Source organism: Rosa rugosa, chromosome 5 (assembly GCF_958449725.1).
Source record: "Rosa rugosa chromosome 5, drRosRugo1.1, whole genome shotgun sequence".
In the NCBI taxonomy this organism is placed as follows: Eukaryota; Viridiplantae; Streptophyta; class Magnoliopsida; order Rosales; family Rosaceae; genus Rosa; species Rosa rugosa.
Window position 1 is genome coordinate 13527879 of NC_084824.1, and position 137199 is coordinate 13665077.

The following is a 137199-nucleotide window of genomic DNA, read 5'->3' on the forward strand; positions in this document are numbered from 1 at the left end:
CTAGCTAATGCAAAACAAAGGTAGTCGTTTGACTTATTTCGGTAACTCCAAAATAAATATGACCAGGTGAGTAGAGAGATGTCGGTGGAGCAAAGCTTGCTTAAGTACCATTTATCTCAAAACCTTCCTAGGCAACATACTCATTTTGGATGAGCCTATGTGAAGAACCAATGGCATTTACTACAAAGTATATTGCAATTGCCTATTACATCTCTTGAAAAAATAAAGACTTAAACAGAATTGGCGATCTATTGATCCCAGACAGATTTGTAGTCTTCAACCCTTCACTCTAGATCATCTTCTTGATCTTCTTGTTCCACATAGTGAGCTTCTTTTGCTTCAGAATATGCTTTGTAGGTGGTGACAATTTCTTCACGAGCTCTACAAATGTGTGCCCAATGACCGGATACTCCACATCGAGAATATACATCTCTTTGCTCAGACTCCATTGATTGAGGCACTTTGAAAGCGTCATTTAGATGGCTCTTAGTGTTGGTGGTGCCACCAACATGGCCAGAGGCGTTGCCTCCTCTCTTTCCACGTTGACCTCTTCGGTTCCGTGTTTGCCTATTTTGGCAGTTACCTTCCCAAGTAGCCTTCTGGGATCTTCTTCATTCATACACTCGTACTGGAGCGAATCATCCATATGACGAGTCATTAGGATGATGGCTTTCGCCTTATTTGCCTCTAAGGCTGCTCTATTTGCTTCCAAAGCTTGAGCTTGCTCAACTGTTAGCATGTATCGTATCCAGAATTCCATCGGCCTTGAGATGCTAGCGGACATCGCGAACCCACCTGTGACATCCAGAGCCAGTTGTTCCTAATGGAGCAAAGTCCAATTTGTTTAGGTTACTCATCCTGAAAGAGAACAAGAAAAAAGGTTAGTTTTGGAGCGGAAAAAGTTACCACGAAAACATATAAAATTTCCGAGCGTGATTGTTCCCAAGAAATTAATTAGGAATTTCTGAGCATAATCGCTTCCAATAAATTCAATTCCAAGAGGTATTGGATTAGATCGAAACAATGACGTAAGTGGTCGATCATAAAATCTCTACAAACTCTAAGTTTGGAGATCTCAACAAGCTCCAAGCTTAGAGTGAGCACGAACCCCCACAGTTTGGCTTAATTTGGTCTCCCCTATGATGAAGAAAAGGGGGTAGAAGAAGGGAGTTTGCAAGTCCCCGAGAAAAAGAAGATAAATTGAATAAAAACTCAAAAAAGGAAACTTTTAGTAAAAAATACCTTGAAATAGGTTGACGGAAAATTTGGCCCGAAAAGTCGCCGGAAAAGTTGTAGGCGGTTCAAGCTGCAGAAGTTCTGCCTGCTGGCCTGGTCTGTTTTTGGCTGGTTCCTGGGGTACTGGTCCCAGTTCCTGAAGCTTGGCGTCGGGGTGGCGATGTTGGCCAAGTTTGACGGTGAAAGGTGGTCTGGAAGCTTGTGAACCAGACATGGATATTTTTCTCTACATGGAGGGCCGGTTCGGTAATTTTCCAACAGCTTCTGGAGGTGGCGCCGCCGGTTCTAGACTCCTGGGATTGGGGGCTTCAATATATGCGGCGGTGGTTGGTAGGGTTTGAAGGCTACAATTTTAGGGTTTCAGGGTTAGGGCTTCGTGCTGATAACGTGCTAACTTGGGAGATAATTGAGTCGTGCTTTCATTGATAATAGGAGCCTCTTTCTTTATATAGATAGAGGATTACAAGACATAATTCTCTAGAGTTGTACAAGGAAAGATAATCGTACAATTAATCCGATATCTATGAATATCTCTAATTCAAAACTCTATTACAATTAGATCAAGAAACCTCGAGTTTGGGCCAGACACATATTCTGGATTTACTTGAACACTATGATCGTTTAATGCACCCTTGATCCAATGCTTAAAAACTCCCACCTAAAAGATTTTTATTCTCCCGCTTCCTCTATTCTTTAAGACGAGAAACGACTGAAGCTCATCAGTCAGGTCTGTGATCACTTTCCCAGCGATAGCATCTTTTGGAAATACCACGACGACACCGTTTAATTGCATTGAACTACCGTCTCTCAATCTCTGTTCTTCTAACTCTCTAACAACCCTTGCCACTCTAAGGTGCGAAACTCTAATTTACATTTCTAATCCCTAACCCTAATCATAATCTACTGTTTCATCATCGTTTCTTTTAGCATGTTTAGGGGTGTTTTGATTGGTATCGGATCCATAACTGAGGTGAATTTCGGTTTTCTTATTATTGTAGTGCTTTTTTTTTTTTTTTTTATCTAGGTCTTCTTAAATTTGTGAGTATTAGTTGTAATCTATCAAGTGGCCTAGCATCTGTGACTTTATCATATTTGATTGATCTTTCATCGGGTTATTGTGAAATTTGTTAACTGGGATATAGACAATATAGTCAGTAAGTTCTTTACCGACTAATTTTCTTTTGGCTCTTGGTTAGTAAAGGACAAAAGAAAAAAGTGTGTGTGGCTACTGACTCCTCTCTTTTTACTCATTTTCAGAGTACAGTGTAGGCATGCGGACTTGCTTGGTAGCGAAGTAAAAACGAGGTTAAGGAAACCGAACGCCCAATTGCAAGTTTACGACGTTTACATCACCAAAAAAATAAAACCAAGCACACTTTGCAGTAGGGACTAGTGTCAAAAGCCCAATTGAGGCATGACTAGTATGTGTGTGTGGCTAGTGGCTACTGACTCCTCTCTCTTTACTGATTTTCAGAGTACAGTAGGCATGTGTGTGTGTATATGTTAGCTTGACTCTTGTTCATCCGCCACTATATCCTTGTTGTATTTTGGCTTTTAATTCTCTTCTCGGTCCTCATATAGTCAATACGGGCGGTCGTCTTGATGCAATCCATAATAAGTTTGGATTTGTTATAAACTAGAGAAAAATATAGAGATAGAAGCGAGAAACAGAATATGGAGAAGGTAGAAGTATGTATTTCATTCTCATTAGACCCCTTTATATAGGAGTAATGTTTACATCATAAGGACATAACTAATGAGTATTTACAGTGGACAGCCACATATATACAATATTTATAACACTCCCCCTTGGATGTTCACCACTAAATGATATGGTGTTGGACGCGCTTAATGTTGCCTCGTCAAACACCTTGCCAGGTAACAAAAACCCAGTGGGACAAAAACAACCCTGGTCGAAGGAGAAAAAGAGTACAACGCGCATATGTCCTAGGTAGCATGATTTTGAATGCTCCCCCTGATGAGAATCTCCCCCTGATTGTTGCAAGCTTCAGTCATGTATGTAATAAAATACATGCACCATATATATTAGATATGGTGTGTCGATCACATAGGTGAGACTATGTGTGCTTTGCATAAAGGGGACTGATCATGAATTGCAATTCCTGCAAAAGTTAGGGCATTACCAATAAAACTATGATGTTCTTAATGAATCTTACCTCAAGTAGAACCAATTTCATATGCTCAAATTATAGATAAAGATATTAGCAAAGAATAACAATATAAAGGAACAACAATTGACACATTTACCTTTATACAATATTCCGAGCATTGAAATTTAAGTATGGCATACTTAGCCATAAATATCAATTAGTGTAATTGATAATTTCATATAGGCTCAATATGAGCTCTAGATAAATTCATAACTTTGTGGAAGTTAGAATATGTTGCAACATTGTGAGCATGATTCGAATTCGATTTCTTAGTCTTGTCATAGTACTCATTGAGGCAATAAGTCACTTTGACCATAATTGAATGAGTATGTATGAGCTTTAGACTTTTGATTCCATGAGTGAGCTTTAAGCTCTTTTATTCATGGACTTGCCTTTGGCAATATGAATCGGTCAAGGATTTGATTAAGCAATATGCTTATAATGACACATTTGGGGATTTGCTTTTAGCAATTTGCCTTTAAGATCTTCATAATAATCATGACAACCTGCTATAAGCCTCTCGTCAATATAATAGCTATATGTAACACTGTACTTATAGAAAAGTTATCGCTTGGAGAAGAATGATAAGCCCATGTCTCTATAAAGAGACTTGTGTCATAGTGATTTCAATTCACTTTAGTACACCCTTTGTAATTTTTAGGGTAGATAAAGTCCAAGTATATCATCACGTTTACAATATTTAAATTCATTGGAATTGCCTCTTTCCAATTTGGCCAATAGTATAATTTGTCGATACAATGAAACGTGGTAGTAAACAGCCCTTGATGATATTTAGTAGCTACTACAGATGAGATATCATCAATGATCATCAATTAGAGATCTATCACACATTCAAAATATATGCATGCATTAGCTATAAAAGCTTATTCATATCAGGTACCCATGCCTCTTTTAGGGCATTTGTTGTCTCTCAATGACAAATTAATTAAAGAATGTGGATCGTTGTATAACCTCATGAAGAGCGTTATAGGGCTTGTATAATTTTCCCTTACAGGGCGATTAAAACATTGGACTTGGTGGATATATCCCACATAATGCACGCCGTTACAATAGTGTTTCCTTCCCCTAACAGCGGGAAGACCATCTAGTTTGACCATTCGCAAAATATGCGTGCAAAAAATTTGGATTGTAAATCCATTGGTGGGTGGCGAGCCCAAACCAATTTTTAGGTCAAAAACTTGTCATTAATAAGTGTCACTTTCTCAATTTCTCATAATTGATTGAGAATTTTTCTTAAGATAATGATAAGACATGGTGGACAAATATCAAACACCAATTCGTATCGTTTTTCATAATATTTATCCCCCTAATGACGGGAGAATTGTCTTATTAAAGTGACAACTCGCAGATATGCGATAAATTATAATATCCTCGTTAGGAAAGTTTGCAATTATTGTTGTATTATACAATAATGTAGAGTATGTATGTAGATGAGTCTACATGACATAGTAATGACACATTAGTCACGCCAAAATAAATTTATTTGGCTCAATGAAATTTTAATTCATGATACAGTATACAGTAGTATACTTATAGTTGATCAATACAACTTAATTTAGGTGAAAATTTCATCACCAAATATATGCAATGGTATTCCACATAGGTAACATAATACGAGCTTAGTTGGAGTCATCAATCAAGATCTGCAGCTCAAGATGACTGTTACCTTAGCTTTTTGAAGCATCAATTGTGAAAAATTATCAACAATTGCAATGGATCATGTCCATAGTTGCATTATATGCATGAAAGACAACTATGTTTGTCATTATATTTATCATGAACATTCATGGTTCAAAATGAATTTATTAATGAACACGTGGTTCATATTATTGTTTGACACTGAAAACAAATGTCAAAATTATATACTCAAATTTGAGTCTGGGACAGTAGTCCATATGAGTATAAGCATATCCTCCAATAAATAATAGATTTAGGGATCATAGCCCTCATACTCAAAACATTTGGTTTGAGTCTTCACAATTAGAAGCATGTTCTAAGAGTGGAGTGAACAGAGGTTCACATGTACTCATAAAGAGAAGGGACAAAGGTCCTAACATAATTGGAGATCAAGAAACAAGAGGTTTCGATCTATTTGATTGTATAACAATCAGCGGAGGAATTTTAAGTCCTCATGAAATTGAATCAAGAAACATGTAGTTTCGATCTCATTATAAATTGACAATTTTATATCAAATTATTAGATAAGATAATAAGAGGAGATCAAATTGAAGTCGTCAAACTCATGAAAAATACATACCTCGATTCTGTAGGAAATATAATTAATATTTTTGATACCAATATGTGAGTACCATATGTCAAAATAGAGGCAGATTCATTTAGAGTCAGTAATTGAAATATGCATTAATATAACATTATAACAAAATAATCATAAATTTGTTGTAGTCTAGTTGGTTAGGATATTTGGTTCGATCGCATCCAAAAAAACCTGGGTTCAAGTCCCAGCGATAGAAAATAATTTTGTTATTTTTTCACAAACGACATAATCATATGAGGTAGATATGACAAAAATAATCATAAGACATTAATATAAATAACTATGATAAGAATCAAATAATGATAATAAAATGAGCTATTTACAACAATAATTACCGGAGAATAGTAATAAAATGAGTTATTAATAACAATAACTACCAGATAATGGTAATTGAAAACGTTATCATGATAATTGTAGCTCTTGCAACAAATACTCATGACAAATTCAGTTATGAAAGAATTGTAATAAATGTAATTTAAACATAATAAATATGATTAAACAGATAAAGATAATGAAACATAATTACGTTTAATCGGTGCCAAAACATAGGCTTAAAATGACTAAACAAAATAAATAGAGACAAAAAAAGCGTCTAAACATAGGCTTAAAATTTATCGGTGTCAAGAAAAACCGCCGCTAATCATTTAATCAATATGTTTTCCATTGTTATCTTCACTAACAGATTCTCCACATAACTTTAGTTGAGAGGTAATCATATATATAGTGGAATTAGACTTTCAGGAATGATGCAAAGACGACTATCAACGTCCAACTGATTAACGGGTGCGGATAATAATCAAACATGCCTACCCTATGAGAGCAGCGCCGCTCTTCCTCAACCCTAGCCCACCGAGGCTAGGCTATCTACCTCCGGCCACCAACAGCCGATCTCTAAGCCAGCCATGGCTCTGGCCATTACACAGCAACAAAGGATGGAATATGATGGTGCGGGTTCCGACTCAACACCATGGAAGTGCAGAGCAACCTGATTGCCCTCTGCCTATTGCTTTACCTGATCTGGGGAACCTAGTCTTCTTCGGCGAAGGACGGAACAAGATCGATCAACCCCAAATCGAGGCACTCCTTGTCAAGATGATCTCGATCAGATCTGGCGCGGGGTGTTGGGATATGGGCGATCGCATTGGAGGTCCACTAGGATTGCGCCCTTGGCCTCTCCTCCATCATCGATGGCAACCTATTCCAATTTCTTTGTCATCGGACTCATTGAGCATGACGGCTACTGTCTCCTCCACGAGGCCAAGGCTAGGCCTCTCTCAATCCCAATTTGCTGCTGAAGCCCTGGTTTTAATGGGGACTGTGGATCGATCTACTTCGTCCTGGCCAGGGACGTCAAGGCGAGGTGAGAGGCTCCGCTTGGGCGCTGCCGGCGGTGAAGCATGCAGAGATGGAGTGGCGCTCTCGATTGCGGTGGTGCACAGTGGTGGATGGCTCCTGCTCTGGTGGATGGTTTTAACGCTATCGGCGCTGGCGCTGTTGATTTGGCTTATCAAACTCCTCATCCAGCCTTTCTCGTCAATCTGGTTCCGTTCAGATTCGATGTTCAATGGCTTGGGCGGGGATGTCCTGATGGTGCAACCGTCTCTGTGGTTGCACTTGGTGGTCGTCGCAGCGTCAGGTGGCAGTGGAGTCCGAGACACGGAGCTGCTAGAAGGTTGCGCGGCGCCGAGATTGGCTGGGCCTTTTGGGCTTGCTTACTCTTTTTGGGACTGGGATGAGGTCTTTGGGCCTTATCTTGGGCCTCATGAGGAATGGGTCAGCCTTCTAGGGCTGAGTCTCATTTAGGTTTTATTTACCTAGCCTATTTACTTGTCTTTGTAACATAGTTTATAGGCTTTCTTGAATAAGTGAGTATGGGTACCGTCAAATGATCGGACCTAATCTATGTATCGCTGTGGTTTTACCACAAACTCTTTATCTGCCCAGAGATGGTAGAGGGAGGATATGTAATGGTCCTTTCTGGCCTGAGTAATATTAATATATCGACATGATATTTTTCAAAAAAAAAAAAAATATGTATAGTGGAATTGAAAATCAGTGACAGATTTAAAGTTCTGAAGGCGCAAAAATACGTCCATTCATATCGTGCTCTAGATAGAACAATGGTTTTCTGGTGAGCAAATCGATCAGCCAATGCTTGCCAAATCTCAAGTGGATCTTTCACTGTAAGGTAATCATCTTTTAGGATCTTATCAGATGATAACGCAAGAAAATCATAGGTTTGACGGGATCTTGCACAGATGACTTATTGTCAACTTTGATGGCATTTCCAAGGTTTTTAGCCATAAGGTGAATTTCAGCATCAAATAGTTCTTGCCAGAAATTTTAAGAGGTTCAAAGTCCAATTTTGTGAGATGCGTCATCTTTCTACAAAGAGAAAAGATGAGATATATCAGGATTCATAATTATTAGAACAGTATGTTCTATGAAAAATGATATAAAAATCATGTACGAAACAGAGTTTCAAAATGTTCATAAATATGAACAATGGATCCCATAGGGAACACACGAGAAAAATATTCGTGTGATGTCTATAGAACCATAGGTTCTAAGACTACTCGGTCAGAGGACTCGAGTCTTGAGCAATGGAACATGTAGTTCTCATTGTCGAATATGAAATATAAATTTTCAACAATTAAATTATATAAAAGATACATACAAATACATGTAAATGATCGCATAAAGAAAATTGATATTCATCTAGGAGAGAAAGAAGAAAAACTCATAGATCATTAGCCTTGGACATAAGCAACTATGTTGCACCATAAGGCTTGCGGATCATCATGGAGTTCAAAGAAGAAGAAGAAAAAAAATAAGAGCAAATTCGTGCTGATAACGTGTTATAAACTAGAGAAAAATATAGAGATAGAAGCGAGAAACAGAATATGGAGAAGGTAGAAGTATGTATTTCATTCTCATTAGACCCCTTTATATAGGAGTAATGTTTACATCATAAAGACATAACTAATGAGTATTTACAGTGGACAGCCACATATATATAATATTTATAACAGGATTGATTTTTTCCCATGGCAAACCTTAACTTGGAAAAAGATGGTAAGATACTAAAATATCCTTTATCTGTTTCCAAGTTTTAAATGGTATTAAATAAAAAGAAATTCCACAGTTAATCATTATGGATGACCTCAGTAATTGTATGTCATGGTCACATGGATGCCTAATGCTTGATTGCCTTCTTGTATTGCATTTATCTAGTTTCAGGTGTTTTGAGATCATTTTCAGATTCACCGCCAACTCATTACTCCGTAGAAATACAGTTGTTTTCGTTGCTTATTGAAACGTACTCAGAGAATGGATATGAATCGAAGGAGTTTGAAGCTGGAGGGTACAAATGGTATGATTCTCATATTCTAGAGTCTAGACTTTTTACATCTTATTTTATGTTCAACGTGGATACCAGGAACTAGTGAATCATGGTAATTTCTTATATTATTTGTACATGCATGCTTTAATTTTCTGCTAATATCGAAACTGGTGTTTCACCCAAATGGAAACAAAAAGAAGAATGTAAAAGACCACATCTCCCTCTACTTGGTAATAGCTGGAACAGATTCACTAGATAGTAGTTGGGAAGTATATGTTGATTTCAGACTGTTTCTGCTCGATCAGAATAAGGGAAACTACTTGGTTTTTGAAGGTATAAATCAATTATTTACTTCAGTATAAATATATTCCTATATGCAAAGCGCTTTGCTAATTTTCTGATCTTTTTTGTTTCTGTGTATTTTGATTAGATGCTTTAGCAAAGAAGACATGCTTTCATGGGGCAATGCGTAGTGCAGGTTTCGATAAACTTATCCCTCTTGAAGATTTTAATGATGTTTCCAATGGATTTCTAGTGGACGACACATGTGTGTTTGGAGCCTAGGTCTTTGTTTGTAAAGAAAGAAGAACAGGCAAAGGCGAGTGCCTAGCAACGATGAAGATAGCCTCTGTATGCAAACATGTTTGGAAGGTTGAGAAATTTTCATCTTTGGGTGCTGAATTTTATGAGTCTGAACCGTTCACTGCTGGGGGCTATAATTGGTATCTCTGATTTCCCTTCTACTCATATTAAGGCTTTGATTCCATGTATTGTGATATCTCCTGCTCTCTATTTTTACATGCAAATACAGAAAACAATTACTTGTATTTGCGAACACTATCATCCCCACAATAGCAAAAGGGGATTTTTTTTTTTTTTTTTAACTATATATTCAAGGGTGACTCGTTGTTGTAGAACTTGTTAAAATGTTGCTTGAATGCAAGAACTTTCTGTTCAAGAATTTAAATTTAGACTGCAGGTAATCTATAGTTGTTCTTTGTCTTTCCCAATGTGTTCGTTGGACGTTTTGCAGGAAGTTACGGCTTTATCCCAATGGAAAAGGCAAAGGCGAGGGTAGTCATCTGTCTCTGTTTTTGGAATTGGCTAGTCCCATAACCCTTCCCCCTGGCTCTGAACTATTTGTGGAGTATAGATTTCGCATCCTAGATCAAATTCATCATCAGCATCGTCAGCAGCATCCTTCTAGTGGTAAAGATTGACCTAATTCTTTGTATAACCAAGTATGATGGTAACATTTGGTAATACTCCGGTAGTATTCAACTAACAATTTTTTTTCCCCTCCGGTAGGTAAGGACTGGTTCCGTGGCAGTACTCCAGCTTGGGGTTTGCTTAAATTCATTGAACAAGAAACTTTCAGGCAGGTAGACAAGGGGTTTTTGAAGAATGATGCTTGCATAGTGGAAGCAGAGGTGACCGTCCATGGAATTTCTAAAGCACTATAGCAAACTAGTCCTCAATCCTGAATCAAAGGACTGCTTGTCATTATAGTTTACTGCTCTATAGTAAACTTGTCCCAACTAATGTACTGAAAAAACGATAACTAATCATTTTGTGGTTGTTTGGTAACATTTCAAGGTTTCAACAGGGTATGCTGTAAGAGAATGAGCAAATATCATTAGTGTTATGATATAAGAAAAATCTGCCACTTACCAACTTTGTTGAAGTGTTTTATTGGTAATTTATAGTTATACTTAATCCATAAATATATGGTTTCTGTAAAAATATGCAGGGTTCCCTAATACTCACATATCTAAAAAAATCATCAAAACCTCCCAGCATAATTAGAGTATAGCAAACAACTAAATGTTCGCTAGGCAGGTCACTCCTCATCCTGCAAATGTCATCCATTGCTGTTGGATACGCCTATTGCACTCGCAACCCTAAAATTACTACAAAGAAAGTATCCTTGTCCCTCGATATAAATTGGTACCCTCCAATGCTTAATTTTGTCACTTTGATAGTTCAATTGCTTCAAAATAACGTTACGGCCAGTGGCTTTGTTATTCGAGAAGAGAAAAAAAAAAAAATTGCATGTCACCCAAATCCAATTGATTAAAGGTTGAGGACCTGCTTGGCTGCTTTGACTAGATCCGCGCTCATGAGCTTGGGCTGCATCGCAAAATCGGTGGCATCGTCAGTCGGATTCGGGTTCGGGTTGGCTGGTGGTGCTGACTCGGATTCGGGGTAATTGGGGGAGATTCGGACGGGTGGGGCGTCCCTCTGTAGGGTTCCGATGGTGGTGAAAGCAATGGTCGCGATTTTGTTCACCTGTTCTTGTAATTGGCTGATTGCGTCCGTCTTAGCTTGCTTGCTTTGCTGAAGCTCGATCTCGAACAAGGGCAGCAGCAACTTGAAGAAGAGCCGTCGTGCGACATCGTTTTGGAAGCAGGCTCGACGGGGCTTAATTACGCTCTGCTCCCTGTAGCAACTTGGTACGTTTGACCGATCAGTGCACGTGCAAGGACTTAAAACACTCATTTCACTTTAAAATGGGGTAAGAGTAATTTTGGAATGCAGTCAAAATTTCATTACTTTTGATTGGGTATCAGCCACGTGGTACGACCGCCGTATGTTGGACTTTCTCAATATTATGAATTCATTTTCAATAACATTATGAACGAGTGAACGACATTTGATGAGTTGCAATCTCTCTCTCCAATATTAATAATTACGATATAATTTGACGTCTAAGGACTGAACAAACCTAAACTTAATCACTACTATTAGATGAGAGTATTTAAAAATTAAAAGTAGTCAAAACAGTAATCAATCAAGAGAAATTTTCCTTTAGGTATTACTTTTGGCCAATTTGTCATAATATATATGAAAATTTACCCTAACAATGAAGTTATTCAAATTTCATGCACATATATATAACATATAATACTCAATCGAAATAGTATGCCAACTAGGGCTGGGCTCGGGTCGGGCCGGGCCCGGAAATTAGTGAGACCGAGACCGAACCCGAAACTGTCGGTTCGGGCCGGTTCGGGTTTTTTCTAAAATGAAAACCGACAGAAACCGAACCCATTCGGGCCGGTTCGGTTTTTCGGGCTTTTCGGGCCCAAAATGCCCAGTTCATGTTCATCAGCTATTCAGCTTTTCCTGTGTGCAGAACCAACCAAAGTCGCCGACTCCAAAGTCCAAAGTCCAAACCCGTCGTGACCGACGACTCGACGAGGTCCACCGCATCTTCAAGAGCTTCGACTCCAACGGCGACTGCAAGATCTCAACCTCGGAGCTCGGCAACGTCCTCAAGAGTCAAGGCCCTCGGCTCCAACGTCCCCGAGGACGAGCTCCAGCGCGTGATGGTCGACCTCGGTGGTCCACTGAGATCGTCGGCGACGGCGAACTTCTGGAGGGAGATTTGAGGGAGAGTGGCGGATTTCACAGACGGAGAGTGGCGGAGCCGCGGAGAAGCGAAGGCTTTGAGAGTTTGAGGCTTGAGGCTTTGGTTTCGAGAGAGAGAGAGAGGGATTGATGGAGGCTGAGAGAATGAGAGGCTGAGAAAATGAGAGGATGAGATTGGGTTCCAGTTACCCTAATTCTTTTTTTTTTAATATTTAATATATTAATATAACACCCAATCATAGATAGACAAGTGGCAACTCAGATACGGGTCGGGTTCGGGCTTTCAGTCTATCCATATTTAAAACCCGAGACCGAACCGAGATAATATTTTCGGGTCGGGCCCTAGACCGAACCGATATTTTCAAAATCAAACCCGAACCGAATCGGGCTTTTTTCGGTTTTTCGGGTCGGGCTTTCGGTTTTTCGGGTCCGGACGCCCACCCCTAATGCCAACCGTTTGTATTTTTGTTAAAATAAAACATGGAATCACCATTGATTAGTAGGACCGACACTCGTTTGTTAGTCGAAACACTAATCAATTAATCAATGGTGTTGACGGTCAAGTGTATATTGGCTTAGGTCATTAGAGTATCTTTAATACTCTTTATCCTGGTTTTTCAGTTATTTTAGAGGTAAAACCGCGAATATTCAGTCTTCTTTTTTGTGTATAAATGATGGCAAAGTGTGCTACCACTCCAACTCAGGATCTGATTTGGATAAAGCTCTCCCATGAGGTATTTTTTGCAAGCGGATTATCGAATACTAAACCTCTTTGAGTATCCATCTCAAATTCGTCAAACTTGCAAGTCTAATAAGGTTTTCGCTTGACCAAACCCCTTGAGTGAATATTCAGTCTTTTTAATTTTTATTTCTTTTAATAAGGGGTTTGGAACTCATCCTAGATAGCAGGCTCATTCTCACGCCCGACAATATTATTAATAGTCAAAGAAGAATAAAACGGGAAAAACATTAGGCCAAAGCTCCGTGCATATTCAGTCTTTTTTTTTTTTTAAATTAAATGGGGGCCAAAAGCCCAGCAAATAGAAAACAATCAGAAACTAGATACAAGCTAGGTATGCTCTTAAAACAAGGAGTTTCACACAAATCATCCAACAGTATGGTGATAACTTGTGGAGGAGGCTGCATCATGAAGTGCACTCCAATCTCAGAATCCAATCCGATCTTGGACAACACATCAACAAACTTGTTTACTTTCCTGTAGTCCTGTAGATATGCTTTATTTCACACCTTTGAAACTGCCTTTGAAAAGCCTGACAACTATTAATCACAGACTTCAAAGGGTGCAAAGCATCCACACAATCATTCATCAACTTGACAAGGACTTCAGAATCAGATTCAACCGAAAGGAAAAGAAAGAAATTTATCGATAGGAAACTCCCCAATTCAGTCTAAACTTAAAACTCCCACCGAAAAAAAGAGTTTTATTCTCCCGCTCCCCCTCTATTCCTTAAGACGAGAAACGACTGAAGCTCAATAGCTCATCAGTCCGGTCTGCGATCACTTTGGCAGCGATAGCCTCTGTTGGAGACACCGCGACGACACCGTTTAATTGCATTGAAAAGAATTACCGTCTCTCAATCTCTGTTCTTCTCCCTCTCTAACAACCCTTGCCACTTTAAGGTTTGAGTCTCTAATTTACATTTCTAATCCCTAACCCTAATCATACTCTACTGTTTCATCATCGTTTCTTTTAGCATGTTTAGTTGTGGTTTGATTGGTATCGGTCCATAACTGAGGTGAATTTCGGTTTACTTTTGGTTTATTGCAGTGATTTCTTTTGCTAAATTATGATTTACCACCTGGGTCTTCTCAAATTTGTGAATATTAGTTCTAATCTATGAAGTGGCCTAGCTTATGTGACCTGTTTATCATATTTGATTCATCTTTCATCGAGTTACTATGAAAATTTGTTAACTGGGATATAGGCTATATAGTCATTAAGTTCTTCATTAAGTTCTTTACCCACTGAATTTCTTTATACAAGACCTTTCTAGTGAGAGATATCTTTTTTTGGTCATTTTAAGATATCGATCATTAGACTAACTTTTCGATCATCTATCAAAATCTTCACCGTTCAGTTTTTAGGTCTATATAAATAGATCACTTATGCAAATTTTTAACTAAATTGGTGACCGTTCATAACTATGATTTTACAATTATAAACATGAACGGTTCAGGTTGGACAAATTTCGTTCGTCCATTGATCTAATCTAGTTCGATATCTTAACGATCACTAATTTAGCTGAAAATTTGCATAAATGATCTAATTATATAGACCTAAAAACTGAACAATGAAGATATTGCTAGGAAACCAGATGTTGGTGTCATAATCAATCCATCAAATTAGACAAAAAAAAAGATCCCTTAGTGGAAGGGCCTTGTGTGTGTGTAGCTACTGACTCCTCTCTCTTTACTCATTTTCAGAGTACAGTGTAGGCATGTGTGTATGTATATTAGCTTGACTCTTGTTCATCGTCCACTCTATTCTTGTAGTATTTTGGCTTTTAATTCTCTTCTGGGTCCTCATATAGTCAATACGGGCGGTCGTCTTGTTGCAATCCATAGTAAGTTTGGATTGAGCTCAAGTTTTTTCCCATGGCCAACCTTAACTTGGAAAAAGATGGTAAGATACTAAGATATCATTTATCTGTTTCCAAGCATGTGTTTTCAATGGTATTAATATGGATGCCCTCAGTAAACTGTATGTCATAGTCACATAGATGCCTAATGCTTGATTGCTTTCTTGTATTGCATTTATTTAGTTTCAGGGGTTTTGAGATCATTTTCAGATTCACCGCCAACTCATTATTCTGTAGAAATACAGTTTTTTTCATTGCTTAGTGAAAAATATTCAGAGAATGGATATGAATCAAAGGAGTTTAAAGCTGGAGGATACAAATGGTATGATTCTCATATTCTGGAGTCTAGCCCGTTTATGTGTTCTTTTTATTTCCATCTTATTTTCTGTTCAACGTCGATACCGGGAACTAGTGAATCATGGTAATATCTTATATTATTTGTACATATATGCTTTAATTTGCTGCTAATATCCATGATTGCTTACAGGAAACTGGTGTTTCACCCAAATGGAAACAAAAAGAGGAATGTAAAAGACCACGTCTCCCTCTACTTGGTGATAGCTGGAGCAGATTCACTGGATAGTAGTTGGGAAGTATATGTTGATTTCAGATTGTTTCTGCTCGATCAGAATAACGGAAACTACTTGGTTTTTGAAGGTATTAATTAATTATATACTTCTGTATAAATATATTCCTATATGCAAAGCGCTTTGCTCATTTTCTGATCTTTTTTGTTTCTGTATATTTTGATTAGATGCTTTCACAAAGAAGAAATGCTTTCATGGGGTGATGCGTAGTGTGGGTTTCGATAAACTTATCCCTCTTGAAGATTTTACTGATGTTTCCAATGGATTTCTAGTGGACGACACATGTGTGTTTGGAGCCGAGGTCTTTGTTTGTAAAGAAAGAAGAACAGGCAAGGGCGAGTGCCTAGCAAGGATGAAGATAGCCTCTGTATGCAAACATGTTTGGAAGGTTGAGAAATTTTCATCTTTAGGTGCTCAATTTGACTCTGAACCGTTCACTGCTGGGGACTATAATTGGTATCTCTGATTTCCCTTCTATTGAATATCTTTCTCTTTAAGGCTTTGATTCCGTGTATTGTGAGATCTCTTCCCCCTCTGCTCTCTATTTTTACATGCAAATACAAAAAACAATTACTTGTATTTGTGAGTTTTCAGCGAACACTATTGTCCCCATAATAGCAAAACGGGATATTGTTTTTTAACCATATATTCAATTTGAAATGTGTTTTTGTTGAAAATGCTGATGACTCACTGTTTTATAACTTGTTAAATTTTTGCTTGAATGCAAGAACTTTATGTTCAAGAGTTTAAGTATTGCAGGTAATCTATAGCTGTTCTTAGTCCTTCCCTGTGTGTTCGTTGGATGTTTTGCAGGAAGATAAAGCTGTATCCTGATGGATGTGGGGAAGGCAAGGGTAGTCATCTTTCTCTGTTTTTGGAATTGGCTAGTCCCATAACCCTCCCCCCTGACTCAGAACTATTTGTGGAGTATAGATTTCGCATCCTAGACCAAATTCGTCATCAGCATCATGATCTTTCTAGTGGTAAAGATTAATCTAATTCTTTGTATAACCAAGTGTGATGGTTAATTTGGAATACACCTGTAGTATTCAACTAACAATAATTTCTTCCATTTGGTAGGTAAGGCCTTGTTCCGTGACAGTACAAGTTTGGGTTCGCGTAGATTCATTGGACAAGAATCTTTCAGGCAGGTAGAAAATGGGTTTTTGAAGAATGATGTTTGCATGGTAGAAGCAGAGGTGACCGTCCATGGAATTTCTAAAGTACTGTAGCAAACTAGTCCTGAATCCTGAATCCTGAATCAAAGGACTGGTCGTCATTATAGTTTACTGCTCTATAGTTAACTTGTCCAAACTAATGTACCAAACAACGAGAAGGTTTCAACAGGGAATATTGTAAGAACATGAGCAAATGTCATTAGTGCTATGATTTTTAACATTTGCCACTTATGAACTTTGTTGAAGTGTTTTCTTGGTAATCTATAGTTCTACTTAATTCATAAATGTATGATTATGTATCGCTTTACTGTAAAAATATGCAGAATCTAAAAGAATCATCAAAACGTCCCAGCATATTTAGAGGATAGCAAACAACTAAATGTTTCGTTAGGCAGGTTATTCCTCATCTTCAAATGTCATCCATATTGTGATTGCTGTTGGATATGCCTATTGCACTCACAAATCACAACTCTAAGTTACTGCCAACAAAGTCTCCTTGTCCCTCTATATAAACTGGCACCCTCCAATACTTACATTTGCCAAACTCAACTTCAAACCAAAAGAACATTGCGGCTAATGACTTTGTTATTCGAGAAGGTGGCGAACTCGACCCCAATGGTGGACTTGGACTCGAGGTTGAACTCGTTCTTGGTGAACCTGGAGAACAGATTGGACTTGCCCAGTTGCCGACGCCAGAGTCGCCGATCAAGAGAATGGTTTCCCTTCTTTTAGCTGGTTTAGGATGTAAGAGTTGGACTTACATTAATTACATTATGACTTTAACAATTGTATATGATTACTGTTGAATGAAATAACCGGGATTGCATAGATGATTCTATCCCTGGAACAATAAGGAATTTGTATCTGAAATCCATATTGTATTGGGAAACTTAATGTGCTTGTAATCAAGTAATGTATATTGATACAGGATTTATATGTAGAGGACCTAATTGATTTAGGAAAACTGTTATGGGAAGTTCCTGATATCATCCTCTATATATAGGTTCAGGTCCCTGCACTCTCTACACACAAGTATTAAGATCTCAGCCCCATAAAGAGAAGACTTGAATCTAGAGCAGTTGCAGAAGACCGGACCAGTTCATCATGGCACTCAATTCATTCTCAGCTTCAAGTATGTCTTCTGTCTTTCAAACTTGTTCTGGCATGCCTTAAGCTAATGTGTTTATATATATGTGATTGTCTTTAGTTGAGTAATCCTTCAGTTTAAGACTACATGTGGTATCAGAGCCACGATCACAATTGTATAAACCACTTCGGAAATCATGCATGCTAGAAGTTTAATAAATTTAAAACGTTTTATTAATAAAAAAAAATTAAAAAAAATTAAAAAAAAATTAATTAATTAATTAAAGGAGCTACAGATTATATCGAGCAAGTAGGTCGAAGGCCTGCCTCCAGTTTCTGATCCAACACAACAACTTAAGACCCATACTCGGCCCATTAGATATATTCACAATATCAGGACGTTAATTGACCGTTGTCTCATAACGGGTATTTTCTGTTCCTCGCCGAGTATGCGTCTTCAGTTCATCGTAATCCCAATTTGGGGTTCTTCAATTCTGGGTGTAAGAAGCAATTTTGCTTCTTGTTTTGTGGTCAGAAAGGCTCGCTAAAGGGACTGCATAGAAGGATTGCTTCCGCCTTGTGTTTCTATGCAGTCAGGATTGAAGTTTTGCTCGGGTAAATTTTCAAAACTTCTTCATGAACAGATTGTTGATAATTTTGTATCGGAATTGCACTATTAGATAGCTTTCATCCTTTAGTATATTATGAAACTTGTTTTATAATTGTGATGGATGTTGTCTACATGTGTGAATAAATATCTCGTTGCAAAATTGTTGGCCTATTGTTACTTTGACTATCAAACAACAAGCTACAGACCTTCTCCCTATGAATCTTGTTGTTTAAAATGAATAAAGCTAGTTGAATTTTATATATATATTAACTAGTAATATTGTCTGTGACTTATTCGGTGCATTGAGGGAGAGGGAGCCATAGCACTTTTTCCTCAGTGTTCTTGATAAGCCATTCAGTTTTTTAACAGACAAACCTTGTATTCTGTATTCTAGAACTATGACTGTAGCTTCCACAGAAGGTCCTTTTACTTTACATAGTCTTAAGATACAGGAATAGCACATTGCAATTCAAATGATACATATTCAGATATAAAGACCTTTTCTTCTGCCACACAGGTGTTGACTGGTTTTTAAATACCAATGTGTTTTTTGTTTTGGCCATGTGATTAAGTGATGCCTTAACTTCTGCTCACAAGTGATGTTTTGGCATGAATTCAGTATATATTGTTTTGGGGCTTAATGCAATTTTCTGGTTTCTTATTGCATTATATTGTTTTAATTTTGCTCAGCCTTATGTTTTGAATTCTTGATATCTTCTGTGATTGTTTGATTACTAAGTTTTGTATGCTTAAAACTTAACACAGAATACAGCTATTGAGCAGAAAATAATTTTCTTTCTTTCTTTAAGTCTTTAATAAAATTCTTATGCATAAAACTTACAAAATTTAATGCTTCCTATAGGTTCTGTACCTTTGAACTTCATGAACATTGAACCTCTTACTGGTTCAAACTTTAAGAGATGGAAAGCAGACATAGAAATCTACCTAAGTGTCAACCACTTAGATTTGCCTATGTATAAGACACCTCCAGAAGCCCTGACTATAGCTAGCACTAGTGAACAGCAGAAATATTTTGATGAGTGGCATAGGCTAAATCGAGTATGCAAGAATGTAATGAAAAGAACCATGTCTGATTCTATTAGTGGGAGTATTGAAGAAAAGGAGTTAGCTACAGAGTTTCTGGAATCAATTGGTGAAAGATTCAGGGAGAGTGATAAGGCTCAGATTGCAAACCTGTTGAACAAATTGATGAACACCAAATACACAGGACCAGGAACCATTAGAGAACACATCTTGAAGCTTGTTGATTATGCCGCTAAGCTGAAAACCTTGAAGAACCCTATTTCTGATGAGATGCTTATTCATCACACTCTAAACTCACTACCATCGAGCTTTGAACATCTCAACACCACCTACCTAGCTCAAAAGGATAAATGGAACATAAACGAGCTGATTTCAATCTGTGTGCAAGTCGATGAAAGAATTAAGAAGGAGAAAAATGAGAAAAGTGTGAATCTGGTAGGCAAACCAAAATGGAAAAACCAGAAGGGGAATAATCAGAAGGGAAAGAAGTTCAGCCCTAAAACAGCCCTAGCTCCAGCCCCTGATTCTAAAATTCAGAAACCCTATCAGACAAAGTGTTACTTCTGCAGAAAATCTGGCCACCTTAAGAGAGATTGTACTGGTTTCAAAGCTTGGTTAACTAAAAAAGGTAATCTTGACTTAATTCCTAGTTTTTCCATTGAAATAAATTTAGTTCAAAGTAGTTCTAGCAACTGGTGGATTGATTCTGGGTCTCCTATTCACATAACTAATTCACTGCAGGGATACATAAGGAAGAGAAATCCCAGAAGTGAGGAACAAAACGTGTGTGTTGGCAATGGATCAAGGGTAGCAGTGAAGGCAATTGGGTCTGTTAGGCTAGAAGTAGGATCTGGAAATTTTCTTATCTTAGACAATGTCTATTTTGTACCTTCTATGAGAAGGAATTTGATTAGTGTCTCCCTTTTGGTTAAAAACGGTTGTAGTTTTCTTATTGACAGTAATGGAATAAAAATTTCGAAGAATTTTCTTCCTATTGCTTCTGGTGCCATTGTAAATGATTATTTACAGTTACATTGTTCAGTTCCTAAGGAGATATTATCTATTGAAAACAGTGTAGATGGCAATTCCATTATTGGTGTTAAAAGACACAACTCTAAGGAAAACTCAGCAGCCCTTTGGCATAGGAGATTAGGACACATATCAAAAGAAAGACTACAGATCCTAGTTAAGCAAAACATTCTGCATGAGCTAAACTTTGACGATTTAGGGGACTGTGTAGAATGCATTAAAGGAAAAATGACTAATTCTAGAAAGAAAAATGCCACCAGAAGCCTAGGACTCTTAGAACTCATCCATACTGACATTTGTGGACCTTTTAAACATCAAACCATTTGTGGAAACTCCTATTTTATAACTTTCATTGATGACTTTTCTAGGTTCTGTCATATTTTTCTAATTTCAGAAAAATCCCAAGCTGTCGAAACCTTTAAGATCTTTCATGCAGAAGTAGAAAAACAATTGGGGAAACAAATTAAGGTGGTCAGGTCTGATAGAGGGGGAGAGTTTTATGGGAAATATACGGAGGCTGGACAAAGCAAAGGCCCTTTTGCTTTGTATCTTGAAAAGCATGGTATTAAGGCTCAATATACCACGCCAGGGACACCAGAGCAAAATGGTGTCGCAGAAAGGAAGAATAGGACTTTACTGAACATGGTCAGAAGTATGATGTGTACTTCTGGACTACCTAGGTATCTGTGGGGCGAGGCTCTCAAAACAGCCAACTATCTCTGCAATAGGGCACCTAGCAAAGCTGTGTCTAAGACACCTTTTGAGCTTTGGAATGGCAGAAAGCCAAGCTTACACCATGTTCATGTTTGGGGTTGTAAGGCTGAGGCTAAAGTTTATAACCCTCACATTCAGAAATTAGACCCCAAAACCGTTAGTGCATTCTTCATAGGGTATCCGGAAAAATCCAAGGGCTACAAGTTTTATTCCCCTCACCATAATACCAGAATCATCGAGACAAATAAAGCAAAGTTTCTAGATGAAGTGTTTTACAATAGAGAACCCGAAGACTTACAGTTTGAGTTTGAAGAAATCCTTGAAACCGAAACATTAGCTCAGGTTTTACCTTTTGCTCTTGCACCGCCCATCATTGTACCTCAGCAGCCCATTTTAGAACCCGCAGAGGCTGTCCAAGAAGCACCAGAAAATCTACAACCTCAGGATAACGTTGTGATGTCTCAAAACGAAAACGTTGAAGTACCTCAACCAGTAAGAAGATCAAACAGAGTTAGAAAACCCACCATAGATCCAACTAAGTATGAAGTATATCTTCAGGAACCAGACTTTGATTTTGGGGAAGACAATGATCCCATTAGTTATAAACAAGCCACTGAGAGTGAATTTGTTAAGCAATGGAGTGAGGCTATGGAAGCTGAATTGCAGAGTATGTATGACAATGGAGTTTGGGAGTTAGTTGAACCTATAGCAAATCAAAAACCTGTAGGTTGTAAGTGGATTTACAAAACCAAAAGACATGCTGATGGCAGTATAGAGAGGTATAAAGCGAGGTTAGTAGCTAAAGGTTTTACGCAGCAAGAAGGCATTGATTTTACTGAAACCTTCTCTCCAGTTTCAACAAAAGATTCCTTTAGGATGATTATGGCTTTAGTAGCGCACTTTAATCTAGAGCTACACCAAATGGATGTGAAAACTGCATTCCTAAATGGGGAACTTGAAGAAAATATCTACATGAAACAGCCCGAGGGATTCATTGAACCAGGAAGAGAACACATGGTCTGTAAACTGAAGAAATCCATTTATGGTCTAAAACAGGCATCTAGACAGTGGTATAAGAAATTCGATTCAGTAGTCACTACCTTTGGTTTTACTGAGAATATAGTTGATGAGTGTGTTTATTTAAAGACTGTAGGTAAACACTTTATTTTCTTGATTCTATATGTAGATGATATACTACTTGCCAGCAGTGATGTGAACTTGTTGAAATTGACTAAAAACTTTCTGTCTAAGAACTTCGATATGAAAGATCTTGGTGAAGCTTCATTTGTGCTGGGAATTGAAATTAAAAGAGATAGGAAAAGAGGGCTACTGGGACTATGTCAGCGTAATTATATTTCTAGAGTTTTGAGCAGATTTGATATGCAGAAGTGTGCACCAGGAGATGCACCTATTTCAAAAGGAGATAAACTGAACAAAGGTCAATGTCCTAGGAATGACTTAGAAAGGGAAGATATGAAGGGCAGACCTTATGCTAGACTAATTGGCAGCTTGATGTATGCACAAGTGTGCACTAGGCCTGATTTAGCATATGCAGTGGGTATATTATCGAGATTTCAGTCAAACCCTGGACATGAGCATTGGGTTGCAGCAAAGAAGGTCCTTAGATATTTGCAGAAAACCAAAGATTATTTGCTGGTGTACAAGAAAGTTGAGAAGCTAGAAGTAGTTGGATACACTGATGCGGACTTTGCAGGTAAATATCCGGATTCGACTAAGTCTACTTCTGGATATGTTTATATGATGGCTGGAGGTGCCATAGCTTGGAGGAGCATTAAGCAAACATTGACAGCCACTTCGACTATGCAGGCAGAGTTTATAGCAATATACGATGGTGTATGTCAAGGGTTATGGCTCAGAAATTTTCTAATTCAGACTAGGTTGTTGGATTCCATCAATACCAGACCTTTGAGAGTTTATAGTGATAATTCTGCAGCTGTTTGCTTCACTAAGAATAATAAGAGGTCTAATAACTCTAAGCACATAGACTTGAAATATTATAGTGTGAGAGAAAGAGTGAAGCATCAGGAAATTGAAATAGCTCAGGTTAATACACACTCACAGTTAGCTGATCCATTCACTAAGGCATTATCTGTAGCAGCTTTTCAGAAACATGTAGCTGATATGGGAGTCCTTCCTACCTTAGATGCCTAGGATCAGTGGGAGCATTATTTTTGTTAAAAGTTTTATCTTCAGTGTCGTTTAATTTCAATTCTTGTTTTTCTGAAATTTGAAGTTTTGTAATGACTTTGTCTTCATTATTCAGTAATAAATCCATGGTATTATTCAGAAGTTTTTATTTTGCTGCAGCATTTGGTGATTGTGAATATTTCTGTATTTTGTTTTGGCAAATAGCTATTTGATTTATGTTGGATAGATTGAGTTGATTAAGATCAACATTTCAGTTTTGTAAAGTGCAGACACATTCAGTAATAATCCATTCCAGTTTTGGTTGTGTCTCTGATTTTGATAGTCAAAATCCTTCAGTTTGGACCATTTACATATGCACTGCAGATGATGACAGATACATACTGCATATGTATGTTTTATCTTTGGTTGTATCAATTGAACTTATGTGGGTTATGGTTATGGTTTTGTAGTTTTGGAGTGGTGTGCTTTTGAAAGCATTATTTTTCCTTAGCTCTGCCAGATTCCATAACTTGACCAAGGTTGTGATTAAGTTTGAGAATTTTATGCAATTTCATGTGCACACTTCAGTGGTTATTACATTGTTCTAATTGTGTACAATTGAGTGAGTAATGTAGTCCAAGTGGGAGAATGTAAGAGTTGGACTTACATTAATTACATTATGACTTTAACAATTGTATATGATTACTGTTGAATGAAATAACCGGGATTGCATAGATGATTCTATCCCTGGAACAAAAAGGAATTTGTATCTGAAATCCATATTGTATTGGGAAACTTAATGTGCTTGTAATCAAGTAATGTATATTGATACAGGATTTATATGTAGAGGACCTAATTGATTTAGGAAAACTGTTATGGGAAGTTCCTGATATCATCCTCTATATATAGGTTCAGGTCCCTGCACTCTCTACACACAAGTATTAAGATCTCAGCCCCATAAAGAGAAGACTTGAATCTAGAGCAGTTGCAGAAGACCGGACCAGTTCATCATGGCACTCAATTCATTCTCAGCTTCAAGTATGTCTTCTGTCTTTCAAACTTGTTCTGGCATGCCTTAAGCTAATGTGTTTATATATATGTGATTGTCTTTAGTTGAGTAATCCTTCAGTTTAAGACTACATATAGGAATGTTAGTCAGTCATTTATCCTGGTTGCTGAAGCTAGGGCGTTGAAAGATGTACTTGATTTGTGCTGCTCGAGGAAAAAAAAAAACAAATGGAAGGTGACTTTAAACTTGTTGTCGACTGCTTTAACAAACAAAAGTGCGGTTCTTCTTGGCATTTAAAATCAATCATTCAAGACATCAAGTACATTGCTATGAAGTTTATCTCCTTCCATCATGTATCCTTTGTGAAGCAAAGTTCACTACATATGCGACTACTTCAAATTGGCCACCGAATTTCTTTTCTTCATTGCAAACGTGGACTAATGGGTTTTCTCTCAATACCCTCAATGCTTTTGACCATGATTTCTTCGACTTAGTTTGTCTAAAAGACTTTTTACTGTAATCTGTTATTTTTCATTCTTTTGTTTTTTCCTCCATAATAAAAAATAAATAAATAAATAAAATAAAAACTCTCTATAGCCCTATAGGCGTAGACCAGCTTGAAATCAAGGTAAGCAAATCTCTATTAATGCATACAGTATGTATACTTCTCTATTAAAATATATTTAATTTATATATCAACACGTTAATATACTAATAGAACGACATGGAGGCCCAACTCTGTTTGGGTACTAAATAGGTGTTGGGTGGCCAAAACAAATAGGGGTCTCTTATGGATTGTGCCTCTTTCATGGGACAAACTATTGGATTCAAATTCTATGGGGTTTCGTATTTGGGATCCAGGAGGATGGACCCAACCAAACCTCCTAGCCATGGGGTGGAAGGCAAGGAGAAACTTTAGTTTTTTGTTGAACTATACCTATTTACTGTGTCCTAGTTTTGTCATAGTTATAGGTTTGTTTTTAATTAGTGAGCACTGGTTGTCTAATGGGTGGTGCTAGCATATCACGTCCTAAACTTGCCCTTGAGATTGGCAATGGAATGTATGTATCCGTGTCATTCTGGCTTGAGATGAATGAATGATTATTTGGTTCAAAAAAAAAAATAGAACGACATAAATTAAAATGAAACAAAACAAACTATGAGTGGTATGCTGTTGTGTTCATCTGATCAGTAACTGATCATGAAAACTATGCTGAATCGTCATTCAATGTAAATCTAACGGTGGAAAATAATACAATTTAACTAAACTATAATTATTCCACGTTTGTTGAGCAATATTTTTTTGGGATTTTGACCATTTACCCTAATTCTAGGGATTTTTTTCCACTTATCCCATTAAGTTTTTTTAATTCCCCCTTTACCCATGAAGACTCTAATAAGGTCTTCCCTAATAACCATTTTTTTTAAGACTTTTTTACCCTCACCCCTTTTGTTACATATATATATATATATATATATATATATATATATATAGAGAGAGAGAGAGAGAGAGAGAGAGAGAGAGAGAGAGAGAGAGAGAGAGAGAGAGAGAGAGAGAGAGAGAGAGAGAGAGAGAGAGAGAGAGAGAGAGAGAGAGAAACCATAGGTGACTTCGTCGGATTCCTGTTACCGGTGGCCACCCACCGGACTTCTCTAAAAACCTTGTCAGAGGTCGTCGGAGATCTCATAGGTTGTCAGAAAGGTTTATTGCCCCCAATAGCACTCTCGGTCTACGGAATGGGAACTAATCTCCCTAAATTTAGATAAATAAACTTTGATTAAAGAAAAAAAAAACGAGGAGATTACATCAATTCAAAATGTCTATTGCCCCCCAATAGAACTTTCAGTCGCCGGAATGAGAACTAATCTCCTAAATTTAGACAAATAAAACTTCGATTAAAGAAAAAAAAAACAAGGAGACTACATCAATTCAAAAGGTCTATTGCCCCCCAATAGACATTTAACATACCTCTATTGCCCCAATAGAACTTTTTTTTTTTTTTCATTTTTCTTTCATTCTGGGCCTTCTGCCAATTTTACCCAAAAGAAGAAGAAGAAGCAAACGAAAGAAGGAAATTGATTTGGGCACCCAGAGAAAAGCTCTGGGCACCAAATCATCGTTCTCCTGCAGTCACTTCTCGAATCAGTTGCATACACCCATCGAAATCTATGTCATTGCTTAGCACAAAAGCCCTATTTGCAATGGGCTAGACCAACTGTGCCATCAAGATCTTATTTGTCGGCAGAAATTGCAATGGAGGGGATCCCCGCGGAAGCGCAGTAGGCGGCGGAGGTGTCGCCGGTGGAGGCGCATCCGACGCCTACTACTGGGAGGTTCATTTTGCGGAGTCGATTGACCTGGCTGATAAGAACGGTCATGCCTAGGTCCTTGAAGAAGCGGGTGTGACTGATCCCACAGTGCTTGACCCAGAACTCGTTCATGCCGAGGACCTTTTTGCCGTAGCGCTCAGCCCAGAAGGTTGGAGTTGCCTTTGAAGGCAAAGACGATGTGGTCGCTATCGATCTCAGGGAAGACCCATTCTTTTTTGGACCAGACGCCGGCCGAAGGTGGAGATTGAAAGAGAGAGAGAGAAAGAGAAAGAGAGAGATGACATATGGGGATATTTTATTAATTTAGTTGAAGGTAAGATTGTCTTTTTATGTTAAATTAGGTAACAGAGAATAAAAATCTGTTGCTATGATAAGTGGGATAATTTTGACTCATTTTCGTGCTTTGAGTCAAGAATTGATCGGGTGGTGAACATTATTGCTGGCAAAGACCGTCAACGGGTGACAGCTCAGAAAATGGCCAAGGCGAAATGACGGAACGGCCCACACATGCTTGTGGTCGTAAACAGAAAGCGAACGCCATCACAGGAACCGACAAAACCAACCGATTACTGAGCGTGAGATGACGCTGGGAGATGCCACGACGACGACGACGACGCAGCAGCAAGCCTACGGCGAGCCATGGTACTGGGACAACCGCTACGCCAACGAATCCGGGGCGTTCGATTGGTACCAGAAGTACCAATCTCTAGCTCCCATTATCAATCTCTACGTCCCCCGCCACAACCACCTCCGCCACCGCATCCTCGTCGTCGGCTGCGGCAACTCAGGTACGCCCCCGCTCACCCGATCCCACCTCCCCACCAGATCATATCATCTCTTTCAATGAAGATTAATGCTTGTTGTTTTTGTGGTTGGTGTAGCATTTAGCGAAGGAATGGCGGACGATGGGTACGAGGAGGTGGTTAGTATCGACATTTCATCTGTGGTCATCCAAGCTATGCAGGAGAAGCACTCCAATCGTCAAGACCTTAAATGTGGGTACTTTGTTGTTGAAAAAAGCTTGATGTCTTTGGTTGGATTCTATGTTTGTTGATTTTAATGCGGGGTTGTTTGGTTTGTTGTTGTTAGATTTGGAAATGGATGTGAGAGATATGAATGCTTTCCAAACCGCTTCCTTTGATGCTGTTGTTGACAAAGGTACTTCCTTGTTGTCTTGTCTCGCCTAGCTCTTACATTAATAACCCATTTATTTAAGTTACTGTAGTAGAGAAAGAAGAAGGTTAGGACTTAGGATCTAGCTTCTTTGAATTGAGTTACTAATATTGGCTAAAGCTACTAAGTTAGCTTTGTTGAATCTACAAATGCCCAATATGCTCGATAAGAATTCCAAGATCTCATATAGTTAGTTGTTCAGAGAGCTACAAAATAGTGACACAATCCACAACTAATTTGTAGTTTTTGCAAAAGAAATGAAAAAAAGGAATAGCCCAAAAGTCTCTCCAGTGATAAAGAGTCGAGTAACTTTGTTAGAGATGTATAATGGGTGTTCCGATGAAAGTAAATATGAAGTTATGAACTACACTGGTTATTACCTGAAATTGGAGGTTGTAATTTGGAGGGTGTACTCTTATTATACGTACAATTTTCTAATTTTGATTGCATGCATTCTTGAAACTTGTTTTTTGTTAAATAAAAACTGATTCTGTTTCATATTTTGATATTTTTTTCAGGAACTCTAGACTCTCTTCTGGTAAGTTATGCTAATCTATGTAGTGCATTACTGTTTCTATCATTTTTGGCAAGGCTGTTTTTAATATGCAAAGTTTTGTGCTCAGTGCGGAAGTAATTCACAACAAAATGCTGCTCGGATGCTCAGTGAAGTTTGGAGGTAGATTTAAACTATCAACAGTTAAATGTATTTGTTCTAAGCTTTTTGTTATGTTTATTTTCTTGATTTGTTCATCATATATTGAAGCAGTTGATAACAAACTATAGGGTCCTCAAGGATAAAGGAGTCTATATTCTGGTAAGTGATACTTGTTCATATATTCTGAGCCTACTCTATATTTTTCCCCAACGCTCCTTCCTCTTGCTTTGTGTATTCCATCTTGCATTTTGTATGTGACCATAACTATTCTGACAACATGCTCCTGCAGGTCACATATGGAGCCCCATTGTATCGTTTACGGTTGCTGAAAGAATCAAGCTCGTGGGTTATAAAACTCCATGTGATAGGTTGGTTCAAGTCATATTTGACTTATTATTATTAGAAATATTTTTAGCATTGTTCTTTTGGGATGGTATGCAGTTTTATCAATTTATCGTTGCACCTTTCGGTTCAACAATTCATAATCAAAAAGTTCTACACAAACTATTTTGCTTTGGTCTTTTATATATTTTGATTTCTTTCTTCTCCCTCAATGCCAATATTTGACACTGTTTTTGTTTCTAGTATCTCTTATATCACATTTGGAATTACAAAGGGTTTGACTTTTTTTATATTTAATAAATGACATTGTCACATAGCTTCCCTACATTCCGGTGTTTGTGATGTGCAAGTTGCAACTAACGAAACTAGTTTTTCACCCAACAGTTGATTTGCAATTGAGATATCTAACAATCTAGGCACTATGAGATTTTGGTTAAGTGATACCTATATACCTCGTGATGTGCTCTATATCCCTATGGGCGCAGATAAACTTGTTTCCGATGATAAATCAGAACATCCAATATGGGAGCTGACAAATCCTGTTCCCTTGAATGATGATGGAAGCTCAGCAGAGGAATTGCTAGGAAACAACCCTGATGTCCATTTTATTTACATTTGTACGAAGGTTGGTATTAACATTTTCCTATCTTACCTAGATTATGTTTTCAGATGCTTAGTACAATTAGTTAAAAGACATGGCATTTCAGAACACTTTGACAATCATACATTAGTTCCTTATACACCGAGTTTAGTAATTCAGATGTTTGATGTGTTTATGACTATATTGTGATTAAACCTTTTTCTTTCTCCTTTTATTTGGTCAGGATAATTCTTCGAAGCCAGGCCTTAAGCGTGAAGTGTCAGTCGACTGAGAAAGATAAATATCTTCAATCTCCTACAATTCCTATCACCGTGCCTGCATTATTGATTGTGTTTGAAATTAATAATTATACAGTGTTTATGTATGTTGTCATGACTCTCATGGTATCTCCAATTCTTTCGTTTATATGCTGCTGTGATTGTGCTATTGAAAGTGGTCATGACTTGGTTTTGTTATCTGTCTATTTAATCCTGTATTTGTAGTCAAAATTTTCAGAACTCCCTTCTGGCAGGGATAAAGTGGAACAATCAAGTGATTACTATACATGAAAGGGTTTTTCTTTACACCAATTTCAAATAGGAGCTATGGCGATGTGAAAATAATTTACTGAACAACAATACATCTACCATAGCTTTCCAGAAATGGAAATATATACCATACAAACAGCTTCACATGCTTTGCAAAAAAAAAAAAAAAATTTAAATCACGTAGAAAAACTCTTTGAATAAGGGGGCTAGTGTGGCTGTGTGGGACTACTTCCGTGGTTGAGGGGCAATCATCTGCAAAATAGAAAGAACCATTTGGTTTTATCAGCAAGTACATCAGAAGGGCTCATAGTTGAACGCAAGTATATGTGGGTGGTTACCTTCAATCTCGCACTAAGGAGCTCTGCAGCATTTTATACTCTATCCAGACTCAAGTTCTTCTGCTTCCTGTTGACCAACATTATGGCATTACCAAAATTGAAGAATGTGTAATGCACCAGTACAGAAAACCACTGTTGCAACTCACCTGTTGTCTAGTTCTGACCCGTGACTGAAGCGTTTGTCTCGCACCTGACCACCACCTGATTTGATATATTGAGCAAGTTCACCATTGACACGAGAGAGATGCTTCTCAGACTGTTCCAGTCTTCTGGTAAAATCACCATCATGTAACCTGAATGCACTTTTCTGCTTGATCAAGAAAACCATGGGATACTATTAGCCAAAAGCTACGGAAGTGGTGAAAAACTCATTCACAAGAAACATACCTTGTTCGTGGATGTTTGTTGACTTGGATGCCGGGTACTTGGTGTTCCAAGAATTGTTTTTACCATATCATCCAGTTCCGATACTCTCCTCTTTAGATTGGCCTTGTCCGTCTACATATAAAGGTAGCAGAAAGCTTGTAAACAACTTCCTTGAATGAAAAACGGTTCCATTTTACCGTACAAGCTAGCCAGTATAAACAGTTCTTAAAGATATTTCTACCTTCAACATCTCATTCTGTGCAGAAAGCATTTGATCCCTCTCTTGGAGTTCTTGCACAGACATCTGAGCAGCCAGTATATCCCCTTCTTTTTTTTCTATTTCAGATATGCAACTGCATCGACAAAATTTTGGAAAGAAAAGTACAAAATAGTGGGCATTAGTTTTTTTTTTTTTTGGTGGGCATTAGTTAGTAGTCATGATATTGCCATCTCACTGAAAAGTACCAAATGTGGAGTATTTTGGTAAGGTGACTTGTATGTAATTGGACACAGGCTTTCCCTAAGCCATCCCTTTTTTTCACAATTTTCTGTTATGTCTTGTTTCTTTTTAATTACCATTTTCAAATCAAAGCTCATCATTTGGCTTGCTTATTTTCTTATTTCTAACAAATCTAGAGAATTCGATTGCATCAATTGTAGTCTTGATTTAGGATGTAACGTAATTTGTAATCACAAGAACTTCTGCTTGCAAGAGATCTAACCTTTGCCTTTCCTCCATTAGATCATTTATCTGCTTTCTCAAGTTGAGAATTTCTTGCTCCTAAGATGATGCCAAAATCAATAGGTTACGATCACAGCAGAACACAGAGAGAGAGAGAGAGAGAGAGAGAGATCAGAATATTTAGTGATAAGCACCTTTGCCAGGAAGTCTTCTGTCTGCTGATGAGCCTCTTCTACTAATTTTTGAACCTGGTATTGGTCTATCAAGTCCTAGATGATACCGAGAGGAAATGAAGCAAGTGAGAATTGCAGCTATGAAATGCTTAAAAGAATAGTGACGAGCTGAAACTTACTGCATAGTTAGTCATGTCCAATTTGACACCAAGTAAATCTCGAATGACATCATGTGTCATGCTTTCTGTTGCTGCTAGCCTAGTATTCAGCAAACATACCTGAGATCAAGAATTAATAAAATCTCATGGTTAATGATTTTGTTAATACTTGGTCATCTAGACAGAAGAACTGAAGCATATGCAGGTATAATCATTGTGAGTGCCTTATGCATATTAGGAGGTGGTGGTTATACATATGTGTGCATGTATAAGATGGAGAGAGAAATAGAGACATTATGACTATAAGCATTAAAGAAAGTATAATTGAGCAAGAAAAGCACTTCACCTCCTTTTGCCGACTGGCAGCCAGTGCCTCTAGTTCCTCAATCCGAAGCCTGGCTGTAGACAATTCCTGATCCTTCTCCATATTCATTTGCTGAACCAAAGTTGATATGCACCTGAAGGGTGAACCGGAGCCCCTTGTCCTGATTGAGCTCCTCTCGGTTTTGTCTGATGTTGCAGCTGTGGTTGTTGAACATGTCTTATCTGCTTTTACTTCTGAGACCATGGCCTCAAGAGTCTTGTACTGTTCAAAAAGTGCAACAGCCTAAATTTTAGGTAGTTATACTGTTATAGAAATATACCTCTATTCAAAGTCCATCCTAACTGTTAAGAACCTTAGAGTATTGGGTTCACTAATAAAATGCCAGATTCTCTATATGTGGATGAGAGTATGAGACCATCTTTAGATTAATGGGTAATCCCTTGCCAAGCTCAAACTTGATTCCAGTTAGTAATAGAACTCAGACAGCAAGTCTAACAAGTGTACCTTCTGTTGGTACTGTGACGCCTGAGCTTCCGCATGCAACACAAGTTCAGAGATGTATTCCTTGCATTGTTTGATCTGCAAGATATGTACAGGTTGTTAGAATTTGATTCTTAGAAAACATCAATACGAGACAATTCATAAAAATACATTTTCCAAAAAGACAATTAAGATTAACAACCAGAAAGACAGGAGGATCTCACCTCTTTATCCCATTCTGCTCTTTCCTCTTCAAGAAGCTTTATCCTGTTATGAGCCTCATGAAGTTCCAGTAGCTTACTCTTAAGTTGCCTGACCAGAAATACTTCTTTAATCTTAATGTAAAGCAAAAGTTACACAAGAACTTAAATCGGGAAAACAAGCTATACCTAGATGTCAGGTCTTCATCTTCTTCAGCTTTTGTGTTTTCCGAATCCGCATTTTCAGTGAAATTTTCAACTGTTGACAATCTCTGTCTTAAAGCTTGGAGTTCCAGTTCTAGTGCATCTCTGATCAATCGATGTCTTTCTACCTCATCATCCATCTCATACACCTAAACAAGGAGCATGCCCAACAAATTTTGGGATTTGAAATTAATGACATATCAAACTCATACTGCACACACAGATACTTGGCATTGTTTTCAAGTACAAAAGGTAACTTTAATTGAAACTCGAACACATCGACAAGAAGCCTGCTCATACTAGTACTAGAAAATTGTTCATATGTGACATCTTGAGACAAAAATGTTTGGGGAGCTAACCTTTTTTTCTAGTACATTGATGGTGCATTCAAGCTCCTCAACAGAGTGTTCTAAGATCTTAACTTCCTCTTCTTTTTGTTTGGCATACATCTTACTTGTCTCAGCTTCCTGTATGTGGTAACCCCATATAAGAAAAATTCACCTTCAATTATAAGTTTAATATTGAATGAACAAGGAAAAGGATGAAGTGCATACCTGGCGAGCTTCAACAGAGATAGCTTCGTTTTCATCAGCTATTGCACATGCCATCTCAAGTTTATCATTCAAGGACTGAACTTCCTCATGGAGTCGATCTCTTTCACTGATAGCCTTTCTCAAATCACTCTGAATACCTTCAACTGAACAAAGTACTTTTTCTTCCATCGAAGAATTCAAATGTAGAATTTCTTTTTCCAAACCTTTCACCACCTCCTTCTGCTCTTCCAGTTGTTCTTCAGCTTCAACTTTGTTTAGATAGAGATCTTTTAGAAGCACTTTCAACTCAATGTTTTGCTCTGAAAGAGTTTCAACTGTTTCATTGGCCTGCTCAAGATTAGAATTTGATACAAGCAAAGCCTTTTCAGTATTAGTCAGATGATCCTCAAGTTTTCTATGTTCAACCAACATGTCATCAAGGTGGCATGTTTTCATTTCCAGTTCAAGCTGAATTTGGCTCAAAGATTGTATCAGCTTTTCAGTTTCGTCCTTTATATCCTTTGTGTTGGATGCTGATTCCTGCAACGTTCTAAAATCAAAATGCACGCCCTCTAGTAGAGCTTCCTTCCTTTCCAATTCTTCCTTCAGTACTAAGTTCTTATGTATCAAAGTATCATGGGAGAGACCGCACTTGCTTTCTTTCAAGTTGGTGACAACTTCACGTTGATCCCCATCATCTATGCAGAGGGTACTAATAAGCATGGTGCTCTCCTCACCACTTGACCATATCTTATGCAGTTTATTCATCTCTGAACATTCTTCTTGCTTCCTGAATTGCCGATAATCAGTATCTAAATCAACACATGACATATTGCGGACCAGCTCTCCTCTTAGACACTGATGAAGCACAAACATGGCAAATTCTTTCTCCAATGTCTTAGAGCATGTTTCTTCTAGGAATGATCTAGAACTGCTAATAAAGTTGCGTATCTCACTCCCCATTGAGAAAACATCAGCATATATTACTTTAAACCTGTCCTCGACATCACTTTTTAATTGCATGAAACACTCTTCAAGAAGAGACACTGATTTTTCTATCTCTGCCAAATCAGAATAAGATTGATTTTGCAGCAGTTTGTTCTCTCTTTCTTTTAAAAGTACTGAAGATTTGAGATGTTCCACTTCTTTAATAAAGCTTGCTCTCTCTAACATGAGTTCCTCACCAGTTTGCTTCCACAGCCCAGTCAATTGTTTTGAATTTTCATTGGCTTCCAGCAAGGCATTTAACATGAAATCAGCCTCTTTTATTGTTGCATGCGCTTCTTCAAAATTGATTAAGAAGCTACTAGCGAAATCACTTTTCTCACCAGCAACTAACTGCACATCACAAAATGTTGCACACAATATCAGGAATGGTCATCTTACTATTTTATCTTACAAACTATTAGAGCTCTACTATATAATTAGATCCCAACCTGTAGTTTCCTCAAGATGCTATTATTTTTTTAATAAGATTAAGTTAAAAATTTATGTACCTTTTCTGTTGTATGACAACCTGCATAAGTACTCTCCGTCTTCAGCTTAAACGGTGGAACAATTTGTTTTACATCTGCATTCAATATGAACAGATTAAGTCAAGTTTATCTTTCTAGTAATTGATTAAAATATTGTTAGTTACTGGGTAAATAATGTACCTCCTTGTTGAGAATGATTTTCACTGACAGTCTCACTAACAAGTGAGGCTAACCGAACATATAGAGTGTTAAAAGCATCAAGTGTTATCTCTAATTCTTTTTTCAGGCAGAACGTTGCTCCTTCAGGTTGAGTGAAATTTTTTAACAGCTTGTTTGACTTTTCTGGATCTCGATAAGCAGACTGAAGTACTGGACCTTCTTCGACTTTTAGGTCCCCTAAATGCCCTTCCATTGTCCACAATACATGTCCAGAAGAAATACTTTCAGATGAAGTATCACAGCTTGACATGGAACTATCAGTACTCCACTCATCCTCATCTCCTAAAACTGTGTCTCCTGAAGGGCACATGTAAACAAAATCTTCAATATTTTTCAATCTACCATTTGCTACAGTAAGCTCATTTTTTATTTCATGTATCAAGTGATGAAGATCTTTAGACTTCATTTTTTCATCACTATTCAGATGCTGGAGTTCACTTAAAGCCATTGTTGCTCCCTTCAAGGAACTTAACTTCTGTCCCATTTCTGTTACCATCTTTTGTGCATCTTCCAAGCTCTTTTGCAGTAATATAATCGTTTCTTCCTTTTCCAAGCAAACTTTGGCAGCCCTCTGAACATTTTCACTAATACAAACATTAGCTTGAGGAAATGAGTGGGTGATACTTTTTATTTGGCTGGAGGCATTTTTGAGGGATCTAGAACCATCAAGAAGGAACCTTGTTAGTTCTAAGGTTGCCTTTTCCCAATCCATTTTCAGCGTCCTTATTTCATCCTCTTTAGATGCTATGGTATTTTTCAATGTAGTATTTTCCTGAATCATGCCCTGTAATTTTTCATCAAGTTCAAGCTGAAGGACAGCAACCTCTTCCTGTAAATGAAGAATTGTTCTTGCCGTCTCGATCTCAACCTGTTCACAAACCATTTCAGTTTGTTTCTGGCAAGACAACTGTAATAGCTTATCTTCTTGAAAGTGGCTATTAAGTGATTTGACCTCCTCCAGGTCCTTAGCCATTTTGTCCAACTTGGCTTGTAAAGCTCTCCTCTCAACATCTTTACTGCTATCCATCAGCAAACCCATGCTTTCCTTACGAAAATCACGTGATTTCAAACAAGCCTGCTCAGACTTCCCTGCCTCAGTCAACATTTTAGCATCCATCAACTTCTTTAGACTATCAACACCATTTTGGTTATGAATCACATGATTCTGTAAAGCCTCATCATCTGCCTCGGTATAAGATGCCATTTCATCTCCAGAGTCGCTTCCCACAGAAAAGGTTTCCACCTGTAAATTGATCAAAGCAAAGGATTGGTACATGGTGTTCATGTAAGGTTGGGTGTCTTTAGAATAAGTTGCTTTCAAGCTCGTCAAAACTGAATAAAATTTCATGCACCTCTCCTGTTACCTTTCAAGTAAAATGGAGCATACATGAATGGAAGTGAAAACTTTACCATTACATTGGAACAGTCAACATAAAGTGAATGTCATGGCAGAGATCAAACATATGGATCAGCCTTTATTTAAATGCACAGAAACTGAAGTGGGGTGTGCAATGGAGAACGAAAATCATGTACTATCAAAAACAAATCCAGTTTCTGAATGATGTTCACCTTTGTAAATCATTTCCACATTAGGATCTAAACAAATTAAAATGTTGCTTACCATTGAATATTTATCTGATTGCCTGAACTCCTCAGCACCCTTGGAGAAAGAATCTCTGACCTGCACATACACATAGATTGCTAATTGCCTTCAGACAAAGGTTTAAACAACATTTTCTAGTCAAGTAGTTTGTTAGCGATCTTACAGAGTCGGATGCAGCTTGACTGGAGCTCATGTACTTTCTCATTTCTAATTGTAGTTCATCTACTTCCCTGCAGAAAATCATACATAAGACACTGAGCAGGAAAAAACAAAAAACAAAAATCCCTCACAGTCAATATGATGCTTAGTTTCAAATTGTATCAATAGCATCAAAGAATAATTAGACAAACATAATTGGGTTTGTAAGACCTCATAAGGGAAAAAGGAGATGCAACACAATTATTTTGATATGGCTGTCAAATACCGACAACACATGATTTATCATGTTGAAAAATAAGAAATGAGATATTCCTTTCTGCCCTAGGCTGTTTGATAGCCAAGGCAACAGGACTAAAGTGGAAACTCAGAGAATATAAGTAACGTACTAAATTTAAATGAATTAAAGTAACGTACTAAATTTGAATGAATTAAGGAATCCCCAGTACAACCGGTCCAAAACTGGGGCAGTTTGTTGCAGTAACTATTCAAATATTCATAAGAAAGTGTATATTGATAAAGTATAATACCTAATCAGCTTAGAGTTCATGTTCCTGCAATCTTCCAATTCCTTTCTGATATCACTATTCTGCACACTTGAAATTACGCCCATTAAGAATTGGAGGTTTATAAAAAGTGATGATTTTATACAAAAAAGTGAGACGTAACCTAATACGTAAATAACAAAAAATTGCTTTCCAACCTGACTTTCATTTTCAGTTGAGAATGGAAGCTTTTTTTGAAGTATATCCAGAAGCTGCACATAAGAGACACTTTAGACAGCCAATGGAGAGTGCATGAAAAAGTTTTCTGGAATGAGGGGAGACTTTTACTGACCTGATTACGTAATTCTGATACTTCAGCTAGCAATGTTTCTCGCTCTCCGTGTTCGTAAAATTTTTTATACCTGGCATGAAGAATAATGCAAAATGAGTCACTGGTTTCCAGATATGTGAACAAAGAGCAACCATCTACAGCATTGTGATCCGTATGGAAATTACAATTGAAGTTGCTCAACAAGTCTACTGTTCTCCACAGCATATCGGGCCAATTCTGGATTTCCATCAGGTCTTGTTTGAAGCATCTGCATCTCTTCTAGCAAAGCTTTGTTCTCTTCCATGAGATACTTCTCGGCAGACAACATTCCATCCACCAACAACTCAAGTCTTTTAATTTTCTCATCACGAGACCTTAGCATTATTTTAGTATGTCTAGCATCCTCCTCTCTTTCACAGGCCTGCAAAGATGCCACTGCAGTAAGAAACACACAACATGCTGTATTTTTTGTAATAAAGCATAATGAAAAAAAAAATGATTTTTTAAAGTGATGAAAAAAAAATTACAGAAAAAGGAAACTGTGTAAGACGCACCAAACGGTTCATATGTTCAATTTCAGCCACCAAATTCTGTAGTGCATTGTCTGCCATCTTTTCCCTTCTCAGGGCACCAACCAAAATGGCTTCCATGCATTTCAACTGTTAAGTTGGTGTTAGAACTCATACCATAATTGCATCATACAGCTTCTAAGTTGGAGGAGACAATTCTTGTGTGGGATTCACATTACCTTCTTGTTTTGGACACTTGACATCTTATGACTATCAGTTTCCGTTTTCGCTCCTATACAGTTGTCTTCCTCAAGCAAGTCACCGAGTCTAGGTTCTTCAATACTTGGGGCACAACTTGATGAAGGCCATGAGAGGTTATGATGCTTCATCAGAAAGGACAACTGGCCCTGTTATGGTTCAATAAGTGCTTCAGTTCTACCATCTAGCAGATGTCCAAGGTAAAAGTTTTAAATAAATATACAAATACAATCCATGCCTTTAGCTGTTGGATGTGTCGCTGAAGGGCAGTTATGTCACCTGAAGCATCTTCATTCACTTTAGCCTGGAAAAAAAAATGGAAAAAGAAGTCAACAATAAGAGATAATGGCCATGTTTCTCTGACAGTGTACAAAGTACTTTCTCAAAAATAAAAAGTGTACAAAGTAGGTACATTGTTCTGGATAAGTTTCGCACGCTGGGCAAACTTCAAAGTGCTTAGCGTCTCATTTGCAGAACTGCAAGGAAAGCAAAAGTCAGCTAAAGGAAACAAAAACAAAAAACCCATAAATTAATCAAGAAATTTAGGCAATCATCACAAACCAACTAGATGGGCTGACATTTGCAATTATAGTTGTTTTAGAGTTCCCACCCAGAGAATCCTGCATACAAAAGATGTGCACCAATTAAGTATTTTTGAAGATGAACTAAAATGTAAAGTATGCATATCATAATTACATGAAATATACTGAGTTCCAAATCTTCTGATTTCTAACCTGAAGCAGAAACGTAAGCCTCGAATCTCTATAAGGAACATGTCTCTGCTTCCCATGCGCTAAATCAACTAGAGACATTATCACCAACCTAAAACCACAGAATGATAGCAGTTAACCAGCTGAAAAATCAATCTCGGATTTGACTGGCACTATAGTAATTAAACCATGAGCAGAATTTTTAGGTGTTTGTGATTGGCATTGAAAGACCCCATATACATAAATCTGGAAGCAACTAGCAATGAATAATTTGGCATGTGGATTTGACTGTATGAAATGTACGTCAATTGAGCTACACAAAATAATGAGAGAACTGTGACTTGGCACCGCAAGGCATGAAACAATATATCTTCCCTTACTCCCAATTTAGTTTAATATCTACTATCATTATGTCAATAAGAATATTTCCACAAGAAATAGGATCTCATGTTAAGGAAGGCCTAATGAGCATCATGCATTCATGCCTATGAAAAAAATTGTGAATACTGAAGGAACAGCAAGCAGAATTGTGAATGGGAAATATAGAAGATATACTGCAGTATCAAAGCAAGTTAAAAAATAATGATAGGTCCTTGATATAGTACCCAAGAGTTGATAACGATTTGTTTATATTTGCTGCTTCTTTCAAACGATCTCCCTCTGCACCAGAGCCTTTCTGCCTAAATTAATAAGCATGCTATCCAACATGTAAGCGTTTACAAAACAATGAAGAGTAAAAAAGAAGAAGAAGAAGAGCAGAAAGATTGTATACCTCTCTGAACCAGCTAGATCTACTAAATTCAACCTTGCAAATCTAAAATGAGTCATGGAATCGTTTTCCCAACGACTTTCAATGATACAAGTGAAAACACTATGTGAGCGGCTGCTCTCGCTGTTCATGTGTGTAGCTGCCATTTTTCTGTTCGAAGCACCCTAAACAAATAAATACATAGCAATCATGTTCACATCCTAAACTCAAAGTCACTGTAGATGAGCAAAACATTTATTATGAAGTACCCACATGTAACAGAAGCTTGACAACATCATTAACATTTGTCACATTGTATTCTGTAAGGTTTTCAACGTAAACCCCTTTCTTCAAGTCCTCCCTGAGCTGCAATAGCGGAGTAACAGTTACTTGGTGTCAAAAAGAACAACTCTAGGTGTAACATACAGCATGAACCATATGCATAGATATTATTTACTTGTAGATTAGTTGATGAAGGCTCCAAGAGATCTGTTATCTGCTCATTGTAAATCTCGAGAAAGGAACATTTGCAGCTATACTTCAGCTGTTCCTCTCTCCTGTTCTCCTCTTCCTGACCATATGAATTACAGTAAGACATCTACCTAAAAGCGAGTAAAGAAACCAAACCAGAAGACAATAATGAATGGATTCAAGAAAGTAGCCATGGAAGATATCAATAATGTGACAGCGTACCATTCTAATCCTCTTGAACAAATATTCAAAAATGCGTGGAGTAATCCCACAATCGTCATTGAGTTGTCCCTCAATCTCATATATCTCACCCATCATTGTGTACGTTTTGCCACTACCTGTCTGCAAAAAAAAACCACTTTTACTTCAACTTATGCACCACAAAACACCATAGCACCAAAATATTAACTTGCAGCACAAATTACCTGACCGTAGGCGAACATACAGCTATTATAACCAGACAAGCAATTCTCCACCATGGGCATTCCTGCAACCTTGAACAGCTTTTCCTACAGCAAACAAAGCAGACACAAAATGAGTGCCCCCTTAATTGTGGTTAAAAGTTAAATATTGCTTCATACAAACCAATAAATGAAGCCTGATAAAATATTAAAAAAATTCATCTCTGTCTATGTATATGTATTCCTTTTTCTCTTAAATTGGAAACTACAAAATTCCAAAAAAAAAAAAAAAAAATGATTGGTTTTCAACAAGATTGAGATCATAACCTGTGATATCATCTCGCATGCAATATGATCAAATGTGAATCTAGCATCAGGAGGACCATGCAACACCAAAGTTTGTGAGCTCTCCTGCTTCAAACACCTACCACACCCTTGCAAAGCCCTCTCCATACTACTCAATGGCCGAATTCGAATTAGTACCTGAAACTCAAAACACAAATCAAACTAATCAAATCCACTAAAAACTTAACCAATCAAATCCAATCACCAAATCATAACTACTCCACAAACCTGCACATTGTGATCAGTCCAAAACGACGAGTCTTCATCAAGCTCAAAATGCGGTACTTGAGTCAAAATCTCCGAATTGGCCACCGGAATCTCCCGGGAGATTCTAGAAGAACTTCCAGCTCTGCCTCCATTGTACACCGGAGCTCTGCTCACTGCACAACCTCCAATTGAAGCTCGATTTCTCGCCGGAGTGCTTTGCGCCGAGTTAGGCTCCGAATGCGCCTTTCCTCCTCTGCCTGAAACCCTAGGAGTTCCGAAGCTGAGACCGGCATTTCCACCTTTATCCAAAGCCTCGAGCCTTCTCTCCGATAAAGAAAACCTACCGGATCTAACCGCTTCGAGCTTCGGATGCGAATCCAAATCGAGTTCCAGAAACTCCTTCTGCAATTGCGCTGGATCTGCTATGCTGTTCAGAGGCGTCCTCGGAGGCGGAAATTGGATTGGATTCGCCGGTGTTTCGAACTCGTTCTCGTTCGGCTCCGGCTGCGGCGTCCTCGAAACGTTTCGGGCTGGGAATCGTGCCGTTGAGCTCTCCTTCGACATTGCTGAGCTCAAAAGCTTCGGTAGAGATGATTAGGTTTTGGTTCCGGAATTAGAAACTGGGTTTTGAATCCATAAGAAGAAGAAAACGGCGACGTTTTCCGGTGGATTTGGGTTTTGGTTTGGGAGGGGGAATGAGAGAGGTGCTTTGAGATTTGGAGTGGAAGAGAGTGTCAGGCCGTTGGAGTTTGAATTGTAAAGCTGGCCCGCCCCTTTTGCACTCTTGAATTCTTTACCGCGATGGTCCTTGGATCTTTTTCTTTTTACAAATCGACCCCAAATGTGCGCTGAAATTAATGAGTTCTTTTTGCATAGATACCCTCAAAGTTTGTCGTGTTTTTAGATAACCTCTTAGATTTCGAAAATTATACAAATACTCTATAATCCAGAGCTTTGAGGTTGTAGGATATAAATTATAAAAGAGAGAGCGCGTGTTAACCTGATAGATAGTTCATTACTAATTGTATTCAGGTCTTTTGTAAACCTCACATGTGATAAGTGATTACGTGATGTTATTAGTTACCTGATGAAACAAAAAACTTAAAATCCTTCAAATGGCAACATATCACTTACTACTTATTAACTAAGCTACCAATATTAGTTTCTATAAGTTTAGCCTTTGCTCTTAGTTTAGCCTTTACTACTTAAAAAATAAGATGAAGATATAAGTGATGTTATGAATAAAACTCCATCAAATTTAAATTTTAGGGGGTCTTTATATTTCTAGCATGTAATTTAATGATTGAACTCATATGTATTCTCTAGTTTCTATCCTTATATGGAACTCATATAAATTCGATGCTTGATAGCCTTGATTTGAGCATAAAAGGAACACAATGATGCGAATGCAGCCTGCTTGCCTAAATTGTAATCAACAAAAAGAGTTGGGGGAGAGATGGGAATTCGAATTCGAACATTGATAATTGATAATTGCATGAGGTGGATAATTAAAAAAATGAAAGTGGAGCGGGTTAATGGGACCTCGGATATGAGATGGTGGGTTTCGTAATTGATCACTAGCTAGAGCCTACAAGTAGCGCTAACAAAATATTATGACTAAATCACTTTATATGAGGAGCAAAACTTAGGTTACATTAGGTAAAATATTCAAATTTCACCCCGGCCCTGCAAATATAGCCCCCGCCCTATCCAAGTTTTGCTCCTCCTCGAGTTCCGTCCAAAATCAGAAGCATGTTGCCGCGGGAAGCGGGACCCCATATTCCTAATAAAAAATGGAAAACCAAAAGCCAAGATCATCTCCAATTGAGTAGTCAAATCCACGTGGAGGCTTTAAACGGTAATAAAAGACATATGAGATCACTCCATCCCATATGCCAAATTTGATGTGGAAATGACATCTTCACTTGGGCTGTCAAATTTGATAGCACCAAACTCATCTGTCTTTTATTATTTCATTATTTCTTTCTCCTTCTCCCTCTTTCCTTCTCTCTTCTCTCTCTCTCTCTCTCTCTCTCTCTCTCTCTCTCTCTCGTTCTTCCTGCCCACACTGAAACTTTCAGATTCATACCCAGATCTCTTCTCTCTAGAGATTGGCTTGCCCATCTCTTCTCTCACAGCTCCTTCTTCTTCATCTATTGATATTATTTGACACATCTATTGGATAAGAAATTGAACAAAAATAACATTGACAAGTCATCCTTCAAATTCAATTTTGACACACTTCATTTGAATACTCCATTGGAGATACTCTAAGCCACCCCTGGATGGATGCGAAATCGTTACATAAATTATGATTTTTATTTTTGTACAACTTTCAGGTTTCATGGACGACGTTGGAAATTTTTTATTAAACACACAAATGTTGCATATTTATAACCAAGGAAACCCAAAATTGGATAAACCAAAAGAAAAAAAGTCGCTCCAACTTTTTTGGAGTAGAGTATACCAAAATCCTAGGGTTCTTGGTAGCAGGGCGCCGGCAACTGGTTCGCTCCTTGCCTGTCAGGGGGTGTCTTGACTGTCTTCCGGCGCCGTTCGTATCTGGTGTGAGACGTCGGCTTGTGCAACGGAGGGGAGTATTCTCGGATTTGGGATCGAGGACGAACGACATCTCTGGTCGAGAAGTGGGTGTGAGGCGGCGGCGGATCTGATTTCTATTTGTCGGCGGTGCACCCTTGTCAGCATCTCTTTGAAGGCAGTTCTGATTTTCGCAGCAGGTCGGGCTTCCTTCGGCTGCGAGGCTATCTTCCAGGTTGGAACCAGGTCCCTCGAGACGGTGGGGATGGTTGAAGATTGAGGTCGTCCGCGGGAATGGTAATGGCGGCTTGCTTGCTTGGTGTGGTAGCAGTGCCTCTGGCAAGCTTCCTAGGGTTCCGGTGATCGATGGTTTGGGTTGCAGATTGAGGACAGTGGGTGTGGGCTGGGCTTCTGGCTTCAGTCCATTATCCTTCCTCTCTCTTGCTTGGGCCGGAGGTTGGGTCGGGGCTCTTGTTGGGCTTGTTGTGGGCTAGACTTCAATATGACTCAAATTTGAGGCTATTCACTGCTTTGAAGGGTGGAGGGGTACACCAAGAAGTCATTCATGGTAGATGCGGAGAATTAGAGTTGTATTTTGGAGTAAACGTAGTTGTTAGTTGTTTTTTTCTTTGCAGTTTCCTTTTGGTTAGTAGTTGTTGCATTTCTCCTTTTTGGGATTTTAGTTTTCGCATTCCCTTATGGGCATTAGTCTGACTATTTGTGTAGTCAGTTGAGCAATGAATGTAATGGGTGATCTTCGGATCCCCTAGATTGACCTTATACGGTTGTTATGATCTTTCGTCCATTCCCTAAAAAAAAATTGGATAAAATATTTAGTTTATCCAATTAATAATGGTTTATGTTCACAGCAGATCAGCCGATTAAATACGATATGAATTCCAAGATCAGCTTTTTATAAATTCATGATCAAACATTTAACTTTAAGGTAGTAATAACTGATCAACATTCTCTATGGAAAAGTAATGTGTTCGATCTTCACTGATGTCAGAAACATTATAACCATATCGGGGCACTGTGCACGCAGCAAAATTACTTCTTAGGACAAGTTATTACTACAGAACTCCAGTAATTCCACGGACAGTGACCTCTACCTCCACTATGCAAGTGTCATTCATCAAAAAACCCTTGTCTGCCGGACTGAACATCTCCAGTGCAATGAATTTATCGTAACCCCAACTCGGATGCAAGGCGCTGAAGATCCTGCCATTAGTTGCTAAAAGTCCAATAAACAACATACTATTAGGCGATGCTGCCAGCCAAATTATACCAGAGTATATATAACAAACAACATAATTTAGCCCTTCAATTTTCTTTGGTTATATTTCTACACACACACACGTTATGTGACATTAAATTGAGGGCATGCATAGAAATGTCAATAAAAGTTTAGTCGATCTTTACCCCTTTTAGAGTGATGCCTGTCATGAATCTGATCTAGGATGCGCGATGTATAATCTGCAAATATACTAGAGCCAGGAGGAAGGGTCTCAGGATTTGCCAATATGAAAAACAGAGAAAGATGACTATCCTTTCCATCACCGGTTCCCTTGGGATAGAGCTTTATCTTCCTGCAACAACCAGTAGAGGAAGAATGTGAATAATATTAGATTGCATGCATCATAACATCGATCTAATCTTCGAGCACAATGTAATGCATTGGAAACAATACTTTAACAAGTTCTACAACTGCAAAATTGAATAGGTAGATGGCATCGATCAATTGCTAAAATTACATTTTATAACGCATATATAAAAATTAATTCGTAACTCGTAAGCCTTATCATAGATACCATTCATAGCCTCCAGCATTAAAGGGTTCCGATGAATAGGATTCAGCGTCCAATTCTGAAAAATTATCAATCTTCCAAACATGCTTGTACGCGGAGGCATTTCTTATCCTTGATAGACACTCTCCTTTCCCTGTTCTCCTTTCTTTACAAACAAAGACCTCAGCTCCATACACGCATGTATCATCAATAAGATATCCATTGGAAACATCAGTAAAATCTTTAACGGGGATAAGTTTATCAAAACCAGCCGCATCAAGCATAGCTCCATTAAAGCACTTTTGCTTTGTAAAAGCATCTAATATAACAAGTGCAAAAACGAACAAAAACTATTAAAAAAAATTAGAAATTAAGCAATATGCTTTGCATATATATGTACATATATAAACAAGTCTACTGAAGTAGATAAAATCATATATATATTACCTTCAAAAACCGAGTAGGCTTTCTTATTCTGATCGAGCAAAAACAATCTGAAATCAACATATACCTCCCAACCAGTTGGAAGTGAATCTGTTCCAGCTATTACCAAGTAGATAGAGATGTGGTCTCCCACATTCCTCCTCATGTTTCCATTTGGGTACAACACCAGTTTCCTGCGTGTGAAAAGCAAATGACATAATTCAAAATGTATCACTAGTTCATGTAAAAAGAAATAAGATAGAGAGAAAGAAGTAGACATGGCTTGACAGACAAAAAAGTAATTACCATTTGTATCCTCCGGTTTCAAATTGTGATGATTCATATCCATCCTCTGAAAAAAGTTCAGTTATCATCGAAAATAACTCTATTTTTACAGTGTAATGAGTTGGCGGTGAATCTGAAAATGATTTTAAAATTCCTGCAACCATCAAGCTAGTATTAGGCGCCGAGTTCAACTTAGTTCTATTATTAATTATATATGACATACAGTTCACTGAGTGCAAGCTTAGTACCTATAATTATATAATTTTATTGCAATAGTATATATATGTTCAAAACACAATCGCATAGAGAGGGAAAGTTTAAGTTAGTTACCATCTTTTTCTAAGGCCATGAAAACGAAATTGATCTCCCAACTTAAAAGGGACAGCAGTTATCCTTTTTCTGCTTGAAAAAAGAACAAGAGGTGGCGTAGAGGCTATACATGATCGAATCAACCTTTTTATATGCAAATTGAAAACGAGTGAAGATTACAGTAGCTTTCCGCACACCATAAGGTATACCACCTTGCTTTCTAATGTTCTAATCCCTAAACCCTGAATCACTCAACTCGAAATCCTTGCTTTCTAATGTTCTAATCCCTAAACCCTGAATCACTCAACTCGAAATCCTTGCTTTCTAATGTTCTAATCCCTAAACCCTGAATCACTCAACTCGAAATCCTTGCTTTCTGGTGTTTTTTTTTTTTTTTTCCGGTCCTCATCGTCTTAGTAAAAAGTGCTTCTATTCATACCTCTGTTATTTGTATTTGGACCTCCAATGATATTTTTACCACTATTTTTTCAGTTTTACCCTTATTGGTTTCTCTCTACACCTCCCTGCTCCCTTTGCTACGATCTGCTGCATCAACGTCTTCAATCGAAGAGATTTTTCTCCCCACTCCAAATGATAGTTTCATTACTCAAGTTGATAAACGACCTCAGGAGCATCAACAACATCCTATGTTATTCAAACACGAAACAGAGCAATCTAATCCACAAGTTCAAATGTCTAATTTTTTCTTAGGTCTCTTGTCTACCTATTCTTGTTTTTTATTCAAGATGAACTCGAGGGCGAGTTCTTTCATAGTGGAGGACAATGATGTAGGACGAGAATGGGCTTGGTTTAGCCGGAAAGTTAGAAAAATAAAGAAGCGGCGTAGAATCAAGAAGAGTGATTGGAAAATAGGTAACTCACGCATAATGAGGTTATTAGCTGCTGGAATATTCAAGAAGATTAGGTTTTGGACTTTTCGGGTTTCTCGTGCGAAAAGTCAGATTCTGGATTGTGAATCAGATTGGAGTAAATTTTGGCCAGAATGTCCGTTTGAGACGCATAATACCTTTCCGGAATGGGAACGACGAGATCTTCAAGACTCACTTTAGTGAGCTCTATCAAATTTAGGCCAAAATGTATCGCCTTAATTATCCGATTCGTGATTTAGTATTTTTAGGCTAGTTTTACATTCTTTTTATTTTAGGTTTTCTAGTTTATTTTGGATTTGTTTTGTTTTAATCCGTGGGCTTAGGGTTTCATTGTTAGTCGCCCTAGGGTTTCTTTTCCCATATATAAGCAACCTTAAACGGCTGCAGAACTATCTTTTATCATATTATCAATCAAAATTGAGAGTTTTCTCTTTTATCTCTGGTGGCACCACCACAATTCTGAACAATAGCCACATGCATGATTCGTGGGTATGGAGGTCAAAGGCTACGGTTATCTGTGTCTATGGAGCAAAGCAACGATGCAGCCACTTTTTTTCATGTCAGTGCTCTGTGGACCAGTTGCTTTAGGCCCATATGTCACATTTAAATCGGTTTGTGGCTCTGTACAGTTTGACTCTTGGAGGGGCCTACCTCTATGTCCGTGACAGCCTTTACTATATTCTATTATTCTTTTATCCACGCCTATATGCAATCCGTGACATCCCATCTCCATTCAAACCTAATTTACCAATTTCTGTTCTATTAATATGATGATTTAACAAATCTCCATTGGATTTTAACCTGCTTTGTGGGGAATTGAATTGACCATGCCCAGAAAAGATGAAAATAAAATTAATAACTTCATTCATTGTACCATAGAGATTACAGTAATGTCACTATGAGTATTATAAATCAAACCCAATACAGCATTACATAACCCACTCCATCCCAATAGTACTGTTATCACATACAAGTTTCTAACTAAAAAGTTCTCAAGGCTAAGATACAGCTCCAGAAGAAGTTCCAAACTTAAAATTCAGTGTGCCCTGTGATTCTGGTGCAAACTTTGCCAGGGCTATGCTGCAAGTTAAAGTTCAGATTAAGCAATCCTTACACAGTCATGTCACAGTTTATGCAATGACAATCTACGTATGAGTAAAGTACCAACAATTTAATACATTTATGAAAAAGTTTAACAGAAGAAGTTAAACTTCCAATCAGATTTTATTGGAAGACAAATAATTGCAGAAGAAATGAGCTAAGAAATACTTGCCCATTCACCTGGGCATGGCGAACGATAATATTTGGAATATCTTTCACATTCACCAGACTCTTCACCCTTTGCTGCCAAGCACCTGCAATTGGTTTTAAATGTTTGAAGGCTCAATCAACTATTTTCTATTGAGCTAACAAGCAAGAAAGTTGGGAAATCTAGTATAGTATGTGCCTGCAATTAATAACAACATACACAAATATTAGTATAGGGTATAAAAACAATTAACAAAAGCCCAAATTGCAAAGGAAATGAGTAAGCAGTAATTATCCAAGTTGCTAAGTAAATCAGCTTGCACAAAAATTAGTCAGTTAACTCAGCAGCAAAATACAAAGAAATACATCACAGTTCTCTTCTTTTTGTTAGACAGGAGTGAATTCCAATCAATGATCAAAGCCAATGGCTTTGCCTCACATATTTGATGGAGAACACTTTCCTTCAATGCCTAAATAATCATCAAAGAAACATTTTTAGCACTATAGCATGAATTACATATTATCTGTAGGAAAACTACGGAACAATTAATCTTGCATAGGAAATTTGGTATACCCTGGCAACTTTGGACTTATCCTCCACCTTCTCTAATGCTTTAGCTTCAGAGGTTTCTGGGCTTATTATTATTTGTTTCATTCCTTGTTGAAGCAAACTGCAGGAGCAAGATAAGAAAGAAGAAGCATATGACTACCTTTAAAGAGATATTCATATACAGTAAAGTACAACAGAAAGTTCCATCATGTAAAATGGGATTCGGATCAAATAAATCTAACAGAAAGCTCCTTTCAAGTGGTACTTCATGCAGCGATTCAATATTGTTAGATGCAGTAGTATTAGTAGATATTAGCAGTACTAAGAAAGATACAAGATTGGTCTCCTCAGGAAAACCCAATTCAAAGTCCATCTCAAATCAATAAAAACTCAAACCCAGAAACTATACCTGAGAGATGAGGTTGGCAGAGGGTTTTAACAGCCAAACAATACAACCTGCAAGCATCAATAAAAAAAATAAAATAAAAAATAAAAAATTCAAGATCAAAACCCAAAACAGAAATAAACCCAAAAACTCAATTCATAATCAACACTCACAAAAAGGAAAAAGAAATTTCTACCATACAAACAAAAGATACACAATTTTTACAAATTTACAGGCAAATCGAATAAATCGCAATATGACAGAAGAAAAGATTACTGTTATAAAATTGATCAGACCCATGTGTGAAGGAAAGTGCAGATAACATGAAAAAGATAGAAGGAGAGGCCATCAGTGATGGTTGGAAACGGAGGGGGTTGTGAGGGTCGCAGATCTGGTTTTTGAAGAGAGAGGGGAGGGGGGGAGACTGGAGAGAGAGAGAGAGAGACATTTAAGTTAAAGAGCGGGACTGAAACAATATTTTATAAAACAGTCACCGAGAGAGAGAGATTTACCAAGACCAATGCAAAAAGAGCGGACTGAAGCAATATTTTAAAGAAAAGTCACGCTTGTAAATAAATGTGGCATGCATCACCCGCAGATTCATTCATAAAGTGATTGAATTGCGTTGACTGAAACTCTTGCGCACAAAACACTGCAACCGTGGCTTGCCTTCCGTAGCCATTGCTCATAATTGTAGTGGTGTGGACTCCAGAATCTTTATTTTAGGTTTATTGCTGATAAACCTAGGTTACTTCCGACTGCGTCAAATCTATGCGACATAAAATAGATTTCAATTGTTTTGGTTTTGGACCATATCGGAGAACCCATAAGCCTAATGTTTTTCAGCAACTTCTGTGGCTCTTTTTCTCATCTATTGCTGTTATTACCACCCCCAACTCGTTTAGAAGCAATTGTTGCCTGCTTATCTCAAGTCCAATCCTTTTGTTGGCTTGAGGAACAACTGCAATCCTAATTATGAGAATTATATAAGGATACTATAGTAATGAGAGAGAGAGAGGATTAGTTTTATTTTTTTCAATTTTTTTTCAGCTTAATTGTATCAAGGGTACAAAAAAAAAAAAAAAAAAAAGGTTCCATCAAGCTCATTTAACTCAAAAACATTATGAAGCTAGTGTACTTGATGTACTAATAAATTAATGTAATGTAAACGAACTAGAACAATATACAGGGCAAACTAGATTAACAAGTCCATGATACTTGAATTCAAAACTTTTCACTTAAGTAAATTCGGAATAAACTTGATTAACAAGAACGCAATACCGCAATAGAGATGTGATACATTTGATGTTACACATCAAATTAACATGATTGTAGGACTACTATTATGTCTAGAGCCGACCCTAATGGGTGCCACTTGACGGCTTCCGATGGGCCTGGGGAGTTATGAGCTCTAGTATTATTTGTACATATATAAACTTTTGGACATTTGTTACATGAAGAGAGCATTTAGTACACCGACGTGCATAGATACCAACATGAATGGACAGTTGGATAACATTAAGTACATTTTTTTGCTATAAAAAAAAATGTTGGCTAAGATCTGTTAAATATGTTGGTTCACTTGCATCACCGTTGCATAGAAGAATTTTCTTGTTACATGTAGTGTGTGTTTGTGTTGTGGTTATGTGGCCTGTTTTGTTCCATTGTCCAGTGATGGTCATTTTTGGTTTGAGTTTTTTCTTCTTATAAATCCACAAATAGTAACATAAAATTTTGATCTTAAATTTATCAGAAGAAAAAAGAAATTTATAAATATATTTGAAACACACACACACACAAATCTAAGCTTTATGTGATGCCATATTTTAATTGTTTGCCTCCGGCCTCTATAATCTTAAGGCTGGCCCTGATTGTATTCACTAGACCACTACCAAGCATAACACTTATATAGTCATAAGTGTGTGGTAAAAATACAACATATACCAAACTTTAGCACAAACCGTTTTGTGTCAAGAGTTTATAAATCTAGCGGTTAAGAACATGTACATTTATGAAGTGTTAATGCTGCACTCTGCCTTTGGAAAGGAAAGGTTATGTATGACTGTAAATTCTTCTATGCTCCGATGGTGTAAGTGACCCATCACTTATTAGCTAATCTCAACTCTTGATATTTATAGTTTTTTTTTTTTCAATAACCAAAAAGTGTATTTAATGTTATCCAACCGTTTATTCATGTTGGTATAAGTGTACGTCAGTGCTTTGAATCATTTCTTGTGTATGACACACACGAGGAGGTACTCAGCTACTCGTATTGGAAAAAACCTGGAGGTTGTGAGAATTTTGGGTGCTAAAACTTAAAAGTGCGCACTTAGTTGCAATGAAATAGTCTTTTGAATTGCTTTATATAGATGTCCTTGTTGGGCCCTCTAGCTTAATTAGTATTTTCCTTTTCCGGTACTTTAATTATATAGTTCGAACAACACTCACAACGTACAGTTAGAACATAGGTTTAATTTTGAACAATCAATTCACTAATTAGAGGGGCAACCAGTTGAGAACAACTTAATTTGACAAAAATACTAGGTTGAATAAATTATGGATCAACACGATCACAAAAATTGATTGCAAGAATATGCTGCTGGTTGCACAGTTGTTCACTCCCGCCGTGACACTGCCTACAGCTGAAAATCACAAAACATAATTCAATTAGTAACCCAAAAATTAGTCAGTACACGTGCATAATTATAATGTAACAGATTGAATTACGATATATTCTACCAAATTCCGGAACATGTTCATATTTTCAAAATATATGATATATATAGGATTTTCGTTGATTTAGTTCATATAATTAAAGTTGATCATCTTCCTTACCACATTCTCTAGTATAATTAGACGAACTCGAGCAAAGACACAGTGCCCCTTCGGTCTCTGTATCAAACCCGCACGTGCCACCGGACATCGCACACCTGTTGCAACCGGAATCCGGCACGGCGAAGGTCATCTTGATCCCATAAACCCAATCCTGCGGTCCAATCCCCCTCAACTCATCCGTGTTCGTCACCGTGGTGTAATGCGTGCAGTCCAAGACGTTCATGCTCATGAACTTAACGGTGTCGTAACCTGTAAAGCAGCACGGCGGCGAAGTAGTGTTGGCAACCATGTGGAAAACCCTAAACGCGTTGCACGAGCCGTAGAGCTCGTCGCAGGAGTGGGAAGAGAAGTTGAAGCAGAGGTAACTGTAGTGGTTGAGGACAGGGGAGTCAATAGAGCAGTTGAGGAGGGCAAAGACGGTGTCGGAGGTGGGGGGGATTAGGGCTGACTGGATATCGGTCATGAGGAAGTCGTGGTGGGGCTGGAGGATGGAGCAGGTGGACATGGCGGGGTCGTAAACGACGATGGTTTTCTTGTCGTAGTTGATGGACTCGACTTTGTAGGAGCCGGAGGGGGTGAGGAAGAAGAGGTCGGTGGAGCAGTTGAGCATGCGGCGGAACTGCGGGGCGCCGCAGCCATCATCGAGGGCAAAAGGGTACTTTATGGGGATGTCGCCGCAGGAGTCGCGGCATTGGGAGAGAGTTAGGGTAGGGAGCTGTGAGAGGAGTACTACTATGAAGTTGATGATGGTGACTGGTTTTGAGAGAGACCTCATTTTTGTGTGAACAGAGTAAGGGAGTGAAGAAGAGGAAGAAGAAGCAGCAGCTAGCTGGAGGAGAAGGAAAAGGTGATGTAAGATTAGTGGGCCGGGATTTACTCCACGAATTATGCAACTGGGGACTTTTTCAGATATCGAAGAAAAATTGACGATGCCTTTTTGGAGCTTTAGACAGGCTGTGATGGGATCCACGGTTTGAAAAGGTCGTAAAAACTAAAAAGAGAGCTGCAGAAGATGAGTGTGATAGCTTTGGGATTCTGCAGCTAGGGGTTTGCGTTTATATGAGAACCGATTTTTTCTGACAAAGAAAAAGAAAAAGAAAAAAGAAGACAAGAGGACCGGGAGTTAATTTGACTATTTATGGCTTCATGTCAGATTCAAAATTTCAATAGATTTTCGGTGATTATTTTTTTATAAACCAAAGTTTTTCTTTAACAAAAGACTGAAAGAGTATCAGTTAATCCAACCTGTAACATTTGTCATCTTTGATTGGAGAGAAATTTCTTACCAATAAACTAACTAAAAGTTGATAGGATTCTTTTGCAATATTTGTTATGATCTATCTCATGTTTTGTGTATTTGATCAAAAGATATAGATGGCATCAGGTATACCTCAAAAGTTCGGGATGAAACTGTTCTACGTTAAGTGGAGGGGATTGAGTAAAAGTGGCCGGCAGGAGGGCACAGTGAGTATAGCTAGTTTGGATATTGTGGTAAAACTGTTAACGAAAATTAGCTAGTGAAACTTTATTCCAATTTGTGGTGGTTTTGGTTATCCTGGATACCCTTGAAATTGGCTTTTGTTGTTTTAAGGTTCAGTTTAGGGATAACTTCGATATTGGCTTTTGTTGTTTTAAGGTTCAGTTTAGGGATAACTTCGATAAACTGCATATGAATATCAATTGTTGTTCTAGTAGTCATGCTTCAAGTGTTGTTGTTCTAGTAGTCATGCTTCAAGTGTGGTTTATTATCAAAAAATTAAGAAAAAACGAAATGCGGTGAAGGTGGATCGAACACCTGACCTTCAGATCTTCAGTCTGACGCTCTCCCAACTGAGCTATCCCCGCAATTGACATATGAGTTGGAAAGTTAAAATTTATTAATACATCAATCTGTTAACCCTATAAAGCGTAAACTAAAAACCGTTACCCAAAACAGACAAGTTGTCTCTTTCGCTCTTGGGCCGAATTAATATAAGGAGAAGAATACCGTACAAGCTAGCCATTGTCTTAACTTGGGCTTTGATGATCTAAAGTCTAAACAACTGAAACTCATTGGGCAATATTCCAACATCAACCATATACATAGAACATAATAGAGTTTTAATTTTACACAAATAAAAGGACAAAAGGTACATATATAGGGATGATCAGATACTAGTTAACGATTACAAAGTACTACTTCATACGCTCGAGCTGGTCACCAACATGTTCATATACACATCCTAGCTACTAATTAAAATTCATACATAAGATACACAAGGATAATACGCAAGTAGGTAAGTAGATATTGCTCCATGTTCAAACATTAGTAAAGCGCAGGTACTCTTTCTTGGAAGGAAGGTCCTTGGTCTTGTAGCCCTGCGGGAACATCCTTTTGGCCTCCTCCTGCGACACACCCGGAGATATCACAACATCGTCTCCAGGCTTCCAGTTTGCCGGAGTAGCAATCTTGTGCTTCTTCGCCTTCTGCAGCGACTCCAGCACCCTCACCACCTCATCCATGTTCCGGCCAGTGGTCGCCGGATACAAAAAGCTCAACACCACCTATTACACAATCACAAAATTAATCACCTGCCTCAAAATCAATTAAGCAAAATATATAGTTAACAGAACTGAGTGGTACCTTCTTGTCAGGGCCAACAATATGCAGAGCGCGGGAAGGTAGGTTGTTGCCGGAGGAGTCTTTCTCTTCGGGATCCACCATGTTGAGTTGCTTGATGATCTCTCGCTTCGGATCGGCCATAATTGGATAGTCCACCTTGCACCCGGCCTAGACATGCATGCAATGACAAACAATTCAGATCAAAACCCAACACGAAGTCGTCAAACCACAAAGGGATACAGGAGACAAGTATTGAAACTCACACTGTAGGCTTCAATGTCCTTGATCCACTCCAGATGAGACGAGACGTCGTCGCAGGACAAACCCAGCAGCTTCACTCCTTTCTCCTTGAACACCTTAGAGTACTCGGCCATCTTCCCAAGCTCGGTGGTGCAGACCGGGGTGAAATCACCTACATCCGAAACACAATGTTAACTTATGTCATCGACCAAATCATGAATATATATATAGAAGCAGAATATCAAATTAGTTACAGATCGACCTGGGTGAGAGAAAACGATGGCCCAGCTATTGCCGATGTAGTCATGGAGCCTGATCTTTCCTATGGTGCTCTCAGCTTCGAGGTTGGGGATAGTGTCTCCAATCGTTAGCCCAGGCATCTTCACAGAGAGAAATTAAAGTAACGAAGACAAAACAGTTGTGACAGCAAAATCGAAGTGTTTTTTTTTCTGTGGTTTTCTTTGTGGTGCAGAGAGAGGGGTAGAAGGAGAGAGTTATATAAAGAGTAGTGGGCTGTTGCATGAAGAGAACGTGGCTAGGGAGTTTAAGCAGTACTGGCTTCATGTCATTGGAAATGGCTTCTTCTTCCTCCACGCGTCCCACCTAGACCATCTTCTTTCCCCTCCGTGGGTTTCTAAGTCATTTTCTTTTATTAAATACGATTAGAAGGTTGTTTTCGATAACGGGGATGTAGCTCACATGGTAGAGCGCTCGCTTTGCATGCGAGAGGTACGGGGTTCGATACCCCGCATCTCCATTTTTTTTTTCCGGTGTTTTAATTCCTCTGACTTTGTGAATACCCCAAACTGCCCCCGGTTTCGAAATCAGCAGTAAATAGTTTTTACTTTTTTACTTTTTACCCGTCGTCGGGGCAAAATGTGATTTCTTTCCCGCGCAATGACTTTGACCTTTTAGTCACACTCCCACTCTATTTTGGCAGCTCAGCGAAATTAGGGTTTTTGCTAGACAGAGAGGAACCAAAAAGCTATGGAGGTCGCAGCTCAAATCGGTCAGCTGCTAAACGCCACCGTCAGCCCCGATTCCGGCGCTGTCCATACGGCAACCGAAGCCCTCGATCGCCTCTCTCAGCTCCCCGATTTCCCTTACTATCTCCTCTCCATCTCCGCCGGTAATTTCTAATTTCTACTCCTCAATTAGGGTTAATTAGACTCATAGACCTGCTCTGGTTGTTTTATTATCAATGTGAAATGTTAGTGAATCGGTAAAATTTCTTGGAAAGATTGATGTGAGTGAGTTGGTGAATTAATTTTCAATTCCAGGAGGTGAAAATCAAGGTCAGAAAATCGCTGCGGCTACATACTTAAAAAACTTCACTAGGAAAAATGTTGAAGGGGATGTTTCGGATTCGAAGCCGAAAGTCAGTAAGGAGTTCAAGGACCAGCTCTTGCGAGCTTTGCTGCAATCCGAACCTGCGGTCGTTAAAGTTTTGGTTGAAGTGGTATGCAATTTCTCTGTGCAGTAGCTGAAATTTTGCTGCTATTAGTTGCGGTTGCGAGTTTTTGATGTGTGACATTTGTTTTAATGTTTTTTTTTTTTGTCGGGTGGCAGTTCCGGGTTATTGTTGTTGCTGAGTTTGTTAAGCAGAATTGGTGGCCTGAACTTGTTCCTGATCTGCGAGCCGCCCTTGAAAATAGTAACCTTATTAGTGGTGCAAACTCTCAATGGAACACCGTTAATGCCCTACGAGTTCTTCATGCACTTGTTAGACCTTTTCAGGTAATTGCTACTTTCAATTCAAATTGATGTGAAAAACAGTAGAGATTTACAATTACAGAATAGAATGTAGGGAAATTAAGTGGGAAATATGTACTTATATTTGGGGGAATTGGTTTAAGAAGTTATGGTCAGTAAACCTTAAATTTAGATAAGAATTTATGTGACAGGTATAAACCACAGTTTTGATGATACTTTATGATCTTTGTATGCTATAAAATCAACATTTGTTTTTTCTTTTATGTTTGTGTTTCTAATTTTGGCTGGTTTGATGACATCTACCATATAACTTAAGCCAATTTTGTACAGGGTATCATATTAGTTTTATTTTTGAAGTTTCCATTTTATCTTATAATTGCATGTGACTTGTCGGCTACATATTTTTTTTTTCCATATCTCTGAGTGGCCTCTCACGTGGTAAAGTGGCATATAAACCACACTTTTTCTGGCAGTATTTTTTGGAGGCTACAGTTTCAAAGGAGCCAGTACCGCCACAGCTAGAGCTAATTGCAAAGGATATTCTTGTGCCTTTGTTAACATTATTCCATCAAATTGTTCAAAAGGTTATTGTCTTTTGTACTTTACCCTCGTTTCCCTCACGCCCTTTCTGATCTTCTATGAGACTTTACAATGATGGATTCTATGTATCAAACAGGCATTGGGTACTCATGGTATGACAGACGTGGAAACAGAAAATTTACTTCTGATTGTCTGCAAATGCATGTATTTCACTGTAAGTAAAAGCTCTTGTTTATGACTATGGAACATGTGTACAACTTATTTTGCTGAATCTTCTTTTCATCCCCACACACCTGTTTATGTGTTTATTATTTTGATTTTGTTTATTATTATGGTTGTACTTTTTAGTTTTTGACATATCGTTATGTTGATAGGTGAGGTCGCATATGCCATCTGCTTTAGTGCCTCTTCTACCTTCGTTTTGTCATGATCTAATTCGCATTCTTGATTCTTTGAGTTTTGACTGCGTGATAACTCCAGACAATGGGTACCAGATGAGGTTAAAGACTGGAAAAAGAAGTCTGCGCATTTTCTGTTGTCTCATTACTCGACACCGGAAGTATTCTGATAAGTAATAAAACAGTGATGTATTTCTCTTGTACTAAAGGGATTGTTGTGGTTAGTATTCATGTTTTGTACTCTTTTACATTTTTAGGTTGATGCCAGACATTGTAAAATGTGCTCTGAACGTAGTCAAATACAGCAAGAATATCAGCGTAAGTTTTTTATTGAAATTTGTTAATCATCACGTTTGATCTTGATGTTTAGTTTGATTACATCTCATTCTGAAGAAAAATGTTTCTCTGGACTTTAATATCCATGAAACCTGTTGTTTTGCTTGTCATGTTACAACTTGAAATGTAATGTTCTGTGTGCAGAAGCTTGACTTTTTATCGGAGAGGATTATTTCATTGTCTTTTGACGTGATATCACATGTTCTTGAAACAGGGCCCGTAAGTTTCTTGCTCCTGGATGCTTTAACTCTCCCATGGAATATAAGAGAACCAAAAGTCTATGAAATTTTGTATAAATTTCTGAACTACATGTTCTTTCTTTAAATGAACTCACTTTCATTTGTATTCAGGGATGGAGATTAGTTTCGCCACATTTTTCATATCTCTTGGATTCTGCAATCTTTCCAGCATTGGTAATGAATGAAAAGGTAAGTTTTCAGGACAGTTATATATGTGTGTGTGTCTGAAATCAGCTTGAAAGTGCTTAAAGTAAAAGTTCTTCTAATCCCCATTTATTCTGGCAATAAATTCAAGTAGGATATCTCAGAGTGGGAAGAAGATGCAGAGGAGTACATACGAAAGAATCTTCCATCTGACCTTGTAAGGGAAGCTTATAGTTTTAACGATCTTCTATGCAATTCATTCACCATTTCGACCGATTATATACTTTGTTTTTGAACAGGAAGAAATTTCTGGCTGGAGGGAGGATCTATTTACAGCCAGAAAAAGTGCTATAAATTTACTCGGTGTTATTTCAGTGTCAAAGGTTACTCCTGCTTGCTCCTTGATGAATATATATGGGCATATATTTTGAACAGCATGTTGTTAAGGTCGTCTTTAAATGTCTACAGGGACCTCAAATGGGAACTTCTACTAATGCCTCATCAGCTTCATTCAAACGCAAAAAGGGTGAAAAGAAGAAGCGAAACAATCAAACTTGTTCAATTGGAGAACTATTGGTGCTTCCATTTCTGTCAAAGTTTCCAATTCCTTCTGATTATGCTAATCCATCCCAAACTAGAATTATGAATGAGTGAGACACATCCTTACATATGAATTGTTGATATTGGAATTATATGTCATCTATACTTAAAAATTTGTTATTTTCAAGTTATTATTTTCTTCTGTTGGTATTTTTCTTTTTCATTTCTGTTTAATCTTTGTTATAGTATGTCTCTTTTAGAAAAAATTCAGTTCCTCTTTGTCATCACCATTTTCTGTTTTGTATGTTACACACTTATCTCATGACACTTTAAATTTATTTTTGATTATTTTATTATGATCTTGACAGCTATTTTGGTGCTTTGATGGCATATGCTGGCTTGCTAGATGTAAGGATTTCTCCTCCTGTTACTTCATAAATTTGTAACTTGAGGTATTAAAAGAGTCTGCATTGAAGATTTGTAGTCGTTTTATTGCTATACAGTTTCTAAGAGAGCGGGAACCTACACATTCAGCAACTCTGGTTCGATCTCGGCTGCTACCATTGTATAATTTATCAGTGGGCCCACCGTTGGTTGCTGCTGCAAACTGGGTGCTGGGAGAACTGGCATCCTGTCTACCTGAAGTGAGACCGTTTCCTTGCCATCTGCTTTGCTTATGCTTTATTTAAATCAGAAGTCGATCTATGCACTTTTTTTCGTCAAACCATCATGAACATTTATGCATCAAATATTCCAATATACTTCCCTGGAAAACCTTATTCTAGTTGTGATAGCCCACTTTCTGATTCTGTCTCATTTTCAGGACATGAGTGCAGATGTGTATTCCTCGTTGCTAAAGGCATTGGCTATGCCCGATAGCAGTGATACTTCTTGTTATCCAGTGCGGGTATCTGCTGCTGCAGCCATTGTAGTGCTTCTTGATGTGAGTCACAAAAACAATCCTGTCCTTGTGGGTTAAACAACAGCATTATGGCTTTAACTGATCTTATATTCTATCTTCAGAATGACTACCCACCACCTGAGTGGCTTCCTCTCCTTCAAGTTGTGATTGGTAGAATTGGCCGTAACGAGGAAGAAAACTCTATTTTATTTCAGCTTCTTAGTTCTGTGGTGGAGGCGGGAAATGAAAATGTTGCAGTCCATATCCCATATATCATTTCATCATTGGTTGTGGAAATCTCAAAATGCATGCCCCCTGGTCTGGAGCCATGGCCTCAAGTATGTGTCGATCCATATTAGTCTGTTGCATGGTAGTTTGTTTATTGTATTGATTAATGTGTTAACCAACTAGTGATTGATGCACCTGATGGTTAAAAGGAGAGTGAAACAGTTGCTATAAAATACAGAATCACATAAATATTGAATTACACTGTGCTTGATCAATTTGACCCAAGATAGTATAGGTTGTCCATCAGATCAGTACTGCTTTGTTTGGATTTTTCCTCTTTGCATTCATGCTTGCCATATTATGCAAGTTGGAATGTAAAAAAAATTTGCCTGATTCTGACTGTGCTTTTGGAATGTTTTTAGGGTTTAGAATTTTTTTCTTTCTTTAGATCGTGCTTGCTGTTATGCAACTAGTTTGCCTGGTTCTTTCCGGGCATAGAGTTGATTTTTTTTTCTTACATTCATGCTTCCCGTTTTATATAATAGTCACTACATTTCTGTTGATTGATTCTGTTGTTGCATGCGTTCAAATGTTGATCCCTAAGTTATCATCATTTTTTTTGTAAAGTAATAACCTGCACCAATTTCAACTATCAGTATAATACTGATGAAGTGATACCTTATGTCAGATGGTTGAGAATGGCTTTGCAGCATTAGCAGTGATGGCTCAAATTTGGGAAAATGATATGTCTGAAGAACTGGAAGAGAAGGAATCCAGCCAAAACTTTCTATCAGGTCAAGCTACTATCGGCAGAGCTTTCTCTGATCTCTTGCAACAGGCTTGGCTCGCACCAATGCATATATCGGTTAGTTTAGGACTTCTGCTATTAGATAATAGGTTGACAAAACTCCATTTTCTTGCTTATTCCGCCGTTCAGTCAGTCATACTTTAATCAGTTTTGTGATAGGCATCTGGGTTTCAAATTGTTACATTTGTTGATTTCTGTTTCTTGACCAGGATCAGGAAGATAATGCTTTACCCCCTCCATCTTGCTTAGATTCTGCATCAACGCTACTTCGATCCATCATGCTATCTGTTACTGGAAGTAATGTAATTCTAGAGCTTAAAGTACCAGAGCTATTATTAGTTTGGGCTGATCTGATTGCGGACTGGCATGCTTGGGAAGAATCAGAGGACATGTCAGTCTTTGAGTGCATTAAAGAAGTTGTCAGTCTACACAGTAAGTATGGGCTGAAGAATTTTATTGTAGGACAGATGCCATCTCCTCCAGCTCCACCTGTTCCCAAGCATTCTGTAATAGAAGGTATTGGTACTTTTATAAGCGAGGCCACTTTACAATATCCATCTGCAACATGGAGGGCTTGCTCGTGTATCCATTTGCTGCTACATGTCCCAAGTTACTCATCTGAGACAGAAAGCGTGAAGCAGTCATTAGCAGCAGCATTTTGTCAGGCAACATTTTCTCGTTTCAGAGAAGTTAAAAGCAAGCCTGGATCTCTGTGGAAGCCTTTGTTGCTTGCTATATCATCGTGCTATTTATGTTCTCCTGAAGTTGTAGAGAGTACATTGGAGAAGGATGGAGATGGAGGCTTCGAAACCTGGTTAGCTGCCCTCGGATTGGTTTCCACCAACTCTTTCAAACCTGGGCTATCAAGAGAGTCAGACATAAAGTTGATTGGTGAGTATTTTGGTAGCTGAATCTTTAGGGGAAGATTTCCTTGTGTTAGGTTCTTGGGTTCTCCTATGATTAGAGTTTACCACTCAATAGTGTTATTTGTGATAATTTGTATCCACTAAAGTTAACAATTAAATAGCTGATGATTTAATGACTTGGGATAACATCTCTAATTGTTCTCAATAATTCTCAGCGGTGGCACTGGCTAAAGTGGTTGAACGACTACTGATACTCGGAAAGTCTGGTGCTCTGTTACGAGAATGCTTTACTTCTCTGATGGAAGCATCTGCCCGATTTAATGAAGTTGAGGAAGATAATGATGAAGATGCAGAAGAAGATATGGATGATGAAGACGACGATGGTGAAATAGAAGACGATGATGAGGACGAGGTAAAATTTTATTACACTCTTTTCATTAGTTCCTGAAATGTTTTCTACATACCGTACTGCCTTTCAATAGCAGGAGCTGATATGCTGCAACATAACTTACCATTTGGGTGCTAATTTATGTCTCTCTTCATAAACTTTAACATCCATAATCTGAGCGTATGCCGTACGCCAATACCATTGCTGCTGGGCTTTAAACATTTGAGTTGCTCTGTCAGATATTGGAAAAGTTAACGGTCTTATGCATATTTAGGATTCGGAGGATGATGAACATGAAGAAACTGAAGAAGAGTTCCTGAATCGATATGCTGAAGCAGCTCTTGCCTTGGAAAATGGTTCAGTTATTGAAGAGGGGGATATCGAAGATGAAGACCAGGAAATGGATTTTGAGAGAGGTGCAGATTTTTCGTTGATGAAATGACTGACTGATTACCTTCTAGATGCAATCTGTTGCTGGAATTTTGATTTGTGTGCTTTTCTCATGCTGGTTTTACAGGCTGCCTAGAGGAAATTAATCTGCAAGAAGTTGTGACGTTACTTGTGCAGAAGTATCATCCCATTGTCATAGAAAGACAGGAGGCATATCCACCAGAGCTCATTTCAAGATTTGTAGAGTGTTTCCCGCAGTGTAAGATTTTCTTCCAGCATTATTCGAAGTGTTGAGTTCTGCAGACCCTCTATGTTGCAATTTTTTCTTTTCTTTTTACCATAGTTTGATTTCAAGAAATTTTGTGAGACCATTTTGTTACAGAAAGTGAAGAGAAGAAAGTTGTGGTAATAAGCATAAATGACTGTAAATCAAACCGGCAATCTCATTTTTTTGGTACATGAGAGTTTAGTCCTAGAAATGCCATCGATATCATCCATCACAAATTTATAGACAAATGGAGGAATGGAAGGACATATGCAAAGCCCCAACTCGTGATCAGTACTTCTCTTTTGGCTAGACCTTCAGCCACCATATTCCTCACGATAAATATGCAGAATGAATGAGAACTCAGAAGGGGTAAAGGATAACCCCGGAATTAGAGAGGCAGGATGGAGATCAATGTCAGAGCCTATAGATTCAAGAGGATAGCTGAATCAGTTTCCACTGCCAATGTTCCTCGTAAAGCCATAATGCCAAATTCCTCTGGCACCAATTAAAGCCATTATGGGTTCGAGAACCATCCAACTTTAATTGGAATTGGCCAACACAAGGTTTTTCCTAGCACACCATCTCAGTTCTACTGACAGAAATAGCCTTTAGAATTTAATCAATATATGTGACATCAACTCCATTATTCTCTAATGTACTGAAGAATAACGGTGGCAGTATTATGTGACCATCATCAAAGTATACTTGTTACGCCATTTCCAAACAAACCAACAGGTGTAAAACGAGACCAATCCAATCCCAAAAACTTGCAATTTCTTTGCCATCCAATTATCCCAGTCAAAGTTTAATAGTCCTACTGTCCTAGTAATGGTAGCAGCCATTCCAAATGGCATGTATCCCTGAACAAATGAATCATAAGACTCAGGTTGCCAGGGCAATGTTTACACTTTGGATTCATAGTAAGGTGCCTATAAACTCGGTGTACATTAGTCAAAAGTCTCCATCTAACAAGGAGCCAAGTGAAGATTTTCAATTTAGGATGAATAAGCTCCAGATACCTTTTCCAGCTTCCATGCACCACACATAGGTTGACCATCACAGACAGTGCTATTGTAGACACTTCTCACAGTAAATCTGCCATCAGGGGATAAAGTAAGGAAGTCCTTTTCTCGACTGGCTATTCTATGGATATCGCTGAAGAAATAGAACTAAAAATTTAAATGCCACCTTTTCGCCTTCTAGGGTGCTTGCTCAAAATGTAAAATAACAAATGCATATGCCAACTACACAGAATTTCAATCTACATTCATTTACACACATGCAGGAAGTTCATAAATCAGCATACAATTCATCCACAATTAAAGTATAACGAACTAATCAAGTTTGTGCTTCAAACAGGAGGCTTCTTTCTGTTTGTTTAATTTTGTTGGGGGATTTTATTTTTCACTTTTGTATAGATATGCATTTGAGGGTAAAGCTCACTACGTCCCCCCCACTAGATGTACATTTTTTTTTTAATTAATAAATAATGCGTTATTTCTTCTTTTATTAACAAAAGAAAATGGATGCCAAACTAGACGAAGCTTTACCAACCTGATAAAAATTAGAAAACTTATTAGCAAGCCTCCATTCTTTCAATTTGAGAACAAAGATGCTTAATTTTGCTAGAACAGTGTGTACAAGAATGGAATGCAAAAACAAGGAACAGAACATCCACACACATAAAGTCCCTCCTACATAGTTAAAAGAGTAACTACCACCAAGTAATGTTACATGTTCTTGTGAAAACTGTACCTTGATGTCATTGAGATGCCTATAAACTTCTTGCAAAACTGTACCTTGGACAAATTCTTTTTGTTCCATTCCAACAATCAAGACATCAAGTTCACCATCTAAAGCCCAAAATATACTTACCAGTACTGCAACTATTTGACAGACTCGAATTCAATTGTACAAAATACTCATAGATACATGTCCGTCTCAATACACATTCCACTTAATCAATACAGAAAAATACTTTCCCAATTTCAGAAGATTGAACAAGAATCAAATAGTGGAACACAAGGATTTGAACCTTGATCTTCTCGAAATCTTGCAAGTTGCAAGCCCGAGAGCTCTACCATATTTGAGCTACATTCCATTAACCTAACCTAATTAACTACCTAGTAATTACATCCTACAAACCTAATCATAGCATTACACAATTGGTAATATTTTCCACCAAGCAAATAGCATTCAACCACACATTTCTTAATATATACAAACCTAAACCTAATAAACTCGGTGCACATTAATCATAGCACTAGTCGTTAGATATAAGACAGAACCAAAGTTCAACCGAGCTCGAAAACATAGCATCATCATGCCCCAAACAAACCAACTCCAAAGCATAAAACCACCACCAGAGAAGAGAGTAAACAAGGTATCCAACGTGGAGACAACTTGGAGAAGAGGAATGCAGCTCAATACAGATAATGCAGCGCAAACACCAACTACTATAAAAGCAGACGACCCTCTTGTTGCGAACACTAGAGGTCAACACCAAGCCAATTTTTGAATAATGAGACAACATAAAATGATCTTCATTTCAGAGTTCCTCATATGACACTTGACGAGGCACAGAGAAGAACATAAATGATCTTCATTCAACAAACAACTGTTTTATACTCGAGAACTATATATCAACCAGCACTTTTAACAACAAGAAGACATCACCCAAGCAGACATCAACCAGAAGAGCAGAAACTACTGAATTATCTGTCTGCAGATGAACAACTTCTGCCAGCCAGTTTCAACACTGAAACCTGATATCATCACACTACCACACAACCAACTCCAAAGGCAGCAAAAACAATACTACTGGCAAAAATTACAGGTAGCAATGACCAGTAGAATAGGTGAAAAACCCTTCGAATACAATGCAGCAAATACCATTAGACATCACAGCCAAATTGTTGTAGCAATCAATAATATGAGAACATAGGAATCAAATTGACCCCCGGACCACAAATCTGCCCGTCTTACCAACAGACCAACCAAAATCAAAACCCACACTTGGAAAGAAATCTTCTCTACCAAACCTGAACATAGACAACACTATCACCATCAGTTGGGAGGTCAGATTACTGTTGGTATGATAAAAAATTAGGGCAAAGAAGCAACTAAACCCCTACAGCAGACCCCATACAAATTTTAATAAGCAGTCTTTACTTCATTAAACAATTCAGAATCATAAGATACTCTTTCAAGGGAAATCTGCAAAAGACAATTTTAACATTCAGAAGTCAAGATACTGTACACAAGTCACATAAAAACAAAATCATCAAACCAGCATAAGAACAAGAACAATCAATGAATACAAATGAACATAGAGGCAAGGATCCATGATGATGCCAAACCTATTTAGTGATTATCTTTTCGCGAAATCACACAGCATCTGTTGATAAAAATCCCAAACACAGCTGAACCACCCAAACTCCAGCTCACCATGCCAATGGACCAGGGAAAGAACAAACATAAGTGCAGCAATGAAGTGGCCACAGAATAAAGCAGAAACACATGAGTGAACCCGATGTTTAGACACCAGTGATAGAGCAGTCTAAATCCTCCTACACTAATAACCAAAAGAAGTGATAAACCAGAAAACAGCTTCCCCTATTGAGTTCAATAATACAACCTGGAAACTTCAAAAATTTAATCATACCTAACAACAGAAACAAGTGACAAGGAAGCATAAGCAACCACTATGAGATGAAGACAAGTAATACCAACCCTTATTCAGCATTGAGGAAATCGTACCCCCTCTGAAGAAATACAGCAGCATCTGTAGTTAAAAAAGCAACCCAAGTGAAAGTCACCGAAAGATAACAAAATGATAAATTAATGGCCAAAACTGATAAAGAAGTTGCTTGCTAAGCCTAATACGCCTAATACACAACAACATGTGCATGAGCCAAGGAAGAATTCAGAAACACCTTTTGTTCCAAAACTGCAGTGAGGATAATAAACCAATGAAACCTCGGAAGAAAAATCTGTAGCCACCACCGACGCAGCCATAATCCTCCTGAAGGACACCAATAACAACCACAATCCATTCTAAATCTAGCAGGTAGTGGAAACAAGAAAAACATTCTAAACCTAGCAAGTAGTAAATGACACCAAAAACCAAACAACTGTATCACAGAAGCGCTCACTATACAAACATCAACAGTCTCTCCAAATACCAGCCAAACCCCAAGAACACAACCGATGAGAATAATGCAATGATATCTAGAGATGCATATCTTTGTAAAAACTCCAAGCAAAATACTCAAACCTGCTACAGGAATAGGCTGTCCAAGAATCCTGAATAGAAAGCAGTAGCAAGTCCAACACCACAACCCACCAAATTCAAGGTTTGATACTTGGATAGAAATTTGTCAAAAATGCAGAGACCTTCTCAATAAATATTCTAATTAGAAACCTGAGAAGAACCAAATATTGATTGAATTATTGAAAGTACACAGAAACCCAATATTGGAAAATCTAAATCTTAAGACAAGAAGCATCAAACCCCCTCTTTAAGAGATGCATAGTGCTGTGACAACTGACAACCTCCTCCTCAAAACCGAGTTCCCATACTTTGTGAATGATTCAGAGCTCCACATTCATAACAAACCAACAAACCCCCTCATGCAGATATCCAAAATCCTCTGGCCATCAAATACTGTCCACAAACACCATCCATGATTCACATATTCACATCAAGTCTATACTAGATTGAAAATTTTAAGAATTTGTTGGAAAAGAACTCTTGCTTTACAATCAGTTGACCACCAAAACAAACAGAACTGAAGCAAAAATTTCTCCTGCAGGCCAAATCTAAAAACACCAAGAAAGACCGTAACCACAATGCTGGGCCTGAAAACAAGTAGTGAAAATTTTTTTTTGAAAGGAATGAGTTGACCCTTGAAAGCAAAGAAATAATCCTGCGTGTATAAGACATTGCCCACCATCACACAGCAGCCAAATCCTAAAGCAAGAACAATTAGAGAAAATATCAACATCTCATTTGTAGATTAGAAAAACCAAAAAGAAATTAACAAATGAATAAATCAACTCCCTGCAACCATAGACCAAAAAACACACAACCACTTGCATCCGCAGCCACCAACCACACCAATTCCAAACCCTAAAACACATCAGTAATATCATAACTATCTCTATCTAATTAACCGAACAGGCAATTGAAAACCAACAAAGACTTGGTCCAAGACAAGAAACATCAAACCCTTATTTCTGAAGAGATACGTACTCCCTTCACAACCTGAAATAGACACAGCAATATTCAATCATTCCACTTCAGGGGTCCATTCTACATTGAAACATTTTCAAAAACTAAATTGTAAGCCAAGAAGCATCACACATTCACACCCCTCCTTCAGAAATCCATACTCCATGATCAATAAGTTCCAATCATGGGAATCAAAATTTTCAGAACTTGGTTTAGACAGCATGAGCGAAGTTGTACACAAAGAAAATCATGCCCCACAATCAAAACACAACAGAAGCTGACACATATTTCGATCAACTCCACCAAAAACGACAATATTTTGAAAATGACAAGATTTTGAGAAACAACAAAGTAATGTGATCAGAATTGAACTCTTGACAAAGTCAAGTTGATTGCCTAGAACAAATGAAACCAAAGCACAGAGTTGTACTCCTGCCCCGCTATTAGCACTTAAGGGTAACACTAATATCCATCACCCATCATTTGGAAGTTCAGTATCTGTTGAAAGACTAAAGGTTACTCAATTGAAATTTTATGAAATTAAACTCGAGCCAAGAAGCATCAAACACCTTCCTGAAGAAGTACCTTCAACCATGGCAGCTCCTCTCACAACCCTGAAAGGCACATGCAGACCAACACTCCAAATGTGATTGCTGAATGACTTGCTAATCCATAAAAAGAAAACTTGCAAACACTAAATTGTAACCCAAGAATCATCAAACCTTTTCCTACATGAATGATCCTAGTCCTAGCAATAAAACCACCATGATTTATGACATACAATATGTGGGGTGAAACTAGTGGATGTCAGTGTGCCAAACCATTTTAACCTCAATCCCTATGATCTGAAAGTTGGATCCTTGAGCCAAATAGAAGCATAAAGCCGAAAAGAAAAAAAAATCCACAATCACAAAAGGTTTGAGAAAGTACAAGCCAGAAACCCGGAAAGCAGAAGTGCAGATTCTCCGACTGTGTGAAACCAAACCCTGATACACTAACATGAGCCAAATAAAGTATTCAGTAAAAAGGTCTATTGCGTAGGAATGAGATGAGTGCTGAAAATCGACAACTCGTCATTGTATGAAAAATCCTCCTATACTGGTTAACAAGAAAAAAAAAAAAAGACTTTTAAGAGAATTTTAACAGTAAAATACGAGTTGATCGCCCAAACCAAATAAAGCCAAAAAACACTATTCAACTCCTGCCCAGTACTTCCAGCCATCCGAAATACACCCATGAAAAAATAATGAGGTTTTGGAAGAGAAAGAAGATAACAAAAAGGATTTAATCCCTGATACAAATCAATAAACGTAGCATGAGTGCAAAAAGAATTCAAGCAAAATTTTATTTTAAAAAGGTAGAGTTTGTTAAAAAGGAACAGGTTTGACCGATGAAACCAACTGACGAACCCCAAATCCTGCTTGTATTGCAAACACTGCAGCCGAAACTCCAAAATTCTCCTAATTAAAGAACACCAATAACAACTCATCTAAACCAGAGCAGACACCTGAAAGAAAAAAAAAATGATTGATTGCCAAAACCAAATACAGCTGAATCACATAATTTAACTCTGCCCAGCACTTGCACCTACCAATACCAGCCAAATCCTTAAATCAAAACAGGGTTTAGATATAATGGGAATTGGGAGTTGATTGAATGAAATAGATTTGATTTAGGAAACCAAAGGAAGCTCAAGCACACGAAGCACCACAGCTGCTTGCTAGCCATCACCAGCACAATACCCGCACACCTAAAACAGAGCAAGGAAAAACTTTTGACACACTAGGATTTAAAACATGCCCAAAACCAAAGTTTCAAAAAATATAGCGAAGGAGTGAGTTGATCACTGCCAAACCAAGGTATTTAACAAATATTTAGAAGGTTGATCCCTGAAAACTGATCAAGCCTGAGAACAAAATCTCCTAGCCACCACCACCACCACCACCGAGCCGTATCCTAAACCAATAGGAACACAATCCATCCATAACTCAGATCTTAGGAGGCAGATAAAGAAGTTGATAGTTTCAAAGGAAGGTAAAAATAGCAGATTTAATCTGAGTGAACCGATAAAAGCCGAAGCTCTGGCCATTGCTATATGTACGGACTGCAACCTTCACCGGCCAAATCCTAAAATCACATCAATGAAACTACAATTTCTGGGAAGGAATAAAGAAATTAAAGACACAATAATTCGATCTCTGCAAACCAATAAACCGATTTACAAAGCCGTTTGCTTATATAGACCGCGTCAGCCATCACCACCAAACCAGTCCAGTCCTATATCACACCAACAAAAACCAGAATCGTTCTCCATCAAAATCAAATCATCCAACCCCAAAAACAATGAATCATGAAAGATTTTTAAGAGATGAAACAAATTAGCCAAGGAACAGAATGAGTTAACCGCCAAAACCAATCATCCGTGTGTGTAACATCTGCAGCCATCTCCAAATTAAGCCAAACCCTAAGATCACAGCAGCAACAAAAACCACAAAACCATAACCATTCTCCATCAAAACCGAGAAATCCAACCACAAAACAACAAATAAGGAAAGATTTTAAGAGGAGTAACATATTAGCAAGGGGATGACTGGATGAATTGGCTTTTATTAGCACACCAGCTAAGCGAAAATCCAATTTCAATATCTAATAACGGCAAGTGTAGCGTTGTAATTCTATAAATATTATTACACGTCCTCTTCAATCCTGAAAATACACCACCCCTATATATCATCCATGAAGTTCAGAATGTTGAAAGACTTCAGAATTTCTAAGTAAAGATTCTGTAATTAACATATTTAGCCAAGAAGAATCAAACCCCCTCATGAAGAAGTGCATTTCCTTAATTTTACAACCTCCTCTAAACCCTGCACATGCAGAACATAATTCCATCATATCATTGTTGAACTAAACGGTAAGCCAAGAACGAACTCCCTCATGCATGAATCCCTACTCCTAGCAATAAAACCATATCCATATACAGAATACAATAATGTGGACCAAAACAGAGTGCTGTCAGTACCCAACCGTTTTAACGTTACTCAGTATGATTTCAGAATTGGAGAATCCTTTACAAATTCAGCATCTGTAAATAAAAACCAAACACTATTTTATGAAAGATAAAGGAAAAACAAGAATCAACAAACATTTTGAAAAAGAAATAAAAGATTTGAAGGAAAGAACAAATCGCAGAAACCAGGGAACTCCTGCTTGGTAAGCCAATCCCTGATACACATCAATAAATGTAGCATGAGCGCTGCGAAAAGAACAGAAGGAAAAAATATTATTTTAAAAAGATAGAAAGTTAATTAAGGAACCGATGACACCAACTGAAAAACCCCAAATCCTGCTTGTAGCCTTGTATAGCCATTGCAAATACTGCCGCCAAAACTCCAAAATTCTCCTCATTAAAGAACACCAATAACAACTCAATCTAAACCAGAGCAGACAGGTGAAGAAAAAATTAGGGAAAAAAAAGTAGAAATTTTGAAAGAAATAACAGTCGATCGCCAAACCAAATACAGCCGATTGAACATATTTTTACTCTGCCCAGTGCTTGCACCTACCAATATAGCAGACAAATCCTAAAATCAAAATCAAGATAAGGTTTGGGAAAAAATGGAAGATAATTGAATGGAATAAATTGATTCTGGAAACCAAAGAGAGTCGAGAGTTGGCCTGTGCCGCAGACTTCGTTCCATAGCTTTTAGCAGAGTGGGAAGCCCTGGGGAGTGAAATGAATTAAGTAGCACACGAAGCACCACAGCTGTTGATCGAACATTTTGATAAAGATAAAAGATTTGAAGGAACAAACAAATCGCAGAAACCAGGGAACTCCTGCTGATACAAATCAATAAAAGTAGCACGAGTGCAAAAAGAATTCAAGCAAAATTTTATTATAAAAAAGGTAGAAAGTTTATTAAAAAGGAACAGGTTTGACCGATGAAACCAACTGATAAACCCCAAATCCTGCTTGTATTGCAAACACTGCAGCCGAAACTCCAAAATTCTCCTAATTAAAGAACACCAATAACAACTCAATCTAAACAAGTGCAGACACCTGAAGACAAAAAAAAGAAAAAAAAAAAGAGAGAGATTTGAAAAAAAGAATGATTGATTGCCAAACCAAATACAGCCGAATCACATAATTTAACTCTGCCCAGCACTTGCACCTACCAATACCAGCCAAATCCTTGAGTCAAAATCAAAATAGGGTTTAGAAAAGAATGGGAATTGGGAGATGATTGAATGAAATAGATTGATTTAGGAAACCAAAGGAAGCTCAAGCACACGAACCACCACAGCTGCTTGCTAGTCATCACGAGCACAATACCAGCACACCTAAAACAGAGCAAGGAAAAACTTTGATACACTTAGATTTAAAACATGCCCAAAACCAAAGTTCCAAAAAATATTGCGAAGGAATGAGTTGATCACTGCCAAACCAAGGTATTTAACAAATATTTAGAAGGTTGATCCCTGAAAACCGATTAAGCCTGAGAACAAAATCTTCTAGCCACCACCACCACCACCACCGAGCCGTATCCTAAACCAATAGGAACACAATCCATCCATAACTCAGATCTTAGGAGGCAGATAAAGAAGTTAATAGTTTCAAAGGAAGGTAAAAATAGCAAAATTAATCCGAGTAAACCGATAGAAGCCGCAGCTCTGGCCATTGCTATATGTACGGACTGCAACCTTCATCGGCCAAATCCTAAAATCACATCAATAAAACTACGATTTCTGGGAAGGAATCGACACAATAATTCGATCTCTGCAAACCAATAAACCGATTTACAAAGCCGTTTGCTTATATAGACCGCGTCAGCCATCACCACCAAACCAGTCCAGTCCTAAATCACACCAACAAAAACCAGAATCGATCTCCATAAAAATCGAATCATCCAACTCCAAAAACAATGAATCATGAAAGATTGTTAAGAGATGAAAAAAATTAGTCAAGGAACGGAACGAGTTAACCGCCAAAACCAATCATCCGTGTCTAACATCTGCAGCCATCTCCAAATTAAGCCAAACCCTAAGATCACAGCAGCAACAAAAACCACAAAACCATAACCGTTCTCCATCAAAACCGAAATCCAACCACAAAACAACAAATAAGGAAAGATTTTAAGAGGAGTAACATATTAGCAAAGGGATGAGTCGGCTTTTATTAGAACACCAACAAAGCGAAAATCCAATTTCAATATCTAATAACAGCAAGTGTAGCGTTGTAATTCTATAAATATTAATAGACGTCCTCTTCAATCCTGAAAATACACATCACCCCTATGTATCATCCATGAAGTTCAGAATGTTGAAAGACTTCAGAATTTCTCAAGTAAAGATTCTGTAATTAACATATTTAGCCAAGAAGAATCAAACCCCCTCATGAAGTGCATTTCCTTAATTTTACAACCTCCTCTAACAACCCTGCACATGCAGAACATAATTCCATCATATCATTGTTGAACTAAACGGTAAGCCAAGAACTCCTTCATGCATGAATCCCTACTCCTAGCAATAAAACCATATCCACATACAGAATACAATAATGCGGACCAAAACAGAGTGCTATCAGTACCCAACCGTTTTAACGTCACTCGTATGATTTCAGAATTGGAGAATCCTTTACAAATTCAGCATCTGTAAATAAAAACCAAACACTATTTATGAAAGATAAAGAAAAAAAAAGAATCAACAAACATTTTGAAAAAAAAAAAATTTGAAAGAAAAGATTTGAAGGAAAGAACAAATCGCAGAAACCAGGGAACTCCTGCTTGGTAAGCCAATCCCTGATACACATCAATAAATGTAGCATGAGCGCGAAAAGAACCGAAGGAAAAAAGTTTATTTTAAAAAGATAGAAAGTTAATTAAGAAGGAACCGATGAAACCAACTGAAAAACCCCAAATCCTGCTTGTATAGCCATTGCAAATACCGCCGCCAAAACTCCAAAATTTTCCTAATTAAAGAACACAAATAAAAACTCGATCTAAACCAGAGCAGACAGGTGAAGAAAAAATTAGGGGAAAAAAAAGTTGAGATTTTGAAAGAAATAACAGTCGATCGGCAAACCAAATACAGCCGAATGAACATATTTTTACTCTGTCCAGTACTTGCACCTACCAATACAGCAGACAAATCCTAAAATTAAAATCAAGATAAGGTTTGGGAAAAAAATGAAAGATAATTGAATGGAATAAATTGATTCTGGAAACCAAAGAGAGTCGAAGCACCGCAGCTGCTAGCCCGCACACCCTAAAACAGAGCAAGAAAAAACTTGATCCACTTAGATCTAAAACGTGCCAAAACCCAGGTTTCAACAAATATTGAAAAGAATGTGTTATAGAGTTGATCACTGCCAAAACCAAGGTATCAAATCAAGAAGGAATGAGTTGATCACTGAAACCGAATAGAACAAGAAACCTCCTAGCCGCCGCCACCGAGCCGTATCCTATACCAATAGGAACAAAATCCATCCATAACTCAGTCGAAGGAGGCAGCCAAAATCACATAATAGTATTAAATAGTATAAAAGGAAGGTGAAGAGATCAGATATAATCCGTGTAAGCCGAAGCTCTGCCCATGGCTATATGTACGGACTGCAGCCTTCACGGGCCAAATCCTAGTAACACATCAACAAAACCACGATGCATCACAAATCCATATCGAGTCAAGGTTTTTCTGAGAAGTTATAAAGATTTTTAACGAAACAGTAATTCCATCTCTGCAAACCAATTAAACCGATTTACAAAACCGTTTGCTTATATTATATAGTCCTTGGCATGCATCCACCGCCTTCAAACCAGTCCAGTCCTAAATCACATGCACCAACAAAAAAACCACAATCGATCGATCTCCATCAAAATCAAATCATCCAACCCCAAAAACAACGAATCATGAAAGATTGTTAATAGAAGAAACAAGGAACGAGTTAACCGCCGAAACAAATAAACCGCGGCTCTATAATCTCCAGATTAAGCCAAATCCTATTAGCACAGTAGCAAAGAGATTTTGATATCTACAAAACCAAACGAAGAAGAAAGAAGCTCTGAACCTGGACGCCTTGCCTTGTAATCTAGCGCGGGATGAAGGATGCGAGGTGCCTATGGGTATGGGGGTTATTTATAATGAGTCGGGGACGATTTGAAGGGCTAGGATTAATCGGTGGTGGGACAAATGGACGGTAGAATTTAAAGTCAATAACGGTTGGCGATGAGCTGGCGACGCGGTATTTCTGAGGCGGTTTGTGATGCCTTCAACCCAACGCAACCTTTTCTTTTCCTTTTCCTTTCCTCAACCGACTTTTATTGTCGGTTGATGACCCCCAAAGAAAAAACAACAATGATGCCAGGAATCGTATTGGAACTTTGGCTTTAAAATTAGGTTTAAAAAAAACTTATAATTTTCTTGATTGGAAGTTGCATTAGTTTGGTTTCTCATCCAACTGGATATCTTTAAATATGGATTGTATTGCCTCTGTATATTATTCAATTATTTTTAATGGAGGACCACGTACAAGTAAAGCTTTAAACCTGCAAGAGGTTTAAGATTGGGATCACCCTTTTTCCTCATATTTCTATTTTTTGCTGGAGCCTTAATTTGATTAGGAATCTGAACAACCTTGCTACTAAAGCTAAGATGTAAGAACCAAATTGGTCTCCTAAGCTTCCCTTGTAGTTTAAGATCAAATCATGTGTTTGCATACGATTGCTTAATTTTTACTTAATAAGGAAAGCTCAACATTAACCAAAGTCGCTTGACTTAAAAGATTGATGTTTTGGATAGTAGAAAAGATGAAAACTAGCTTTCTCTAAGTGTAAGGAAGTACAGCTTTAACGTAAATTATCAGCAATGAAATGTTTTGCAGTCCTTGTAAGATATATACGTATCATTCGATGTGTCTAGAAATCTGAAGACTTGTCGGCCCTGCCTTGAAAGACGCTTCACCTTAGAAGAGATGACTTTGGCGAATGGTGGAGCTTCGAATGAACAGAAACACACAAAATTAAATACACAGTTATTTACAAAAGTTATCGATCTTAACGTGGAACTATTTAGTTTACAAAATAAAACAGCCTTATTTATATGTATGCGAACACTGACCTGGCGTTGGGAAGTTAGAGTCGGCTACTAGTTGGAGCACACGATTCCTAAGGGTACTTAATGATTCCACGTTGAAGATATACTTGTATTCGGTATTCTACACTCATTGAGATAGATCTCCATCCCTCAAAGAACAATCCTTAATTCCTTCAAGCATTCCAAAGAAGGTTTAGGTAATATACAGTGTACCACTAGATAGTATCAGTCAGTCACACCTCTTCTACCATCTCAGAATTCCTAGCTACCACGAAATAGTGTCGGTTGTCATGCCAATCATCCAAGTGAGCTTGAGTTTCAAAGCGTAGTAGTGTTTCACAGTTAGGGTATTTGGTTCTTCTTTACTAGCCTTAGAATGTTCCGAGCATATAATATAGAATTTGCGGGTATATTCCTGCACGCCCTCCATTATTGTTGTAGGTCGAAATTAATTGATCAAGTGGAAGTTACTCTTCTACCACCTTGCGAGTGGAGATATCTTAGGGTCCACTTGCCCATGACTAGATTTTCCAAGTTTGAGGAAGTGTCAATGAACTAAGCTCAATGGGATCCTCCCGCGGTGGTGCCTCGTATTGTTTAGGATATTCCTCATAAGACGACATTTGCAATTTGAAATGAATAACAAGCATTCAATAACAACATTTTTAAGAGACAGTAAGACACATCATTCGTTGTGGCTAAACTTCCAAAGACTTTCCTGATTTTAAAATGGTGTTATTGAATGGTTGTTTTTCATTTCACATTGCAAATGTCATCTGATGAGGAATATCCTTAACAATACGAGTCACCACTGAGGGAAGATCCCATCGAGTTTAATTCATTGACACTTCCTCAAACCTGGAAAACTGAGTCATGGGTAAGTTGATCCTAAAATACCTCCACTTGCAAGATGGCAGAAGAGCAACTTCCACTCGATCAAGTTAATTTCAACCTACAACAATAGTGGAGGACCGTACGTGAATATACCTACGAATTTTGTTATATACGCTAAGAATATCCTGAAGCTGGTAAGGAAGAACTAAACACCCTAACCTCAAAACGCTATATCGATGGCCTACACCTCGAAATATAAACTCACATGAATGATTGGCATGACAACCGACATTATTTTATGATAGTTAGAAATTCCGAGATAGTAGAAGAGGTGTTAAGAGCTTACCGATACTATCTAGTGGCACTACTAGAAAAAGGGCCTAAGGGGACTAATAATATGTGTGCCCTTTGATACCTATAGGGACAAATATGTGTCCCCATTGAGCTATAGAGACATATATCATATGTGTGCCTATTGCTAGTGTTCCTATTGCTAAATGGCACACATATCTCAAGCTCAAGTGTCCCCATATAAACCCCATGTATTCTAACTTCATCCAAATACATATTGAATGATATATACTTGTACTGTTCACAAATACAAATACTTATTATTTCAAATGGGGACAGAAGCAACTTCTGTGCCTATATCTCCAACAAGAGCATACCTACAGTGTCATACAATACACAATCACTTTTGTACGTTCAACCAAATTTTCAACATGAATCCAAATATTAGCTTTCCTACACAAATTTCATTCATTCAAGAGCAATATACATAAGTGGTCATTGTTCTCCCATACCATAATAATTACATGATTCAGTTCATCTCTGCCCTAACCCAAGCTAGTATTGCTATATCTAATATGGCAGAAGCCATTACCCAAAAACATATATAATTCATCTCCAATATTGACAATAAAAGGACCAAAAATGTACTGTAATGTGAAATTATGAGATGAATCATAGATACCAGCAATATGCTTCAAAAGCAAACTTCATACAGTTTCGTATCCTAGTGTCCAAGTAAAGACACATACCCTTCCATTGGAGTTGATTGCACTTCTTGGATCGGTTGAGGTTGCTTCTCTGCGATATTAGTAAGTGTTGCTGTTAGCTTCTTAATGCTATCAGGTCCACCACTTAATATACTATGCAAGGGATTGTGAATACGAGTCTCAATATATATCGCGAGAAACTGCTAGCTTTGCAGTTTGTATTTCCAGGAACATCAACCCACTCTACTCCAAGTCCATACCCTCGAACTGCATTTCCTGTCTCTGGTCCAAATTGCTCACCGAACAATTCATTCATAAGACCGTAGTAAGTTCCCTACCATTTAGGCGCTCCCTTTGCTCAAGCTTATCCAATTCCAACTACAGCAAGATCAAAAACTAATTTAAAGTAAGCTAATTAAACAAAATAATTGGCACCATACAAGTAGCCATGTATACAAAGCTACAGCGAATATCACAACACTTACAAAGATTTTTTCTGCTTCGTCATTAATTGGCAGGGTACCACTACCATCTTGTTTTGGTTTGCTGTGAATCAATCGCCAGAAAGTGCAGCGATCCATTACCTTCCCTTGGTTTGCAAATTCCTGCCAATCCATGATGTTATACAATCAGCCACAAAATGTAATCCAGAACTACTTATCATGAAGAGAATGGGTGAAAAAAGCTATGTAAAAACTAAAGGCATGCTTTAACATTTCTGTTTAAAATAAAACTCATTGTAAGTGCAGCAAGAATGAGTAAATTAAACATGGCACCTTATGGTGTAAAAGGATCAGAAGGCAGCTATGAATACACTTTTCAATCAATAGTTTGCAATGGGATCAGAATACACTTTATAGTAGTGTATCTCAGCTCATTATACCATGCTGTCAAATTTGTTCAGAAGATTGTACCAAAAAGCAATGACATTTTCTTACAATTTAACTTCATACTTGATGACATCAGTAATTAAAAATGCTACTGCCAAAATGATTCATTCCAAATCTAACATAGTCAATACTAAAACCTGCGAATAAGAGAAACATGTAAGCTTCATACTTTTACTCTACAAGAGATCAGTATCATGTTGATGGTGTTTAGGGGAAACCAAAATACCATTCATGAATATACTTTGAATTTGGTCTAGATATTTAATAGTCTCTGCCCATCAGAAAATTGTATCAAGTACATGATTGTAATTAAAGTAACCATTTCATTATGTTTCTGTAGGCAGGAAACAATTCATGTCAATGACATTCTTTATAAACTAACATTATCTGTCATTTGACAAAAAAGGGAGCATCAAAACACAAAGGGTCAATGAAAGGGTTGGTTTTCTATCTGCAGCAAATCGAAGTAACATCTATCATTCCATAAACTTACTATTTGTACTGTTCCTAAATATCAAACTGGGTCAATGAAAGGGTAGATTTTACTGCAGATGGAAATCAAAATAACACCTATGATTCCACACACATACTATTTGTACTGCTCCTAAATTTCAACATCAAAATCAAACTCTGAAACTCTTCAGAACATCCTATGGACTTATAGCTAACCAAATAAATATACTACTGAATTTAAGATTTAAAGTATGAGGATAACCATTAACACCTCCCTAGGCTTAACCAAGAGAAAAGAAATCACCTTGCAACTTGTGAACAAAACCCAAAAAAAACTAAAATACTTGTAGCAGTAATCTGCCTTAAAGAAGGACACATTTGATATTTTAGTAGCAAGAAGTTATAGTCTTCTATCTGCTTTTACAATTTCCTCATCAGTCCAAACACAGACAATCACAAAAGTTTAAGGTTCAAGAAACGATTACAAAACATAGGAAACAAAGATTCAGATTATGTCCTTGTCATGAACCCTAGTTCTTCAAAAGCAGGTATACCCCTCGTACCCCGAACTGCTAAGGCTCCATGTTCCCGACACACGTTTTATATGCTAATTTAACCACATGAAAATAATGAAAGAACACTTTTTCAAAAAAGTTCTTAATCATACATCGCACGCATACAACTGACTACAAATGCAGATCCATCGCCATTAATATATAAGGCACTCTAATTGATCCTCCTCTTAATCTCTACGGCCCAAGAGCCATGAACCCTAAAAGAATCCAAACCAACAACATAACCAAGTCTGCTACAGACTTTACATATCAGCAATCCATACAAAAACCAAGTCTTTCTTGTCAGAGAGTAAGTAAAGATAAATAGATTCCCAAAGTCTCATAGTAGACACCATCCTAAAATAGAACACAAAATCATACACACAGTAGTTTTGGAGGAAAAGAACCAAACCCTTGCTCAACCTATCCATAACGATTTAGAATTCTCAACAGCTCAACCAACAAGAAAACATCAAAATCAAACATTCAAAACAAAAAAAAAGAAGCAAAGTTATGAACTTACCGCCATCTCTCCCTCTCCAACAGATTCAGAACAGCCCCAAAAAATGTCAGAGCCCAATATTAGTCCTTTCACCAAACCCAGAGGCCGGAGCAGTGGGAGACAATTCTTCCGGGGACTGGATCTGAATGGAGGGTTGAGCGGGAAGAGGAAGAGGGCGAAGGCTTCCATCTTCTGACGGAGATGAAGCTCACCGTCCCAGGAGCCGGAGAAGGAGAACTGGCCGTCGGGATTGATAGATGCTAAGGATGGAGCGAGATCCCCTTTGCTATTTAACATCCCCTCTCTACATCCTCGGTCCTTTCAATTATAATCGTATCTATTGAGAGAGGAGACATGAGCTTAAGGCAAGGCTAAGGCAGAGAGAGAGAGAGAGCCTCGAGAGATGTAGGTACCTTACAAATACGTATTTCAGTGCATATGTGGTATTTTTATCAAATAGGGACACTTCATCTGTCCCTTTTTAAAGAGGAGAGAGAATGTGGAGATAAAAATACATATTTGCAATATGTATGTGGTATTTTTATCAAATGGGGACACTTCATTTGTCCCTTTTCTAACTAAAGGCACACATAATTTCATTTGTCCCTATTGCTCACTTATAGGCACACGTCTCTCATATGTCCCTATTTCATGTGTGCCCTTAGGCCCTTTTTCTAGTAGTGTGGTACACCGTGCATCACCTAAACCTTCACTGAAATGCTTGAATAAATTAAAGACTGTTCCGCAAAAATGGAGATCTATCTCAATGACTGTAGAATATTGAATACGAATATAATTCTAGTGTGGAATCATTGCAGTGCTCTTGCAGATCATGTGCTCCAACTCGCTGTGTGTAACATGAAGAATACGTATCATCACTTGTGCTAGTAGCCGACTCGAACTTCCCAACACCAAATTAGTGTTCGCGTACATAAATAAAGCTACTTTGTTTTGTAAATTAAACAATTCGACTTTAAGGTCGACAAGTTTTGTGATTAACTACGTATTTAGTTTTGTGTGTTTTATGAAAAATTTATTTAAAAAATGCCTAGCGAGTTTTCTAAAATGTAAATCGAACATTCGGTTGGTTTATGTTTTAAGAACTCGCGGAACTATGACGTACTCAAACTGTTTGGAGCGCTACAGGCTGTAACCTCTTTGACCTCCACAGCCTGCATACCCCGACTTTAATTTGGATATTGTTTTGTAGGGGCTTGATATCTCAAATTCTAACCGCACGCACTGTCATTATTACCTGTCAATAGTTTATACAAATGTCAGTATGTCATTCATGTTTGTTTAAAACAAAAAAAACTGTCTATGAATTAATTCCTTGTATTTCTTCAGAAATCTTTTGGACTTGTGTCTTTTTTTTGTTTTGTTGATAAATTACATAGTTCATAAATGGAGGAAAACATAAATGAAATGCTGAAACATGAAACGCAGGATATATAATGAAACACTATTGATAAGTGGTCATGCTGAATGTAATATAACACTCTAATTAACACAGATCAATATCGAGTGAGTATCGATCGATTGCAACATTCTTTCACATATTGCAGAAACAAATAAATAGCATATGAAAACCATAAGTGTAAAGTCTTAAAGAACATTCAAATAAATTTAAGATCAAATATGTTAACGCCCCATATTTACTTGAAAGGCAGTTGAGCTCTGAGATCTGAGCGGATCATAATCTACGTAATTTTTTTTTTAAACAATCCCAATGTGAATTTTCCAAACAAAAGACTCTTCGATACCATGTGCGCTCAAACTCACCAAATTGTTATTTTCTATTGTTTGATATATTATAGAATCTTATTCTGCCTCCAAGTTTTACCAAAGTTCAAAACGGTTGAACCTGTACTTGTAAACTATTTCACAAAAATAACGTCTGGTATTGTTTGTTTTGACTTAGCCCTATTCGAAAATGGACATCCAAAAGATGGACTCAAAACTAATCTCTCGCTTTGGATCTGCAAGACCTTGCATCCGGCCTGGACATGCATGCATGACAAATAATTTAGATCAGAACTCACGTACACTGTAGGCTTCCCTCTCGCAGGACAAACCCAGCAGCTTCACTCCTTTCTCCTTGAACACCTTGGAATACTCGGCCATCTTCGCAAGCTCGGTGGTGCAGACCGGCGTGAAATCACCTGCATCCGAAACACAATGTTAACTTATGTGGCCGATCAAATCAATAGAAGCAGAATATCAAATGAGTTACAAACCTGAGTCAGAGAAAACGATGGCCCAGCTATTGCCGATGTAGTCATGGAGCTTGATCTTTCCTATGGTGCTTTCAGCGCCCAGGCATCTTTCACAGTAACGGAAACAAAAAGTTGTGGTAGCAGACTAGCAGAATTGATGTGTGTTTTCTCTGTTTTTCTTTGTGATGTAGAGAGAGGCATAGAAGGGAGAGTTATATAAGAGTTGTGGGCTTTTGCATGAAGACAACGTGGCTAGGGAGCAGAAGGAGGGAGTTATATAAAGAGTTGTGGGCTTTTGCATGAAGAGAACGTGGCTAGGGAGTTTAAGCAGTACTGGCTTCATGTCATTGGAAATGGGCTTCTTCTTCCCTCAACGTGTAACGTGTTACACCAAGTGTCTGTGTGTGTTGCAAACCAAAGAATATAATATGTTGGGAAATTCGTCCAAACAGTGTCTGAATTTTTCCAGACTATTAATTTTCATACCTATACTTTGAAAAATGTCATAATGGTACCTGAAGTTTTGGCCCCGACCCAATTTCCGTACCTAGCAACAGTAAAGTCGTCAACGGCGTTAAATTTTGAGGGGTAAATCTGGAACTTCAGGTATTCTCAAGAGAAAATCTTCCAAACAGTGTCTGAACTTTTCCAGACTATTAATTTTCATACCTATACTTTGAAAAATATCAAAATGGTACCTGACGATTTAAGCCCGACCCAATATTCATACCCAGGAACAGTAAAACCGTTGACTCCGTTGAACAGTACCAGAAAAGTATGCCAATAACTACCGTTGGGTTCAAACATTGCCCCCCAGACCTCGAAGTCAAAGGTCTTCGTCTTACATCTATAGATGTATGATCCGATCGCAACTTCGAATATGGGAGTTGATTCCAAAGCAGTTGAGAGCCGCAGAACTCAGCTACCTACCTCAGTTTTCTATCAGGAGAAAAAATTGAACTCGGGTTCTTTACTCCTAACAGAAGCTCTGGTACTAGAAGATATGTTGGAATTCGCTAGTACAGATCGAATCCACAATGTGAGGCGTCAACCACCCAATTATTCCCTCTCAGTGATGGCTTCGCCGGCAACGCGATCTTCTCCAGCATCTTCTCTGCTTCGATTTCAATCAAAAATCCCAAAACCCACAATCCAAAAAATCAAATTCAATTATTTGCAGCTGAAATCAATTTCAATTTTTCTTTTTTTGATGGGTTTGGGAGAAGACAACAGAGAAGAAGGAAAGAAAAGTCGTGATTAGGTAGATGCATGTGGAAATTTTGGTAGCTATAACAGCAAAAATGGTTTGGTTTGCAAGTGTTTGCTCGGTTTTAAGCCTAGTTCACCAGATAATTGGAATCATGGAGATTATTTGGGTGGATGCACAAGGAAATTTCAATGCTTTAGGTTGGAATCCGACGAGTCTAATAACAAAGGAATCTGAAATTTTGGTAATTCCACTTTGGGTCAAGTCTGGGTCCGATCTCTGTCGGAAATGGAATGGCGAAGCGATTCCGATCTCTGTCAAAACGGGATGTCGTAGTTTGGGCAATCTGCTAGAAAGCCTTGACGCGGGACCCTAAGTCAGGTTCTGGGGTGTCGGAGGACGATTCCGAATTCAGGTCGTCGATGTAGATGAAGGTCGGGTTCCGATCAAGTATGGGTCTGAGCACGGCTGTTGGCGGTGGTCTGGCATCGTACGCGTATCTTCCTGAGTTCTTCTGGATACGGGTATATGAATATTTAGATCTAGGTATACCATGTTGATATTGGTATTTGAATCTCGTATTGGGCATGGTAGTTATTGGCATACTTTTCTGGTTCTGTTCAACGGAGTCAACCGTTTTACTGTTCCTAGGTATGAATATTGGGTCAGGCTTAAATCGTCAGGTACCATTTTGATATTTTTCAAAGTATAGGTATGAAAATTAATAGTCTGGAAAAGTTCAGACACTGTTTAGAAGATTTTCCCTTGAGAATACCTGAAGTTCCAGATTTACCCCTCAAAATTTAACACCCTTGACGACTTTACTGTTGCTAGGTACAGAAATTAGGTCGGGGCCAAAACTTCAGGTACCATTATGACATTTTTCAAAGTATAGGTATGAAAATTAATAGTCTGGAAAAGTTCAGACACTGTTTGGACGAATTTCCCATATCTGTAATAGTATCACTGAGGCTCTCATCAGTAATATCAGTGCCTTGGGTTTTTTTTTTTTGGTGGTTTCTGATTTTGTGAATGGGTTAGCATATCAATAACTTCATCCAACCTAGCTTGCTGATTTTGTATAGTTCTCAATCACTTTCTTTTATTTATGCTTAGGATATGATGCATATGAAGAGATCAATGCTGTGACAAAGGCTTCTCTTTCAGACCAAAAAAAAAACAAAGACGGGGGCTTTTTTCATGGAATGTAATTGAATCAAGGTACTTATATAGTTATATCTGTCTCAGCTGTCTCTTATAGTTCAGTAATTCAATGGAAAGTTTGGCTTTGATATTTGGTGTCTTCAATTTAAAGGTGGTTAACTTGGAAGTAATGTGTTGATATATATCGTCATGCCATAGAATCATAATCAAATTTGTTTCTTTAAATCACAGGTTTGGCATTGGGAGAAGATTTCCATAAATTTTATTTCTTTTTCAGTTCTGTTGGAGAGTACTTAGTTGAGTGTTCAATTTTTTTATTTATTTCTTTTTTAGTTCTGTTGGAGAGTGAGTTTATTTAAGCTTGATTTTTGTTGAGACTTCAATAAAAAGGCTAATAATTGACGGTATATTTTTGGATTAATTGCTTCTACAATCAGCAACTCTTGAACAAAATTCTTTCAAGTGAATGAAAGATCCAAAAGGTTGATAGAAATTCGAAGACACGAAAAGAAGAAAGGCCATTGATCAGGTAAATTTTGTCAAGTGTTTCTTAGATCCTATTATCATTAAGTACAAGTTTATGAATTCTGGTCGGTTCTTTTTTTTGTATTTCTCTTGTATTTCTCAATTGATGATATATATTGTATTTCCCAATTGATGATATATATCAAATTATGTGATAGACTACCTACTATGCTTTACTACTCTTTTATGAATTTTGCAGTTCAATACAAATTCATGGACCCGAACTTGTAAAATCGTGGTTTGATTATTATTGGTAATTGTTTATTGAACAATAACTTATACTTTACAGTGTGCTCATTCTTAACCACTTTCTATGCCCATTGACGTCATAGAAAGACGTACAGGATCTCTCAAAAAAAAAAAAAAAAAAAGACGTACAGGAGGCACATCCACCAGAGCTCATTTCAAGATTTGTAGAGTTAATCCCTCAGTGCAAGATTTTCTTCCAGCATTTCTAGGTGAGCGATTCCTGCACTGGGCAGACCAACTGTAAAATGATCGAAAGTGTGTGTTGAGTTCCATATTTCCCGTAGTCAATGTCAATGTGTGGTTATTTTTCCTTTTTTACCATAGTTTGATTTGAAATGGTCTGGAGAAATTTTGTGACACCATTTTTCAATTCTAGCATAGCTACCTGTAAGTCAAACCACCAATCCTTCTTCTTTTGGGTACAGTGGAGCACAAGGTCCAGAAACAAGAAACTAGCCTAGTCCAGCTGAAATAAAAGTCTCTAGGCCTAGAAATGTCATCGATATCATCCATCACAGCTTGATGAACGAGGGAGGAATGGAAGGACATCATCTGCAAAGCCATAATTCCCGAGTAATTCTCTTGGCTAGACCATCAGCCACCATATTCCACTATGAACATGCTGAATAAAGGATGGCGATCGATCGATGTGAGAGCTTAACATTAGGTTCAAGAAGATAGCAGAATCACTTTCCACTGCAGTATTCTTAATTTCAAGCTCAATGGCAATATGCAAACCCATAAACAAACCCCCGGTTTCAGGTTGAAGAACTTCACCACTGCCAATGTTCCTCATAAAACCATAATGCCAAATTCCTCCACACCAATTAAGCCATTATCAGTTTGAGATCCATCCAACTTTAATTTGAATTGGCAAAAACTTTGGCCAACACAAAGTTTTTGCCAGCACATCATCACGGTCGTACTGATAGAAAAAAAATTTACGTGACATGAGCTCCATTCTCCAATATACTGAAGAACAAGGAAGCAGTATTATACTTGTTACGCCATTTCCAAATGAACCAAGATAGGTGTAAATGAATAAATGAGACCAATCAAGCCTCAAAAACTAAACAGTTTCCTTGCAAGAGGTTAGTTGCAATCCAATTATCCCAGTCGAGCTTAAAAGTCATTAAAGTAAATCCTAGCAGGCATTCCAATTTCATTCCATATGGTAGTAGCCAGCATGTAGCAATCCCTGAACAAATAATTCATAGGTTCAGGTTCCCCACGCAAGGGTCCATAGTAAGGTATCTCTGAACTCATGCACATTAGTCAGAAGTCTCCCTCTAACAAGGAGGGAAGTGCAAATTTTCACGACGAATATTCAAAACTCCAAATACCTTTCTAGTTTCTATAGACCACTAATAGGTTGACCATCCTCAACAATGCGATTGTAAGCACTTCCCAAGTAAATCTAGTTCCAAATCCTCTTATCACAACGGCAACCAAAATTATCAACAGGATGCAAACAAATGCAAACCGGTGATCTCTTTTCAACATAAAAGACATAAGATCTGGAAGTACTATAGAATATTGCTGAAGAAATAATTAAAGTTCAAATGCCACGTTACCTGATGATCTGTTTTTTTTTTTTTTTTTCAATAGAAAAAGTAAAATTACAAACTAAAACCTCTAATACAACCTAATCCATAAAAATCAAAATTGAAATACTAGCTGCATTAAGGGGGAGAGCTCACCTGATGACCTGCAGCCAAACTTAAAACGGCGAGAAACTTTTCTACCTCGGAAAAGGTGATCGCAAAAAATGTCAGAAACATGTTAACATTACAAACCAAATGTTGTCTTTCTTTTATTATCAACGGAAGGCAATGGCAGTGTATCAGAAATTTAACCATAAACCATATTAATGCCGATGCCAATGCCAAATTAGACGCCCCTTTTCCAACATATCGAGATTCATTTGAGAAGAAAGATGCTTAATTTGCTAACTACCGAGAAAAAAAAAAAGAAAAAAAAAGAAAAAGAAAAGAAGAACAGCCAACCAATTCTTCCTAGAACACTGTACTTGAACATAATAAAGAATCAAATAGTGGGACACAAGGATTTGAACCTTGATCTTCTCGAAAATCTTGAGACTTGAGATGCAAGTTACAAGCCCGAGAGCTCTACCATATTTGAGCTACATCCCATTAACCTAACCTAAGTACCTAATTACTACCTAGTAATTACAACCTAAAAACCTAATTCAATGCACGTTAGTGATAGCATAATCGTTATATTTTCCACCAAACAAAGACATACATACCTACATCAAAGACACAAACAAGTTCAACCAACTGAGCTCGAAAACATAGCATCATGCCCCAAAGAAACCAACTCCGAAGCATAAAAAACCACCCGCAGAGAAAAGAAGTTTAAACAAGGGATCAAACTTGGAGACAACTTAGAGACGAGGAAGGCAGCTCACAAGGCATTGATAGAAAAATACAGCACTTGATCAAAGCTGCGGAAACACCACCAACAAATATACAAGCACAGGACCCCCTTGTGAACACTGGAAGTCAACACCAAGCCAATTTCCAATAATGAAACAACATACAATGATCTTCATTAAACAAAGTTTTTCTTCATTCCACAAAGTTTTTCATAGACACTTGATGAGGCACAGAGAATCTTACTGGTCATCGAGGCACAGAGAATCTTACCGGTCATTAAATATAGCACACAGTCTTGGCGCCATAAAAAGAAGGGCAACTGTTCTTATACTCCAGAACGATATATCAACCAGCACTTTCAACAACAAGACATCACCAAAGTAGACATCAAGCAGAAGAGCAGGAACTATCTCCAAATAAACAACTTCTGCCAGCCAGTTTCAATACTAGAACCTCACACTATCAAATAAACTCCAAAGGCAGCAAAAACAATACAACTGGCAAAAAGCAATGACCAGTAGAATGTGTGAGAAACCCTTTCAACTATAAGCAGAAATTTCTACCATGAGGCATCACAGCCAATTTCTAGTAGCAATCAGGATATGAGAAACATAGGAATCAAATTGACCACTGGATCACAAAACTGCTCATCTTACCAACAGACCAACCAAAATCAAAACCCACTCTTGAAAAGAAACCTTCTGTACCAAACCTGAACATAGACAAAACACTATCAACATCGATAGGGAGTTCAGATAACTGTTAAAAATTATCAAAAATTAATTTTAGGGCAAAGAATCTCAAACCCTACAGCAGAGGTACAAATTTTACCCACTCTTGAAAAGAAACCTTCTCTACCAAACCTGAACATAGACAAAACACTATCACTGTCGATAGGGAGTTATCACTGTTAAAAATTATCAAAAATTAATTTTAGGTCAAAGAATCTCAAACCCTACAGCAGAGGTACAAATTTTAATAAGTAATCTTTACTTCATTTATTCAGAAACATCAGGATACACTACTCCTTTAGTGATCGAAAAACAAGAAGATCAAACCAGCATAAGAACAAGAACACCAACAATGAATATGAAGTAAAGATCCATGATGCCAAACCTATTTAGTGATCATTTTTTGGCGAAATCAAACAGCATCTGTAGATAGAAAACCCAAACAGAGTGTTTTATTAACGAAAAGACTTAAAGTTTTGGAAAGAATCAATCACTCAAAAGAAAAAAAACTCCTGAAACACAAGCCACCGCACCCAAACTCCCGCTCGCCTTCAACTACTACTACTAACAACCCTGAAAAACTCGTGCAGACCATACTCCAATCATATTATTGTTGAATGACTTGCTAACACATACCGAAACAGAAAATTTTAGAAAAACTTGTAAGCCAAGAATTATCAAACCTCTTCCTACACGAATCTATAGTGCTACTCCTAGCGATAAAACCACCATGACTTGCAATATGTGAAGCGAAACTAGTAAACGTCAGTGTGCCAAACCATTTTAAAGAATTTCAGAAGCCAAAAAGAAGCATAGAGGGAGGGAAAAAAAAAATCCACAATCACAAAAGGTTTTGAGAAAGGACAAATAGCAAAAGTGCCCATGCAACTTTGTGAAACCAAACCCTGATACACAATAACATAGCATGAGCCAAAAAAAGCTGTTTGAGAAGGAATGAGATGATTGCTAATGATATTATTACTGAAAAAAAATATATATATATATATATATGACAACATTTTGAAAAAGATCAACAGAAAATAGGAAAGGAGTTGATCGCCCAAACCAAAAAAAAGACAAAAAACACGATTCAACTCCTGCCCTTACAGCCATCCAAGCTATCAGCCAAATCCTATATACACCCGTACAAATAATAATATGAATAGAATGCAGATAACAAAAAGGAATAAGTTCATCTTGGAAAGAATAGAACAGAAGCACATGAAACACCCCAAGCACAGCCTAGAAAAACCTGATCCAGTGAAACCTAAAACATGTCTCAAAACAAGCAATCAGATCAGAAATTGAGAAGGAAGGATTTAATCACTGACAGTGAAACCGATGAAGCCTGGGAGCAAAAGCTTGCATAACCATCAACACCGCAGCAACCATATCCTAAACCAATACCAATAAATATAAGCAAGTACAAAAAAATAATAAAAAATAGTTCAAGAGAAGATAGCAGGTATGAATCATGAAAACCAATAAAGCCGAAGCTCTGCCCATTATATCGCCTTCAACAGCCAAATCCTAAACTGAAAATTGAAAGATTTGGGGAAGGAATATAAAATTGAAAGAATTAAGTTGAACTCTGTAACCAATAAGCCCGACACCTCCCCATCATGAAACCAACAGAATCCTAAAACTCCATCAATCAAATCATGCAACCACAAAAACAACAAATCAGGAATTATAGTTAAGAGAAGGGAAATATTAGCAAAGGATTGAGTTGGCCGCTGTAAATCGACAATGGAAGAGAAAACCCAATAGCATCAACAATGGAAGAGAAAACCCAATAGCATACCAGCCAATATCTAAACTGAAGTCCACCTGACTGAGTATACACATAATCTAGAAGTTCAGTGACTAAAGGATAAGAAATACTCAATTGAAGATATTTTATATTAAAGGCAAGAAGCATCAAACCCCCTCATGAAGAGATGCATACTCCATATCACCACCGCACCAGCAGTATCCTAAATCAGTACCGATAATATCCATCTATAAGCAAGTATATAAAAATAAAATTAAAATTAAAAACAAAGAAAGTTCAAATGCAAGATAGCAGGATGTAATCGTGGAAACCAATAAAGCTGAAGCTGCCTATGGACTGCAGCCTTCACCAGCCAAATCCTAAAACACAAACGAAACTATGATGCATCACAATCAAGAAAATGTGGAGAAGAATAATTTTTTGAAACAAGTTGGAACTTTGGAACCAATAAACCAGTTACACAATGATGCGCTACATAGAGCTCGACAACCGTCACCACCAAACCAGATATCCTAAATCACACCAACAAAAACCATCTTATCAATCGAATCCAACCACAAAAACAACAAATCAGGAAGGATTGTCAAGGGAGGGGACAATTTAGCAAAAGGACTGAGTTGACCGCTGATACCAATAGCCCGAATCACAAAACTGCTTGCTCTATAGCATAGGCAGCACCAACAATAAAAGTCAAAATATAAGTGAAGCATCGTACACCCGAGTATAATCCACTGAGAAGTGAAACCCATCCTATTCAATCCTGAAAATACACAACATCCATCATCTAGAAGTTCAGTATCTGCCGAATGGACTACAGATTACTAAATTTAAGAATTTACCGATATTAAATCTTAAGCCAATAAGCATCAAACCCCCTCGTGAATAGATGCATACTCCTTTTTAACAATCTCCTGTAACCACCTTGAAATACACATGCACAACAGAATTCCATCATATCATAAATGACTTGTAATCCAAAACCAAAAATAAAGCTGTGAAAAACTGGATTATAAGCCTAGAAGCATCAAACCTCCAACTACATAAATCCATGCTCCAAGCAATAAAGAACTGTATATAACATCACTAAATTGGAAATCCAAAGGCAAATTCACAAGCCAGTGATCAGTAGCCAAACCATTTTAACCCCAATCCGTATGATTTGAGCATTGGATCCATAATTCAGAAGCATCTGTAATTAAAAAACCAATCACAAAAGATTTTAAATATTTTAAGCGAAACCAAAGATTTGAAGGACAAAAAACAGAAACCAGGAAACCAATTAGACAGAACACTTTTGGACTCAACCAGTCCCTGATACTCATCAATATAAGCATGAACCCAGATAAGAAGGATGGAGCAAGATGATCACTCAAACCAATTGACAAACCCAAACTCCTGCTTGTCATAGTAGCCATTACCAACACAGCACCAAAAACCTGAAAATCCTCGATCTGAAACAGAACAGAAAAGAGGTCTGACAGTGTTTTCTGAAGAGAATTTGAAAAGGAAGATGAAGATGAAGATGAAGATGAATAAGAAAGGACCAAAAAAGTTCAGCACGGAAACCAAAAAAGCCACAGCACAAGGAATCTTAATCCACTGAAATCTAAAACATGCCCAAAATGAGAAGGAATGAGTTGATCACTGATAAGGTGAAACCAATAAAGCCTGGAACAAAAATTATTGCAAACCATCACCACCACCAATCCAAATAACTCGTCCGGACTGCAGCCTCCACCAGCCAAATCCTAAAACACATCAATAAAACCATGACACATCATGATCCAAATTGAATCAAGAAGATTTGGAGGAATAAAATTTTAGAAAACTTGATCACTGAAACCAATAAACCCGATTACACAACAATTCGCTACATAAACCCCGGCAGCCATCACCATCAAACAAGCCAAATCCTAGCACATCAACAAAAACCCCAACCGATCTCCATCAAAACCGAATCATCCAACCACAGAACAACAAATCAGGAAAGATTTTAAGAGAAGGAATATATCAATGAAGGGATGAGTTGACCGCTGAAACCAATAAACCGTACAAGACCGCTTGGTCTATAGGCAGTATCTCCAATAAAAGCCAAACCCTATTAACACACCAGCAAAGCAAAAATCCGATTTCAAAATCTAATATTAATAAGTGAAGCATTGTAATTACTGAATAATAATACACATCATCCTCTTCCTCTTTGATCCTGAAATTACACATCACCCCAATACATCATCCATGAAGTTCAGTATGTTGAATGACTAAGAATTTCTCAATTAAAGATTTTCTGTATAGCCAAGAAGCATCAATCCCCCTTGTGCAGATTACAACCTCTAATCACCCTGAAATACACATGCAGAACATAGTTTCATCACATCATTGTTGACAGAAAACTAAGCCAAGAAGCATCAAACCCCCTTATGCATGAATCCCTACTCCTAGCAAAACAATACGAGGACCAAAACAGAGTGCTGTCAGTAAACCAAACCGTTTTAACATCAATCTGTGTGATTTGAGAATTGGAGAATCCTTTACAAAATTGAGCAGCATCTGTAAATTAAAAACCAAACAAGTAATTACGAAGAAAAACGAGAATCGCCAAACATTCTGAGAAAGATAAAATATTTAGAAGGAAAGAACAAATTGCAGAAACCAGGGAACTCCTGCTTGGTAAACCAATCCCTGATACAGATCAATAAATGTAGCATGAGTGCAAAAAGAATTCAAGCAAGATTTTATTTAAAAAAAGGTATAAAGTTGATTAAAAAGGAACAGTTCGACTGACAAAACCAACTAAAAAACCCCAACTCCTGCATACATAGCCATTGCAAGCACAGCAGCCAAATTCCGAACTTCTCCTAAAGAACACCAATAACAACTCAATCTAAACCAGAGAGCTGAAGAAAAAATTGGAAAAAAAAAAAAAAAAAAAAACAGAGAGAGAGAGAGAGAGCGGTTGACCGCCAAACCAAATACAGCCGAATCACATAAGCTCTGCCCAGCACATGCACCTACCAAAATACCAGCCAAATCCTAAAGTCAAAATAGGGTTTGGACAAGAATGGAAAATAATTGAAAGGAATAAATTGGATTTTGAAAACCAATAACCGAGACACGGCACCACAGCTGCTTGCTAGCCATCACCAACATACCAGCACAGCCTAAAACAGACGAATGAAAAACTTGATCCACTTAGATCTAAGACGTGCCAAAAACAAGGTATCAACAAAAATTGAGAAAGAATGAGTCGATCACTAAAACCGATTAACCAATTAAGCCTGGGAAATAAAGAATTCCTAGCCACCACCACCACTGAGCTGTAGCCTAAACCAATAGGAGCAATACCCATCCATAACTCGAGACTCTAGGAGACAGCCCAAAAGCAAGCATCACATAATAGTTTTAAATAATTTAAGAGGTAGGTAAAATTATCATATTTTAATGTGTAAACCAATGAAAGCTGAAGCTCTACCCATTGCTTGGCACACCAGCAAACCGAAAATCCGATTTTCAATATCTAATCTCATTAGTTGAAGCATTGTAATCCTCTTTGATCCTGATAATACACATCATCCATCATTTAGAAGTTCAGTATCTGTTGAATGACTCAAGAGTTTTGTTCTGTAATTAAATTATTTAGCCAAGAAGCATCAAACCCCCTCGTGAAGAAGTGCATTTCCTCAATTTTACAACCTCCTTTAACCACCCTGGAATACACAAGCAGAACATATTTCATCATATCATGACCCAGTAATCCATATCAAACCCCCTCCTGCATAAAGTATGCAATATGCAGGCCAAAACAGAGTGCTGTCAGTGTCAATCAGTATGATTTGAGAACTGGAGAATCCTAATTCAGCAGCAACTGTAAATTAAACCAAACAAGCATTTATGAAAGAAAAAGAAAAACGAGAATCACCAAAAACTTTAAGAGAGATTAAATATTTGAACGAAATAACAAATTGCAAAAACCAGGCAACTCCTGCTTGTTAAAGCCAATCCCTACACAACAGTAAGTGTTGCATGAGCGCAAAACAGAATTCAAGCAAAATGTTATTTTAGAAAGGTAGAAAATTAATTCAGAAGGAACAGCTTGACCGATGAAATCAACTGAAACCTCAACTCCTGCTTGTATAGCCATTGCAAACACCGCAGCCAGAATTCTCCTAATTAAAGACCACCAACAACAACTCAATCTACACCCGAGCAGACAACTAGTAAAAAAAACAAGAAAAAAAAAAAACAGAGATTTCGAAAGAAAGAACGGTTGATTGCCAAACCAAATACAGCCGAATCACATAATTTTAACTCTGCCAGCACTTGCACCTACCAATATACCAGACAAATCCTAAGGTCAAAATAAAAAATAGGGTTTGGGAAAGAAAGGAAGATAATCGAATGGAATAAGTTGATTTTGGAAACCACAGAGAGCCGAAGCACCACAGCTGCTTGCTAGCTGTGACCAGCACAATTCCAGCACACCCTAAAACAGAGCAAGGAAAAATTTGATCCACTTAGATATAGAACGTGGCAAAAGAAGGTTTCAACATGAGTTGATCAGGTATCAAAAAATTATTGAGAAAGGCATGAGTTGATCACTAAAACCGATTTAGACTACATCACATAATAACAGTTTGGAAAGGAAGGTAAAGAAAGCAGATTTAGATTTAATCCGTGTAAACCGATAAAAGCCGAAGCTCTGCCCATGGCTATATGTACGGACTGCAGCCTTCACCGGCCAAATCCTAATAACACATCAACAAAACCATGATGCATCACAATCCATATCAAATCAGGCAGATTCTGACAAAGAAGTAATGAAATTAACGAAACAATAAGTCGATCTCTGCAAACCAATAAACCGATTTACGAAACTGTTTGCTTATATAGACCTTGGCAGCAGCCACCGCCATCAAACCAGTCCAGTCCTAAATCACACCAACAAAAACCACAACCGATCTCGATCAAAATAGAATCATCCAACCCCAAAAACAACGAACCATAAAAGACTGTACGTTAAGAGAAGAAACTAATTGGAAGGAGTTAACCGCTGAACCGATAAACCATGGCTCTATAACATCGGCAGCCATGATACACGAATAAAATCCAAACCCTAAACCAAGGAATGGAAGAAGAAAGAAGCTCTGAACCTGGACGCGTTGCCATGACCGACTTATTGTAATATAGCGCGGGGTGAAAGGATGTGAGGCGCCTACGGGGGTTATTTATAATGAGTCGGGAACGATATGGAGGGCTGGGATTAAGCGGGGGTGGGAGAGATGGACGGTGGATTTTAAAGTCAATAGCGGTTGCTGGTGAGCTCGCGACGCGGTATTTCATTTTCTGAGGCGGTTTGTTATGACTTGAACCCAACGGAATGTTTCCTTTTCCTGAATAGGAAAAGATAACAGGATTCCCTAAGCGCACCGTCTTTGGATGTCGGTTGTTGACCAAAGAAAACACAACTTTTGATGTCAGGAAAACAGAAAAATTTGATATCCAACAGCCCAACTATAAGATAATCCAAGTGTAATATTATTTATGAAAAAATTGTAAGACAACAGAAAATTGTGGTATATATGTTTCTCGAATCTTCAACACCAAATTATTTTTGCAGTACAAATATCTAAATATGAAAAATTAGGGACGAGTAGACCGCCCACCAAAATATAAAAAATCCTACCGGCTATCTTCTCTTCAGGTTGACTGTAATGGAGGCAGAACTTATATCTGTTCTTATTTGGATGGGCGGTCTACTCGTCATTCTGCAACACACTGGGGATATCTCATTTGACTTTCTCTTTTTATTTTAGGCTACTAAGCATGTAGGCATATCCGTGGGGATATCTCATTTGTGTAGGGTACATAGTATTTCGGGAACATGAGCAAATTCGGGTTAGTTTTTGAATTGTTTAAGCTCTCCTTAGTAACGTTAGATTACTGATTATTTTATGTATATTCTCATAGTAATGTTACCTGAGATTATTTTAGGGTTTTCTAGACACGGCTTAATCTTTTCGTAAGCAAAATGTGAGTGAGTCATTTTGTAACGTTATTACTTTTACTTTTTAATGAATAATTTCTTTTTTTCGAGCCCACGACCCAAAGAATCAATCATCATATCTAATGTTTCTTCAATTTTTTAGGAAATCAACAACCTCTTGAAAAAAGAAAAGAAAAGAAAAGAAAAAACAACCTCTTGCAATTGTTTCGTTGGTCATCAATTGGAATTTCCAGATCACTTCGATCTCAAAGGCTAGGATTTGAATTCTAGGTCATCGCTCTATAACACAGCACACAACACCAATACCGCAGTGCACCACCTAGCCACCCACAGTAATAGTAGTACAAGTTCAAAACGATCACACGCATATATTATGTCAAACTGATCGTATATATATGCATGCGCCCTGAATGTGCATCATACTGTTAATACAACCATCCTCCACAAAATACGCTTAGTTTTAGGTTATGACAAATGCATGATCACCTTTCAATGATTCAATCTACACACACACACACAGATATGTATGTATTATCCTAATTCATGCACCACATTCTAATAGCAAAATTAACTCTCAATCGAGCTTAGCAATGAGGTATAGTCCAGGATTTTCTATAGCTCGTTCTTGTGGCGACTGCACTGTTGGTGCTAGCTTGGCCTGAAATGATTTTTAAAGACTAATTTAAGATATGAACCATTGGATGTTAAATTTATTAAGTAAAAGTATGTTAATCGACAATAGAGGTGAATATGCTCGTTTATTCAAGGGGTGAACATAAGAATTGTCCGTCAATTACTCGGTTCTTTTTTATGTCAGATAATACAATTTTAGTATTTTTTTGTTGTTTATTTATTTATTACACAAAAATTGAAATTATACAACAACTAGTCAAGTCCCACCTCCCACTTTGGTACTCTTGCCAGTTGCAATAAATCAAACTGACAAACTATGATCGCCTTGGATCTCGAAAATTCTGTGACAAAGTAATGACCGAGTACATCCTCATTTAAGCAAGAAGTAGATCATCAGTTACGACTTTACGAATAATATTTGGCTTAGCAAATCAAGTCTAGACAATGAACTGAAATAGACCAAGTAGAACCCGTTACAGGCTAGGATAATATAAGCCAAGACACATTGCTTTCCTATTTGCGATATATGATGGGCTGGGGTTGCACATATACGTACTCACAGAAGGAGATAGTAACCTGCAGAATCCTCTAAGCCTGAAACAAGGAAACAGGAAAACAGTGAATAACATAAAACTGGAACAATGACTTCAGTAGAACCAAACCCAAAGAACACATTGCGAAACCATTAGTTCATCCAAGCTTTAAAGAGGTCAATGCAGTTGTAGACAAAAACTGTAGATGAAAAATTAAACATGCCTTGTTAGCAATGTTGTTTGAAAGCCAGTCCAATCCCTCGTACAATCCTTCACCGGAAGTGGCACATGTACTCTGGATATACCTGCAGAGTATAAATAGATTTATATATAAGCACATTGGTAAAAAGGAGGATTGAGGTGCTTCTGTTTGCAACTTTGCATATTGACAGTAGATGGAGATTCTCTCAATGGGGGTTTTCTAGTTATTAGCTATACCAATGGCGTTGTCGAAGAGAATGAAGGCCAAGCTTATCGGTGATCTCAGCAGCATTCATTGCATTTGGAAGATCTTGCTTGTTTGCAAACACAAGAAGCACAGCATCCCTCAACTCGTCCTGCTCGAGAAAGAACATAACGATTTAAGAACTTGACCACTAAACTAAGAAAGTACCGGAAAAACATAAGCCTTCCCAAATACCTCATTCAACATCCTATGCAGCTCATCTTTAGCCTCAACAACACGATCTCGATCATTGCTGTCAATCACAAAGACAAGCCCTTGTGTGTTTTGGAAGTAGTGTCTCCATAGTGGTCGAATCTGAACCCCCCAAACCACCAATTAATAATTAAACAGGAACTCTCACAAAGTAAATAGCAAAAGGACCTAGTGTACTTAACTACTTATATCCATTTACTTCCAAAGTTTACAGGTCCAAACTAAACAAAAATGTATATAAAACACAACCAAGAAGTAGATTTTGTTGAGACCAAACTAAACAAACATGTATATACAACCACAATCTGGAAGTGGATTTTGTCCATCCCAGCAAAATACCCAATTACCAAAGACAAATGACCAAGAGGCACAATCCTAAAACAAAAAATGTAGCTCACCTTGTCTTGGCCCCCAACATCCCACACTGTGAAGCTGATGTTTTTGTATTCCACAGTTTCCACATTAAATCCTGCCCAAAAACAACAAACAATATTCATATCCATAGAAAGGCGTATTATAAACACATTCATGTCCATAAAAGACCTACCTCAATCAGAAGAAAATTGAGAAAATAGGAATTTAATCAATTCGGGATACAAATTTTGTGCAAGAAATATACCAATGGTAGGAATGGTGGTAACGATTTCGCCTAACTTGAGCTTATACAAAATGGTGGTTTTACCAGCAGCATCAAGACCCACCATAAGAATACGCATATCTTTCTTAGCAAAAAGTTTGCTGAAAAGTTTGGTGAAAGACAGCCCCATCTTGTATCTGAAATAATCCAGATAAACCAAATTTAAGTCAAAAACCCATTGTTTTCCAACGAATGTTCATTGACATTTCGTAGACCACTAATGAGTAATGACAGACAAATATTGCATCCATGGAAGACAAATCTCAGTAGCGAGCAAACAACTTTTTTTTTGTTAGTGTTAAGAAAATGAACAATTAACATATAATTTTATATGCAGCAGCAGGTATACAAGGCGGACACTATGAGATTGATCATGATCCGGACACTATGAGATTGATCATGATCGATAATGGAGATTATCCTAACAAATGTACATCGATCACTACAAATGCCAAAAACGTACCCTCATTTTCATTGCATGGACGATTACAATAATCAAGGCGAAATAATCTCATTAGCAAACAAGCATCAAAGACTCGGCATTGCTATGAAAAATGAGAAATTACCGTGAAAAAATTGATATGGAAGAGTGACCCAATTCGTCAATGCAGACCTTGAATGTCACAAGTCTCGGTATTTAGATCTAAAATGCAGAAGGAAAAGAATTGAGAAACTTACGGTAGAAAGAGAGGTGTGCATGTGTGGGTCTTATGGGGCCGTACGGTCACTACTTTCTTAATCTGCAGATTCAGATTCGGATTCCAGAGAGGCTCTCTCTTCTCTTCGTCCCTCGCGCCATTTATAGGCTACGGGAAAGGCGGATGTTAACGGTTTGGTTTAAATTTGAAACGTTGTATTAGCATATCAGGTTGTTGGCCAAAAATGAGAAAAGTGAAATATAGTTTTAACAAAATTAATTTCAAGTTCAAAATTGATGTCGTATATTAGATGCAATCTAGATGTATTTTTTTGTTAACATAAGATTATTTTTCTTTTTGTGCATGTTGATCGAACTCAGCAGAGTGTATTGACTATTGATGATATATTTTATCATCATATTCTACCCTTAAGATTAAATTCGTTGATTGATGACTTTTTATCACAATTTAACTGACTCATGGATGTACAATTTCATACTCCATCTCATAAATGTATATTACAGTTCTTTGAAAGCCGACTGCCATGATAGTACAATTCTGTGAAAGCTTAAGAGCTGCATTTGATGAAAAATCGAATATATATGGCTCGGGAGGAGGTTTCTATTCATACCCTGACACAGTGACACTTGATCGAGAACCCTATCAACTTCCCTGACATGTTAGAATGGACGCACACAATTACAAAACTAAAGTAGTGAACAACAAAACCAAGCCTATCAGAGAAGGAACAGACTGAAAAAGAAACCGTTAACGAAAGGCTCCTAATGTCAAAAGGTCAATGTTTGAGTCGCTGACTGACTAGTGTCTGCTCCTAAAAAAATTGGAAGACCACTCGGAATCACCTTCCTCCCGGTCCGTCCAAGAAGCAACAGGCAGTACAGCAAACTTGAACCTCTTCCAGCTTGAGAAGTCATTCTTGTCTTATAGATAATCTTTCTGATAATTTGCAAGTGCAAGCACAATACAAATCAATGTCATTAGTTGGCCACATACCAGTACTAAAAAGCAGGCATTCAAGTAAAAATAATAACAAGGTTAATTTCATTTTGAAAACCCTTCTTTGCCCATATCAGAAATATTATTACTCACCACTATCTTTAAACTGACAATATCATTTCCTGTTAGTTTTCTACACAACCATTAGGCAACAACCTACTGCAGATTCCAACTTCAGGTTGCACAAGTTAATAAAGTTTCATAAGAGAGATCAAAACATCTAATTTCATCTGCCAGAGTCAGACTTCGAAATTGCAGACTTTAAATAAAGAAAAGTAATGGAGAGGCTAACTTACTGATCAGTTCATAAGTGACTATCATTGTAGTTCCATAGAGTGACATATTTAAGAACCGCGGACCAAATCCTCTGTAAAAGCCCCACCATCCATCTTCTTCAAGGAGTGTCTTTGCTGTCTTCAATACTGTTGGTCTTCCAGCACCATAGTTATCCATGACCTTTTTCAGTAACATATTAAACAATTAAGGCTAAGGAAATGTAAAGAAAATGGCTGTAGAGATTGAGAAAAAACGATTTACATTTTTACATTGCATTACCTGAAGTCGTGTCTTGATTGTGTCAATAGGAGTAGTGATGACAGAGGACAAAGCACCAGCCATCATACCAGCTGTAGCCTGAACTGTCACCATCTCCATATGAGATGGCTTTTGTTGGTCTTTGTCACTATAGCCCAAACTCCTATAATGATAAAAAGCAGGTATGATTATTAGACACCACATTAGGCTGAAGTTAGGGAACTGCAATAGAATTAAAATAGATCACCGGAAATTATACACACCTCCAGATCATGTGTTGGGCAGAACCATAGGCTCCCCACCAAAGCGCAGATGCTGGCGACTGGCTCAGAGCTGTCAACCAAAAGCCTCTGTACAGACCACGAAAACCTTCAGCCTCTATAACTTTACTTACGATTTCAAATGGTCGGTTGCAGGATGTAGTCCCAGAAAGTCCTTGAACCATTAGTCTCTGGCAAGTCTGAAAACAGATAAAGTAGAGTTATAGTGAAGAGGACATTTCAGAAGGTACATTCGACCCTTGTTTGAAAGACAGAACTGATGTATCAGCATAATGAAGTGCCAAAATAATCATAGGGTATCAATTTCGGCCTGAACAGGATATCAGAGTTGGGCATAAGAATCAGCAATTTTGTGAATGACATTGTTTCCTATCTTGGCTAAATCTTTTTTTTCTTCTCTCTCTCTCTCTCTCTCTCTCTCTTTTCTTTTGGAGGAAACAAAGAGTTATTACCTATCTTGGCCAATAAATGACAATAAAAAACTACAGGAATGAGAAGGAACTGGTTTACCTACCACATCCAAGGGTACATAGTATGCACAAGAAATGAAATTTGAGAACATGCCCGCCACTCCATTTGCAAAACCAATACGTGTAGCTTCAGGCATCTTTAGACCTTCAGTGTACTTGAACATCATATCCTTTGATACTTCAAGCGATGTCAAAGCCAAGACCCTACCAGGCAATGATCCAATTGCAGAAGTGCCAAAACCCCTGAAGACTCCAGGGATTCCATCTGTCTTTAATATCTGTTTAAATACTGATGTTCCACTCATGTGAGAGAGTCCAGAGTCTACTTGCATTCTGGTTTTCACAACTGATGTTGGGTGTAGTAAGGCTGATTGCACAGTGAAGAGAATAGCCCCAATTATATGGAACCTCGTCTTGTCCAACCTACATTAAGGTGAAAACAGAATCAGTTCTAAACCACATCAACCACCACCTACAAGAAATACATTATGAAAATACAATGTGAACCAAGATCAAGAAACAGAAAGGAGCCTCCATATCTTCTTTGAGGTTTTAACAATGGAACTTAGAAAATAGTCGTGCACTTGTACTTGTGTGTTCTGTTTCTTTAATTTTTTTATTTATTTCGAGAAGCATTTGGTTTTGTTTAAATCACCATCAAGAATCCAATGAGATTCCTAACCTCATTGTCATTCCTCATTCACTTATTCCACAACGAAAACTACAGATTACATTACAAACCACTCCGAAAACAGAACGAAGCAGGGCAAAAGAATCTCCATAAGAAGTGCATCATTTACTTATTTTTCCACAAAATTGCTTTAGCCAATATGTAAATCATAAGAGCCGGTCAGCCATAGCAGCTGTAATGAGCATTTCTAGCTCAAGACAGAATCTTGCTCTTAAACACAATATAGAGTAGCAGAAATATGATAAACTTGTTGCCTCAAGTCTGATAGTCAATCAAGACCCACATGCAAACATGATTCCACCAATCATTGTCCTAAAGAAATCATAAGCAAAATTTACTCCTTCAAAATCCAACAAGCGAAGGAATAGTTCCTCAACAAAACCCAAACTGGCCTAAAGCAATCATCTTTATTTTATTTGAAGCATGTGAAGAAAATGTACACAAAATGGTGAAATGGGCACGGAAAACCAACCTGTCCCAGTTGACATTAGTATCGGCAAGGGCAAACTCCGCCGCTGTCTCAACCTCAGCTTCCACCGACATCACCCCTTTTTTTTTCTTTTCCGGCTCAGGCACTTCTTACGTGTTGCTTTGATTTCAACTTTCGAGGGAAGGTTTGCAACTCTCCGGTTACTTTTGTGTCGGAGAAATGGGATTCCGGCCAAGTTTTAAGTACTGGGAAACCTGCTGCTCCTGCTCGGTTCCCAGCTCTCAGGCAGAGAATCGTAAAATACGAGACACGGCAATGGCTACATAGTTCGATTGCCACTTCTGGGCTATTCTCGATATTCTATTTCTCTACTACGTGGGCCTTCACCCAAACATTTTTGGCATTGTGGGCCTATGTGAGACTTTTCATTAGATTTTTTTTTTTTTTTTTTTTTCACTCCACTAATTTATAACTCGTGGAGACATGGACGATCATAATAATAATCTAAATTGGCACCATATTTTTTAACAAATCACAGTCCTTTACATGAGTAATTTTTGAATTTATATATATGTACGTTTGTATTCAAAAAATCATACGACAAATTAATACTGTCGTTATAACCAAAACTAGTACGAACTACGAACACACGATTTAGATAAAATTCTATAATTTTATAAGATTTTATACTCATCTCTCGACTTTAACCTGTCAAGCAAACATACTCTATATGTGGACCCAAGCCACATCCACGCATTTTTGGGGCTTGCAAGAAGTGAGTGTGGTGTAGAAGGTTATGGAAACATATAATGCTCATCTATTAATTTAGGGTCGTTGGTAATCTCGGTCTTGGGTTACCCAAACCTAATGACTCAAATTAATAACGAAACGGTAACTAGTAGATTTGGGCAAACCTTTCCCTTAAAACCCAGAACCCAAAAGAAAGAAAGCCCAAACCTTCTTCCACTTCGTTCTAGTCTCGTTTTCTCCCCCGCAGCAGTTGAATACACAAGTTAAACCAAAATATTAGAGAAATACCGATTCCTTCTCTTAGTTGGTGAGGAAGAAGCTTTGTGACCACTTAAGGGATATTTTCTTCTTCCTTAAACGATGAGCTCACAATTCTCAAGATTCCTCATCCACCTCGTTCCAAGTTTTGTGTCACTGCGGCTACCTCTGCTGCAACCATTGTCGACTGCTGGAGCGACTTTCGTTTTCTCCCAAAACTTCATCTCTCAAGTAAGCACTTCTTTCCTAGATTTTAGGGCAGAAATCTTGTATAAGTTGAAGAAGAAATGTTTTATCCACAAAACCAAGTGTTCTGAGTCACCACAACATTCTCCAATTAAGCATACAAAAAGGGAGACTTGGAACTGGAATGGGCATCGAGCAAAACCGAGAGAAATTCAAAAACACTTGAAGCAAATTAACCCTTCAAGTCTTTAGGAATAAGTCCAACTCTCAGCCATTTTCCCAAACCCTTCTTCAAACCAATTTTCTAGAAACCCCAAAATCCTAAAGCCCTCCAATTCTCTCACCGCAATGTGTTTCTAGCTCCCACACCGCTCTTCATTCCATCAAGCTCCATTCAATATCTGAATATACACACAAAATTCTCTCATTAATATCAAGTTATTGGGTTAATTTTGGCCTAGGCACTGCTTAATTCAAAAGAACCCTCACATTTTTGGTGACATTGCTGGGGATCACTTTTCTCTTCCTTTGATGGGGACTTTTGGGACGTGGTAACTTGATGACACCATCAGCAAACATAGAATCCAGTATAGCATGGAAGTCCTCATTGCCGCAAGGAAGGGCTGGATAAGTTTCTTGCTCTCTCTTGTAAGAAGACTTGTTTTCAACTGTGAGGGTTTGGTGTGCATCCTTCTTGTCTGACCGCCAGCTCTTTTGTGCTTTTACAGGCATGCTTATCTTCATTGATGCATGCCTGCATCCATCAGCCCAGAAAACTAGCCAATACAGACATTTTCCTAATAGACTTTGTAATCCGGTAGCATGTTGCTGATACATATTTCTAATAGAGATTCCTCTCCTTTTTCATCATAACAATCAAGGGCCATTGAACTCCGTGACCACCACTTCTCGCTAGAGGATGGTCTCACACTCACTTCCATAGCAGAGTTGTAAAGGTATCTCAAATGAGGTGTCTCGCGAGTTTTCAGAGCGTTTTATGTCTCCTAGGTCTTTCTCTAGGTTACTTGTTGAGCGAGGTCCGGCAATGCCCATATGTTTTCGGTATGTTGCTAGGACCACTGCAGGTTGGCCAGAATGGATTAGCTTTGAGGTACAACAAGAAGAGTTTCAAGAGGACCTTATTGGAGCAGGGGTAAAGATTTCATTGTTTCTTTCCGGTTTTTATGAGATTTACAAGGATGATATTTGTCTTCGTCATGTTATGTGGAGATGGAGTCCTGAGGCCCACACATTTGTCTGCTCTTGGAAGGAATTTACTCCTATATTGGAAGATGTTTACAACATCATGAGGATCCCACTTATTGGGATGTCACCCCCTTCAATACAGAATCGGACAGGGCACAAAAGAAAAAGTTAGATTCTGGGAGAAGGTGCTTATAACTCTAAAGAAGTATTCCATTTTTGCAATTGGGTAAGGCACTTTTGGGGCTCAACTGATGGAGGTAACTTTAGGAAGGGTGAAGGTTTTGATTCCGGCTGCCGAGTGAAACCGATGTTTGCTTATTGGTTGAGTAGGTTCATCTTTGCTTATTTCCCTTACGAAAAAGTGCAGCGTAGGTCTTTCCCTTAGCCATTATGCTAGTAGCTGGTACTCGCTTCCCACTTGATCCCTTCTTCCTTAGTCATTTATACAGGATGCTTGATCAAATCTCGAAGGATGATAAGAATTGGGGGGGGGGGGGTGTAATATGGCATTGATTCTTTAGCATCCAGTTTCTTCGTCCAAGTGTTTATTTGGAGAGAGTCAAAGGCTTGGCAGTGGAACCTCTCACTCCTGAGTCTCTTCACCAACTCAAGGAGGACAAAAGAGACTTTAAGTTAATATGATTTCCGCTATGTTACAGATGGTTCAGAAGAAAAGTAAAGAAGGGTTCAAAAGAAAAGTAAAGAAGGGTGCATTTAAGCCTAATATCTTTGATGAAATTGAACAATTCAACTTCAGACCATACTTTATCGCTCACGGCTTCTAGGTATCTCCTTTCTTTTATCCAGAAGGTTATTCATCACCATTTTTGGGTTTTTAGAGTTGTTCCTAGCCACTAGCACACAGTTTATATTGGTGAATGATAATTTCTTCAACCCTATGATAGAGAAATATTCCCCTCATAGAGTTAGGAGACAGTTTGGTATTGATCAGGATGTGCCGGTGCATCTATCTTTCGATAGAGGACATCTCAAGGATTGCATTATGAAATTCACTCAAAAAGATGAGATTTCTTGCAGAGCTATACTTTCTGATAATCTTGGAAAAAAAGAGTGTGTTGGCACTACTACCTTAACATTCATGATATGCTGGGAGTTGCGGTGCGAGTTTAGGAAGTTTATTAAGATTTGGGGTGCTAGGTTGCATCTAAAAGCTAACAGCAAGAATAAGAGGATGCTTGTCATGGGTGTCATGTCTAATATCAATTTCACTGATAATGAGGTATACTCAAACGATATAGAGCATGTGGTTGGTTATCTCAAACGTTAGCTTTTAGATGCAATCTAGTACCCCCAGTCTTAATAAACTTCCTAAACTCGCACTGCTGCGACTCCCATAATTTCATGAATGTTAATGTAAAAGTGCTACCATTGTCCTTTTCCCTAAGATTATCAGAAAGTATACCTTGCAAGAAATCTCATTTTTTTGTTTCATAATGCAATCCCCGAGATGTCCACCACCGAAAGATAGATGCGCCGGCACATCCTGATCAATACCAAACTGTCTTCTAACTCTATGAAGGGAATATTTCTCCATCATATGGTTGAAGAAATTACCATACGCCAGTATAGACTGTGTGCTAGTGGCTAGGAATAATTCTATAAACCCCAAGAATGGTGATGAATAACCTTCTGGATAAAAGAAAGGAGGTACTTGAAAGCCGTGAGCGCTAAAGTATGGTTTGAAGTTGAATTGTTCAATTTCATCCAAGATATCAGGCTTAAATGCACATTTCCTAGCAGCTTTCTTTATCTCGCCTGTCGTTAGTCCGTTTAGCGCCTTTCGGTTGCCCAAGTTATATTTCACAGTCTTGAAGGCAGTCAACGTATCAGCCATTCTTCTCCCATTAGACTTGTAAATCCTTTGTGCTCTTTTTCCTTCTCTCTTCCACCTGGCTTATATTCATCTCTCGACTTTAACCCGCTAGGAAACATACCCTAGATGTGGACCCAAGCCCCTTCCACGCATTTTTGGGGCTTGTAAAAGTGGCTGTGGTGTGGAAAGTTACAGAAACACGTAATACTCGTCTATTCATTTGTTGTTGGTGATCTTGGTCTTGGGCCTGAGATCCAAGCCCGATGACTCACCGTAATTTTAATAAAATTAGGATACAATTGAACTATGTGTTTAAGAGAGTCAGTGAACTATTATGTCAAATAACTTTAGCTAGTGTATTAGTTCCAAGCTAGATTGTATAGACACAATAAATACAGTCGAAATTGTGATACATCACACGCTTTTTATAATGATGTGTCTCCATGAAATCATAGCATAAGTGACAGTAAGTTAAAAAATTTCATTCGAAAATATCGTAGTAGTTGAACAAGATTGATTAAATTTATACTATTATTAAGAGAAGAGAGCTTGCTCTCCATAACTGAATTTTTTTACCAATTTATTCTTTATATATTAAAAAACTTTGAATCAAAAATAATCAACAGGGATAATAAAGTCAATTTACAACATAAAAATAAAAACAAAATTAAAATAAAAGTAGTGGAAACATGATGGGTTTCTAACTTTCTATGAGGAAACTCCCCACTACCTCCCCACACTATTGAAAAAAAAAAAAAAAAAAACCTCTTGTGTGTAGGCCCATGCTAGTTTTTGAATAAAATAAAACTTATATTGATTCTCAATGATGGTTACAATCGTTTATAGGGACATCCTGAACATTCACAGGAGCATAAATTGACCTACTAAGGTTATATTGAAAATCTAAGGCAGAACATCGTTAGAATGGTTGTTCGATTTTGTAATTGGCCCATGCTAGTTAATGATTAAACACGCATGTAAAAATTGAAGAGGTAAAAATAAAATTTAACCAAAAATAAATGCCATAGGAAATCTAAAATGTTAGATATTTAGGAGGGCTCACCACTGAGCCTGGACCATCAGTGCAGCAGATTGTTGTATAACTCCCATCATATAAACTTGCTTTCCCTGGAGACCCTACGCTTTACGGTTTTCTTCTACCTCTCTCTCTCTCTCTCTCTCTCTCTTTTATTTCTACACACAGAAGAGAGGTTTCCCACCATTCCCCCGATTTAGGGTTTTGCATTGTTCATCAAATCCCCCTCGGATTCATTATTAGACAACCAATTATCAGATACGAAGCTCAACCAGGTATTTCATGGTTTTTAGGGTTTTTCCAATCCTGAATAGTTTGTTTTCAAATCTACATGCTTGTTCGTTCAGCGTTGAAATTTCTGAGAGTTTTGCTCGATTATTATTATGATGCTAGATTGCTACCTCAGCTTTTGTTCTAAGTAAAAGTTGGGAAATTTTTGTTTTTTTGAGCCATAAAAGAGAATTTCTTTAGCTTTGAGACGAAGAATTTGATAATCTAAACTCGTTTCTAACTCCATCTGGGTATTGATTGTAATAGTTTGTTTGTTTATTTATTGATTTTTGTTATTAAGAGGTGGTTTGGAAGATGCAATTTTTTGATGCAAATGTTTGATATGATTGTAGATAAGTGCTGGGCATGTCAACAGCGGAGGCAGCATCTGGGCCCCGATATGCCCCAGATGATCCTACACTGCCGAAACCATGGAAGGGTTTGATTGATGGCAGCACGGGTGTGTTGTATTACTGGAATCCCGAAACCAACATTACCCAGTATGAAAAGCCGGCTTCTTTGCCTCCGCCTTTGCCACCCGGCCTCCCTCCTGCTACCACCACACCAAAGATGGCTGCCATTCCTGTTGCACATTCGAATGGGGTAGTGCCTCAGGAGGGGCAGCAAGTGAGCCAGTATCCTCAACAACATGGACATCTAATGGGGCAACAGATGCCGTCCTATTCTCAACAGCAGAGCTCGCAAATGCCACTTGCTGGTCATCAGCAGAGTTCTCAGTTGGGACAGGCTATGCAACATCACGGCCAAGTGTCACTAACGCCACAGCATATGATGCAACATCCAAGTCAGCAGATGATGCAGCATCCAAGTCAGCAAATTCCCCCGGCATCAGCGCAGCAGGCAGGACAGCACATCCCCCACCAACTGGGGCAACAAGCACCACCGAGTCAAAACTCACAAATGCCACAAGCACAAGTGCATCAATATTCACACCAGCAACAACTGCAGTATATGGCTTATCAGCAAAGCAGTCTTCCCCAGGGCCAGCAAAGTTCCCAGCAACAGACTCCGCATGGGCAAGCATTGGCAAATCAACAATCTGCATACCCACCAAGAGAGGAACATGATTTTCAACACAGAAATCAAAGTGGTTTTTCTCCATCTCAGTTTCAACAAGTGGGCGCATCATCTGTGCAGAATCTCCCTACCGGGACTTCTTCAGTACAAATGCCACCGAGAGCTGTTCATCCTTCTCAACCCCAACAATTTGGCGGCTCTTTGGGAAATATGCAACAGCCTTCTTCTTTTGGCCACCAGCAACAATCAGGAACTGACTTGGTGCACCATCAACATGGTTCTAGGTTTCAAAATCAAATGGACCCAGCAATCATTCATAGTCAGCAGCCTAATATGCCTCCCATTGGTTTAAGGAGGAGTCATGAAAATAATTTCCAGGGTAGAGTTGGAAATGAATATTACTTAAATGGTAACAATGAAGGGCCAACAGCTACTCAGCAGCCTAAGCTTGCAGCTATCCCAATGACAATCGCAAGAAGTCAGCAGGTATCTCTTACTTATCAGCTACCCATATGTGTATACTGATTGTATTGTATTTCAGTGTCCAACTTATCAAATGATGTTGTTGCTACTTCTTTCAGGAGATGGGAATCAGTGGTGTCCCATTTCAAAACGCTGCACCTAGTCAGGGCATGCATAACATGTACAGTCATGCAACAGGTGGTCCACCATTCTCAAACAATGGTCTGGTGAAGCCTTCATATGTAGGACCAACAAGTGTTCCTAGCCTCTCACCAGTTCAAGCTTATCTTCAACAACATGAAGTTACTGCAACGGTCTGTATTTGTTTTCTCAGTTGCTATCAGTTTGTATGAATTTGGAAATGCTCATCTTGTTTTGAAGAGACAAATGTGAAACTGGGAGTTCCCTGAGAATGTTGACTATTAGCTAAGAAGATTGGTAATATTTATAGGAAAATGAAAGAATTGGGTTGTACACTCTGAACACAAATTGGTAAAACTGTGTGTTTCTGGTGTGATTTATATATGAAGTTTATAAATGCATCAAAGTAGGCATTGAATAACATTCATAAATGTTCATGAAAGTTGTACTGTTCATAGTTCCAAGACGTAATAGTATGTTTAACTATTATTGATGCTAATCACCTCAATGGCGAATTTTAATGTTATAGGGTGGTAATGTTCCTGCACCGTTCATGACATTTGAAGATACTGGATTTCCGCCAGAGATATTGAGAGACGTAAGTTGTACATGTCAGAAATTGTTCATTCTCCTAGGATAGTAAATCAGTTATGAGATCCGTGCCATTCCAATTTGTATTATTATTTGGCTTTACTACTTTTGAACTCATGAGTTCTCACTTGTCGCAGGTGCGATATCTGCTCCGGAGGTGGAGCATATGTCGTACGCTGCACTGCTATTGGCACACTTACACATGCAACAACTATTCTCATTTTTGGAGGCTGCAAAATGAACTGTTGGAGCCTTTCTTGTGCATCTTCTAAAGGGTGGTTGGCCCTTCATCCAAATCACACCTGATGTGACTGGGATTTCTTGATTAATGGCTCCACCTCTTATGTCTTTATGCCCTCTTTTGTTGCCACAAGTTGCTTCTGTAAGCAACCATATACCCATGGGCTTTTATGTTATCTTTCTTTTATATGATAGTATCTAATGATGTCTGGGTCCTCTATTATGAAGTATACCTAACTTTTCCCTGACCATAAATCTATGTTCTTATTTCAGATATATTCTGCTGGCTTTGCATCTCCTACACCAATTCAAGCACAAACATGGCCTATTGCTCTTCAAAGTAGGGATATAGTAGCTATTGCGAAAACCGGATCTGGAAAAACATTGGGTTATTTAATGCCTGCCTTCATTCTTCTTAGACAGTGCCGTAATAATTCTCAGAATGGGCCAACAGTGTTGGTTTTGGCTCCAACAAGGGAGCTTGCAACACAAATACAAGAGGAGGTTTTGAAATTTGGCAGAGCTTCCAGGGTATCCTGCACGGTGGGTGCTCTTTGCTTGATGTTCTTATTCACAATACTTTCATTTTTTTAACTCCATGTTGGCGTTTTACTTATTTTTTCACTCTGATTGAATTCCATGATTCAGTGCTTGTATGGTGGAGCTCCAAAGGGTCCTCAGCTAAAAGAATTAGATCGTGGAGCAGATATAGTTGTTGCAACTCCTGGTCGGCTCAATGACATACTGGAAATGAAGAAAATTAATTTTGGCCAAGTATCCCTTCTTATACTTGATGAGGCAGATCGAATGCTTGACATGGGGTTTGAACCTCAAATTCGTAAAATTGTGAACGAAATACCCCCACGCAGACAAACTCTTATGTACACAGCAACCTGGCCCAAAGAAGTAAAAAAAATAGCGAGTGATCTTCTTGTTAATCCTGTCCAGGTGAATATTGGCAATGTTGATGAGCTTGCTGCAAACAAGGCTATAACACAGGTAATTTCTTATATACTGCATCTTTTCTGGGTCTTCAATATTTTAGAAAACTATTCTGATGCCATAAGTTATGATTTTAAACTTTGAGAGTTGTCTCATCTTTTTATTAAACCATGATAATAGAAATTTCTCGAATGTGGGGAACTTAGTAGGATGTGGTTTTGAACAAATCCCAAGGTGTGAATTAGCTATATAGCCTTGTCAGTGGGTTTTTTTCCGTACATGGATGGTAAGCTATGATGAAATTGATGAGAATGATTATGGTTTATTGAAATAAGGGATGAAAAGTTTTTGGCAATAAATCTAAACAATAGTGAGCAATGAGTTGATTGATTTTTTAATGTACTGCGAGGACTGTAATACATCGGAGCAACTGATTGCATACAAGTCCTGGCTGTTTGATGCTTCGATCTCCTTTTTCCGCATTTGATGCATAGGATAAAATTTGCATTATCTGTATTATAAATGAATTTTGTATGGGACCCTTTACATATCAGAAGAAGATTAATGTTTTCTTTTTGAATATCCAGTATGTTGAAGTTGTCCCACAAATGGAGAAACAGAGGCGATTGGAGCAGATCCTTAGAGCCCAGGAACGAGGTTCTAAAGTCATTGTTTTTTGTTCCACAAAGAGGTTGTGTGATCAGCTTGCACGTAGTATTGGACGTACCTTTGGGGCTGCTGCAATTCATGGTGACAAATCTCAAGGTGAGAGAGACTATGTCTTAAATCAGTTCCGGAGTGGAAAGTCCCCAATCTTAGTTGCCACAGACGTTGCTGCCCGTGGGCTTGACATCAAAGATATAAGGTTAGCTTATCATGTCTTTGCACTTTATGCTGATTTAGAGTGAGCATATAAGCTAGGTCTGTGTGACCTTGTTATTTTTGAAGAACTTGTACTTATCTTTCGAGTGTCTCATGTTACAATCCAGGGTAGTGGTTAACTATGATTTTCCTACCGGGGTTGAAGACTATGTCCACCGAATTGGAAGAACTGGGAGGGCTGGGGCAACTGGGGTCTCATACACCTTTTTCTCTGAGCAGGATTGGAAATATGCAGCTGATTTAATAAAAGTTCTAGAGGGAGCTAACCAGCAAGTGCCCCCAGAGGTACGAGATATTGCTCTACGTGGTGGGCCTGGTTTTGGCAAGGATAGGGGTGGAATGAACCGATTTGACTCTGGTAGTGGCGGCGGCATGAGGGATGGGGGTTTCGGTGGTCGTGGCGGCATGAGGGACGGGGGTTTCGGTGGTCGTGGTGGCACGAGGGACGGGGGATCTGGTGGTCGTGGTGGCATGAGGGAAGTGGATGGCAACTTTGGTGGACGTGGGGGCATGAGGGATGGCAACTTTGGTGGTCCTAGAGATGGTGCTGTCAGCAGCCGTGGTGGAAGAAATGATTTCTTTGGTGGGCGTGGAAACAGGGGACGGGGATTTGGGGGTCCTGGTGGTGGTTATTCTGGTTTTAGTAGAAATGATCGTGGGCCAAATGATCGGTACAACAATATGGATGCGCGTGGAAGGGGACGCGGACGCGGAAGATTCGATAATAGAATTGATTCTGCTGATAGGGGCAGAGGCAGAAGTCGGAGCCCTGAAACAGTTCGAACATGGGGAGGTTATAGCAGTAGTAGAAGTAGAAGCCGAAGCCGTAGTAGAAGCAGAAGCCGAAGCCGCAGTCGTAGCCGTCGTCAAAGGAGTCGGAGTTGGACAAGGAGTCGTAGTCGGAGCTATAGCCGTGGTCGTGGGCGTAGCTATAGCCCTAGCCCTAATCGCCGTCGTAACCGTAGTCGTAGCCCTAGTTATGAAAGATATGAGAGGCCCCATGATCAGAACATTGATAAGAAGGATCCTACAATTCCAGAATCTGAGGCTCCGCCTGGACCAGGAATGTCTCCTATGTCCCCTGGCACACAAGTCGACGCATCTCCAAATACCAAGCCTCAGGGGGAACTGCCAGTGGTTGAGGAAAATACTAAACAGGAGCTGGAGGAGACCCATACTATCACCCAGTGACTGAACATTCAATTCGTGACCATTTCTTTCTGTGGTACTAATTTGGTTGGTTGATGTTGGTTTTGCTTCATTAAGTGGCTCAGTTATCCCAATATATGAATCTGGTTTCTTACCATGAAGATATTTGCAGCAAATTGGAGTTGTGCTGCCTGGATTTCATTGGGTGATAAATGTATAACGAGATCAAAGATATTGTGAGCTGCTGTACGACTTATGGGGATGCGAGTGAGGTGTTGTAGGACTTCGAATGGCTCTAGTGAAAGCTCCTTTACCTGCTATTATGATCATACTACAGTTAAATTTGATTATTTGCTGGGAAAGCAACTTTAGATTATTTGTGCCCTGGTTACAAAATTGTATTAGACAAGTAGTGCACCTGCATACTATCGGAGGTGCTTATTATTTTACTAGACATTGTCATCAGATTTTCTTATTTTTTCATAGGAATGCTTTGATCTTTAACTTCTTTCTCAGTTCTCACAACATTATGACGATCTTAACAGTAGCTGCCCTTTCTTTATCTTGTTTGATTGAACCTCATTTCATGTTATGGTGACTTTGTTGGCAGTTCTCGTATATTATGCAACTCCAACTTTGTTTTACATTATGACTTCAAAATCGCATTTACTAGAGATGCGAAAGGAACAATAAACTCCTCATTCCCAAGTCTCTAATCCGCAAACCAAATGGAAGCAAGTGTAGGGGATGTTGAGCAAGGCATTGATCTACCTTATGAAAATTTAATAAAATTATTGATTAAATAAGGAAAAACCTTTCCTCCTTTTGAAATTTAAGCCTTATTAGACTTGTCGCCCATGTTTAGCATAAAAGTGAAGACACTCCAAGAGAACAAAGAACACTTTGTCTTTATAAGTTTATAGATGTAATGCGATGAGCCAATAAGCTCTTGTCGAGTACTTTGATCTTAATTAAAGGCTGGTAGCCTAAAGGTTTGAGCAATGAGCATGTCTTATCCAAAATATAAGAACATCTGAATGTAAAAGATATCCCATGCAAAGCTTGCAGGTAAGCATAAATATGGATATAGAAATAAAGATTCTTAATTTTCAAGCATTACTCGTTAAACAGCGACAAGCGTGGCCCGTGGTTCACCATTGTACCGATATTGTCCAAACTTAACCACCTGATAGGTGTTGGGTATTAATCACAAAAAGTCTCGATACAATTGGGTAAGAGCCACCCACTTATAAGTTATATTGTATTTGTCACTTTTCTAATATGAGATTTTTCCTCTCCAACACGTCCCCTCACGTGCAACCTAGCTATAGGTCTGCACGTAAAATTAATTAATCCAATTCCCACATTGGAAATTGGGACACAAGTCTCATATTGGAGACTTAGTCAATACAATCCAATGCCCACATTGGACACTTGGTAATAATCCAATCGGAATATTCTTATGGCAATATAAAGAACCCAAATTCAGGCCCATGATAATTGGAGACGCAATGGAAGAGGGACCCGCTCTGATACCATGTTAAACTGCGACATTGTGGTTCACCATTGTACTGATATTGTCCCAACTTAACCAACCGATAGGTGTTGAGTTTTAATCACAAAAGGCCTCGGTACAATCACCCACTTATAAGTTATATTTTATTTGTCACTTTTCCAATGTGGGATCTTTCTTCTTCAACATTACTCTGTCTTTATAAGTTTATTTATAGATGTACATGTGATGAGTCAATAAGCTCTTGTCAACCCTCCCTCCCTCCCTCTCTCTGTCTCCTTAAGAACATTCCTCACTTAGTCTGCAAGTCTAAATATTCTGATTATATAATCTGTTTCTTTGTAAAAGACTGGATATAGTTTGCATCAAGTCTATGCATGTTCTATTTTCACTCATCTTCCCTCTCTCTTGTTCCACTAGTCTGGATTTATCAGTTTATCTTTCATATAACCAGAAAAAGGAAAATGTTAACATTCAAACAAAGGAAAACTTTTACTTTGAAAATCTCTTAATATGAACAATTAATTAGGTATTTGTGTTAGTAACTATCTGTTTCTCAGAACCATTAAAATTATATGACTCGTCGATTGTATTAGGTTTTGCATCTTCCTTGTAATTTATTAGAATTTTATAATTTTAATTAAGAAAAAATACTACTACATCACTGTCCTCTGTACCTTCATATAGCAGAATCTGATACCTATACCTACTACCAAAGGAAGCTTCTTGCAAGTTTCATGTATCCAAATTTTCTCAGTTCTTTTACTATTAGTTTCATAAGTTGACAAATTTCAACGAGATGGATATGCACCAACCAACAATTGAGTCTTCTATTGACCAAAAAAACAATAAGTCTTGTTAGAAATTCATTGGAATTTTACGCCTCAGTTGTTTACTTATTATTAGGAGTCCTTTAGGGAAAAGAAGTCCAAGAAAGCTAAGCTCATATGAAATTGGGAAACTTGACCTTCTTTTCTAAAACGCAATCCTTATCATCATGTATTGATTTGATTGCATTACAAGTTGATCAAAGGACAACAAGGGTTTGAAACCCTATATATATAGGAGGTTTGCATGAACAAACTTTTGCAATAATTGTTCGATTCTTCCAAAGCCTTGTCTTCAAACCAATACGCAAAGTGTTCTTGGTAAGAATTCTTAGATTGCAATATGCATTTTTTTTTCTTGCAATTAGAAACTCTAGTTTGGCACACATGAGATACTTGTGCGATTGTTATCTTTTGTTTCCAACTTCATCTTTGTATGAGCGAGAGCTATAGGTTTTTCTTTTAGTTACAGTTTAAGCTTTATACTATATCGATAATCACACTCAATTCGCCTTTATTTTATTTTGAATGGAGTAGCCACAATTGATCCTTAAACAAGAACATGATATTCATATTCTCGTCTCATACACAACTGTCGGAACGTATTGTTCTACCACAAATTTCTGAATATATGCCCTTAATGAAAACACACTATCATATTTTCATCTGCATATTTCAGACAAATCTAGTGGTTTCTCTGTAAGGCCGAAACGACGTAGTTTAGCAATTTTTAACGGACGGGACAAATTCCACAATTTCCCGCTACTCCTTTTTTCCCCGTGGCGCTCCCGAGATATTGCTACGGGGCACTCTCGACCTTTCACAATCCACGAAATTCCCATCTCTAAAACGCACCGTTTTGCGGGAATCTCTTTCCGCGTTTCCCTTTGCTTTTTTCTACACACTCTCTCTCTCTCTCTCTCACACATTCACCGCCTTCGTCCCTTTCACTCTCTCTCTCTGTCTCTCTCGCTTTCTCTCTCTAAAATGGTTAGGGTTTCTTAAGCGCGTCTTCTTCGCGTGATTTTTCAGAAACAATGTTGCAGATAAACCCTAATTCTCTCCGCCAATTCTCCGATTCCCGCCTCTTCGAGCTTTCTAGGTCAACCATGGATTGATTGATTCAGCTTTTTTTCTTCTTCTTGGTAATAGCCCTCACTAACTCCCCGACCTTATTTCTCTTCTCTTTCGTCTCTTCGCCCTTGCTTTGAATTCAGATACTCGAAGCTTCTTCGACTTCGTCCCAGTCCGTTTCTTATTTCTCTGGATTTTATGAGGTTTTACTACTTCTTCTGGAAGTAGAAGTAGGATTTCAATTTTTTTTTTTTTGTTAAGTGTTATTGATATTGTTGTTAGAGTTATTGAAACTTTTGGGGATTGTTTAGGTCAGGTTTAGGGATTTGGAAGTTGAATTTCGTGTGGATGAGTAGGCTCGGGTATTTGACTTGCTGAGTATCTTTCAGATCTAATTTTGGGTTTGGTATTACTTGAATGGTCCAGTATGATTGCCTTAGCAGCCCAAACTTTGATTGTTACTCCCTTAATTTGGTTTTAGATTTCTCTGCTCATGTTACCTGAATGGGTTGGGTGAATTGTTATTTTGTTTGCGAGAGAGTGTTAGCCTTATTAGTCAATTTGTTTGAGAATGGTTCTTATCACTCTATTTCCGTCGTTCAAACTTATTTTGTTGTCTGGTGTAGGCTGACATTTTGTATCCTTGAATTGTATAGGGGTGGCAGTCCTTCAATCGAAATGTATAATGTTCCTGAACATGCAAATAATGACGTTTATATGGTGTGTTCTTACTTCTTAGTAATTTCTTGACTATCTTGCTTTAGCATTGTTAGTTTCGATCCTATTTTGAATAGTAAGTGAAGTTATTGTATTCTTGTTGGGTTATTGAGTGTTTGTGACTTGACTTGCAGATCCAAGGCATGGAACCAAATATGCATTTTACGACTCCCTTTGAACAAGTTGATGCCATGTACAACGAAGGAGCCCCCGAGTATGTAGTTGATCAGGGCATGTATTATCCTACTGCCACCAACTATGGGTACTACTGTACAGGTACGTATAGGCGGTTTTTTTTTTTTTAATTCTGGTAGATTAAGGTGATGGCTAATATGTCTCATTAATGTTGTTTAAAATGAATGTGGTCAGGATTTGAATCACCCGGTGAATGGGAGGACCAACGTAGGACTTTTGGTGTAGATGGTCCAGATGTCCAGTACGCGGTATGCGACTCATGATCTCTCTCTTCAACACACGTATAAGATTGCAGAATTTCTTTAGTGACTTATTATCTGTGGTCATTCTCAAATTTGTCTCTTCGTTTCAGGGTGCGCAAAATGAAAGTTTGCCTTATGTATATTATACACCTGGCTATGGATATGCACAGACTTCATACAACCCATACAACCCTTACATACCTGGTGCTATGATAGGTGTTGATGGCCAACAGTATTATACCGTCCCCCCTTATCAGAATTCTGTCTCTTCACCTGCTTATGTCCCTTTTGTTGCTCAGCCGGATGTCATTCCCAATAGTTCACCTGACTCTTTGTACGATACTGGAACATCTATTAATAGACCTGGTGGAAGAGGCCTTAAATATAATTTGAATTCAGCTTCTGCAGCCTTCCCTAACACTCCTAAGCCATCCTCGAATCAGATGAGCCCCTTGACTAGGTTATTAGAAAGGCCAAGAGGCAATGTTGGACCAAGCAAGCCAGCTGTAACTCATGGCAGTGTTTCTTCTGGTCGTTTTCCAAACCCTGCTCACCAGGTACTACTCTTTCCGGTGTTAAGGTTTATACGCACACACACACACCCCTACCTTTGGAGTTTCTAGTAGCATTTATTGAGGAGGTTTCTAATGTTGATTTCACTTCTTTTCATATGTTCAGAGTAGAAGTGCATCCGGCTCAGTTCCAGCCGTGGATAACCTTTCAAATGGGAAAGTTTTGCCTCATCATAATCAATTGAAGGTAGCAATCCCTGTAGGTAATGGCTTGTCTGATTTTGGATCGGGTGCACAAGGACGAGATGCTGTGGCTAAGCTTCGGCCAAAGTTCCATGTTGGCAGGGCCTTGAATGATATACATGGTAATATAGAGCCGTTGAGTGAGCAGAATTGTGGTCCTAGAGTCAATAGATTAAAAAAGCAATTAGCTGTTAAAGCCTACACAACCAAGGCAGGAGATAGTAATGCGCAAGGAAATATCATTATTCGCACTGATCAGTATAACAAGGATAATCTCCCAGTTGATTATGTGCATGCAAAATTTTTTGTAATAAAATCATACAGCGAGGATGATGTGCATAAGAGTGTTAAATACAATGTCTGGTCATCCACACCGCATGGCAACAAAAAACTAAGCAGTGCTTATGAAGATGCCCAACGAATAGCTGCAGGGAACCCTGGAGGCTGTCCTATCTTCCTCTTCTTTTCGGTGAGTTATGCAGTATCCTACTTTTCAGCTAAAATGTATAAATCTTCGGGCTTTCTATTGGTTTGTCTATGAACAGGAAATAATATTGAAGCGGTGCTGCTAGTGATTCATTGGTTATGCTAAATTTGAATTTCCCATTTACAGGTAAATGCAAGTGGTCAATTCTGTGGCGTCGCAGAGATGGTTGGCCCGGTTGACTTCAACAAGGATATGGACTTTTGGCAGCAAGATAAATGGAGTGGGAGCTTCCCTGTTATTTGGCACATTGTCAAAGATGTGTCGAACACCAGTGTTAGGCACATCGTATTGGAGAACAATGAGAACAAGCCGGTGACTAATAGCAGGGATACACAAGAGGTATATCTAGATTATTTCTATCTGCATTGCCTTGATTATTTTTCATTGTTGTATTATTAGTCAACCTGTATGATGATGTTTCTTAGTCATGTCTGCTGCATGTTTGATGGTTGGTTATCCATAGTTGTTAGCGTGAGATGGATGATTTTTGGTAGAACCTAGACATGTACAGCTCAAAGCTTCTAATGTTTTGTTTTTGTGATATTGTTATTGTTTGTTCACCGAACTTAGTAGAGTGGGGTTGCCTGAATTATTTCAATATATGAATTGTATTGTTATGTCTTTATACCCCTCCTTGAGTGGATTTCTAAGAATATCTCTGATTTGTTAACTAATTAATTTTGTTGTGCAGATCATGTATAAGAAAGGCTTGGAGATGTTGAAAATATTCAAGAATCACATGATGAAGACCTCATTGCTTGATGACTTTATGTACTATGAAGACCGTCAGAAAATCATGCAGGATGAGAGAGGCAGGTTTCTTGTTAGAAATTTTGAGACTCCATTCTTAGTAACAGCATTGGGACCCCCACGCAAGCTGAACCCTGTTCGTGAGCTGCCTCACAGCAAAGAGGAAAAAGACACCAAACCTAATGATGCAAACAACTCAGAAAAGTCTCTGGTTTCTGCATCTGAGCAGATTTCCTCAAACTTAGATGTTAAAGATGCGAGTATTAGGAGTGAAAATTCAGAGAAAAAGGCACTTGAAGCAGAAGATGATGCTGTATCTACCTTAAAAATTAGTTCGCTTACTATTGATCCAAAGCAGGTGGAGCTTGATTCTTCAGCTGGTGCTGCTACTGCTACTTCAAAAAATGTTGATGTTGTCACTGTAGGCTCAATTCCTGTTAGAGTTAATGGATTTGCTGAATCCTTGGGTACTTTAACTGTTGGAACGATCCCTCTGGATCCTAGAGCACTAAAACTCGAGAAGGGCAGTTCTCTTAACTAACATGGGAGCAATGAGAATGATTCTGAAGCTATTCACAGTTCGTTTTCTTAGTACTGTTTTGTATGGTCGAGGTGTCCATTGGATCCTGAGTTTATGATATACTCAAGTCATGGTTATAGTCAATGATAGAGTGGACTGACTCAGCTATGATGTAGTCTCTATTTTTGCACCCCCCTTTTGCTCCGGTTGTTTCTTGTCCACCCTTTTACTTTTTGGGGGTTGTGTTGTTGCTGGAAAGAGAAATACAGATTTATATTCAAGATACAAAAAAATTTCTATTACTAGCCAACTCTTCTTTGGACTGCACTGTATTCTCCTTCGTCTTTCATCTTCCTTTTTTGCTTTTTTAATACTATTTGGTTTCAGCGGCCAAAAGTTGTGCATTTCTTATGAGCATTTTGCTTAGATGTCTTCATGCTAGACAAGTTACCACAGCATTGTCTTGGCAACCTTGACCTAATGTTTCCAATCTGCAAATAATGATGCAATCTACTTGGAAATCAATGGCATCATAGATTCTTACCAATTTGTGACTGTCCATGTTGAAGTAGAGATATTCCATCATGTTTAGGCTATGTTCATTACATGCTTGATAATGTCTTTCTTAGTAATGAATTCATTACTTAGATTGGTTTACTAATTACAACACCTTTGGTGCTGTGCTCCTCACATCCCATTCAAATCGTTCATGCAGTGTTTCCAGATTTTTTGGCACTGCATCTCATGGTTCACTGAAAGTTGAAAATGAGGAATTTTATCCAGATACAGCTTCTCGATCAATGGATCGTGACTTAGCAGAAAACTATTTAGGGAAGAGGCCTAAGCTAGAGATAGATCATTGATGATTCAAATTCTGTTCCTCAGTTTAGGGCATCCAGGCTTATAGATTTCAGGGAGAAAATCTCAAAGGGAAAAGGCCAAACGAGACTATATATGTTGATGTTGATGATTCAAGCTCTTCTGCGTGGATGGAAGAAGTAGTAGACCCTGAGATTTGCAAAGTTGGAAATCCAAAACTAGAGTGTGAACCAAATGGCCTATCATCCTTCTGTTTTGAAGCCTATGTACCCGGAAGGATTAACAATGTTCTCAATTCTTAGTTGAATAGGGATAAGCTTGGAATTCATCTAAAAGATGTTGTATCTGTAGACGCTTGTCAACAAAGAGAAGGATTCTTAGGAGGTGGTGGAAAATTACTGGACAAACAGGGCTGTTGGAGCAAATTGAAATGTGGTTTTGATTTCCTTATTTGTGAGAATCCATGTAGCTTTTCGATCAGTTTCTAAATTTCCTGCACAAAGTGGCAGTGATCCAGGTTCTGACTTCTCATTGTTTTATGAGTTTGTTTGTGTCGTTTAACGTTTAAGAAATATGATGGATTGAAACAGCTGACATAGTTTCCCATCCCTTGTAATGCTTCTGCAGAACATCATCCTTCTTTTAGAGATAATATATAACATTCTTTCTTGAGAAATGTCATGCCATTGTATTTCAGATTAATTAAGCACCCAAACAAACAGAAAAAGTGACTAGTGATGTCCTATAGATCATGATGTGATTCCAATCTTGCAGAAAGATTGCTTATTATGTTAAACATTATTAGTAGAGGCAGAGTTTTCTACTATATCTCTTGTTTGTATGCCTTATTGAAAGCATAAAAGTTCTAGATTGCTCTTCAAACTCATCTCCTGAATGTAATGACATGAATCTAGATGACATGGAAATTTCTGTAATCTCTTGAGGGGTAAATTCTATATATAGTTGACTTTCGTTACCGTAACGACACGAGTCACAGTTGGATCCACAAACTAAACTGGACAAAGCACATCAACTCAACCTTCAACCATTATGGAAATAGCAGCTGGTATGGAATCAGTCAATGCTGAACATTGTGAAAACAGCAGAACTGCTTTTGCTGATAGATGGGTGGGTATAGTTTGTCTTTTGCCTCAAGTGTTTATGGCTTAGGGATAAAGAGTTTGGCTAAAGTCGGTTGTGCGAGACAAAATCATTAAGATTGCAATGCCTATGGAGAAGACTTCACAGTTGCAATGGCATCTCGTGCTTGTAGGAACGACTAGTCTAGCTCATTGTGTTGGGGCTACAACTGGAAGAGTTAGAAGTCATCTTGTTCCCAAAGGCCCCTCCAATGTTCTTCCCTTGGATTTTGTTAGATGTCATGGTATCTGCTTGGTAATGGTCATGAGCAAAACATTCATGACTAGTTATCTTCATAGTATATATACAAGCTCTTCTAGTAAAGGTATGGATACCGGATACAAATTTACTTGCAAACCACACGTATTAAATGGCAGTAAAGATTCAGCAAAACACATTTAGAACAAATCCGGTTGTATTGCATCCGTAAAGGTTAGTATGGCATTTGATAGATGATCACAGTTGATAACAGACTGATAGTGGTACGCTAAAGGTTACACAAACACAACTAAAGTACTAAACAATAAAGTCACAAAACATGGGGTGTTCTTTAGTGCTCTTATGTCTTAAGTATTGAAACTCTAGAACCGGGAGCTGTTAGATTAGATTAGCTCATTGTGGGTCACATGGCAAATAATAATTAATCTAACAGCTTCCGATTAATTATGTAATTTCAATACTCTGGAGTATTATAAAAACTTTCAAAAACATAGAGCCGCATTATGAACGACTGAGTTGACAGTGGAATGAGTTGTTTTTCTAAACAAATATGTAAAATGAATAAACAAACAACCGACCGACGTAGACAATAATTGAACTTCCCAGCACAGTTGATTGATATAGAACATTGGAATTATATAGGTCCAGAATTCTGTTGAATTCATTTCCAGTGAAGGTCCTGGACTCCTGGAATAATAAAAGGTTTAACTCGTTTATGTGCTGCAGTTTTATGTTCAGTGCATTTAAATAGCAGCCACATACAAATAATGATTGACAATCATGATGTTCTGTTCTTAAAAAATACACGATTGATGATCAAAAAATTTCTAATCTTATTTCGTAAGCTGATTAGTTTCATTTTTAATAATGGAAAGCTTTGTTGTTTCTGAGCAGTTGATCTTCATTATTGCAAATTTGCAATAATTGGTAATAATAGTACTAAGGCTAGGAAAGAAAACAAACTTAGGAGTATATATTACGTCCCTAGGGGCTCCATAAGCTTGATGCACTCAGTGGCGGACCCAAAATTTTAATCTTCTAGGGGTGAGACTTTTTTGTTTTTGTTTTTTTTGGCTAATGAAGGATGTGAAAATACCAAGTTAAATTATGTGTATGAATACATATAGAAAAATGAGAGTTTTGTGTTCATAACAGATGTGAACGTAGTTATAATCTACAATTCATATAGAACAAGATTGTGGTTAATTATGACCAATTAATGTATCAAAGCCAGACTGATTTCTTTAAGTGGGGGCTGACCTTGATATTTTATTAAACTTTTTCATAGCATGGCAAGTAATTATGTATGTAATTATGGGGGTAGACTAATTCTATTTATGTAATTATGTATGCAAACGTTTGGTGAGTGATGGCGGCAGCCCCCATTGGGCATTACGTAGGTCCGCCGGTGAATGCACTAGTCCATTCACTATAAATCAAAGTTTCAAACTTTTTTACATTGCATGAGGGTGTGTGTGTGGTTACTACTGTCGTCCAAATCTAAAAAAAAAAAAAGTTTCAAACTTTTTTTTTTGGGATAGATTTGTCATCTGTCTTTTTGTTATTTTCTCGGATATAAGAACTTACGAAATTTATACAAGTTCATTTTGATCAAGCATGCATGTGGGGATTTATAGTTCTAGTGATTAACAACATTAAACGAGAAGCTTAATCAGCTCGTAAGTTGAGATGAAAGGAAAATGTCACTGCTGATATTTACTGCCATGATTGAAGTTTTACTGTTTTGTTTGACCCTCGAGGAAAAGTTGTACTGCTTCATCAAAAGCATGGTTGTGAAGTGAATCTGATGGCCCGCAGAGTCAACTTTACTCATCATTTTGCTCTTTTGTTTTGGCCAATTTACTCATCATAGAGCCAAGCCAATACTAGGCATCTTCTTTTGGCAATTGTCATAGACACAACAAGGAAGAAAAACAGGAACACAGAGTCCTTTTGGGGTAATTGCATTTACAGCCTTGTATTTTGGTTAATGACAGCTAGCAAATAACCAAATTTACAATCTCATCAAACACAGAAACTAAATTCGAATTGAATTCTGGTTGTTCCATTAGAATTGCATTTTTATATCAATAGTATTCTACCAGTGAGCTGCTGTGGTATAAAAACCAACATTACAAAGGTCATGAATTCGAATCTCATTAACATATGGAGATGAGTAGGGTACGGTGAAGATAAAAAATAGTAATTGTTACTTTGGTATTTATCGAGCTCAATGAATAATGGATGAGCGAACCGATCAGTGAGGTCTGGAGCTAATACAAATGAGCCTGCAAAATGAAGGGCACATTCAAAGGATTTGGTGTGTACCGGTCAAGGACCCTTCGATGTTTAAGTTAGATGAGTGACAATTTTTGCAAGGTAAGGGTGTCTAAGCTGAGGTGGTGTTAGGTCTTAGAATTAAGAGACATACAAACGGGAGATATTCGCTGAATGATTCAGATGTGCACACATGTCCCTGTGGAATTCAGGAGATACTCCTGACAGCCAGTCACGGGCAGGACTAGTAATTCGTTGTCCGCTGTATTCAGGGAATGCTCGGTACCATTTTGCAAGGTGTGATTAGGTCTTTCATCTAGATGAAGTTCTCTATCGAGACTTTGACTTGTATTTATTGATAGATTTGCCAACTAGGACAATGAACTCTCCAATGTGAGTGAGCTATACCACACAAAATGGTTCGTGGATACCGAATTCGTGTGGTCCGATAGTAATAAAAATAATAATTTCAACTTTATTCACAAGTGATCATATTAGACTTGATGCGTGTGTGAAGAACAAAATGTACCAAAGAAACAGAAGGTCTTGGGTACATGGCGTGTAACTTCACGTACCGCTGAGATTGAACAGTTTTGAGTGATCCAACAAAGATAGTTTGATATGTAATTGATGTAACAAGTCTTTATTTAGGGTTATGTCAGGACCCACGACGAGGTTGGTGCTCTCCTCGTCCACAATTGCTTGATAGAAGTCAGGTCAAGGGACACCCCCGACGACCGCACCCGAACGGTGCTGGCACGCCCGCGCAAAAAAAGAGACTGTTGACCAGTAAAACAAAATTGGAGCCAAACATTTTGGCACGCCCAATGGGACTATACTAGAGTTTTTTTTCGTCATCATTGAGATGCCAGGGGAAAATCTTTACCAAAAGAAATTCCTAAAGTGAATTGATGGACAATGTTGCCACCATTGGCGATACCGCCATTTATGATGAGTTTATGCCTATTCCCATCCCAGAGGGGGCAAGCATTGATGAACAGCTCGCGATCATCATGGCCAACATCGAGAGGAATAAAGAAAAGCAAGCCAGGGACATGGCCATTTTGATCGCAAAAACAAAGCAGAGGTTTCGCGATTGGGACCTAGAAATTGAGCAGAACGCTCGAGAAGAGGTCATTTATGAGGCTGATTTGCCTATAGGTGGCAATCAACCTAATGGCCTCACTGGTGAATCACAGCCTTACATAGAGGCTACTTATGGAGAACGTCATCAACAAGATTGTTCTTCAGACAAGAAAATTGTCTCTGAACAAATATCTGATGTCTCCACTGATCAAGCCAAATATGTGGCTACTGATCAGATGCATGGGGGGCAAGATATGACCCATGATCATCCCTTTGATCAAGAGAAGTTGGCGACAGTTAGCGACAAAGCCGATCTTGGGACACCGTCATCTTCCAAATTACAATTGGAGATCATGTCTCGTCAACCAACAAAGATACTTGGGGGGTAAGAATACCCCTCTCACGAGCCAAATTCCTCCAAATTCTTCAACGAGAAGTATCTTTGTTCTTTTTCTACAAGCTCTCATAGGAGAGATTTTTACCCTACAAATTTTGATACATCGGAGCTTGGAGTGAAGCATAGATGGCCTCCCCCGTGGCCTTCTGGAGGTTAGCCAAATATAGTGCTGCTAACTTCTTTCTTTGTTTTTAAATTTCCTGTCAATTTTCAGTTTTCATTTTTATTTTCGTCATTTGTGAATCATAACGGAATAGGTGAAATCTCTTTTGTTAATATTGGCCTAAACTCCTTATTGGTGCCTAGTTCAGGTCCCTTAAGGTTAAGGGCGGCTTTTATTAACACTTGTTGAACTGTCTTCACACTTATGACCTTTCTCATCTTAGTAAGTATAGCCTATGTGAAATGGCGTCTAGAAAGGGGACAACGTTCATGACAGGTTCTTGAATCCAGAAGTGCGTGCAAATGGGCCTAAACTACTATGTGGGAGTAGCTCATGCCAAAATGGATTCTGCCTCTCTTGTTCGCCCTCCCCCACCTGACCATTTCAGTAAGGTTGCCCAAAGGATTTGAAAGAAAATTTGTGTCTAGACGACTATACTTGGGCCGCATGTCTAAACCTTGATTCACAATGTCTTATTAAAATTAAAAAAAAAAAAAATACAAAAATACAAAAAGAGTTTCAAATTTGTGCGTCGCGGAGGATGCAAAAAATTGTGTTCTTGCCTAATAGTGGCTGGAACTTGCTAATATACTTAAGAGGCCATTAGTATTGGTCTGGGCACATATACAAGAGGCATTTAATATGCCTAGTATGGTATTAGCAGTGGAGGAGGTCAAATCAATATTTTTGCCAATAATTGTGGCGAAAGCTGGGTTGCGAATTGTTGGCAGCGAAGTGGTTTTAATTACATGGCCTCGCAAAGGATGGTTCGCGAAGGAAGACTGGCGATTAATATATGTATGCTCACTATGTATAATTAAGAGGGAGAGAGGCTACTGTTCAAGTAATTTTAGTCAAGCCAATACAAGTGGCTTTGGAGCAACGACATTATAAGAGGAGTGCTGATTCAAGACCTCTTCAGTCAAGACGAAGACCTTTGACATCGAGGTCTGGGGGGCAATGTTTGGACCCAAAATGAATATTTTGGCCTGACAAGGCACGTCTTGGAGAAATTGAGCCAATGTCAGTGGCTCAAGCTATATATTGTCGACAAGCTCGAAATATATATTTAGAGGCTAAATAAAGCCTACTATGGAAGTATGACAAGTCAACTTTAGCACATTTTCCTACTTCGGCTAGGAGAAACCGAGCTAAACAAGGAAGGAGGGGCGGCAGACTGACCAAATGAACTTGAAATGAGTTGAAACTTTCCAGATTAATTCTAGAAAGCCCAAGGATCATTTCTTATGAAGAGTGCAAGAGCTTTTTTTGAGTGGAATGCCTTCAAACAATCAGCCCAATTTTCTACAGAAGCAAAACTGGAAAACTGGACCTGTAAGAGGTCCAGCAGCATTTTCGGCCCAACCACATGGAATAAAAATCTGAAAATTTGTCAGGATGATCTACACTCATAGTGGAACATTTCATATGAAGAAGTCGAAGGCATATAATGAAGTCTTGTTGGAGAAATAATTGAAGGAATAAAGGGGCAGAAACTGACCTAAAACCAGCTCAATATTCACATGTTCATGTTTCCTACCCACATGAAGAAAGCTAGATGCTTTTCTCTTTTTCCTTGGATATATTTTTCTTCTACAATCTCTTTAATAGATCATCACCACTTCCATGTTGCTGCACCTTCATGCTTTGCTTTCATTTCATCTTTTCTCTATCTTTTCCATATTTTACAAGTGAACTTAGATCTACTTTCATTATTTTTCTTCCACTCATCATTTCACTCTTCTTTTTCTTCCCTATATAAACACCTTCTCCTCTCATTCTAACATACACATTCACAACACAACATCAAAACATCTCTAAGATGATCTAAGTTCTCTCTAGAGCAACCTCTCTAAGAGCAACTCCTCTCATTCTCTTTCTCTTACCGGTGATCATACTCCTAGTCCTAGTCTTCTCAGAAGCCGACTTTCAGTGCCACCAAACCCTCTGTCAACGTGCTTCGGTCCTAGTCTCCTCGGGAGCCGACGGTAGTGCCGCGACCACAACGGTTACAGAACCAGCCAAGCAAGGGTAACGCCCTAGCAACCCAGCCAAGCTAAAGTCACGCTTTAGCAAGTTCTCCTCACTTCCCGGTGGTTCTCGCTCTGCTCGATCTGCAACATCGAGTATCGATTTGGTGATTTTCAAGAAGCTCAGCAAAAGTCCTCACCACGATGCACAAAGAATCCCACGACGAGGTTGGTGCTCTCCTCGTCCACAATTGCTTGATAGAAGTCAGGTCAAGGGACACCCCCGACGACCGCACCCGAACGGTGCTGGCACGCCCGCGCAAGAAAAGAGACTATTGACCAGCTGCAGCAAAATTGGAGCCAAACAGGGAGAGCGCCGCTCTTGGCCTCTCTGTACCTTCCTCCATCATCGATGGAGCATCTTTCCGGCACCGTTCTCGGCGTCGTTATCTTTGCGCACGGCTTCTACAGGGCGTCCTTACCAGTCGCGGCAAGCATGCTTCCCGACGACGACTTTCTGGTCCCAGCCTTTGTCTGATCGGGGTTGGTGGGGAGAAGAAGGGGTTGTGCCGCCTTGCTGGGTTGGAACGACACCGCCTGTGAATCGTCTTCGACCGAGCCGGGCACGTCTGAAAGTGGGTTTACTGGATAGATCTGGTCTGGTGGTGGTGCGGCGTACGGTGGGCCGTTGCTTGACCATGATCACTGGTGATGGGAAGATGACATATCGGCGGCCGGAGTCAGCGATTGGCTTCGGTGATTGCTGCTCTATCGATCTGACCAGCGGGGGTTGGGTCTGGTGTAGAAGCTCTTCGATCCTCCGTGGGCACCGCCCCAAGACTGGTGGGGCAGGCGGCGACGTCTTGATTCGTGTGAACAAGTCCAAGACGAGGTTCCTCCGGCGAGGACTGGCGGCACAACGGCTGGGGTCGAGGACAAGGCAGGTCTAGGTGCCCAGAGAGATTTTGGGTGCCCAACTGTGGACTTGGGCTTTTGTTTGTTTGGGCTACTCAAGATGGGCCTTTAATTGGGCTCTGTTTTCTGTTTGGATTCGCATCTGGGATCCAGGAGACTTTTTACGGAATCATTTTTCTGCTATACTTTGGAATTGGAATTTTGGCTACTTAGGTAGAAGATTGCTCTCTACTCGACGTATTAATTTGTGTGGAGTGGGTAAGACCGGTCACACTACCGCCGGTTACCTTGATAGAAGGTTACCCTTTATTCGACGCATTTTTTTGTGTGGAAGTATGGTTGACCATACTATTGGTACCGTTTTACATAGCCCGGGGTTTGCCCGGTGCCTCATCAAATGCTTTTTAGCATCCCTTACTATCCTCGCTAGGTTTTATTTCCGATGCCTTGTTGCATCTAGAATTTTTTCTGCTATTTTTCATTTTGATGTAGTCTCTACATCTATAAGTTGTAAACTTTCTTCTTATTATTATTAATAAAATGGTTGACTATTATTCTCAAAAAAAAAAAAAAAAACAGTTTTGAGTGATAAATAACTGACTCCACATATAAACGGCTGTGATTGCATGTTTATTGTATGTGAACTTGCACCGCCGTGTGTACAAGAATTTTCGCCAAAGAAAATTAAATAAGCACCTCAATTCCTAAAAATAAGCTCCCTCCTATTTAGTTTTCCTTTGGTTGTTTTGTAGTTCTTTTCTTATTAGAAAAAATATATATATATATATGCCCTTTAAGTTCTGCCATATTTTTATCAGTTACACTATTTTTGGTTTTATTTTCTCATCATTATTCTTCTTGTAATGTTATGAGTGATCAAAATTCTGACCCAACATAATCCTGAGTGATTCCAGACCCATTAAAATATAAGGAGGAAGAGATCTTCAGTGCTCTAAAAAGCTGTTGGTTTTGAGAGAGTTAATGCACCACTACTACATCCCCATTTTGTTCTCCATTCTCCCAATAATGATACAGTATAAATATACAAAATCAAAATAATATTACAAAATCCAAAATAAAATAGTCTGGACACTACTGAAGAACTGAGAGAAGCTGTTTGGCTAGTTCTTTACAGGCCAGCTTGTCGTGGACTGGCTTCTTCTCTCCCCTTTTCTTTCTTACAATGAAAAGCACTCTCCTTTTTAATACCCAGTAAAAACTAAAGAGCCCACATTTCCTCTCCCTTTTCCATTATCACTACTTTTCCAAGTTTGGTGAGTATTTTCCTATTGCATCTACTTTGAATCTGCTTTTTCATTCTTTCTTCCTATGTTTTTATTCACACCTTATTCCTTGTACTCTCAACTTTTGTGAACCCTCTTTAACTTCAAGCATTAGATTTTTGTTGTTTCTTATTTTTTGGGAGCCCTTTATTTGCTGTTGTGCGCTGATAGTGATGTTGTTTTCAATCCCTTTTGACCCACATTACTTCCCATCAGCATCAAATCTACAAGGTCTGCACTTTTCAAGCTTATATATTTCCAGCTTTGCTTACTACCATTTTCCGTGCTTATTCATTGCTTGAAGGTAAAACCAGCCAAAAGGGTTGTCTTTTATGTAGTTTAATTGTCCAATGCCAATCTCATTCCGAGTTTTTCTCTGAATTTTTCTTTCTGGGTTTGAAGCTTAGCATGCTTATAAGCTTTTGTTTGATTCTTATATGACTAGATGCTATAATGCCCTTTAGATTTTTGATTCTGGGTTTGTGCTCAAACAGCCAAAGTCCCAAGTTTCAATGTTTGAGTCTTTCTGTATCTATATATATATGTTTTGGTTTAGTTCACTTACTGGTGTTGCAGCATTGATGCAATTTGTTAAACCTAAATGTAGATTTGATGCTGCTGCATTGATCGAGCATTCGAGAAGTTGAAGCATGGAAGAGACATTTGTACCGTTTCGTGGAATCAGGAATGATCTTCGAGGGAGGTTGAGTTGTTACAAGCAAGACTGGACTGGTGGTTTCCGGGCAGGCTTCAGGTATATTGTTTCGCTTAGTGGCATTTTACAGTGTGCCTATCATATTTAGCTATAATGTTGCTGAATTTTGGTAACAGCATTATTCTAACTTGGTAACTTCTTGTGTAATTGTCTTAGGATTTTGGCTCCCACCACATACATATTTTTCGCTTCAGCTATTCCAGTTATTTCATTTGGAGAACAATTAGAAAGAGAGACGGGTAATATTTGGTGCTCCAGTATTGTCTAGAGCCTTATGGCTGTCACACGGAGTTGAATATGGTGTCACTTAATGGCTTCTAAGACAAGTCTAAAATCTATGTTATTAAAAACTATGCAGCAGTATTTCAAATTTTTTATTCAGCATTATTTCTTCTGTTGACAGACGGGGTTCTAACAGCAGTTCAAACATTATCATCTACGGCTTTATGTGGAATAATACACTCAATACTTGGGGGTCAGCCTCTGTTGATTCTTGGGGTTGCAGAGCCAACTGTTATTATGTACACATTCATGTTTAATTTTGCTAAAAATAGGCCGGAGTTGGGATCAAAGCTCTTCTTAGCATGGACTGCATGGTATCATCTTCTCCCTATGTTAACAAATGGATTGATTTTGTGATGTCTGCTGTTAAGATTTCTCTATTATATGATCATCTTTCTTTTGCCAACTTTTTTGACATTGTGCCTATTTATATGTGTGCAGGGTATGCATGTGGACGGCAATACTGTTGTTCCTGCTGGCTATATTAGGGGCTTGCTCCATTATAAACAGATTCACTCGTCTTGCGGGAGAGTTATTTGGCCTTCTTATTGCAATGCTCTTCATGCAGGAAGCTATCAAAGTAAGGCATCCTTCTCTTTCCATCCATGCAATTTCTGGATGAGTGAAATTTGCATCCTTCCTATGCCAGTTCTTTGGAGTTTTGGTAGTTCTATTACCAATGGCTTATGTCCAAATCTATTCTAGACTTGTAGTTATAGTTCTGAACTGTGTTTCACAGGGACTTGTTGAGGAGTTTCGCATACCTGAAAGAGAGAACCCAAATTCAATTCAATTTCAACCTTCATGGAGATTTGCAAATGGGATGTTTGCTTTAGTTCTGTCATTTGGTCTTCTACTAACTTCTTTGAAAAGCAGAAAAGCAAGGTCTTGGCGATATGGGTCTGGTAAGTCTGTGTAACTCAGAGTTATACACACACGAATGTATAACTATTAGTTTGTATATGCTACAGGGGCTTAATCCAGTTAGTTCTTCCTTTCTCACAGGGTCACTACAAGGTTTCATAGCAGATTATGGTGTGCCACTGATGGTTTTGATCTGGTCCGCCATTTCCTATATACCAGCTGGAAGTGGAAGTGTTCCAAAAGAAATTCCAAGGCGCCTCTTCAGTCCAAATCCATGGTCACCAGGAGCTTACGAGAATTGGACTGTCGTCAAGGCATTGCTACATGACTTTTGTGTCTTTTATAGTTGTTTTCAGCTTGAAACATGAGGTAGTAATGGTTTGTGCTAACATTACAGGACATGCTAAATGTGCCAGTGCTGTATATAATTGGAGCATTCATTCCAGCAACAATGATTGCGGTGCTGTACTATTTTGACCATAGTGTAGCTTCTCAACTGGCTCAGCAGAAAGAATTTAATTTGAGAAAGCCACCTTCTTTCCATTATGATCTACTTCTTTTGGGATTCATGGTACGCAATTTCCCCTTCTCAATGCCATTCACATTTGTTAACCTTCCCCCATTCTATAAGTTTTGAGGATTCAAAACAAATTGCACTTCTTATGTATGTGCTCTGAGATTGAGAGGTTTCCGCTACATGACAGGTCATAATATGTGGTCTGATAGGTATACCTCCAGCCAATGGTGTCATACCACAATCTCCAATGCACACTAGAAGTTTGGCCACACTGAAACATCAGGTGGGCATATTGAATAAAATTAACAAAGTCTTGTTTTGCTTCAATTTCCGACGCTGACCTGTCAGTTATGTTAATTGAGTTGCTCAAGCCTCAAGCAGTCAATCTCACTGGTCTCTGTGTTGTAATCAAAGATTATAAGTTTGATACCAACTCAGTGTCTCTTCAATCACCTCAAAGGACAGTTTTTAAATCTTGAAAGTGTTCAGAATATGGAGATGCACATATTGACACATTTTAACTCATTCACTCTTACTTTGTTGTTTATATTAACTTTACTACAATATTTGCTTCTGCTGCAGTTACTTCGCAATCGACTTGTAACAGCAGCAAGGAAATGTATGAGAAACAATGCAAGCTTGGGTCAAGTATATGGAAGCATGCAAGAAGCATATCAACATATGCAAACCCCACTAATATATCAGGAACCTTCAGCTCAGGTATAATGACTTGATATGCTGTTACCACTTTCTTCTTATTTTGTTCATTCATGTCTCAAACAAATTAACAATGCCAATCATTGTCGAACGTTTCTTAAACTTGAACAAGAACAGGGGCTAAAGGAATTGAAGGATTCAACTATTCAAATGGCTTCAAGCATGGGAAACATAAATGCTCCAGTTGATGAGACAGTGTTTGATGTTGAGAAAGAGATAGATGATTTATTACCTGTTGAGGTGAAAGAACAGCGGCTCAGCAACTTGCTTCAAGCTATAATTGTAGGAGCATGTGTTGGAGCCATGCCTTTTCTTAAAAAGATCCCAACTTCAGTACTCTGGGGTTATTTTGCCTTCATGGCGGTTGAAAGCTTACCGGGCAACCAGTTTTGGGAGAGGATTCTTTTGCTCTTCACGGCTCCAAGTAGAAGATACAAGTAATCTATTGACTCCATTTTGATAATATATTCTCCATTTTGTTTTACTTAGTCGAAAAACTTAACGGAATTACATTCATTTCTTGTTCAGAGTCCTTGAGGAATACCATGCCACTTTTGTGGAAACAGTACCATTCAAGATGATTGCAGCATTTACAGTTTTCCAAACTGTGTACTTGCTTGTTTGTTTTGGAATTACATGGATACCTATTGCTGGGGTTCTCTTCCCATTAATGATCATGCTCCTGGTTCCTGTTAGACAATACATATTGCCAAAGTTCTTCAAAGGGGCACACCTTCAAGATTTAGATGCCTCAGAGTATGAAGAGGCACCTGCTGTATCATTCAACCATGCAACTGTAAGTTACCAATCTGATTCTCTATTACTTTTCTCACACATCCTGTTTTCAAAAACGGCTGCAGTCTGCTTGTGTATTAGCTTTGAGGAAAACAATTTGGTTTATCAGAACCTGAATAAAAGCCTTTTAGCTATATATTCAGACAGTATGTGGTCTGGTGAAGTTTCTATGATATGTCTAGATTGCATTCTTTCCTCCTTAAAAGCAACAACAAAACAAAAGCATCTTGTAAATTGTAATGTCAGTGGGTGGCTTATGGTATAAATATATAAAAGGTTACTTAGCAACTCATGTTAACTTATATATCTTGTATACTTGATTGTTTCACATCAGGAACGGGAGATGAGTAGGGCGGCATCATTTGCAGACGACGGAGAAATTTTAGATGGGGTAATGACTAGAAGCCGGGGTGAGATCAGGCATGTGTGTAGTCCTAAAATTACAAGCTCAACTACAACACCATCCAAGGAATTCACATGTATACAGAGCCCACTGTTCTCAGATAAGATATACAGTCCTCATCTCAGTGAGCTGAGAGTCGGGCAAAGTCCTCGGAACAGTGGAAAAGGGGAGTTTAGCCAAAGAACTGGACAGACAAAACCATCTAGTTTAGGGAAGGGTAAACCTTAGAACTCGTAGCAAGTGTTGCCTGCAAATTATAGTCAGATTACTTAAAAGGAGTGTTGGGGTTGTTTTGTGAACATGCAGGAAGTCTGCATTGGCTTTTCCCCTGCCTTCACATATCTTAATTTTAATGTGGGTCATTATTTTTGTAAATTAATTTGCATTTGTAAAATGTGTTGAACCCAGGAGTTTGTAATTGGAAGTCTGTAACCACAGTTCTATCAATAAACATATCAAATATGAAGAAATTTTACCCCAATTTTTTTTTGACATAAATGAAGAATTACACAATTTGCGAATGATGATTTGGTACATGGGTTTGGCAATTGGCATGTCAAGTTCGTGAGTGGTGTCTAATCCAGACATGTTACGTGATATACCTCCAAATACTCGATGCAGGTTACATAAGCAGCCTCTTCTTTCAGGGAACAGTTAGAGAGCTCGATGACATGAATTGCGACAAAAGAGTCATTATTTTGGACATGGAAGCGCGCTCCTGAGGAATGCAAAGAACACTTGTTTTTCCACATTTGGAGAGGCAAAGTAGGTTGGAAACAAAGTAAAGGCTATACTTCTCTGCTGTTAACCTTCAAGAAAGGCAAGGGTCCCTAGTCTTAAATTGAAGGGAAATGACTCAATGAGTAGTGGTTTTCACAGCATTTGACTTGGGACCTCAGTGGCAAACACTTTCAACATAACTGCACGAGGAGCGTAGGTCCCTTGGTCA

At 38.3% G+C, this 137199-nt stretch overlaps 15 protein-coding genes, 4 long non-coding RNA genes and 2 other non-coding genes across 37 annotated transcripts; 9 read left to right on the forward strand and 12 right to left on the reverse strand.

Annotated features, from left to right (window-relative positions):
• Positions 1–2653: 2653 nt before the first annotated feature.
• On the forward strand, positions 2654–9423 carry LOC133713046 (MATH domain and coiled-coil domain-containing protein At3g58220-like). The gene is made up of 4 exons (XM_062139173.1): positions 2654–2858; positions 8735–8778; positions 8938–9076; positions 9210–9423. Exons 2-4 carry the CDS (start codon positions 8751–8753, stop codon positions 9406–9408), a joined length of 366 nt encoding a protein of 121 aa, XP_061995157.1. The 5' UTR covers positions 2654–2858; positions 8735–8750; the 3' UTR covers positions 9409–9423.
• Positions 9424–9526: 103 nt separating this feature from the next.
• On the forward strand, positions 9527–10705 carry LOC133713045 (MATH domain and coiled-coil domain-containing protein At3g58210-like). The gene is made up of 3 exons (XM_062139172.1): positions 9527–9768; positions 10080–10255; positions 10355–10705. The coding sequence occupies exons 1-3, from the start codon at positions 9662–9664 to the stop codon at positions 10507–10509; spliced, it is 438 nt and encodes a 145-aa protein (XP_061995156.1). The 5' UTR covers positions 9527–9661; the 3' UTR covers positions 10510–10705.
• Positions 10706–13583: 2878 nt separating this feature from the next.
• On the forward strand, positions 13584–17016 carry LOC133713044 (uncharacterized). 4 transcript variants are annotated; one of them, XM_062139171.1, is made up of 7 exons: positions 13584–14059; positions 14971–15062; positions 15208–15340; positions 15506–15675; positions 15773–16061; positions 16419–16588; positions 16686–17016. In XM_062139171.1, the coding sequence occupies exons 2-7, from the start codon at positions 15035–15037 to the stop codon at positions 16835–16837; spliced, it is 942 nt and encodes a 313-aa protein (XP_061995155.1). In that variant the 5' UTR covers positions 13584–14059; positions 14971–15034; the 3' UTR covers positions 16838–17016. The 4 variants fall into 4 exon arrangements, with proteins under 4 accessions (XP_061995155.1, XP_061995153.1, XP_061995154.1 ...); XM_062139169.1 differs by having other exon boundaries at positions 13585–14059; positions 14933–15062; positions 15202–15340; XM_062139170.1 differs by having other exon boundaries at positions 13586–14059; positions 14864–15062; positions 15202–15340.
• Positions 17017–27223: 10207 nt separating this feature from the next.
• On the forward strand, positions 27224–30094 carry LOC133709557 (uncharacterized). Its single transcript, XM_062135334.1, has 9 exons — positions 27224–27542; positions 27636–27749; positions 27844–27912; positions 28446–28465; positions 28551–28603; positions 28711–28741; positions 28872–28950; positions 29410–29549; positions 29749–30094. The coding sequence occupies exons 1-9, from the start codon at positions 27335–27337 to the stop codon at positions 29794–29796; spliced, it is 762 nt and encodes a 253-aa protein (XP_061991318.1). The 5' UTR covers positions 27224–27334; the 3' UTR covers positions 29797–30094.
• A 71-nt stretch (positions 30095–30165) lies between these two features.
• On the reverse strand, positions 30166–42163 carry LOC133709556 (kinesin-like protein KIN-12C). The gene is made up of 36 exons (XM_062135333.1): positions 41451–42163; positions 41205–41360; positions 40902–40985; positions 40699–40818; positions 40463–40576; positions 40279–40371; positions 40030–40190; positions 39863–39937; positions 39282–39369; positions 39109–39167; positions 38960–39023; positions 38786–38851; positions 38529–38696; positions 38335–38439; positions 37966–38201; positions 37802–37871; positions 37668–37721; positions 37495–37553; positions 36972–37038; positions 36827–36886; positions 35167–36448; positions 35008–35081; positions 33533–34849; positions 33338–33445; positions 32964–33127; positions 32799–32886; positions 32599–32673; positions 32116–32355; positions 31791–31889; positions 31633–31707; positions 31479–31537; positions 30998–31109; positions 30778–30888; positions 30537–30697; positions 30391–30457; positions 30166–30304 (listed from the first exon to the last, which is right to left on the reverse strand). Exons 1-35 carry the CDS (start codon positions 41991–41993, stop codon positions 30424–30426), a joined length of 6441 nt encoding a protein of 2146 aa, XP_061991317.1. The 5' UTR covers positions 41994–42163; the 3' UTR covers positions 30166–30304; positions 30391–30423.
• Positions 42164–44848: 2685 nt separating this feature from the next.
• Positions 44849–46883, reverse strand: LOC133712743 (MATH domain and coiled-coil domain-containing protein At2g42480-like). Its single transcript, XM_062138843.1, has 6 exons — positions 46793–46883; positions 46484–46616; positions 46202–46371; positions 45779–46073; positions 45390–45556; positions 44849–45201 (listed from the first exon to the last, which is right to left on the reverse strand). Exons 1-6 carry the CDS (start codon positions 46809–46811, stop codon positions 45041–45043), a joined length of 945 nt encoding a protein of 314 aa, XP_061994827.1. The 5' UTR covers positions 46812–46883; the 3' UTR covers positions 44849–45040.
• Positions 46884–48502: 1619 nt separating this feature from the next.
• On the reverse strand, positions 48503–50513 carry LOC133710957 (uncharacterized). 5 transcript variants are annotated; one of them, XR_009846979.1, is made up of 3 exons: positions 50357–50513; positions 49484–49915; positions 48503–49379 (listed from the first exon to the last, which is right to left on the reverse strand). It is a non-coding gene; the product is annotated as an uncharacterized LOC133710957 (long non-coding RNA). The 5 variants fall into 5 exon arrangements; XR_009846978.1 differs by lacking the exon at positions 50357–50513 and adding an exon at positions 50121–50342; XR_009846981.1 differs by lacking the exon at positions 50357–50513 and having other exon boundaries at positions 49484–49580; positions 49869–50335.
• Positions 50514–52313: 1800 nt separating this feature from the next.
• On the reverse strand, positions 52314–53567 carry LOC133712518 (uncharacterized). Its single transcript, XM_062138622.1, has 2 exons — positions 52680–53567; positions 52314–52486 (listed from the first exon to the last, which is right to left on the reverse strand). The coding sequence occupies exons 1-2, from the start codon at positions 53452–53454 to the stop codon at positions 52368–52370; spliced, it is 894 nt and encodes a 297-aa protein (XP_061994606.1). The 5' UTR covers positions 53455–53567; the 3' UTR covers positions 52314–52367.
• An 884-nt stretch (positions 53568–54451) lies between these two features.
• Positions 54452–54524, reverse strand: TRNAF-GAA (transfer RNA phenylalanine (anticodon GAA)). Its single transcript has one exon. It is a non-coding gene; the product is annotated as a tRNA-Phe (tRNA).
• Positions 54525–54749: 225 nt separating this feature from the next.
• LOC133713103 (1-Cys peroxiredoxin) lies at positions 54750–55994 on the reverse strand. Its single transcript, XM_062139225.1, has 4 exons — positions 55784–55994; positions 55545–55693; positions 55303–55449; positions 54750–55223 (listed from the first exon to the last, which is right to left on the reverse strand). Exons 1-4 carry the CDS (start codon positions 55899–55901, stop codon positions 54978–54980), a joined length of 660 nt encoding a protein of 219 aa, XP_061995209.1. The 5' UTR covers positions 55902–55994; the 3' UTR covers positions 54750–54977.
• A 211-nt stretch (positions 55995–56205) lies between these two features.
• Positions 56206–56278, forward strand: TRNAA-UGC (transfer RNA alanine (anticodon UGC)). Its single transcript has one exon. It is a non-coding gene; the product is annotated as a tRNA-Ala (tRNA).
• A 170-nt stretch (positions 56279–56448) lies between these two features.
• Positions 56449–68160, forward strand: LOC133710296 (importin beta-like SAD2 homolog). Of its 2 annotated transcripts, none has more exons than XM_062136335.1 (21): positions 56449–56650; positions 56802–56980; positions 57091–57258; positions 57708–57818; positions 57911–57988; positions 58149–58345; positions 58430–58490; positions 58653–58727; positions 58859–58936; positions 59046–59108; positions 59191–59274; positions 59360–59541; positions 59800–59839; positions 59935–60075; positions 60255–60374; positions 60455–60670; positions 61249–61425; positions 61578–62259; positions 62450–62646; positions 62897–63038; positions 63140–68160. In XM_062136335.1, the coding sequence occupies exons 1-21, from the start codon at positions 56509–56511 to the stop codon at positions 63304–63306; spliced, it is 3300 nt and encodes a 1099-aa protein (XP_061992319.1). In that variant the 5' UTR covers positions 56449–56508; the 3' UTR covers positions 63307–68160. The 2 variants fall into 2 exon arrangements, with proteins under 2 accessions (XP_061992319.1, XP_061992320.1); XM_062136336.1 differs by having other exon boundaries at positions 61584–62259.
• On the reverse strand, positions 65382–75604 carry LOC133710297 (uncharacterized). 3 transcript variants are annotated; one of them, XR_009846593.1, is made up of 2 exons: positions 67013–75604; positions 65382–66321 (listed from the first exon to the last, which is right to left on the reverse strand). It is a non-coding gene; the product is annotated as an uncharacterized LOC133710297 (long non-coding RNA). The 3 variants fall into 3 exon arrangements; XR_009846592.1 differs by having other exon boundaries at positions 66640–75604; XR_009846591.1 differs by having other exon boundaries at positions 65382–66496; positions 66640–75604.
• Positions 75605–78158: 2554 nt separating this feature from the next.
• On the reverse strand, positions 78159–81259 carry LOC133712678 (uncharacterized). The gene is made up of 3 exons (XM_062138784.1): positions 80854–81259; positions 78919–79038; positions 78159–78811 (listed from the first exon to the last, which is right to left on the reverse strand). Exons 1-3 carry the CDS (start codon positions 81127–81129, stop codon positions 78746–78748), a joined length of 462 nt encoding a protein of 153 aa, XP_061994768.1. The 5' UTR covers positions 81130–81259; the 3' UTR covers positions 78159–78745.
• A 589-nt stretch (positions 81260–81848) lies between these two features.
• LOC133708998 (uncharacterized) lies at positions 81849–83208 on the reverse strand. Its single transcript, XR_009846127.1, has 3 exons — positions 83070–83208; positions 82879–82994; positions 81849–82087 (listed from the first exon to the last, which is right to left on the reverse strand). It is a non-coding gene; the product is annotated as an uncharacterized LOC133708998 (long non-coding RNA).
• A 5138-nt stretch (positions 83209–88346) lies between these two features.
• On the reverse strand, positions 88347–96283 carry LOC133708020 (uncharacterized). 2 transcript variants are annotated; one of them, XR_009845516.1, is made up of 3 exons: positions 92128–96283; positions 91937–92018; positions 88347–91857 (listed from the first exon to the last, which is right to left on the reverse strand). It is a non-coding gene; the product is annotated as an uncharacterized LOC133708020 (long non-coding RNA). The 2 variants fall into 2 exon arrangements; XR_009845515.1 differs by having other exon boundaries at positions 91937–96283.
• A 1704-nt stretch (positions 96284–97987) lies between these two features.
• Positions 97988–100361, reverse strand: LOC133711958 (ADP-ribosylation factor-like). 2 transcript variants are annotated; one of them, XM_062138029.1, is made up of 7 exons: positions 100241–100361; positions 99545–99699; positions 99324–99394; positions 98908–99027; positions 98706–98824; positions 98491–98572; positions 97988–98328 (listed from the first exon to the last, which is right to left on the reverse strand). In XM_062138029.1, the coding sequence occupies exons 2-7, from the start codon at positions 99690–99692 to the stop codon at positions 98323–98325; spliced, it is 546 nt and encodes a 181-aa protein (XP_061994013.1). In that variant the 5' UTR covers positions 99693–99699; positions 100241–100361; the 3' UTR covers positions 97988–98322. The 2 variants fall into 2 exon arrangements, with proteins under 2 accessions (XP_061994013.1, XP_061994014.1); XM_062138030.1 differs by having other exon boundaries at positions 100129–100268.
• A 38-nt stretch (positions 100362–100399) lies between these two features.
• On the reverse strand, positions 100400–103961 carry LOC133711957 (uncharacterized). Of its 2 annotated transcripts, XM_062138028.1 has the most exons (6): positions 103666–103961; positions 102547–102925; positions 102015–102211; positions 101773–101914; positions 101514–101673; positions 100400–101157 (listed from the first exon to the last, which is right to left on the reverse strand). In XM_062138028.1, the coding sequence occupies exons 1-6, from the start codon at positions 103734–103736 to the stop codon at positions 101132–101134; spliced, it is 975 nt and encodes a 324-aa protein (XP_061994012.1). In that variant the 5' UTR covers positions 103737–103961; the 3' UTR covers positions 100400–101131. The 2 variants fall into 2 exon arrangements, with proteins under 2 accessions (XP_061994012.1, XP_061994011.1); XM_062138027.1 differs by lacking the exon at positions 100400–101157 and having other exon boundaries at positions 101185–101673.
• A 5009-nt stretch (positions 103962–108970) lies between these two features.
• On the forward strand, positions 108971–115116 carry LOC133712911 (DEAD-box ATP-dependent RNA helicase 40-like). Of its 2 annotated transcripts, XM_062139023.1 has the most exons (9): positions 108971–109168; positions 109517–110687; positions 110783–110977; positions 111334–111402; positions 111909–112178; positions 112284–112634; positions 113165–113442; positions 113567–114684; positions 114781–115116. In XM_062139023.1, the coding sequence occupies exons 2-8, from the start codon at positions 109530–109532 to the stop codon at positions 114648–114650; spliced, it is 3405 nt and encodes a 1134-aa protein (XP_061995007.1). In that variant the 5' UTR covers positions 108971–109168; positions 109517–109529; the 3' UTR covers positions 114651–114684; positions 114781–115116. The 2 variants fall into 2 exon arrangements, with proteins under 2 accessions (XP_061995007.1, XP_061995006.1); XM_062139022.1 differs by having other exon boundaries at positions 113567–115116.
• A 2745-nt stretch (positions 115117–117861) lies between these two features.
• On the forward strand, positions 117862–121990 carry LOC133708999 (YTH domain-containing protein ECT3). Of its 3 annotated transcripts, none has more exons than XM_062134595.1 (8): positions 117862–118093; positions 118679–118742; positions 118874–119015; positions 119109–119182; positions 119287–119733; positions 119855–120400; positions 120545–120757; positions 121110–121990. In XM_062134595.1, exons 2-8 carry the CDS (start codon positions 118701–118703, stop codon positions 121707–121709), a joined length of 2064 nt encoding a protein of 687 aa, XP_061990579.1. In that variant the 5' UTR covers positions 117862–118093; positions 118679–118700; the 3' UTR covers positions 121710–121990. The 3 variants fall into 3 exon arrangements, with proteins under 3 accessions (XP_061990579.1, XP_061990580.1, XP_061990578.1); XM_062134594.1 differs by having other exon boundaries at positions 118087–118225; XM_062134596.1 differs by lacking the exon at positions 118679–118742.
• Positions 121991–131768: 9778 nt separating this feature from the next.
• On the forward strand, positions 131769–136751 carry LOC133708851 (boron transporter 1-like). Its single transcript, XM_062134398.1, has 13 exons — positions 131769–131948; positions 132565–132711; positions 132829–132911; positions 133076–133268; positions 133396–133534; positions 133694–133859; positions 133960–134132; positions 134216–134389; positions 134523–134618; positions 134918–135055; positions 135170–135489; positions 135581–135848; positions 136182–136751. The coding sequence occupies exons 2-13, from the start codon at positions 132608–132610 to the stop codon at positions 136476–136478; spliced, it is 2151 nt and encodes a 716-aa protein (XP_061990382.1). The 5' UTR covers positions 131769–131948; positions 132565–132607; the 3' UTR covers positions 136479–136751.
• The last annotated feature ends 448 nt before the right edge of the window (positions 136752–137199 follow it).

Bases quoted from the DNA above. Each gene is read 5' to 3' on its own strand.
- LOC133709557 (XM_062135334.1), top strand. From the start codon at position 27,335: ATGACGCTGGGAGATGCCACGACGACGACGACGACGCAGCAGCAAGCC. The intron at 27,543-27,635 runs GTACGCCCCCGC...TGGTTGGTGTAG, and splicing joins CGTCGGCTGCGGCAACTCAG to CATTTAGCGAAGGAATGGCG. The intron at 27,750-27,843 runs GTGGGTACTTTG...TGTTGTTGTTAG, and splicing joins CAATCGTCAAGACCTTAAAT to ATTTGGAAATGGATGTGAGA.
- LOC133713044 (XM_062139169.1), top strand. From the start codon at position 15,035: ATGGCCAACCTTAACTTGGAAAAAGATG. The intron at 15,063-15,201 runs GTAAGATACTAA...GCATTTATTTAG, and splicing joins CCTTAACTTGGAAAAAGATG to TTTCAGGGGTTTTGAGATCA. The intron at 15,676-15,772 runs GTATTAATTAAT...TATTTTGATTAG, and splicing joins AAACTACTTGGTTTTTGAAG to ATGCTTTCACAAAGAAGAAA.
- LOC133712911 (XM_062139022.1), top strand. From the start codon at position 109,530: ATGTCAACAGCGGAGGCAGCATCTGGGCCCCGATATGCCCCAGATGAT. The intron at 110,978-111,333 runs GTCTGTATTTGT...TTAATGTTATAG, and splicing joins AACATGAAGTTACTGCAACG to GGTGGTAATGTTCCTGCACC. The intron at 112,635-113,164 runs GTAATTTCTTAT...TTGAATATCCAG, and splicing joins CAAACAAGGCTATAACACAG to TATGTTGAAGTTGTCCCACA.
- LOC133708999 (XM_062134594.1), top strand. The intron at 118,743-118,873 runs GTGTGTTCTTAC...CTTGACTTGCAG, and splicing joins CAAATAATGACGTTTATATG to ATCCAAGGCATGGAACCAAA. The intron at 119,183-119,286 runs GTATGCGACTCA...TCTTCGTTTCAG, and splicing joins GTCCAGATGTCCAGTACGCG to GGTGCGCAAAATGAAAGTTT.
- LOC133712518 (XM_062138622.1), bottom strand. From the start codon at position 53,454: ATGAGGTCTCTCTCAAAACCAGTCACCATCATCAACTTCATAGTAGTA. The intron at 52,487-52,679 runs GTAAGGAAGATG...TGTGATTTTCAG, and splicing joins TAATTATACTAGAGAATGTG to CTGTAGGCAGTGTCACGGCG.
- LOC133713103 (XM_062139225.1), bottom strand. From the start codon at position 55,901: ATGCCTGGGCTAACGATTGGAGACACTATCCCCAACCTCGAAGCTGAG. The intron at 55,694-55,783 runs GTCGATCTGTAA...TTTCGGATGTAG, and splicing joins CATCGTTTTCTCTCACCCAG to GTGATTTCACCCCGGTCTGC. The intron at 55,224-55,302 runs GTACCACTCAGT...ATTGTGTAATAG, and splicing joins TTGTTGGCCCTGACAAGAAG to GTGGTGTTGAGCTTTTTGTA.
- LOC133709556 (XM_062135333.1), bottom strand. From the start codon at position 41,993: ATGTCGAAGGAGAGCTCAACGGCACGATTCCCAGCCCGAAACGTTTCG. The intron at 37,872-37,965 runs GTAATTTCCATA...TCTTCATGCCAG, and splicing joins CTTGTTGAGCAACTTCAATT to GTATAAAAAATTTTACGAAC. The intron at 34,850-35,007 runs GTACATAAATTT...TGTGATGTGCAG, and splicing joins GTTGTCATACAACAGAAAAG to TTAGTTGCTGGTGAGAAAAG.
- LOC133713045 (XM_062139172.1), top strand. From the start codon at position 9,662: ATGAAGATAGCCTCTGTATGCAAACATGTTTGGAAGGTTGAGAAATTT. The intron at 9,769-10,079 runs GTATCTCTGATT...GACGTTTTGCAG, and splicing joins ACTGCTGGGGGCTATAATTG to GAAGTTACGGCTTTATCCCA. The intron at 10,256-10,354 runs GTAAAGATTGAC...CCCCTCCGGTAG, and splicing joins TCAGCAGCATCCTTCTAGTG to GTAAGGACTGGTTCCGTGGC.
- LOC133712678 (XM_062138784.1), bottom strand. From the start codon at position 81,129: ATGTTAAATAGCAAAGGGGATCTCGCTCCATCCTTAGCATCTATCAAT. The intron at 79,039-80,853 runs GTAAGTTCATAA...ATGGATTGGCAG, and splicing joins TTGGAGAGGGAGAGATGGCG to GAATTTGCAAACCAAGGGAA. The intron at 78,812-78,918 runs GTAAGTGTTGTG...ATCTTGCTGTAG, and splicing joins ACGAAGCAGAAAAAATCTTT to TTGGAATTGGATAAGCTTGA.
- LOC133713046 (XM_062139173.1), top strand. From the start codon at position 8,751: ATGGCAAACCTTAACTTGGAAAAAGATG. The intron at 8,779-8,937 runs GTAAGATACTAA...GCATTTATCTAG, and splicing joins CCTTAACTTGGAAAAAGATG to TTTCAGGTGTTTTGAGATCA. The intron at 9,077-9,209 runs GTATGATTCTCA...TCTGCTAATATC, and splicing joins GAAGCTGGAGGGTACAAATG to GAAACTGGTGTTTCACCCAA.
- LOC133711957 (XM_062138027.1), bottom strand. From the start codon at position 103,736: ATGTCGGTGGAAGCTGAGGTTGAGACAGCGGCGGAGTTTGCCCTTGCC. The intron at 102,212-102,546 runs GTAGGTAAACCA...ATCTGTTTTCAG, and splicing joins ACTATGTACCCTTGGATGTG to ACTTGCCAGAGACTAATGGT. The intron at 101,915-102,014 runs GTGTGTATAATT...TTATCATTATAG, and splicing joins GCCCAACACATGATCTGGAG to GAGTTTGGGCTATAGTGACA.
- LOC133708851 (XM_062134398.1), top strand. From the start codon at position 132,608: ATGGAAGAGACATTTGTACCGTTTCGTGGAATCAGGAATGATCTTCGA. The intron at 133,269-133,395 runs GTATCATCTTCT...ATATGTGTGCAG, and splicing joins TTCTTAGCATGGACTGCATG to GGTATGCATGTGGACGGCAA. The intron at 135,056-135,169 runs GTATAATGACTT...GAACAAGAACAG, and splicing joins ATCAGGAACCTTCAGCTCAG to GGGCTAAAGGAATTGAAGGA.
- LOC133712743 (XM_062138843.1), bottom strand. The intron at 46,372-46,483 runs GTAATTACTTTT...TTTCACACGCAG, and splicing joins GAAACCGGAGGATACAAATG to GAAACTGGTGTTGTACCCAA. The intron at 45,557-45,778 runs GTATCTATGATA...TGGTTGTTGCAG, and splicing joins AATGCTGGAGGCTATGAATG to GAAGATAAAGCTCTATCCCA.
- LOC133711958 (XM_062138029.1), bottom strand. From the start codon at position 99,692: ATGGGGCTGTCTTTCACCAAACTTTTCAGCAAACTTTTTGCTAAGAAA. The intron at 99,028-99,323 runs GTGAGCTACATT...TGGGGGGTTCAG, and splicing joins ATGTTGGGGGCCAAGACAAG to ATTCGACCACTATGGAGACA. The intron at 98,825-98,907 runs GTATTTGGGAAG...TTTCTCGAGCAG, and splicing joins TGCATAGGATGTTGAATGAG to GACGAGTTGAGGGATGCTGT.
- LOC133710296 (XM_062136335.1), top strand. From the start codon at position 56,509: ATGGAGGTCGCAGCTCAAATCGGTCAGCTGCTAAACGCCACCGTCAGC. The intron at 60,671-61,248 runs GTATGTGTCGAT...ACCTTATGTCAG, and splicing joins GTCTGGAGCCATGGCCTCAA to ATGGTTGAGAATGGCTTTGC. The intron at 62,647-62,896 runs GTAAAATTTTAT...ATGCATATTTAG, and splicing joins AAGACGATGATGAGGACGAG to GATTCGGAGGATGATGAACA.